Source organism: Vigna angularis, chromosome 11 (assembly GCF_016808095.1).
Source record: "Vigna angularis cultivar LongXiaoDou No.4 chromosome 11, ASM1680809v1, whole genome shotgun sequence".
Lineage (NCBI taxonomy): Eukaryota > Viridiplantae > Streptophyta > Magnoliopsida > Fabales > Fabaceae > Vigna > Vigna angularis.
The window spans coordinates 20,049,225-20,192,148 of record NC_068980.1 but is presented as its reverse complement, the minus strand read 5'-3'; the positions used below and the strand labels follow the sequence as shown (position 1 = coordinate 20,192,148).

The window sequence follows — 142,924 nt, the reverse complement described above, 5'->3', positions numbered from 1 at the left end:
TGAATTCTTGTGTAATGGATTATTGATTCGTATTTATATATATGCCTTTTCTATCAATTGCTAGTATTCTTGTTTCCAATCTTAAAGCTTGCATGTAATAGGAATGTTCATGACTTGATTTTGGGGTTTCATGGATTATGGGGATGTAAGATGGAACCTAGAACTGAAACAAGAGTCCTTATGGTCATTGATTCTAGGGATGGAAGATGATTCACATGTTGTCTTAAGATCCTAGTTCTTTAATGCGGGTTTGCTTGTTAGATTTTCTAAGGGATTGGAGTTTAATAAGGAAAACCTAGGCTCTTTCTCCTAAGGGATTAGGGCTAGAGTGTTTTTGTGGATTGACTTTAGTAAATTGATGGAGAGGAGATGAAATTAGGTAAGTACAAGAGTGAAATAAGTGAAAACTAACCTTAGCAATGTCATTTCATACCATTTCTAGTTTTGTCCATATCTAAGTGCCTTTAATTACCAAAGTTCAACCATTTTATATTTGTGAATTTATCTTGTTGCACATATTTGTAAATGAATGATGTTCTATTAAGTCTAAATGAGTTGTTAATTGCACAATTATCTAGTATTACGAGTCTCTTGGGAAAACGATACCTAGTCTTACCACGATTTATTACTTGAAACGATTCGGTGCACTTGCCGAAATCACCCAACAGGGGGAAGAGTGTTGTACCATTCCAATGCCTCTTCCTTAAGTGATAATGAGAAGGCTCTGCATATGATCGGGTCGCTGTTCGTGTAGAATGTCATTGCGTTAATAAACGTCCAGAGGTGGTCATCTAGATTAGTTGATCCATCATATTTATCGAATGCAGGAGGAGTTTTTCTAGCATTGGAGTTGGCATGATGGTTGCCGTAAATGAGAGTAAACTGGTAGGCCGAACGGTTTGCAAGGGCATTAGTTCCCTTCTTTCTCGACCGTTCAGGTTGGTGTGGTGAGACGACTGTTGATTGCGGCCGTTCGAGTTGGTGTGATGCGACGACTGTTGATTACGGCTTGTCTTGTTGCCATTTTCATGGTTGGACACCGAATGTTGGGCGGACTGCTCGAGATGAGTTCGTTCCGTCCTTAATGCCACAATCTTCTCTTCGTGCTTCCGCTGCATCTCCAACTGTGCGCGCGCATGAGCCTGCATATGTGCTTGCATATCTCTGATCAGTTCTCTGGTGCTTTGTTGCTCCTCCATGTTTCTCGTGGTCACCATTGGGTTTCTTCTGCTTCTCTCGGTCCACGATGGCAAAATGTTTCTACATATAATTTGTAGGGCTGAGAGACGTACCTTTCTGACATGACTTTTCTACTTTCCAATGCTTGAGTCGCCTGCTTCGCTCGCTTGTATTCTTGACTAGGGGAGGAGGTACCTACAAAAGGCACTTCGACACTCAAGTTAGGAGCGGTTTAGTGAATTGTTTAACACAATTTTGTATTTTGGATCTAGTCGAACGTACCTGGCTTTTAGCGTTGACCTTATATTTATAAGTCATCTCATGTATCATAAACTAGCACAAATCTAATAAAATAAAAACAAACTTACTTTTAGATTCGGTTAGTTACTCATAGACGGCTTATCAATATCTTTAATCAGATATCTTTGATTATTTTATTGTCTGCTGGACTGTTGGCCCAATAATAACTTAAACGTTGGTCCAATTATGGCCCAACATTATTGTTGTAGTGGATGGACCGAACGATCCTGAGTGTTAACCGTTCAGTCTATACTATATATAGTGTTGTCAAAATGAGTTGTAACCCGCGAGCCAACCCGGCCTACCACGGGTTTGAGCCAAGTTGGGTTTGAAAAAAATGTAATTTTGTTATGCGAGTTAGTTTTCAACTCGACTCACTTAGAACCCGGCTCACCGGGTTGAACCCGTGTGTCAGAATCGTCTGCAGCGGAATGGTTAGCGTGGAATAACAAACCAAGAGGGTTTTTAATACTAACGTGTGCCTTTTAATTTCTACTCAATTAAACTTACTTAGCAATTAATATTGACAAATAAAGAGAGTAAGGTTGAGAGAAATTTGCACAGATGATTTTATCCTGGTTCGGATCTTACCAATCCTACGTCCAGTCGCTTATCTCAAAACAAGATAAACAATTCACTAATCACAAAACAATTACAAACTACAATCACAAAGATACAATTTGTAAGAGTTTAGAAAACACCTCTCTTGATACCACAAGAGATGAAACTACACCTCCTTTGAGTCTTCACAAAGGATGAACACCTCCTCCGAATACTTAACGAAGGATGAACACCTCCTCCGAATACTTCACGAAGGATGAACACCTCCTCCGAATACTTCACGAAGGATGATTCTCTTCCGAACACCTCCTTAGACACACCAAGGATGAACCGGCTATTTCCTCTGTCACCGTAGCAGCACTTCACCAGCTCCACAGACAAGAGTTTCACAAGCCGAACAAGAACACACAAGTCTCAAGAATTTCTGAGTATTTTGAGCACAAGGGAAGAGTTTCTGTGTCTCTGGTTGAGAGGAAATGAGAGTCTATTTATAGACTCATCCAAAGACTCTTCCATTTTTCGTTTTCAGCCTTTCACACTGTGTTAATCGATTAGCTACAGTGGTTAATCGATTAACAACCCAACGAATAGTTCAACGGCTCTAAAAATGGCTAGTTTTTCAAACGGTCCCTGTGTTAATCGATTAACAGCCCTTGTTAATCGATTAACGTTAATCGATTAACACCCTCTGTTAATCGATTAACACTGCAATGCTGGGCTTCTCCATGGCGCACTGGAACAATCGATTAACACCCTCTGTTAATCGATTAGCACTGCACAGTTTTGGCTTTTTGGTTAATTTTTACATCACTTTTGAATGCATACATAAAACTACTAATTTTCCTATGTTCAAACAATTATTACAAAAGGTTACAAGTCTTCAAAGATCATTCTTCATGAGTCTTGTTTGTTCTTGACTTGATTTAGACATCATCAAAACTTCATCTTCATCATTTTGCTAACAATCTCCCCCTTTTTGATGATGATCAAAACCTTCTTTTTTGATTTAAAGCTTTTGGTAATAATCTGTATATAAAACACAACTTAAGGAAGAAACAGTTGTTAGTGTACTTAGAAATAAGTTTAAGGCTTTAAATCTTTCTCCCTCTTTTTGATCATTATTAAAAAGTGATGTATAATTGCTCCCCCTAAATTTATTAGAAATTATACTCCCCCTTAATAAAAGCATGTATGCATAGAAATATTAAGGAAAAACAACATACATTTGATTGAATTTAAAGAGGCAAGCATACAAAGAAGTTAAATATATAGCACACATACTACAAAAAGCATAGAAGCATAAAATACCCCTTTAGATATGCCTCCTATTTTGTAATGATAATCCTCTAGGTTGTTTCCATATTTTGTTTAGATCTTCATCTTGAGGATTGTCATCATTCTTCACTTCATTTGTTGTCTTTTACAAATCTTCATCATTGCCTGCATGTAATTAAAATGACTCAAGAGGTTTTGCCTCAAGGTCTACAATTTTATCAAGGACAACATGCACACATTTTTCTATTTTTCCGTTTGAAAACTTATATATGCTTAAAAAAAATTCCATCTACCTTGGAATAAAAATTTCTTAATTCTTCTTTTCAAATATTTAGAACAAAAACAATTTTTAAAAATTTTCTTAAATATTGTTTTAAAGAAATTCTTAAATTTTAAACAATAGGTACCCATCTACTTTGTATGGGTCCTTTGGGTTAGTTTGAAAATTTGAAATCATTTTACAACCCAAACATATCTACCACTTGGAACACCATAATGCTTAATTTTACATTTGTTTGATGTATGACCCTTTTTCATACAATAAAAGCATGATACAACATTTGTGTTCCTATAAGTTGTTCCTTTTTCTACCCAAGTTCTACGGGTTCTATGATTATGTTTATTTTTAATTCTAGGAACATACTTATTGTTAACAACCTTATTTTCATTATTTTTACTACATTCTCCTGAGGTTGTTTCATCTAGTAGTTTCTTATAATTAACACAAGATGCACATTCATCACTACTAGTATATTTACCTTTTTCAAGAAATAAAACTCTATTTTTCAAAGCTTTATTTTCATCAATAATAGTTTCAAAATTTGTTTTTAAATTTTGATTTTCTTCAAGAGTATTTTCAAAATTCAATTTTAACTCTTTGAAATCCTTTTTCAATTTCTGATGGGCTTTATATAATTTTTCATATTCTACTATTAAAGCAGCATAAATTTCATGCAATTCATTTTCACTAATTTGACTAGAATTATCAAAATCGCTAGATGTACTTACTTGGCTTCCAGCGTCGTCATTTACCACTGAACAGATGTTTGCTTCTTCATCTGAGTAGCTTGAATCTGAAATGGTCTCATTGTCGTCTTCCCATGCGATGTACGCTCTCTTTTTCTTGAAGAATTTTTTTTCTTCACCTTTCTTTTGATTTGGGCAGTCTGCTTTTAGATGCCCCTTTTCTCCGCAACCATAGCATCGGTAATTTGAGGAAGATACTGGATTATCTTTCTTTTCGTATCTAAATTTTCCTTTACCTTTAGACTTCATGAACTTGTTGAGCCTTTTTACCATGAGTCTCAAAATTTCTTCTTCTTCGTCTGAGTCTTCATCTTCCGATTTACCTTTGCTTCTTTCAACCTCAAATTTCAAGGCTAGACTCTTTTTCTTAGTTTTTGCTTTTGCTTCTTCTTCATCTAGTCTTCCGAGGTCAAGTTCATGTTCCCTCAACTTTCCAAAAAGTGCCGCCATAGTCATGGTGTTGAGATTTTGTGACTCAGAAATTGCAGTCACTTTTGGTTGCCAAGACCTGTCTAAAGATTTCAGAATTTTTATATTAAGTTCATCAGTATCGAAAGATTTACCTAGTCCAATGAGATGATTGACAATGTTGGTGAAGCGTTTTTGAACATCTACTATTGTTTCCCCTTGCTTCATCCTGAACATCTCGTATTCCTGGATTAAGGTATTCTTTCTAGCTCTCTTAACATCATTTGTACCTTCATGGGTTACTCTTAGTACTTCCCACATTTCTTGTGCAGTTTTACAAACAGAAACCCTGTAAAACTCATCAACAGTTAAAGCAGATGAAATAATATTACGAGCTTTTACATCATTACCAAATTTTTTCTTATCTTGAGCAGTCCATTGGTCACGGGGCTTTGGTTCCTGCATATTGTTAATTGGAACAAAAGGACCAGATACAACAACATCCCAAATATCTATATCAATAGATTCTATAAAAATTTGCATTCTAACCTTCCAGAATGCGTAATTTTCACCTGTGAATAGTGGGGGTCTATTGATAGAAGCACCCTCTGCGAAGGTTTGATGTGATCCTGCCATTTGAATGACTATCAAAGCAAGCTCTGATACCAATTGTCAGAATCGTCTGCAGCGGAATGGTTAGCGTGGAATAACAAACCAAGAGGGTTTTTAATACTAACGTGTGCCTTTTAATTTCTACTCAATTAAACTTACTTAGCAATTAATATAGACAAATAAAGAGAGTAAGGTTGAGAGAAATTTGCACAGATGATTTTATCCTGGTTCGGATCTTACCAATCCTACGTCCAGTCGCTTATCTCAAAACAAGATAAACAATTCACTAATCACAAAACAATTACAAACTACAATCACAAAGATACAATTTGTAAGAGTTTAGAAAACACCTCTCTTGATACCACAAGAGATGAAACTACACCTCCTTTGAGTCTTCACAAAGGATGAACACCTCCTCCGAATACTTAACGAAGGATGAACACCTCCTCCGAATACTTCACGAAGGATGAACACCTCCTCCGAATACTTCACGAAGGATGATTCTCTTCCGAACACCTCCTTAGACACACCAAGGATGAACCGGCTATTTCCTCTGTCACCGTAGCAGCACTTCACCAGCTCCACAGACAAGAGTTTCACAAGCCGAACAAGAACACACAAGTCTCAAGAATTTCTAAGTATTTTGAGCACAAGGGAAGAGTTTCTGTGTCTCTGGTTGAGAGGAAATGAGAGTCTATTTATAGACTCATCCAAAGACTCTTCCATTTTTCGTTTTCAGCCTTTCACACTGTGTTAATCGATTAGCTACAGTGGTTAATCGATTAACAACCCAACGGATAGTTCAACGGCTCTAAAAACGGCTAGTTTTTCAAACGGTCCCTGTGTTAATCGATTAACAGCCCTTGTTAATCGATTAACGTTAATCGATTAACACCCTCTGCTAATCGATTAACACTGCAATGCTGGGCTTCTCCATGGCGCACTGGAACAATCGATTAACACCCTCTGTTAATCGATTAGCACTGCACAGTTTTGGCTTTTTGGTTAATTTTTACATCACTTTTGAATGCATACATAAAACTACTAATTTTCCTATGTTCAAACAATTATTACAAAAGGTTACAAGTCTTCAAAGATCATTCTTCATGAGTCTTGTTTGTTCTTGACTTGATTTGGACATCATCAAAACTTCATCTTCATCATTTTGCTAACACCGTGGTGGGCCGGGTTGGCTCACCAACCCACCTAGTTTAATTCAATTATTTCTTATTTTATATTTTAATATTATTAGTTAGCATTTTTTTATTATATTGTAGATAGTGATAAATAAGAAGATGTTTCAAGAGAGAAAAATATTATAGATTTATCTATTCAAGACTCTAATATTATAAATGAACAAGTGATACAAAAATTATCAATATTAAAAACTTATGTGTTTGTCTTTTGTACATGTTTTTGGATTACGCTTGGATTGTATGATACTTTTATTTTTTTATTTTGAATTTTCTTTGGAGTTTAACATCATTTTAGTGTGACTTTATTTAGATTTGAATAAAAAAATTATAATTTTTTTATTTTAAAAAAACTTATAATTAAATGAGTCAGTGAGCCAACCTGTTTAACCCAATCGGATCGAGTTTGAATTTTTTCAACTCACTAATAAGTGAGCTGGATTGGGTTGGCTCACTAAGTGACCAACCCGTGGTGAACCAGGCCAGGTCGAGCCGGGTTACCTATTTTGACAGCTCTAACTATATATATAATTATTAATAAAGATGATTGCTTTTGTGATCTCCTTGTAATTGTTTTTATGTCTACATTTCACTACTATTTTATTCTTATTAATATAAATTATTATATTATTTATTCTTTAAATTTTATTATTATTTTTTAAAATTTATTTAATTATTTATAATAAAATTATACTTATTCTTATTAATCGAAATCATTTTATTATTTTACTCTCTAAATTGTATAGTTATTTTATAAAGTTTAATAAACTACCTAAAAGAAAAATATAAAAATTATTTATTTATATATTATTTCTTTTAATAATTATAATAAAAAATATTTTTTTGTATCAAAATAAAAAATTAAATATACAGAGTAAAACATATATTTTCACTAGTCTAATAATAATTTTATTTTTTAACATTAATTTTTTTATTTCACATTGCAATACCATTTCATTTTTATTAAAAACGTTAAAATATTTCCAATATATTAAAATTAATTATTAAACATTGCTTTTAATATCCTATGTTAATAAGTCACTAAAATTATTTTTACTTGGAACACATTACAATTTTCCTTTTCTATTATAATCCATATAATTAACGGGCAATAGACCTACATTTCTTAATTTTAAAATCAAATGTTCGAATAAAATTTTATAAAAAATAAAATTATACATCCAAATATATTTCAAAGTTAAGTTAACTTAAATATGTCTTCTCTATAAATTCTAATAATAATATATCATAAAAATAACCATTACGTTTATAGTTTAATCCTTTTAAAAATATAGATTATATTATATGTATTTTATGACAATTAGATGTAAAAGATATTTTTCTTTAAAGACATTACGTAATTACTTGGGAAATCAATGTATTACTAGACTACTCTATGTACAAAGTCGACTTTAATTGATCACTTAATACATTAGATACTTTATAGTTTGGCGTAGTCTCATGACATTCTACACGACCACTCGACACTTCGACATAGTCTGAGAACATTCTACACAAGCACTTTGTGAAAACAAAGGAAGTCACGCCACTTGGAGGATGTTCCAAGATAAGTGGGCAAGATTCACCACTTTAAATGATGAAATTCAAAGAAAAGGATCGAAGTTTTGAAGAAGAACATAGAGACTTGAGAGAAAACCTTTGTTTTTCATTAAATCAAATATGTTTACAAGAGTGTCTCAAAATAACTTATATACTATGGAACTCTACACCATAAGCCTAACACGACCAAGGCCAAATAAATCCCCAAACACAAAATATAGGAGTTCTTATTCTATAATTCGAATCTACTTCGTGATCCTTGTGAAGGTCCTGACCTCACTTCCATCAACTACTATGTGATCCATGTGAAGGTCTTAACCATGCTTCCATCATAAGTTCTTCATTTTGGATCGACCAATTTCTTCGTTTGTGTAAGCTAGTTCTTTTACCCTTTTTCTCTTGCTCCAATCTATTTTGTCTTCGCATGTGGTCCTTCTTTTGGTTGCATGTCATTTAAGTCATCAATATGAGTCTTTGCTGATTACTGATCATGATAGTATGTTCTAATCGTTCTTGTGATGCTTCTATGTGTAGATAAAACATCTTGTGAAGTTAGAGGAGTTTTTGTATTCTTAAAGTTGTTTAGGTTGTCCTTTATAAGTGAGGGAAGCTAAATTCTTAAACCTTTTTCTATTGTTGAATGTTTTAATTATTATTAGTTGTAATTTGAGTGATTTAAGCTTGAGTTATGAATTATTGTTGATTGTGGTTTGTATTATCTAACTTGTTGAATTTGTATACATTGGTGATGAATTATGAGAAACATGTTGTATATGATCTAGTTGGGTGAAAGTACCCATGTGGGATCCTTTAATTAAGTAATATGGCTACTTAAAGACGATAAATTTTATGAAAATAGAACATTTATGAAGTGAGAATTAACTCCAGAAATGTCAAATTATCCAATTGAAGCTCTACGGGGGGAATATAATCTCTAATAAGGCGCCCAACATCATTGTTGGACGCCACTAATCCAGTGGCTCTCTGGTTGGACTTTTGTTGGGTGCAACTTCCTATCGTTATGCGTCATTTTTAGGATTTAAATCCTAGGAGCACTAGTGGTGGTTTCATTGGGCGAGAACGTTGTGTTGGGCATTATTTTGTTGGCGTTGGATGGGAATCTTCCAAAGATGCCTTTGTATGAGTGGCATTAGGTGGTGATCTATGACACTAAACAATATCAGAAACTCTTCTTTTCATGTTTGGGATTTCATTAAAACTTGTTTGTTAGGTATGATTTATTTACGATAAAATTATCGATTAGTATAAACATGTATGATGATTAGGGACTTTGTATAAGATAATGGTTAACCGAAATGAAGTAAAGTGTGATTTGTTTTGGAAGAAAGAATTCTATGGGGAAGTTTCATTTGTTGTGTAATGTATGCATTGATGTGAGAGTTCAAGGTTGAATGTTATCCTAATACTCTATTAACCATTCAACTCATATATAGAAAAATGGTTGAGGGGTTGAGAGTGGTAGGATGTCCTAGTTTAAAGAACAATGTCCTTCTTATGACAATATAAGATTAACCTTGTGGGTGGAAAGTATCCATCACAAATCTTAAAACCTCTCAAGATTCAATATTAATGTTTATATCCAGATAATTTAGTCTTTTATAGTATTCTGTTTTGAATCGTATGTATTTGATGAATGATTGGTAAATTTTTATATTTTGAATTATATATTCTATATATGATATTATTTTTGTACTCATTTTTTTGTTTGTTGTTGTTATGTTTTTCTTTTTGTAATAAACATATGAAAATGTAGGTATAAAGACACTTCTTAAGGTTGAGAAGCTAGTTATCGAAATGATTAAGCGATATTATATTATATTAGGTATAATCTTATAATAAAATCATATCATGGTAGTTGTATAAGAATGATATTATTATAGTTCTATCTTATATAATTATACTAATGTATTGAATTATCTATTCTTTTAATATTTACGATGAAATGTTTGAATTTAATAGTATTATGTTGTTAAAATGGAATGTTGCAATTTTTTTAATTGTATCATTAACTTTATCTATGATAATATTGTTAACTCAATATCAATTAAAATAATAAATTTAATAACATAAATGACTTAATTAGGAACTTATTTAATTAACTTATAAATTAATTAATTGATATAAAAATGTTTAGCTAGCTTATTTTAAAAAAAATTAATTTATATTTTATAAATTATTCGTAATTTTGTTTTTATTATTTATTGTATTTTAATATGCTATTATTATTTTAATTTCATTTCATTATTATTATTATTATTATTATTATTGATTTGCGTCTTATAAATAATTAATACTGTACTGTTTTTAATATTTATTCAGTTATTTTATTAAAAAAAGTAACTTTAGAAATTAAAATAACAAATATTTAATATCGAAGTGTTGTGTTATGTGAAAATTATTCAATAAAAAATAAAAAAATCAATCAAACGATAATTTAAATTAAGAAATAAAAAATATAAATTTTAAAAAATAAATAAAAATTAAATTTGATTAATACTTATTACAACACCTACATAAATAAAAAAACTTATTCAAATAAGAAAAATAAACCTTTAAAAAATTTAATCAAAATAAAATTATAATTACATAGTAACATATTTTTATTATGTAAGAATACTTATGTAGTTTTCATTTCAGGTTGACTAATTTATAAGTAATTTTACCAAGCAATTTTAATCCAATGAGATGACTTACCAATTTAAAACTTGTGACTTAGAAACTTATCAACTACTATTAAATTATTATTATTATTATTATTATTATTATTATTATTATTATTATTATAATATATATAGATATAGATATAGTCACTCAAACAAAAATATATTAGTTATATGGATTTGAAAAATTTATAAATTTTGTTTTACTTAATAAAATGTATGATATATTGAAGGAGCTATATATAGCTTTCCACACTAGTGGTCTTGTTTCTTTTTGAAAAGAAGAAGGACAATAACACGTTTAAAGAGTTCCAAAGTTTAGAAAAACATATTTCTTACACATTTTAAATCTTCTATTTTCAATACTTACTATTTAGACTCATACACAATTGAACAGTTCATTTTAGGCCATCACTATGTTTTTCCTAACTAGACCTATTTTATAAGTTTTTTTTTATGATTGGTCTATTTTACTACTTTTATTTCCAACCACTAAATTTTGGCATTATAGTAATGAGTGTATGATGAAATATTTGAGTAGAAGATAAACGTGGGGCTATAGCAATGAATTATATCTATAATGAAAATATCTATAATGAACAACCAAAGAGTGGACCATATCCTTACACGATTTGCATATTCAATTTTAATTTCACGTGAGTTTTAGAGGGAAATTATTGAATGGGAATGACAAACAAGAGTCACTCTTATCATTTTTGTCCAATCCTATTCTAGTGTAATTGGATATACAACATTTGGAGAGTGACATCTATGTAATACTAAATATATTTTAATTGTTTCAAAATATTATATGGTTTTATAGCTTTGAAATAATAAATATCTCAAAGATTTTCAAAAAGTAATATCAGTAACTATTGACTTTCTTCTTTTGTTAACATTATTGTAATTGACAAAGTTTTCTAAGATAAATTTTGGGTCCGAAATACTTTTCAAAAAACATTTAATTTAGTTTGAAAGAGATTGATTTCTCTTCTTAACTACCAATGGTTTTTATTGTTTGGTAAAATGTTTTGAAGTATGTGTATAAAACAACTTTTATACTTGTTTATTATAGTTTGTTTTGTAAAGATTGAGATTAGATGCTTCTTTATAAATATATATATATATATATATATATATATATATATATATATATATATATATTAATTATTGTGTCATGTTTATATTGAAGATTGCATGAGATTTAATTTAACTTAATTTTATAAATTTTGTTTGTAAGAATAAATTTTGTTTGTAAGATGACATTTGTATTTATTATTTATTTTAATTTGATTTAACAATGTATTTTAATATAACTATTCACCTAAAAAAATGGATATTTTAAGCATAAGATTGAGGAAAAATCTAATAGTGGTGACATGAGGTCCAATACTTTTTGTTTAGGATAGACTTTAAATGTCCCTTATACCATTTTAAAAGAAAAGTGAAATTTAAATATAATTTATCATTATAAAATTGACTTGTAATGTCAGGTAACTATCTACTTGTGTATTATAATTTAGTCTTATTTTTAGTTGACGTGTGTTCTTCAACATATTTGATCACAAGGAGTGATTGTATCAACATAAGTGTGAGAGATATAATCACACATAATATTGCACTAAATGCACTCACATAGGTGTGAGATGTACATTCATGTAGAGAATTGCATTAGAAATTTAACCACAAGGTTGTGTATTCGTCCACGTGGACGTGGGAGATGCATTCATGTTGAAAATTAACTAAATGTTCAACCAAAGGACTATGATACCATTCACATTACTGTGAGAGACACATTTATATACAAAATTGCCTCATAGGTTTGAACACAAGAATATGGTTAGGTCCAAATAATTGTGAGGGAATGACTCAAAAAGTTATTCCACAAGTTTGACTGCATGGGAAGTATTAGTTTCAATTTGACTCATGGTTCATGGGCTAACCCCAGCCCACTCCAAAAGAAAAGCACCCTTTTATTGGCCAACTAAATGAGTGGGTTGAAAAAGCTCTAGTTCTCAAAACCTCCTCTTAAAGTGGGTCAGAGTTATAAGCAAAGTGGGATTGACCATACTACAAGACTTTTCTTAACTCTAAATATTTTTTATAATAGCACAAGCCTTTAAATATATTTTTAATTTCAAATTAATCCCATATATTTTACATTAAGTATAACACGGTTCTTACTTAATTTTATTATTTGCAACTTAACAAGAAAGTTAGGGCCAACTCAACTTGGTTCGACCAAACCCAACATTTTTCAACGTGGGTTCAAACTTGGTTAGTCCTTTTTCAGCCTAAATTAGCATGACATGATCTAAACTTGGCTACATGTTTGCCCCACATGGGTCTAACTCAACTCGGCCCAACTTCGACTTGACTCAATAGAGTTTGATAAAGGTCTAACTCGACTCAACCAAAGTTTAGCTTGACTCAACTCAACCAAATGTGGGTTTGGATCAATTTGACTCAAAATAGGACGAATCAACTCAACCTTATATGGCCCAACTAGACTCTACCCAATAACGGGTTGAGCAACTCAATCTAACGTGGTTTGGTTGTACTTGGTCTTACATGGACACAACTCTACTCGATTCAATGTGGTTCTAACTTGACTAGGCTCGAGGTGGGCCCGAATCGACTTAGTATGAGGCGGACCATACATGACTCGATTAGAGGTGGGTCCTACCCATTAGGTGGACTTGAATCCACCCAACTTGACTTGAGGTGGGCATGGCCTGACTCGACTAGAGGTTGGCTTGACATGAGTCAATTAGAGGTGGACCTAACATACTTGGCTAGAAGTGAGCCTGACTTGACTTAGCATGTGGTGGACTTGACTTGACTCCATATAAGGTGTACTCAACTCAACTCAGCCATAGGTGGACTGAACTTGACTCTAACAGAGGTAGACCCGATATAACTCGACTTGAGGTGGGTTTGACTCTACCCAACCAATGGAGTCAACCTAACTTAGCCAAAGGTGGGTTTGGCCTGGTCATCCCAAGGTTGGCCTGACCCTATTCGACATAAGGTGGGCTTCAACTAACTTGGCCCAAAGTGGGTCTAACCTAACTTAGCTCAAGATGGGGTCGACTTAACTCTGTTAGAGGTTAGCTTGGGTCAACTTGGATAAAGGTGGATTTGAATCTACACAACACGATGTGGGTCTATCAGGACTTGACCAAACATGGATCTTACTATATTTAACTTGACTCGACCTGAAGCATACCTGATTTTCCTTAACTCGAGGTGGGTTTGACTAGACTTGGCTTGAGGTGTGCTCCACTCAATTGAGCCAAGGGTGGACTTGACTTAATTGAGTCAAGGGTGGACTTGCCATAATCAACTTAGCTAGAGATGGGCCTCACTCAACAAAGTCTAAAGTGGGCTCAACTTGACGTGGTCTGACATGAGTTCGACTTAATTATCTCCAATATGAACTCAATTCAACTCAACACGATGTAGAATCTATCAACCTTGGCTTGACTTTAATGCAGCTTGACTTGAATCCAACAACCTATTTGACTTGATTCAAACCTAATCTTGTTTATCTAGACTGACCTATAAGTTGATCCTAATCCATGGAGTTTTGGTTATTGTTTTAGCCTTATTGTAAGCGTTTTTGGTCTCGATCAACGTGGATCATGGCCAAGCCCTCTGGATTTTGGCTAAATTAACAAGTCTACATGAGAGTGGAAGCATATGGATAACGTGATCAGATGAAAATTGTGTCAAAGTTCAATCGCATACTATAACTACATCCCATGTGTGTTAAAGATATGCTTACACAAAAATTACTCCTACAGCGTCGTGGTTGAGTCGACATGACTATATGAGACGCATTCAGACAAAAGTTTCTCTTCTAAATAATAAAAATTGAAATTTTACCTTCATAAAAGAGTGAATGCTCTTTTATCCTTGTATTGGGTGCTAGATATTCTTACCCTTGTGTTGAGTTGTGAATTCTTGAAATACAACCTCTAAATAATGACATTTTAGCATTGAATAGAGGATGAGTATAGAGGACTTCTTGTGTCTGGTGTTGGTAAAAAGTAAGTAGCAGTAAAAGATATTGTAAAATATGGTTGTATAAATAATAATAATTGGTGTTAGTTTGATATGCTCTAATTGGGTAAAAAATCCTGAGACTATCCTTCACCACACTTTGAGAGAGCGACAAATCATTGTACAGGAAAAATTAAGTGCATTACACTTAGGATAAAGATAAACAAAATAATATTCAACTAATGACATTATATCATACTAACTAAGCTGGATAATGAATATGAGTAAGGTGGCTATGCCTATATATATATATGCTCTAGTGTGAGTGGTAGATGAGTGTGGCTGGATAAACAATGGCTTCTATAGAATGGCCACAAGAACAACTTACCATAGCTTTTCTTTCTTCTACTTGTTATCCATATTTTCTCTTCTTTCTTCTTGCTGTTGCTGTGTTGAAGCTAGCAAGAAGATCAAAAAACAAAGCCAGTTTCAATCTGCCTCCATCACCAAGAAAGTTACCAATCATTGGCAATCTTCATCAGATAGGCACATTGCCATACCGTTCTTTCAGTTCCCTCTCCCAAAAGTATGGTTCTCTTATGTGGTTGCAGTTGGGGCAGACTCAGACTTTGGTGATTTCATCAGCAGATTTGGTGAGGGAAATCATGCAAAATCATGACTTAACCTTCTCAAACCGACCCAAAATCACAGCAGCCAGGTACATACTGTACGGAGGTAATGACATTGGTTTTTCATCCTATGGAGAAAGCTGGAAACTGAAAAGAAAAATATGTTCCCTTAAACTTCTCAGTGCCAAAAGGGTGCAGTCATTTCGCCTCATCAGGGAACAAGAGGTTGCAGAATTGGTCAAAAAGATAGGCAAAGCAACCTTGACAGAAGAATTTTCTGTGAATCTAAGTGAGTTGCTTCTTGAAGTATCAGACAACATCATCTGTAAATGTGCTCTTGGACAGAAGTACAATAGCAGCAGGGTCAAAGAGCTTGCAAGGAGGTTGATGATTCAACTTGCAGCTGACACTGTGGGGGATTACTTTCCCTTGCTCAGTTGGGTTGATTTTCTGACTGGAAAAATTCAAGAATTCAAAGCCATTTTTGAAGCATTTGATATCTTTTTAGATGAGCTGATTGAGGAGCATAAGAAGGTTCAGAGGGAAGCTGATCACCGCTCCACTGAGAACGACTTTGTGGATATCCTCATCCAATATCAGAAGAATGCCATGCCTGATTCTGAGCTCACCAATGATGACATCAAATCAATTCTAATGGTTTTCCTCCTATTCTGTTCTATTGCCTTCTTTTTATTGTTTTTCTCAATCCAAATTAGTTTTTCAAGGCATGAAATGAAGTTACTTGCCAGTTGATAATTTCACTGGATAAATTTAGCAGCAAGTTGACACTTTCAAGGACTAAACTATAGATAAGCATCTTGAGAGATAAAAACATTACATGCTCTTACTTTAGACCAAATGGAATTGTTGTATCTCAAAGAAAAAGGTGAAGTTCAGAATTATTACTGATACTATTTTTACTATTTCAGGATATGTTTTCAGCAGGAAGTGACACAACTGCCTCAACACTAGAGTGGACTATGGCAGAGCTGATGAGAAATCCAACGAAGCTGAAGAAAGCTCAGGAAGAGGTGAGAAAAATTGTAGGGAATAAATCAAAAGTAGAAGAAAATGACATAAACCAAATGGACTACATGAAATGTGTAGTGAAAGAAACTCTAAGGTTACATCCAGCTGCTCCACTCTTGGCTCCAAGAGAGACATCATCTACATTGAAACTCAGAGGATATGATATTCCTCCCAAAACACTGGTATATGTGAATGCATGGGGGATTCAGAGGGACCCTGAAATCTGGGAAAGGCCTGAAGAGTTCATTCCAGAGAGACATGCTAATAACCATGTTCCTTTGAAAGGCCAATTCATTCCATTTGGTTTTGGGAGAAGGGCATGCCCTGGAATGACCTTTGGACTTGTTAATGTTGAGTATACACTGGCCAACCTTCTTTATTGGTTCAATTGGAAGCTACCTACATCTCATTCTTCTGCACAAGACATAGACATGACTGAGACATATGGGCTTATTACCTCCATAAAAGTGCCACTTCATGTCAAACCACTTCCCTTTCAACCAAGTTTCTAATTTACTATCAAGTCATTTATGCTGTCATTGATCTTTGCTGGTGTGTAATGAGTGTGCTAAGTGGTGTTGTTGTTGTTAAGTATGTACTCATGATTAAAGAAGATTTGTTAGGAATCCAAGTGTGAGTCTAAATCCACGTTAGATAGAAATGAGAAAGTAGAACACTGTATAAAGATGAAAGACCCATTAGTTTATTGTCTTAAGACTTTTGATAAACACTAGTGTCAATCTCTTATATGGTTGAATTCAGATGTCATTGTTGTTTGTGTCAGTTCGATGAATCTGTTATTTGATAGACCCAATAAAATTATATTATATATGTCTTATTTTATAAATGTTATTTCCTATATTCTCATCTACAACTTGATGAAGGAAAAATATTGCTTCTTAGCTTTCTTTTGCACGATAAATTTTCTAGTTTTGTTATTTGGAGCCTTTGATTATTTCACTTTTCCTTGCCTGGTTGACATTATGCAGACATATTGTGATATGTCAGAAGCTTGAGTTGCTATTAAAATGAAAGGTGTTCTAAAGGGACAAAGCATGATTAATTATAGAGCGCATGATTGAAAAAAGTGCTATTCTTGTTAAGAATAAATGAAGATAAATTTTTAAAATTCCTGCATGATTAGAAACACTATTATAGATTAAAATGGATAAAGATTTTGATCCAATAAATGTTGAAGGGATTTCCTACAACCATGCAAACAAGAGAAATGGACGGTGACTTTGACATATAACTTGACACAAAATAGAAGAAAGTGATTTTACTTTTGGTGAGGAATTCGATACAAAATGGAACTTGTTGTGACTGGCTTGTTTTCTGTTCATGTGTGAGGTCCACCATCTTTTCTCATGCATTGCAAATAACTGATTGGGAAAGGTACATTTTTCTATTTATTTATTTATATATATATATAATATAATAACAAGAGAAAGTTATCACGATTGATAGATAATAGATTCTAGTATTTTTTTTATATGGAAATTAAACATTAAAATTATATTTAGTTGGATTATATATATTTCTTACTTCAAAATTGTTATAGTTAATATTCACCACTATTAAAATTTTATTTTACAACAATGTTATTTGTAATTTACACGGTTAATTATATGTAAGTCGTTAATAACTTTTTGGATGAGTTTAGTCGTTGCACATATGACTTAAATAAATTGGCCATGTTATCGATAGATGGATGAAATAAAAAAAAAAAAAGATATAAATCAATTATATGCACGACTATTTTGCATCTCTAATTATAATATTTGGAAAGATGGGATATTTTGTCTTAAATGAGAAAGAATAACATTTGAAAATGTTTTTTTCATTGTTCAATATAACTATTGCACAGAGGAAAGAGATAGTTGAGATTAAAGTATTTATAAGAAGGTATAATTTTATAGTTTCAAATTCAAAAGGTAAAAAGTAAGTGTTTGTTTCATTTTGACTTGATATAAGGACTGCTTTTCTAACAATAGGTTTTACTTGTTTAACTTTAATAAATAATATTTTAAAAATTAAAATATCAATTCATATAAAATTAAATTAAAATTACTAAATTAATTAAATATTAATTAAATTCTAAATCAAATTAAAAAAAAATAACCGGATTTCAAAAACGGGTTGAAATAACTTTTTAAATTTTTTGTTTTTATTTTTTATTATGTTTTATTTGTTTTAATTTAATAAATTATAATTTATAAATTATAATATTAATTTATACAAAACTATATGAAAAATATATAATTAAGTAAAATTTTAAATTAAAAAAATAAATTTTAAAAAATATGTTAACCAATTTCCAAGATCGGGTAACATAATTTTTTAAATTTTGTTATTTTTATTTTTTTAATATATTTTATTTGTTTTAATTTAATAAATAATATTTTATAAATTAAAATACTAATTGATATAAAATTATATAAAAATACTAAATTACTTAAATAATTATTAAATTTTAAATTGAAAAAAAAATATTTAAAAATTTGTTAATCGTAGCTCCCCGTTAACATAATTTTTTAAATTTTTTGTTTTTAATATGTTTTATTTTTTTTAATTTAATAAATAATGTTTTATAAATTAAAATATTAATTCATGTAAAATTATATGAAAAATATTAAATTAACCAAATATTTATTAAATTTTATATAAAAAACAAAATTTTGAAAAATATTTCATTAAAATTTTAATTGATTCCTCGCAAAAGTATTAACCAGATTTCGAAAACCGGTTAAGTAAATCTTTTAACCCAATTTTAAAAGTCAGCTTTAAAAAATGGTTGAACTTTTAACCGGTTTTTGAAACCAAGTTAAAGAATTTTTATTTGAATTTTTTTTCTTGGTTTTTCTTGGTTTTTATAATTTTTTCTTATATTAAAAAATTGTAATAATAATACAAATATTTTTATACTTTCTTATATTTGTTACGAAATTTTTTATATTTTTCTGGTAATAAAATTGTAACATATTAAAAAAATTAAATATAAATAAAAATATTTAACTAAAATTCAAAAATAAAAATTTCTTAACCGCCTTCCCTCAGAATAAAAGGGGTGGAGTGGCTTGGACAATCCTTTTATGTGCAAAAGAAAGAGAAGACAAAAGTAAAAAAGAAAAGAAAAAACTAGTTAAAAGTTTTTATTATTGAAAATTATATTTATAATTTTGTAATGTTGAAATGATTAACAGATATACGAATTCAGATTAATCAATTATATATTTATATAAGAGTTTAAAGTGAAGTAGTGCCACCAACAAGTTCTTGTTTTGGTTTGCAATAATTTGTTTGGTTCACTTTTTATGTTCATGTTGTGGTTGGTTTGAGTTCATTTTTTATGTTCGTGTTCTGGTTAGTTTGAGTTTGACACCGTCAATTTCTCTACACACATGTGATTTAAGAATTAAGGTTGGAAATTAAGAAGGTTGAGAATTTAAGTGACTAGAAATATAGAATAAAAGGAATGAAACACAGAATAAACTATAAAGGTTTTCTTTCAAAAGAAACAACTTTGTATGACTGGTGACATAAAACTAGCAAGTTAACCCATGGGCCGCTAGTGTGCCTAGTTGATGGAATGAGTTCAATTATTTTTTTAGTTTGAAAATTAAAATATATCAAAGATTTAAACAGTGAAGAATTTCAATTTTACTTCCAAGTTTAAAAAAAATTATTTAATAATTCTTTTAATAATTGTAACAAAAATTAATTATTTTTTATTAAAATTTTAAAAAGTGAATACACATAAGAACATGTATTTTGCACATTATTTCATATTTAAAATTAAACTTTTTTACTTCACGTTATTATTTTATTTCATTATTATTAAAGACAAAATATTTTGAATCATGACATATATTAAAATTTATTATTAAACTTTGTTGTTAATATCTTAAGTTAACAAGTCACTAATATCGTTATTTGAAACACATTATAATATTAGAATTGTTCATACTAGACCGAATAAACATATTAAAAATTGTGACCCAATAAAATATTTTAAGCACTTTCATTATGAAGCATTCTAGCATACGTGAATTTGGATTACATTTATAATTAAATCTTAGTAGTTTGGTATTTGAGTTGTCATTTATCATTTTGTTACTATTTATTATATTGTTATCATTATCCCTAAGTATTATTCTAATATCATAGGCCAACGTTCATGTTGATCCTATAAATACAACCGGTATTTCCCAGGGAATACTTACTTATTTATCACTTTCATTTTATTCTAATAGATCATAACTCTCATACTGACTTGAACGCAAAATAGTCTTTTGTAGGTGGATCTTCCACTGAACAACAACAAGGAGGTCTTTTTCATACAAAAGGAGCGATTGAACCACCGTTAGGATCTCGCCACCTGTCCAAAAGTTCATGACCAAGATCTCAGTGAGAACATTGGTGTAAGACTCTTGAAAAATAATTATATTTAGAAAAATAGATAAATTTTTATGGTACAATAAAAATATGTATATGCTATAATAAAATACGTCTAATGCTATAATATTGTTATAGTAAACACATATAATGCTACAGTAAAATACATATTGTGTTAGGTGTGGTGTTAAGTAAGGTGTTGGGTGTGGTGTTTAGTAAGGTGTTAGATATGGTATGGTGTTAAGTAAGGTAAACAGAGTTAAGTTTGGTTTCCTATAAATAAGGTAAGAATGAAGAAGTAAAAAATATACTACCACGGATAAGAGAACCACCTTTGGTTGCAAGAGGAGTCTAAGTCTCTGGAGTGTAGAGAAATTCTCTCAAAGTGCAGAGGTAATCTTGGTTTGTGGAGCTACTCAAATTCATGAAGAGAATGATTAAAGTTATTTAAGACAAGAGGTAGGGAGAGTTAACTCTCTTCTTTTTGTATGATAATGATATGTTTTAGGATGAAGAATTTGAATTTATGAGATGAGCCTGTTGGGTTTTAGTAAGTAGTTATTTTTTCCACTTGTTTGGGTTTTGGTTTTCTTGTCTATGCTTTCCTTGTTTCTTTGTAAAACCTCAATTTTCTACATCGTTGACCGTTAGATTGACCTGAAATTTTGATATATAGTTCCTAAGATATATTGATTCAATGTAACTGCTTGGATTATTAATTGGATGTCTGTGTTTAGAGAAATTAGTTTCATATTTCTTAGAGAACTTCACACCACCTTAGTTATGTTTCTGAGTCCTCTTAATAAAAACATTCATTCCCACCTAGTTAATCGTTAGATTAATCTCAAATTTTGATATATAGTTCCTAAGATAATATGATTAAATGTGACCACTCGTATTATTAATTGGATATCTATTTTTAAAGAAATTAGTTTCTTATTTCTTAGGGAACTCAACACCACCTTAATCCTGTTTTTGAGTCATCTCGGTAAAATCAAGATTTCCTCTTCATTAACCATTTTACCATAGGTTCTAGATATATATTTATTTACTTTCAGTGGTCATATCTTCAATTTGAGACCTATAGTTAGAGAAAGTTTCCATGTAATATTCCAGTAGTTTAGGTTGTTGATAATCTTGACCCTTGTTATTTGTTTGGTGCATAATGTTTTCCACAGATATCCAATTGAGTTGATTCTTTTTGCACTGCATTACTCATTCAATTACATTTAATTTAAATGTAAGAAAAGATATTTTTTGAGTTTTGTGGACGCTGAAATTATTTTTCTGAAGTCCCGAACAGTTTATACATATGTTGTTGAGTTGTTGTACAATATACTTAAGAAAGTGGTATGAAAATCTACGATGAAATGGTTGATATGAACATGATGTATCTGCGATTGTGCTTGGTTGAAAATATTCAGTTGAGAATATGAGAAGAGCTGATGAATAAGGTTAGTAAGATGAATGACCTTAATGTTTGTATGGATCATGTATGTTGGATTTTGAGTGTATTGAACTATTTGACTTGAGTAGAAGAAAATATTGGATGTGAAAATTGTTATTTAGTTGATGTGTATGAATTCTATTCATTGAAGGAAATCCTTACCTATGTATGATTGTTGATTTTTGAATAAGCTTGGGGCATGTTGAGTTAATTATGGTGGAATGAGTGGATTGGTATATTTACGCGATGAATATGTGTCTTGGCCAAGTTACGAATGATGTTTGGGTGTACTAGTCTAATGAATCTCTTTGAAATAGTGGTGGAAAGTGACACCTTTATACTCGCTCAATGAAGCTTCCGGAAGAGTGATAGAGAGTAGAACTTGTATTTGCCCAGTGATGCTCTCTGTAAAAGAGTGATTGAGAGTATATACTTGCCCAATGAAACTCTAAGAGAATGGTAGGAATTGCTCAGTGAAGCCTCCCAAAAAGTAGTGGGAAGTGGTGTACTTGCCAAGTGAAACTCCCTATAAGAGTGGTATGGAGTGATATTGTGTTTTGGCATCATAATGTGTACCAGTGTGAAGCTCCTTAAGATTGGTAGGAGGTGACATTTAACCTTGTAATTCTACGTGAGTATTTCGTTGTTCATTCAATATATAAATTGAGATTATATGTTGATCCTTTTGAATGATGTGTCAATAATTTAAGTATAATGACTTATGGATTAGAATGAACAATTTAAGTCAAGATCACTTTAACATTATCTAATTTATTTACTACTAACTTGACAATATTAAAATTGTCTTTTTAATTAGTAATTTTATAACGTCAACTATAACTTATCAAATTTGATATTCGTTGCTAAAGAATAAAATTAGTATTTTTAATATTTTGATTCTTATTTATTTTCATTTTTTTTATCTTAACACAAATATATTTAATTTAGTTTGAGTTTTGATAATCTTTAATTATTTTTAAATTGTTAGCAAAATCTTTGTTTTTGTTTTGATTAAGAGTTTTTTTTACAAAATACTTGAGATTACTTGAAAAATATTCTGACTAGGAAAAATTTGATACTTAAATTATCTGATGTATTACCCAAACCTGTATAAATAAGTAATGAATTATATGTTGTCCACATGTATGTATTACCTGTTCATACTAACTATATGCAACAAATCCATGAATACATGTGAATACATAATTTTGTCATTTTTGCCATCCCTAATCACTGCGTTACTATAATAAAATCTCCCGTATGAGAACATTTAATTGTTTTATTTGAAAAAATCTCCTCTTCCAGAGTTGAGTCAGTGTTGTTTATGATTAAGACATGTATATTTGTTTGAGTAAAGTAAAAATAATGCAATGAGAGAAGTTCGTTTATACCACATTGCGATAATAGATTTTAATATATTTAAATGGAGATTATAAATATTAAAATTATAACTAATTTGAATATATTATTTGAACTTTTATAATCATTAGTTAATGATTATTTTTTAAAATAATATTGTTTGTAGTTAACACGGTTTTTATATGTAAGTAGTTGCATTAATGTATGGTTTAGATTTTTCCAGTACGGAATTATATTCATAAAGAGGTTATAATTTTTAAAGTATTCAAAGTAGCGTTTAGAAATTTTAAAAACAGGCATTAAAATAAGAAATATACTTGAGTTTCTTGTTAAATGTATGTTACAGAAAGGATTAGCTCTAAAATTGTTGAAAATTTGTTTAGTGTTGTAACGAATAACCTTCTTCAAGACATTGAAGCTTGATATCTTGCATTATGCGTTTAAGAGAAGTTGGGTTGCTCGTAATAATAGCATCAACATGTTCCACCAACATCCTTCGCATGGATTCTACATCATCAACTGTCCAAGCATACACCTTTTTGTTCCTCCTGTTCGTCACAAAGCAAAATATGGTAAAAACATGTGTTCCAGCTGCAAGTTGCATTCTTTAATAAAAAAACATACCTGTGCAGAACTCTCACGATCTTTTCATCAATCAATCCATGATAGACACCAACAACCTCCGCACCTTTCATTCTCAACAAAGTTGACCTAACTCCACTTGAATATTCTCTCATTACAATGTAGCCAACCTGCATCATCCCAGACAGACACACCACTCAATGGAAGTTCAAGCAAACATAACACATCTATAATACAGTTCCAGCTTGCAGCAGCTTCGTAATGATGACAATAATTTCATGTCATCAATAGATACACCTATAGAAAAAGTTAATCAGGCACAGCTAAAATATTCAACTAAACCCCCAAAGACTTGCAGTCTGTTACCGTGAATCTTTTTTCCACTTCCTTATCTCCAAACAAGAATGAATGACCTCCATTTTTTTAACGAAGGTTAAGTCTTTATTTGTACTGAAATATTCAATAAGAATACCGCCAATATGCACAATCATTATAGCACTGCCTCAGCCTGTTATTTGTAGAATAATAAACTAGTACTTTTGGTTAACGAAGACACAGTTCTGAGCACTTTCTCATGTCATGCTATTTTATACAGGTTTTGAGATGACTAGGTGTGGGCAAAAGTATTTGGATTGAATTAAACTTCTAATATCTGTAATAAAGTAAACTTAAACTTTAAACTGTTTTTAATAAAAATTGAACTTGATCACTTTGTTAGTTTAGTTTTAAATACTAACCAGTTAAAAGGCAGTTAGATAGTAGTTCAGTGCACTGTTGAACTAAATTGTTTTATGACAGTTCACAAATTGGAAAAATCGTAACATGAAAGCTTCAGTGTGTTCAGTTGTACAATATTAAATAATAAAACAAGATAAACAACACAAAAAGTATGAAACAAGATACACAATTTTTTTCATTTAAAAAGTTGAAGTCATTGACTAATAGAATTGTAGTTCAACTTCATGACAATTGTCTTAGTTATGAGTTCATGCTTAAATATGCTAAAAAGAGTTTTACAGAGAAAAAAATGTCAGAATTGGAAATTTTTTCTGCAGAATTTGGATTTAGTAACAAATTAATAGCTTTCGAATATTAGTACTTTTATCTAAAATGTTATCAGGTGTAATGAATTGGTATGGACATAATTCAATTCAATTAGAATGAGGTTTAAGAATAATAAAAATGTAATATTTTAAAATGCACTCCAGTTTAGAGAAAAGAAAAGTCCAGCTGGTTTTAAAAACAGTTTAGTTCAAACATTTCGAATAAAGTTTATAAAATTCATAAATAGTTCAGATCAATTTATTCAATTTGTTTTTCAATTCAGTTTAGTTCTTTAAACTACTTTTTTCAGTTTATTTCAACTTCCACACAAATTAGTGCAGTTTGATCTTTTTTACCAGCCCACATGACTAAAGCAGGCAGCTTTTGCAAGGTATGTATAAAAAGTTCACGGAAGTCATGCATGAGTTTTTCGTTTAGCCACGAGTAAAGACTGTCTGGCTTTGAAGACAAGGCTCAGTTTTTCTTTTCTGTCAATTCTTTGGTTCATTATAGGAGAATCTATATCTTATCTTCCCCCTTCTCTAATAATATTTATTTATTCCTATCTAAAATCCAATTTTCCATTCTCTGAAAGAATCACAAGTCGTATTCTTTAGAGCTGCAATGTATCTATCACTTATTAGAATGCTTCGAGGGCCCTGATGACTTCGTTTTCCCAATAATGACTTAAAATGCAATGAATCAGCATAGATATCTGACAGCCCAGGGTATTTCCATGCTTTGAAGAAAGAATTCTGTTATTTGCGCACCACTTTTACACCAACTCTCAGATGCGTTATCTTTTATTAAGCATTAATTATCATTCACATTTTATATTAAATCACTTGCAACGGCCATAATTTCACAAGCCAACATAACCAAAACTATGATCTTTTGTTCTTATGTTCACTTACCATTTTAGACTGAAATCTTAAAAAAAAAAATTAATGAAAAACTATCATAAAAACAGCAGAAGATTTTCATACAAAATGGTAACATCAAAAACATGAGAAGACATGCAAACAGAGCTAAATAAACTGCTTCTTACAGTAATATTTGATGAGAGTTTAATTACATCCCTTGCTACATTGTCACTTTTGGCCCATATGAGGCAGTTGCTGCACTGTGTCTTCCCCACCTGAAACAGATATATTTCTATTTTACAGATGAAAACTACAGGCCCACAAAAGCAGAAAATATTTGGAACATACATGTTAAACTACATGGAAAAAGAAAAAGAAACATTAAGTTCAAACCATGTGTTTATTTGAGAGCATGGGGAATTTAATAATATTGAGAAAACAAAATCAATATAGCAAATAGAGGAGTTTTGGTTCCTCTAATAATAAAGATGTTAGTAGAATAAAAATAAATTTTACTAAAAAAAATATGATCTTTATATATGTAATCATGAAAATATGATATATATTTCTGTATTTATGAATATATGATTCTAATTTTTGTAATTATAATACTTCCTCTAAAGCTGAAACATATAAGACATATTTGTTCAACTTGCAGCAAATGTGATTTGTGATTGATCTTTAGTGCCCCTCAGAGATTTGGTGATAATATCACCCAGTTGTTCACTAGTACAAATATCTCTATACTCCAATTTCTCTCTTAAGTAATGGAGATTTACCTCAATATATTTGGTTCTTTCAAGAAAGACAAGATTAGAGACATTATGTAATGCAGCACGGTTGTCACATATAAGGCATAGTTGAGAATTTTCTTCAAATTTAAGCTCTTTTAAAAGTTGCTTTAGCAATATGAGCTAACAAGTAACTAAAGTCATTGTCTTGTTTATTGATTTTTCTAAAAGATCAAATTACACACAACAAAAACGTAATAACCCAAAGTGGAACATCTATTATTCGGTCAGCCAATCCTGTCAGAGAACACAACAATTTGAGTATTCTTCTTACCTTAACAAATAAGGTCTTGGCTAGGAGCATTCTTAACATATCTACAAAGGGATCTTTAAACATATCTACTTAGGGATATATATAACTAAATCCAAATGGTTTTGACAAGGAGAGCTAAAAAGTTGATTTACTACACTTTGCATGAGCTGCCTTTATTGACACTATCAGAAAAACACTAACAAATGTGTTTACCACCTAGGTTAGTTTTGTTTAGCTTCTTGAGCACACTTCTATTCATCTATAAACAAAAGTGCCTCTTCCATGTACAAACTACACGAGAAATATAAAATTAGATGTTTTTGTTAGATTTTGTGTCTTGAGAGTTGGATACTCTTAGCTTAAGTTCTTATCTTAGAGAGTTTCTTCATCAAGTGCTAAATCAACATAGTACTTGTCTTTGTTGCTTCAAAAAAGGTGGGGTGTTCTAATAATCTATTCCCTTTCCATCTTTTCAATCTTGCTCTTAGTTATTGTGCTTTTTCTATTTTTGTTGAAAACATCCCTTCATCATCTCCATAAGATTGTTAGTGTTCTTGGATTGAACACTTTCAAAGGTTGTTAGATTATCCCTTTCCTAAAGAGGACTCCATCAAGTATGGGGATAGCAAATGTTCACTTACCCTACAAGCAGAGAGGCTATTTCTAGGATTTAACCTCCTGATATGCCTAGATCACAAGGAATAAACCTTAAGGGGGTTGATGTAGTCCCCCCTCCCCCCTAAGAACAGGCAAAAAAGCTGTATTCAACCCCCTCAAGGATATTTTAATATTTAAATAAGTCTACCACAAATACAAATTTATGTTAGATTATGAATCCAATATAGATTAATTATCAATGAGAAATAAACCCTTTAATTAATTGAACAATCCCCAATACCCCAAAGAGCAGTATGCGGAAGCATACCTGGATTGACCATTGGGAACCATGTAGATGAAATCTGATCTTCTGTGGAGCCTTAAATTCATTTTTATTTTCTCTCCTAATGGGGATGAAGAGAAAGAAATAGGATTATAATGTATGTGCTTACTGATGAGGACAGACTAAAACCTCTATATGTAACCTTTGTCGATTACTTTTTCAAAAAAATCAATATTTCTAATTTAACCCCTCATCAAATTAGAATATTTTATATGGTATCTACACAATTAATAATTAATATTTCATGACATATATGTTCTTAGCCATAAATTTAATTAATTAGATCACTTTAATATTTTGGCTAAATAATATAATGGTCCTAACACATTTAGTTATTTATTATATATATACATATATATATATATATATATATGTATATGTATACATATATATATATATATATGTATATGTATACATATATACATATCTATACATATATATATATATATACATATACATATATATATATGTATATATATGTGTGTGTGACCCAAATTAGAATTGAATTGGAAATAAAAGCATTGATTTGGATAGATAGATAAAATGTTTTTCTAAGTGAAAGTTAAAACTTCTTTGAATGTGATGACGGAGAAATGTCAAAGGTACTTTTATAGATTGATTACGGCATAATGGTATATTGAAAAGATTGTAGAAAACAAGCTATATTAATAATTGGTTAAGAAAAATGCTAAGGGTAAGAATACACAAATTTTACTCAAATCTTCTTTACTTATATAATAAATAATTAAATGTGTTAGAGTCATTGTACTATTTAGCCAAAGTATTAAAGTGATCTAATTAATTAAATTTATGACTAAGAGCATATATCTCATGAAATATTAATTGTGTAGATATCATATATAATATTGTAATTTGATGAGGGACCAAATTATAAATATTGATTTTTAGAAAAAATAACCGACATAGGTTACATAAAGGAGTTATGGTCCCCATATATAAACACGTAAGTAATATTTCTGTTAATTTCTCTTCATCCCCATTAGAAGAGAAAATCAAGAGGAAACATTTTGGTGCTCTATAGATGGAAGTTCAGATACCATTTTTCTACATTGTTTCCAATGACCAATCTAGGTACACTTTCGCATACTGCTCTTTGGGTATTGGGAATTGCTTTTTTTATTAAAGAGTTTAATTGCTTATTTGTCATTAATTTGTTTGAGTTCATAATCTAACAAATTAACATTGGAAAAAGGTAAATAAATACGAGCCCAACAAGTCAACATTAAAGATTATATGCACAATAGCCGAGAAATTTTTCGTCATGCTGCTTATACATCTTCCAGAAGGTTATCAACTCAAGGGGGCAATCTAAAGCCTTTACCCGTACAAAAAAATTCCTTTTGAATGAAATGGGAGAAAAATTATCTCTCTTTTTTTGCGATAGTTTTTAATATTATAAGTTAATTTTAAAAAGATAATATATAAAAGATTACATATATTAAAAAACTACATTTTTCTAACTATTATAAAATATCAATTTTCTCCATTCATCCTTTTTTACTCTAACTCCTGCTTTTATCATTCCTATTTCATTCCTTCATCCTCTTTCAACCTCTATCTTAGTCCTCATTCAAACAAATCATAAAGGAAAAAGGAACCGAAAATCACAAGTAGATGAACATGTAAGGCACAGAAGTATTATACTTACAGCAGAGAGAACATCTTTGGCAAGCTCTTTCTCATAAAATGGGGGTCCAACCTTGACATCTAGAACTATCTGTCGCACTGAATTCGCAGTCAACTAGAAAAAAGTATAAAGGAACCACAGTCAAAATATATAACAGTGGAAAGAACATTTAAAGAGATAATTGTCATCAATAGAATAAAAAAAATACAATATAAAAGATGAAGCAAGTATAACAAACATGGTGAAAGGGTAGATCTAAAATTATTCAATAAACCAAGAGGGAAGAAAAGAAAGAGCATCTGAATCTTGTGAACATACCATCAGAGCATCTTGTATTGTAAGTATAGTTTCATCAGTAAACTTGGACTTAGACTGTTGAGAAAGACTAAGCTCTCTTATCTACAGAAATAAACTGAACACAATCTTAGTCAATGTTACTCCTTTCTGTAGTCTCAAAGAATTCTCAATAAGGGAGAAATAGAATAAAGGAAATGTTCTTAAAATGTATGAACGTGTACCAGCAGCAAAAATGCAGTCAACTTTGGTGCTTATAAATTAGCAGGACCACCTAGGAAAACAAAACTAGAAACCCAAAAACAATACACTAGCAGCTAGACGAAAAGGATGCACAAAATGAAAGCTGCAGTCTCACCTGTTTTGAGTTCATGTGACCAACTTTTATACTATCATTTCCAGTTAACTGCTGCAAATCCCTGCCTGCATCGTGTGAGAATGAATCTCAAAGTGGTTATAACCCTATCTCTTCACACAAAAAGATTTAACTCAATCTAAAAACAATAATAATTAATACAAAAAAATGAACTTGATTTTTTTGGCTAAAATAGAATCTGGGTTTAGCTATATTTTAACTCAGTTTGGTCCTTTAAGTTCAAAAGTTTCCCCTTGGTCCCTTAAAATTGTTCTGTTAAACCAAATCTGAATTTCCATTAATTTATCACACAAATCCAGTCAAAATAGTGACATGTGGCAAACTGTGAAAGAAGATGTCCCGTTAGCCAAGATTGATACCCATATGGGCAAAAATGAACACACTAATTTAGTCTAACAAGGTGAAACTTTTTCAACTTAAGAGACTAAACTAATACCTAATTGTAAAGGAACAAAGTCTATTTTTTCCTGATTCTTTCAAATAAGATACTACTTCATTTAATTGACTTAACAAGTTGTTTTCAAGAAGTTTCACTTTGGTCTCGGAAGGGACGAAACTGAAACCTAACCAAAATGCAGATAAAGGAACACAATTCTATGTTAGCCTAATTTTTTCAAGTAAGGTAGAACTTCATCTAATTGAGTTAAGAAATGTGTTTTTACCAAGGTGAGCCTACGTATACTAACCAGTGATCACAAGAAAACCTTAAATACATGACAAGCATTTTCATGAAATTTGTTGACTTCATATAGGCAACAGAAGTGAAATAGAAAATGGTAGTACAGATTGGAGTTTAACGACGTTGAGAAGAAGGCAAAAGTACCTGTCGTGAAGGGCAAACAGAACTCCATCCGAAGAACGAGAAACGTCGATCTCAATGCAATCCGCGTGAGCCTGAATAGCGTGGAAATACGAAGCCATCTGCCAGCAAAAAAGAATCCGAAATCAGCAACCTCAACATAACATGAAATGAAAAATGCAAAACGAAGAAAATAAAAATCAGAAAAATCCGAAATTAGAATTTATAACGAGAAATGAAAGAGAGAAAAAATGTTAAAGGAAGAATCCGAAATCAGCAACAATAACATGAAATAGAAAGAAAAAAGAAGATTAAACAAAGAATAGGAAATGAACAACCATAACATGAAATAATAAATGAAGAATCCGAAATGAACAAATGTAACGTCAAAAAATGAACGAAGAAACCGAAATTAACAATTATAACATGAATTGCAAAAAGGTTAAACGAAGAATCCAAAATTATAAACTATAACATGAAAAGAAAAGAAAAAGGTTAAACGAAGAAAATAGAGTGAAGAATCCAAAATTTCAGCTATAACATAAAATGAAAAAACGTAAAATGAAGAGAGAGAGAGAGAGAGAGAGAGAGAGAGAGAGAGAGAGAGAAGGCTACGGTGTTGGGAGAAGCCTTGGAGGAATCGCCACCGTGCGCACAGATGAGAGGAGGATTGTTGAGCCAACGGCACTTCATGAGTTGAATCTGCGGCGCAGCTATAGTTATAATGATGAATTACATAAGAAAACGAAAACAACGTAGTTTATGAAAAATTCAGATTAGCGTAGAGCGAGTGAGAGGGGAATGGAACCTGGTGGAAGCGTCGGAGGCGAAAATGGAAGAAAATTGGAGGAAGAATGGCGAAGATGGCGAGAGAGACAACGATGAGGCTCCGCGAAGGAAGCTTCAACGGTCTTCTTCCCGTTCTAGATCTTGAGCTTCGCATCATCATTCTCGCTTTTATCAAATCGCCGATCCTTTCGTCTCGTTTCTTTCTGGAGTTACTTTGAAGGAGACGACCGAAACCATAGCACAATTGATGACCTAATTTTCATGCCAAATGTCAACAAAATTTCATTATTATCCAAAAACAGTGTCATTTGGAAACATTTAATTAGCATTTTTTTTTATAATTTATAAAAAGTTAACCTAAATATATCTTTCACCAATTTGGCTATTTTGTTCTTCTAAAATTTTCTTGAACTTTTGTCTCCTTAAAATAATTAACATTACTTTTATTAATTGTATAAATAATTTTAAAGGTTAATTTTACTTTTTAATTTCTAAACTTGAAAATAAAACTGAGTGTCATGTATATTATAAATTTTGTATCAATTTTATTTGGTAATTTATAAATAAATGTAAGATGTCATTGAAAGTCAATGACATCATTTATTATATCATAAAATATTTTGTTATAATGAAAATGTTATAAATTGATTTAGAAAATATAGAATGAAAGTGTTAGAAAGTTTGTAATAGGAACTAAATTCAAATTTAAAGTTTTCAGATTAAAAATATAATCAATCTAATTTTAATTATATATCAATAATTACTTGCACATTTATTTTTTCAGTAAAGCATCAGTGAGTCAGAAAAGTATATGATAAAGTGAAAAACCAAATTGAAGATGTATTTGTTGTGTGTTATTGAAGCTGAGGTATACATTGTACTATGTATACTGCAGTTATTTCTACTATGTTTATGGTGACATTTAGAAACAGTGACCAAAACAGAAATCATGATACTTTGAGATGCTCCAGAACTGCTGAAATATCAAAGTCCTCATAGCTCTTCTCTGCATAAACAATGTTGGGGCTATCTTGGAAGAACACATCTTCTCTTTTGTAACTGTCTTCACTCCGAAGAAGCCTTTCACTTCCACATTCAACAGCCCCTCTCAGAACAACTGTCTTCTGTATGCCAGCCATGAGTTCTTCATAATCTGTATCTCCTTTTTCTCCCACAAATACAACCACTTTCGCTAGATCAATCCCCCACTTAACTGACAGGTACCTAAATGCATACACAATAACAACAACATCATAAGTTTCACATGTAGTTTTATCAGCATTTGAAGTTCCTATATATGTTGTGTTGGGAAGAATCAGCAATGTTCCTCCTCACCTTAGTGCTTGCTTTCTTGAAGCAAACAGTGGTACCACATTCAATCTCCCTCCTGCATGCGTGTAGACAATGTTACAACGTAAGCCTCTCATTCGAAGCCTTTGCCGCAGCTCATCTATCTTTCGGGTCTGCAAATTGTCATCACAACTTTAAAAAGTTACAACATTTAAGAAAAGTTTAACCATTCACTTGGATCTTGTTAGATTTAAAGTTCATTTCTTAACATCGTATTAGAGTCAAGTAAGAGTCTATCTTAACGAGGTTTGTGTGAACATATTGTTCCACTCGTTATCGAATCACCCATTAATATCTAGTTTTAGGTTTGATATGTTTATACCTCGGCATGAGGGATATATTGGAAGTCTCACATCGACAGGTTAATTTATAGTATATAAGTAGGTACAAACTTACCTTATAAGCTAGTTTTGTGAGATTAAATTAGGTTTAAAATTCACTTATTAACCGTTGTCTCTATTTTAAGTTACAATATTTAAGAAAAGAAACCTGTTATCTTACCTTGGCTTCTGTTTTCAAACTATAGGATAAGCACCTTGAACTGCAAGCACTTGCACACTCTACAATGTCGTTCTCCTCTTCATCATCAATTCTAGCAAGCCTTGGTATTGTTGAGCTAATATTCTCACCTGGCCAAGCATACTCAACATGGGCCTCATAATCAGCATCGGCCATTAAATCTTTCCATGGATAATACATTTCACTTCCACTGTTGCAAACCACAGCATCAAATTCCTCTATGTTCACTTGGCAGCTGTTCAATGCTTCAATTGTCTCTTGTAAACTTAAACCAGTAAGCAGCACCACACCAATTCTGCCTGGTCGCACGACTTTCATTACATTCAATATGATGGTCTGAAAAGCCTTAGCCAAGTTTCCATCATTATCATAACAATCAGCAGCTACTACCACAAGACTTTCCCTCCTACCAGGGAAGTAACTGTTATTAGAATTGCCAGTGGAAGAGACCCTGCTCATGATTGCTTCAATAATCTGTTTCTGCCTTGCTGCAGGGTCCGTCTCTCCATTCAGCTTGGAGTCCCCTTCCGTGGAGAATCTAAAAGAAATGTCTTCTACATCTTTCAATGAGTCACTTGTTGGTTCTTCAGCAATTGGTGTAATTTCCAAGAGGGATGTGGAGCGGCGGTTCTTGCCATGTTCAACATGGGAGAGGTAGTTGCGGCAGTGTTCAGGCCATGAAAAACGATGGATGTTTTTTAGGCCGTTTTTGCGGCATTCTAGCCAAAGATTTTTGTCTGCAACAAGCTTTAGGAGTGCCTCTTCTATAGCTTTCTGGTCATGTGGATCAATCAAGAGTCCATTGTTGAGTGCCTGCAATGATGTGTAACACATGATGAACTAACATAAATAAAATATATATATACTTTAAAGAGAAGACAAATAAAAGGTGTAGTAAGTGAGAAGTAAAAATGGGAGAAAATGGATTTATAATTTATAGTATACCTTTAGAATATCCACTGGCCCTCCATTTTTTGTTGCAACAACAGGTAAACCATAAGCTGCTGCCTGAAATGGGGGAAGACCAAGGAAACAATGTAATTTTCCATATAGTGAATTGAGTAAATCATATTTCATAAGCTGAATGTCACTGACCCCATTAGCCATCTGAAAATTAACATCTTAAGATCTAGTTCAGCGATTTACCTCTATTAGTGTGAGACCAAATGGTTCCACTAAGGCAGGGTTGATAAAAACTCCCTTCAAGAGACAAAACCACTATGTGTTACTGTTAGCAAATGTAATGTTCCAAAAAGACAAGGCAGATAAAGTCAGATTAGCTGTCAAGACAACAATCAAGACATTTTTGGTTTCATTATTGGACATATGACTTTAATAGGACTGAGAACTAAGCTCCAAGTATTTTGAATTTGAGTTTTTATACTTTCATCAATGTAGCCTGCTTTCTCTGCTTTGCCTATCAAGTTGAAATATTGCTATTTTCCTGTAAGTAGTTTATTTATACCAACAAAGACTTGATTTCTCATCCTATCAAAGTCAATACATAATTAGGTGTTTTCAAGTTTACTTCAAAGAATGCACCTTTGTCTTTGCAGCGAGACGATATATCTCTGGAACTTCAGATTGCTTGTGATGTTTGGGGTAAGCAACCTGACCATACAAATCATACTTGTCAATGAGCTTGAGCACCATGGTAAGAACAGTAGAGCTGCTGTTAGACATTTCTTCTATGTCATCTCTGTTGCCAAGTATGAGGGTCTGCCACAAGAGTAGAAAGATGTCACTCGCTCACAAGCTAATAATCATATGACAAATCTACATTTTGTTTTTCAAACAGAAATGGAAAACTCACTAAGTTAGCTAGTTTCCTTAGGGCTTGGCATTCCCCAAAGGCCTTGAGCAAAGTCATGACATTTTTCTTAGGGTCAGGGCGTGACAAGGCTAATATTGTTGGTTTGTGAGGATTTGTGAAAAATCTCATTATCTGCATGGCAAAACACAACTCAGTTTTTCATTTGTTGTGCTTATAAGCAATGTGCTAATGCTATGCAAGAATTGCTGTAGTGAAAAAATGGTGACTGGAGGGAAGATTGTAAGACCTCAGACCAAATTGGAGGCAAGTTCACTTTGCTTTGAGCTCTGTTAGATCCAATGAGTGACTTGAGATCCCCCTCACCTTCCACTGTGTCTTGTATTGTGACATAGCTGAAGTCCATGCCTGGTGGAATGACCTGATGAAAGATTCAGCAGAAGGACACACATCAGCATCTGTGAACATTGTTTGACAAGATAAAACCATGAAACAAATAGTGACATTGTGCATACATACCACCATCCTTGGCATGTGTCTTCCAATGCAACTTACTCCACGTCTTCTCCTGACTCTAAGCTTCCTCTCTAACTTGAGATCATACCCATCATACAGTCCCCATTGCTCTTCAATCTCTTGCCTTGTGCTAGTGACAACCATTTCAGCAGCATCCACACTGAACTCCTCAGCCTCAATCCTCCTCATGATCTTGTAGGTTGCATTTATGGCCTCCCTAGAGAGCCTCCCTTGCTTCAGCAACTGCTCAAACTTGTTCCGGCCTAACGAGTGACCGGTGAGCACCATAGGCACATTCAATGCACCAGATAAGTGTGCCGCTACCTCCCCAGCATCAGCATAGTGACCATGGATAACATAAGGCCATGTTGGCTTTCCACCATTCACTTGCTCCCCCAAAACTCTTGCCATGTTCACAATGTGACTCAGAGCACCATCCACAAATTCAGGTAAGTGTGGCCAAAGGGATTCTTTTGGTATGTACCTGCATGAATCAATGCATTCTACTGATCAAGTTCCATTTTATGACCTTAACCCAAATGGAAACTCATGTGTGGGAATTACTTATCACGAGGTCCACAAGGAAGACGAATGATATATGCTCCTCCACAGTCACTGCCATCAGAGGGGCAAGACAACATCTCAATAGGCTCTCCATAGCTGGAGTCCACTTCTCCTGGTGAAGCTATTTGTCTAGTCAATAGATCAACACGGTAAATTCCTTTTGTGTTGGCTAGAGCACGAGCAAGTTCCACTACATATTTCACCTGAAATTGAAGCAAAAACAAATAAGAGTGACAAAGTAATAGATAGGCACAGGAAAAAAAAAAAATATAATAGCCATAGGACAAAAGTTCGGTTGTTAAAGTAAACAGATACCTGACCACCAGTATCAGAATCTCTCCCAAGTTCCATATTATCGCCTCGTACCAAACCATGAATACTACAAGACAACATTAAAACTGTTGTCATGAATACCAAAAAGTTATGCAATGAGAATGTAAAACAGTTTTATACTATTGTGTGATCAGAATCCATTATTATGGGAAATTTGATGGCTTTTGCAGTAACATACCAACAATGATTTCTGATTGAATGAATAATGTACGTAATACCTGATTAGGACAATATAAAGGTTCCTAGAGTTATCATCTTCCGACCAAAGTTGCATTTCAGAACTGATTCTGGAAATATCATCCTTGACATGAGGTTCCAAACCATTATTATTGGCATCACCTTTTTCTTTCTCACCTTCTGAGAGCTCAGAAAGGTCATTTGCAGCATCATTACGCCCTTCTTCACGATCAAGACGCCTTCTTGCAAGCTTTTGAGCATCATCCCATGCAATCTGCATCAATTAAAGTTAAGCCTAAACCTCTGTTCTGGGAATAATCAAGTTTAAGTTTGATATTACATATAAGAGGATTTAACTATCTTCAAGTGATGAAAGCTAAGATAGGCTAAATTAAATGTGACAGTCTATTCCATATTCAAAGTGACATATAATGTACTAATGATAGATATGAAGCACAGACAAGTGTCTTCAATAATAATTCCTGTGGCATAATAATTCAATGATCTTGAGGAAGTAGGTTTATGTATAATTCAACTACAAAAAAACTAGCTTATTAGGTGAGGATCGCATGGCATGTATATATTATTTGACCTTAATTTTAGTCGACGTAGGATTTTCTAGACAATGAGAAAGCATATGATGATTACCTGTTTCTTTCTGCGAGTGAGGTGCCATATGCGCCAGCACATATTCTCCAATCTGTTACTACGCTCACGGCTATTCCTTGTAGCTGTTACCTGCATAATGCATCAATCTCCATTACTCATGCTTCCACTTAGGATTACACAAAAGAGCATCTTCATCCTTTTCTATCCAAGCATTTTCCCCTTTACTACCAATTTTTTTTCATGCTGCTTCCTTCATCCAAAATTATGGCTTCATCCATCTTTGCCAAGAGATTATATTCTATAGACTTTTATGATTAACTGCATTTTCTATTCTGTGGATGCCAAAAGACTTTTCTCACTTACCATGCTGAATAAATATTGCATCAGGTAATTAAATTCATGTTGGTGTTAGGAAATCCTGTTATTTTTCCTTAGAAAATCATGTCATATACCTTTGCATTTATCTTGAAGCTTAAAATATACTGGCAAGTTGAAAACTCTTTTTCCTTTTTGTCAGTTCATGCATATGGTTAAATTTACTCATGAAACCATGCAACTAATTCAGTAATCCTGTTTTTATTCAAAAACTAAAGGAACCATGAAAGAAAGAGATAAGTTCACATTACAGATCAATAAAAAGACTATAAATAATTACTGTAAAAATTAATAGATTTATTATTAGATTATAGTTGTAAGAAAGTTAGTTAAATGATTTAATGATAGCAACAATTGGTTAACACCATCATCTTGTTGCTATCTGCCACCCCACAAGAAAGTATTCAGAAGCTACAATTTCTCCCTTTCTATAAAAGTGGTCCCAATAAAATGTAAATATTCTTCTTTTACTTTATTACAAAACATCCAAAATTTGTGCCAGACAAAATTCAGATATAATTTGTCATTAACCTTCCCTTTTTTATATTTATAAAACATTAGAGCATATTAATGAAAACTGGTTTTGTGGCATATTGATCAAAATTTCAGTGACAGAATCAGAGAGAGAAAGAAGCTTAGACAAACCTTAACCCAGGTCCTGTAGAGGTCATGTTCATCAAAGCTATTGACAACTTCTTCAACAAAGTACTTGGTGGTGGGATTAAACAACTTTTCTACCCTCTCATCTTTATTATCTTCTTCAAACTTTTCAATCTTCACTTTATCATCATTCTTCTTCTTCTTCCTCACACTGCTTCCCACGTCCAATATGGCCTCCAAATAACCATTTAGCCATTCATTCACAGCAGCCATGTTTGAACAAAAATCAAGCAAACCTCTTCACTTTGTAACCCACTTGAAATTCAGTGACATCATTGTATGCTTTGTAACTCAACCATTGCTGATTGCTGAATGCATACAAACAAATTGAAATTTTGTTATGAAAGATAAACAGATAGGTAGAAGAAGGAGTTGTGAGAAACGGTTGTAGTTTGAAGCTGAGTTGCACAAGGATAGCATAATAAGCTCTTTATAAAGGCTTTTCTTTTTCTTCATAACCTCATTTTTTTTTATAAAATATTCCACTAATAAGAGGGAATATTATGTACATTTTTTGAAAGCTTGTGAGAATATAAGAAATGGGTGGCTTTGATTTGATTCCCTATCTCATATTCCTTGCATGAAAACTATTAGAGAGGTATTATGTGAACCAAATATGAAATATCCTTATTCTTTTGCTATATTCTCCATTTGCCTTCATAATTTATTCAGTTGCCTACTTGAAGGATCTAGGTATTTGCAGTGTATATGAAGTTCATGCACTTTTCAGTGGGATAAAAAAAAATCTAACATTTCCTTTAGCAAAAGAAGATAAAGTTTATATAAGTAGGCATACCTAATTAAAGTTGTTTTTGTAACATATATTTTGAAAGACATCTGTTAAAGAACAACTGATATATATTTATACCTTACTGGTTTTATTTTACTCAAAGGACGATAACATATAGTATAATATCTTGCATGCAATTGATTAAGTTCTTTCTATTGTCATACCTAAATATAACTATTTTTGTATTTAAAAGAATTAGATGGAAAAGCAAAATGTAGTTAAAGGGGAGAAAAGTTATCCTACTTTTGCAAACTAAAATTTAGTTATGTGAAGGTTGGTTTCTTGCTCTCTTTTTTTATGTTTCCTACATGAATGGTGAATGACTTTAGGTTCAATTGTCTCACAAAGTCAAATCCATATCAACTCCAAATTTTGGAAATAAAAACATTACTAAATGAAATGGTACAAAAATTATTTATTATGTCTTAACCAAGATTATCAGATCACTCCTATAAAGTTAGCTAATATTAATTGGTGAATCATAGATTATACCATAATGACTAATAAATATAATTTTTTAAATCAATTTAAACAACCAAGATAGAACCCTTTTCATATTTACACAATTATCATATGTTATCATATTATGATGGAATTTTCATCTTTCAAGGCATTGACATGGCCTGTCTTATGATGGTCCAAACTTTTGATTTGGCATTACACGACCAATTGACCATGTAAAACAAAGCATCATATATTTTGGTACTTTGTTTTTTATAACTTAAACTATTGAAGATGGCATCAAAGAAGATCCAAAACAAGGGTGAGTTGATAAGAATCTAAGGAAAAGAATGGAATTAAAATAGAAGAGATAAAGTGAAAAAAGGAAAGAAGTGTAGGTACATACACTAGAGGAATGGGAAACACGAAAAAAAAAACAAACAAAAAAACAAAGGTTGTCGAAAAGAGATGCATGTGAATGGACATGAAATGAATGAAGGTTACATCAAAAAGTAAAGATGGAAGATAGGTATTATTTAGTATGCAGGCATGAATTAAAGAAATATGGAGCTCAACACTAGGAATTGGGAAAAGGGAAAAACAAACCCAAAAGAATATTTCAAGAAATATTCAAATCTATCATCTCATACTTCTAATCATTCAACTCTTTCTTAATTTAAAAAATTGGTTAGGACCTATTAGCAACATATTAGGACTAAATTCTTAATTTAGAAATTTCTAAGGACCTATTAGGAATATGTAAAGACTAAAGTTCTTGGCTTAGAAAGTTGGTAAGGATCTTTTAGCAATATATTATGATTAAATTCTTAATTTAGAAATTGTTAAGGACCTACTAGCAATATATAAAGACTAAAGTCTTAATTTAGAAAACTGGTAAGGACCTATTAGTAATATATAAAGACAAAAGTTCTTAATTTAGAAAAGTGGGAAGGACGTATTAACATCATATATAATGACTAAATTTTTGTGAATGAAAATGTCTTTAACTTTCTATTATAGACTCAGTAAAATAGAAAATTTATCAAGGAGAATGGTTTAACAATTTTAAACTATTGTAACTTCTTTCTAATATTAAGGAGTTTGATTTGTAAGTCTTACAAGCTTTCTAGGACATTTTTTGTAAATTTTGAAAATCTGTAATTAAACTAATTAGACTTAAGATTTCAAGACTAGCTTTATAATTAATTAAGGCTAATATTTAGTCGACAACTTGCTTGTTATTGTATTACATGTCATTTATCCATTTTTACTTTTAAATATTAAGTTTTTATTATTTATGGATTAATCTCATTGCACTAAAATTATCCTTAATGGTTTCACTATTTTTTTTTTATTCGTACTATAAATTTTATATTATTTATTAATATTAAATAAAGAATAACTCCAACGATATGAAAAACAATTAACAATATCAATCACAATTTAATTTCTATTGATAACTATAAAATATTGTCTAACACATTATTTAAAAATTAATTTCATTAGTATCGACAAAAAAATGTTGAATGATTGGTGGCAAAATAGCTCTATCTTTGTTAAGAAAATTCTTACTTATATCAATTGAAAAATAACTTCAATCTATGTTGGTAAAAAAAAATAACTATAATAAGCATTGATCAAGAAACAACTTAGACAAAATATACCAGAACAACTAATTTCACCATAAAGTCTATGAAATTTTCTGTATATCTAAACTATTCTCTTAAAACATCTAATCCAGCATAACCAAATGGTTAAGCTTATTATGAAAGCAATTATGTGTTATTTATTACGTGTAGACAATTTCCTTTCAACACTTCTACAGATCGAAGGTTGTCTAATTAAAAAGTTTGGCAAGATAAGAAATTGGAAGACTTAAACATCATTGTCATCATCAATGTGATGAAGACTAATATTCAATCTTTTATGGATATGCACCAGATGCCGTGGCTTGTTTATCTTTCATTGGAGTTTTGTGAAGTAACAGAACTTCCTCACGCAATTTTAAAGAACTTTTCCAATTCCAATAACTTCCCAGAATGAAAGTGTCCATACAAAATCAAAGAATGAAACAACAGAATCACCAAGAATCATGGAGAAGATGGCTTGGAAATGGATTATCATAAAGTTAATGTGAAAATAATGATGCTACAACTGAGTAATAGGAGAAACCAGGAAGAGAACCCTTGGCAAAATTTCCTGGAGGTTGTTATTGTTCTTTCAAAACTGAAGAACACTCTATAGATGCTCATAATCATATCTAATGATAGCCGTAATATAGCAAGAAATGAAAAAATAACACACACAGAAAATACAACCACACTCTTGTTCTCCATTGACACTTGATTTTCCCTGACTTTTTCAACCTCAGACCTGCATCACCAAAAAAACAAATGGATGATTGTGCTTTTGGATGACTTCTTTAAAATTTCTCTTGAAGGGTGAGCATGAATATCAAATCCTACATATTAAGGTTTTGGATTAATATGGTATAAAGTTTACTTATATTGGTTTGTGAGGCCATAAATAAACTTCTCCCCATCAAATTTACCAACAACTTCATTTTAATTTGAATCCACTATATAGGAAACATTACCCATGTTTTCATCCTCTGTTCATCACTTAATAAAGATAAGAACCAAAAAATATATAAGGACCAAAGTAGGAAAAAATTGAGTACCAAAATAAAAACAATATTTTATATAGAGACTACAAATTTATTTGAAAAAATAATTATAATAATCTTCACAAGGCCCTTTGTTTCATCTTTCTTTATGAAAAACCACTCGTATTTTGAATTAAAAAAAGCACATTAAAAAATCTTCTTGTGTTAGTTAACACATTTGAAGAAATAAAAAAAAAAACAGAAGCATAAAAAAAAAAATTGGTTATTTTGAGAAGTTAATTTGGAGTAGATTTTGAAACTAACCTTCAAAATAAATTAAAAAAAAAAGAAGTACTATTTGTTCTCACCTTAAAACAGCATTGTCCCTGAGTACATGATCCAGTTGCACAGAAATATGGGACTTCCACGAATCAAGATCACTAAGTTCTTTCATCTGCATAGACAACAAATTTGTTTTAGGTGAACAGAAAGTTAAACCATAGTGATGTTTTATAACTATAGAAAGATATTGCCAAAAATATTCAGCAAGAAACATAACATCATACCATAACATCTTGTTGTTCAAGGAAACGCCTAATTTCTTCTTTGATCTTCTGTAGAAGTAGATCTTTTTCTCCCATGTCTTTGCCGTACTCTTTGAAAATACTGACATATCTGGAATTCAAGTCCTCCATATACTGCTCCAAAACAGACAAATTTAAGTCTAGGTAGCGAACTTTCTGCATCAGAATCTTAAGAACAGTATCCCCAGGCATCCGGCCAACTTGTTGACGGATTTCTTCAACTGGATCAGGAATATTACTGTTCACAATTACAGATTCTTTGTTTTCAGAAGAGATTTCTGAACTGGAATCAGGATTGATCCCTCTGAAAGTATTTTGTTGAACATCACCAGAATCTTCAGCGTTAGCAAGGATGGATGATGCTACCCTCTTCTCACCATTATTTTCCCCAGACACAAATGGTTTATCTTGAGCATATATCAAATCCTCCAGCATTCTCTCAATGGCATCCACCCCATAAACTTCAACAATGCTAAGTGTGCAATAGAATTCTGAACCATAGTGGCTTTGAAGGTTCAATTTTAGATATCTCACCCATTTTTGCTCCTGAAGAACAAACCTTTGAGCCTGCTTCACATTTGAGGCCGTGAAGTTCCCGAGAAATATCCAACTGTCTGTTGGGTAGACCAAACTGCCATGTAATTCAAAATCTTTGAAATTGGATGAATGGTGCTCAAAATTAGCTATTTCTATTGTTTTTACCAAGGTTTCTTCTGAAAGTTCTATAACAACAAATTTCTCTTCTGAAGAACACGGATTTCGGAGATATTTGTCTTTGTTTCTGCTTAGGATATCAGAGGCACCTCTGGCTTCTTTGTTCGAAGATAGCACCTTTGCTCCCTTTGCTGCGGAAGCATAATTGTATTCTACACCACCAGGCTCTAATCTATGTATTACATTTTCATGCGGACTAGTGCCAGACTTAATTTTAGAACCGATTGCTCTACTTTTGAATTCGTCAAGACCAAGAGGCATTGCCTGAGACAAGTGATTGTTCTTGTGCGCATCATTTTGAAGTTTCACGGAAGATTCAGATCTCTCAACTTCATGATCCTCTATCTTAGGAGGAATGTAATTTTCTTTGTCACGCGGTACAACATTGTTTATACTTTCTCGACTGGAAAGTGAATTGACAATAAAACCATTGGATTTGGCAACATCAGAGGAGAAAGTCCCAGAAGGAGTATAGGTGTCATCTGTCTCTTTAGTCGAATATTCATCAGCAGAGTTAGAGTTTTTACATTGTTTGTGTTCATCTTCATGCCAATTTGATACACCAACTGGAACTTCTCTACACCCATCTAAATATAGACGATAAATTGAATAGATAAGAATAGGCTACATACATATGCAAGGAAAAAGGATTCTTTTGTTTTTTTCATGTATGTTTGTTTGTTTTGTCCTCAAGGTGCAAATTTTCTTCCAAGGTAATGAAGGGCATGCAGCAATATAAAATAAAAGCTTTTTTATATAGAAATGCAATAAGAAATAAATGTGTGCAGTAGATAATCGAGCAAGAAAAACAGCGAAGCACGGACTTTCTTGCATTCAAAACTTCAAAGTAATAAAACACTAGTAACAATAACATTTCTTCACTGATAGCAGTATGAAGTTGCCTCAGACAGAATAAATTTAATTGTGGGCTGAGCAATCAGTAGTCAGATTTTGGACTTTCCTTTGATTAGATTAAAGCTTAATGTGAATTTTGGTTTGTTGAAATCATTCTTTTTAATTATTTTTTTCACTTTAAAGTGTTCAGCATTTCTGTATATTGTATGGCAACTAGACTGCTGAATCCAATTATTAAGCAACAAAATAAAAAGGTTTTCCAGGTGTTATTCAGAAAAAATGGCAGTAACATACAAAGCTGACCTCTGTTTATATTATGAAGCATGGAAAGTGTTTGTAAATTTAGAGTGATGAAATTGTCAGATTTATTCACCTACTTAGCACTTACAAGTCAATACGAAGGCTTCTTCTCCCTATCAATAAAGTCAAAATTCCATGGTATTGAAAAACGAGAGTAAAGATTGTAAAAGTTTAAGAACATTTTTTTAGATTTGTAACTCTTTTAATAATACGCAATTCCTGTTTAAGATTATATGCCACCTTTCACGTTGTGTTGTACTTATGCTTATCTAATTTCTGTAAAATTACATTTTATAAATGCTGAGAGGGAATTGAGTGTCATTCACACACAGCATGCCTCAATAGCTAAAAACACAGCTAGCAGAGAACGAAATTAATACCTCCATAACCATAGCCACAGCTTATCCATAAGCTGAAGAGAAAGACCAAGCCCCACAAAACAAAGACCAACGAAAGAGATATTTTATAGAGATAGTTCCTCCCATTTGTAGCCTTCTTCTCTACAGCCCTTCTTTCCAGAAGAGCTTTTCGTGATCTCTGCATCGCACATCAACCCAATTCACTGCAACGCCCCTGCAACAATGTGCAACACATCTAGTTTCCTCATTCAGGGCTCAAACAGATGCAAAAGCAAGAAAAGGGTATGAAATGTATCAATTAACTTTTGAGTTCCGCAAAGTTGTGATGGATCACATCAATTGAAGAGCACACAAACATGGAGTGAGATACAAGTAGAAGTTTCTTACAAATCTGAAAGGTGAATGCAGTAAAATACAAATATCCCACTCCGACCAACAAAAAAGGAAAAGTTCAATTGTAAGCAAAGCCCCAATTACACGGAATGAAAATTTTCAATCAGTATATCAAATTCATCCATCTTCATAGTAAAGCAAAAGAAAGGAAAAGCAATAACGTGCCACCAAAAACGAACATGACAAGACTTCACTCAAAACCAAATCAGCAAAACCAAGACTCATCATAGAAAATTGACCCCAATTCAAACCTTTTTCTTTGTATTAGAAAAAGTGGTAGAACGAAGAGACACACCTAATACTAATAAACTGATACGTTCAATGACATGCTGAGATTGTCACCAAGAGAATTACCACCTAAGCCTAATTCATAGGCAGTTTCTCCCAATCACAATCACTGAGATAACCCTATTAGATACAGTAGCTAGGAGATCTCCTAGAGATAGATTTTCAGATTGGTGAAACACAACAGGCACTACTTCAAGCGAAAACAAAAACAAGAAACACTCACTGATCATTAGTATAGCTAAAACTGTACTGAGAAGGTTCATAACAAGAAGAGAACAGGCATGAAATCTAAAAGGGTAATGAAATCAAGCTAGAATTCGATGTGAAACACAAGAAATCAGATGTGGGATCCAAAACACAAATTATGCATAGAATAAGTACAATTGAATGATGAAGTTTGACCTTTGGGATTGAGAAGCAGTGAACTTGGGTGTGGAGAAAGTGTTGTTCTAGCAATTGGGAATCATTGAGAATGTTGAGTGAATGAAGGAAATGGGGTTTGTAGGAGAAGGAACACAACGCGTGGAAACTGCATCCAGGTTGTCTTGTCTTGTCCACTCCTTTTGAATTCAAAACCATTCTTTCTCTCTCTCTTTTGCTTTCAATGGTAACAACAAAAATGTTACTTACATAACTAAAACTACATGGAAAAAATTTACTTCATGTTTTTTCTTTCCAATTACATGATAAATGGTTTAATCATTAAATTTTATAATAATTAATTAGTAGATTAAGCTAAAAAAATATAACTTTCACTTTTATACTTCCATAAACATAGAAACCTTTTTTATTGTTCAATACTATTTATAGATAATAATTAAATCAATTTTGAACATTGATATTATTCCTAATTAGTTAATATACAACTTTTTATATGATTAACTTTTTCTTTTTTTTTCTTTTTTTTCTGACTTTAAGCTATACATTAGTCTAGAACATGACAGATAATAAAAAAATGGGTGTTATACGATTGTTTATACTGAATTATTTGATTTATAAAAATTATATTAATTGACTATTGAAGATTAAATTTACAGTTTAAATATTTTGGATTATTAATTAATGACCGTTAAATTAAAAATTTAGATATTTTGCTTAATAACATTAATGACCAAAGACGAAGGTAATGTTTTACCCCTAATACTTCATCATTATACTTTATTTAATTGTTATTATTATAACGCTAAAAGACACCTCTTATGTAATTATTACTTCTAAAATTTAATGAGATTATTTTCGATAATGTAAGATATTTTTTCTTTGAAATTTGAGAAAAATAATGTAGTGTAGCTAGATTTATTATTATCTCACGTAATCCAATAATTATTTCTAAATATAAAATTCCTTTTAGAGTAAAATCATAAACTAGGATAGGCAAACAAGAACATTCCCCTTGTTTATTGATATCTACCAAATATAACTGAAAACAAATTAATACTAATTGAAAAATAAAATTATAAATAAAGAAAGAAAAGAAAAGTTGCTATTTAATAAGTATGGTGTTAGATTTTGAATTTACTTTAGTTATTTTGATTATCATTCCTTATTAGCATGAAAACTATAATAAGTTTTTATCAAAAAGAGAACGTGGAATATCATTAGACGAATTATTAAGATAAATTAAATATATTTTTCAAGCTATATGCATAAACTATCATTAGCCTCATTGTAAAGTGAGACTTTTGAGATCATCAAAGCAAATTAATTCACAGATTTCGAAACTATCGAATCTTTTTAATTTTTAACATAATTCCTAGCTATCATGTATTTCAATTTTTATCTTTGCATTTCATAAACTTGTTAGATTTTTTTCAATTTCTTTTCATTTTATTCGTAAATTTATTTTTAGCATTACATTCATTTGTTTTATCACATGTGTTAATTGTTGCTGTGTTATAGAAATATATTGAGTTGGATAATTTGATCAACAATAGATGGGTTGGATTTGGTGAAATAGATTTCATCTTCCCTTCTAATTTATCATCTTCTGAAATTTTCACCAATCAATTTAAATTAATCTCCATTATTTCAACTTCCACAACCTTCTCTCAGTTCAGATTTTTTTTTTCATGGGAATGTGTGATATTTCAAAAACATTTACCACATGAATACATTCTTTTCTTATTTTATAATTTATCTCGATAAGTTTTCAAAAAATACTTAAATAGATAGGAAAGAAATTAATATAACCAATTTATATAATTAATGATTTCAAAAATAAATATTAATTATAAATTAAAACTTAAAATTATTTTAGTGCAACAAAAATATTCTATTGAAACTTTAAATCATGTTTTACTTGTTTGAAAGTGAATGTACTACGAACAATAAATATATATAATCATAAATGACTGACTTAAAGTAGAATATAATCCAAAATATATGTTAGATGAATGATGAGATGGAAATAGAGAAAACAAATTCAAATATTATAATAAAACCAATAGCACTGACACAATCCATTACTTCTGTGAATTTGGAAGTTAACAATCATAACTGGAAACTAGCCTGTAATTTATCATAACAAAAAGTAAGCTTGGCAGCACAAACATTGGGAAGACATTGAAAAGTAATATGATAGGATATAATGATATACAAGAAGCTGCTGAAAAGCTTCATAAAATCCAAGTTCCACACACGTAATAGATACAACATACGTACGTACATGATTCATACAAGAGTTAGTATTAAACAATTATTATTGCATTTCACACTACTTTCAACCATGTAATCTGTAAATCCCTTCATCTCATGCTCATCACAGGCCTCAGAGTCACACTTGAAGCTGGCAGAGATGGTGGTCGCACTATTGGAACACGTCTCACCACTGAAAATGCTTCATTAAGACGTGCTACACGACCCATGAGCTGAGACACCTTCTGAAAAAGTTGTTTTGAGAGACCCACAAAATTTAATATATTACCACATAGACAAGTACCAACAAAACCATCATATGCATGTAAGTTTGTATGGATGTATGGATGCATGACCACTGCTCAACAACTTCAAATCATAATATTTGAAGTCACGATTTTTTTAATTTATGATCTCCACAAACATTTTTTAACTGATGAACTGCAGTGAAACAAGTACCGATTGCTCCACACACTAAACATGGTCTGCATTCTTTAAAAGGCAGCATATTGACCCACGATGTGCAGGGCACAAATAGAATAAGAACTTATCCAAGACAGATATCAAGCAGATATAGGCTACGCAAGCATATTTGCATTTGTCTTACTCTCTCTCAGTTCTCCTGAATTTAAGGTTCAAATACCATATTTTGGTTAACTGAATGAATACATAAGGTACCCTTTATTATTACATATAGCCACCTCCAACAAATGACGCATTTATTTGATAAGAATTAGCATTGGAGACAAAATGCATAAAGTGGAACTTGGGGAAAGAACAGACAACCTCAAAATTGAAAAAAAAAATCTAGGTACAATGGAAATGAAAGTTATTTCCACAAGGTTGGTTAGGCTAAATATACACGGACGACTCCACTTTATTCAAACAAGAACAAAGTTGGCGCTAAAAACTTATAGACGAGGGTTTCTTAAGTCTTCCACTACCTCAATTGATTGGCTACCATTCGCCCGATGAACTCTACTGAATCAAGAGCCCGCATTGGCTTCTGCTCACATCGTCACAAAAATTCTAGATACTAAAGGGGAGAACAAAAACTCCAGAGTGAAGAAAAGTTAAAACGCCATAGAGAACCCATGGACAATACTGTACTCCATAATATGTTGAAGGGTAAACCTTAAAGATGAGATCAGTCTACTCCTCCAACTAAATGTGCCCAAAAGACAACACACAATCACACAGACAATAAACTTCAGCCCTCTTTTGGTTTCAGTATTTACCAAAAAGTTGATGAACTGTCCAAAACTGCTCAAGAGTTAGTAGTGATAGTGGCACAACAGCAGATTAAACACACCTTTTTTATTAATTGAGAATCTCGATCTAATCATGTTCCGATTCATAAAATTTAGTTGCTACCACAAGAAATTCCAGCATAATGCATAAGTCATTCTCTCTCGTTTTTTGATCAGCATTAAAGTCAATAGCATAAAACATAGACCTGGATGTAGAATTTACAATTAATTTTCTTACGGATACCAGCAGCCAATTTGAGATGAGACATATATTGTCATTATATTGTCATTATGTAACAAAAATCAGCAAACACTATTGAGTAAACATACAATTTATTCCCAAAAAATATGTTCTTGGATTGTATTTATCCTTAAAAGTCCCTGCATATATGCAAAGCAATCTCCGAAACTGCCAAATCATGTACAAGACAAAACATTGGAGTAATCAAAGTAACCACGCCGAGTAACATCTTCAGGAATCGAATTATATATGTACCCATTCAACAATTTAACTTTAAGCATGCTTAGTCACCACAGTCAATCCCAACCAATTTATAGCAGCTAATCAATGCATGTTCAGGAAAAATTAACACTCAAATTTCAGGAATAAATCCCTAAAGACAAGCAAGCAATTATCTCTTGAAAATAATCCAAACCAAACACACTTGCTAATTTTCCAAAAGTCACAGCTTATTATTCTTTGATAAAGAGAAACATCTTTTTTTTTTCTGTCTAAAAGGCATCATACTTATTTTAAAAGAAAAATAATTTAAGACAGTCAAATACTCGATACGAGTTAGAACAACGCCTATAGGTATCAAAACGGGTTACGCTAATTTGGTTGACCCAAGCACACCTAAAAAAATATAGGGCTTCGGCTTTTAATTTTGATCCTGAACTAAACGTAGGCTTTTGTAGTATGATTTGATTATTCGGACATAAACAACAAAGTCTATTTGTTCGACTAGCCCATTTTGCCACCTAACCTCTTCCGCCAAGCCCAAGTTCCATTCATTAGACAAACAACTACACAAGCAAAATAAACTTGACCAATCACACATGCTATGGAAAATGCTTAATTTTCAAAAATCTCTGTCACAGTTCAAAAAAAAATAAACAATTACGTCTTCAAAACAATGTATGTATGGGTGTATATATGTATGTGTATGAAGGAAGCAAGGACCTTATCATCGAGAGCAAGGTTGAGCTTCAAGGTCTGAGTCTTGCGCTTCATTCTGTTCAACCTCCTACCAAGGAAGAGGAGTCCGAGAAAAGCAGCAGCAGCAGCCACAGAGAGAGACCAGACAGGGAGAGGCAGAGGCAGAGGCAGAGGGTTCACCCAACACCTCAACACTTCAAACGGAACCTTCCACCACACCAATCTTTTCTCCTCCCCCTCCTCTTTCACTTCCTCTACTTCTCGATTCTCTCCTTGCTCTTCTTCCGCGTTCAAACTCTCCACCACCGCAGGCCCCGCCTCGGGCACCGTCACCGCGGTGGCCGTGTCGGAATCGGAATCTGCAGTCCATGGAGCGGTGGTATTGGAGAAAATCTGATTGGCGACATAGGAATCATCGAAGTTGCGATCGACATCGGAATTGGAAGTGGAATTGGAATTGGAATCGGAATTGGAATTGGAATCGGAATTGGAATTGGAATTGGAATTGGGTTGATGATCTTCAGGGAGGAGGGCGAAGTGGTCGTGGCGGATGGCGTTGAGCGTGGGCCCGGCGAAGACGATGGGAACGTCGTCGTTTGGATGGAGAAACTCCCAGTCTTCAACTTCGAGTTGAGCGTCCATGGTTTCCATTTCAAACCAAACCCAAAGGGAAAGAAAATACTTAAGGAATGAAGTTAACCCTAGCTTTCGATTTGGGCAACCACTACATACATATATATAATAACCTACAGTTACACTTACAGTTACAGTTACGGTTACACACTACGCGCCAACACCGTTTCACTCTTTCCTTTTACTAAACTGGTTTATGTCCTGAACACCGTTTTTCATGACAGAACACCGTTTGTTATAAGAAACATGTATTTATAAATATGTAACCGCATTATTTTAATAAACAAATTATAAATTTTCAACTTTCAAATGAATTGGGAAAAAGAATAAACAAATATTTTCAATTTTCCTACCAGTTTCAGTCTTACTTTTCGAAGATACTTTAATATTTTCAACCTTCGATTCTCCACAAATGAAAGTTCTTTTACAAGATAACGATACTTTTACAACATTTTAATATCGTACATGTGTTAGTATGTGATTGATTCATATTAATATTTATGATTATTATTATTAATTGTGGAGTAATTTTTAACCAATCATAAAATGACATGTAAATAATATTAAAATGTTATAAAAAGAATATTATGAAAGTATCATTATCCTTTTATATAACCCTAATTTTCTAATGTTTAATGTTAATTTTCAATTTTCTAACAGTTTCGACTTTTGAATTTTCTTAATCAAAATCTTAAACGTTCAACTGTCAGTTTTGATAGTTTACTTTAAAGATTCTGGAGCCTTTTATGTCATATTGTCGTATATAGTAAACACATATTTATCTTTTGATAAATAAAAATTTATTTATTTAATTACATCAATATATAAAAAGGTTATATTATTTAGTAATTTTATTTAATACTACTTGTTAATTGAATATTTTCATATTTTTAATGAATAAAAGTAACTTTTTTATGTATTTAATAAAATAATTGAATACTTGTTTTATATTTCAAAATATCTGAATAACTTATCTCACGTATGCATAATTTTTTTAATTTGACAAAAAATTATATATATATATAAATATATATATATATATATTATTTCTTTTATTTTAATTAATTAATCTTAAAAATGATAAAATTGTATATATTTTAATGTTAGGTTGAAAGTTTTTCACTTAATGTTAAAGGAAACAAACATAATAATTTACACAAAATATCTGCAAAATATTTGATAAAAATATTTACTACAAAATATCAATAAAATAATAATGGCAACATAAAAAAATAATTTACAAATATAAGAAAATATTTTCTATGCCTTAGTTGAGAGAATTCTAACTAATATAAAACAATAAATAAATAAATAATAGTATACAAGGGTGTCGGTCTTGCTCAAACAAATAACGTTTTCAATAAAAAATATTATTTTAAGCAATTTAATTATTTTAATGATATTTTTAAATTTTAAATTTTAAATTTTTTATAATTGCTTACCAGAACAACATATTTTATTATAAAATATTTCAAGTTAAAACAAATTAATTATCTCTTTAAAATTTTCGATCCCAATACATTATTAGACAATTTCATAATCATAATGAAAATTTTTATTATTATATAATTAGAATGATAGTGTGGTAATAAAAGAGCGATACTCGATATATGAGATAAAGTTTTAAAAGCATTTTTAAATGTAAGTCTCCTAAAGTATTTGAGAAAAATTATATATTTAATAAACTTCATTTATTTATTATAATACTTTAAAACGGAACATATAAAAAAATAAAAATTATACTAAAAAGCAAAAAATATTTATTTTATTTTAAAAACTTTTAATTAGCATGAGTAATTGATCTTACAAAATACAAATATTAGTCGAGAACAATGACGAAGTGTTTAACGTGACAAATGAGATTGTCAACCAGGGCAAAGAGATGGAAACTATCGGTAAAGAGTTTACTAGTGTTAAACTGTGTGACGACGATCTCGATATCGTTGTTGATATCTTGAAAAACCTTCTAATACTCGAACGAGCAAGATTTCTCAAGATGGAAAAGATAGCTTGGTTGATTCCCATTGCGGAGATGGTTTTGGATAATTTTCTCTGCTTTCTTTATTAGCTTAAAGGGTTTTTATAGATGAAATTAGAATTATGCTTGTAGCTTGAAGAGGAGGTAGTCATTTTATATATATATATATATATGAAAAATGTTCATACTCAAACATACATTTGACATGACATCTAGAAGACTAGTGTATTGAGTAAACTATAAGACCATGTCCATATCATACTCACCCTTGTCTCTCAAAAGTTATAGCTATATTGTGATAAGTTTATGTCTCTTACCAAGAAGTATGACAAGATAAATTTCTTATATTTGCGATATACACTTCTTTTTCACACTGCATGCCAAATACAAAAACATCTTTCACAACTAAGTATCTTCTTCTACTTGAGTTCAATATTTAGTACTCCATTATGCTTGGATGTCAACACACTTCTCACATCACCCCATATAGTAATATTCCCAACCTAAGAATCATTTTCTTATCCTTCCACATCATTCATATAAATCATAAAGTAAAACATTAAAAAAATAAAACACATTCAATCATTCAAGTATGTACATTTTTGCTTGACCAATACATGTCTCGCTTAGTGAGTGTTCACTAAAAGTAGACTTACCCAACGATTACATTACTCACCTTACGAGAATACAACTTTGATGCTCTATGACTTAGTACTCACTCGGTGATCTACATACTTGCCCAATAAGAGAGTAAAAGGACCTCACCATAAAAAATAACACTTTCTCTATACTTCTTCTCACCATGGGAATCATGTTGAAGTTTTATGTGTTTTAACTTATGGAACCAACTATCCAGTTCCGTCATACCTCCATGTTTTGCAATATTTGTCTGACGATGTTGGATAAGGCTCCTAACTTTTTTTTAAACTTCTTTATCAATTTTTTACCAATGAACAAAAAGAATTTCTAATGAAGAGATTACCGATGAGGATAAAAATTTATTTATGTTGGATTGTAAATTATAAAGGTATAAAATTATATAATTATAAAAATAGTATAAAATTATTGAAGTATAAAATTATATAACTATAGAAGTATAAAAGTATAGAACTACAAAAAGTATAAAACTATAAACTAAATAAGTATAGAAGTATGAACCATAAAAGTATAGAAGTATAAAACTAGAAGTATAAAAGTGTATAACAAGAGAAGTACATAACTATTCAAACTATAAAAGTACAAAATTATAGAATTATAAATTATAAAATTATAAATTTAGATGTCGCGATAAATATGGGTGACCAAATAAGATATCAATCATATCATTTAGTTAACAACCATATTACCCAAGTCTCATCACAAAAAGTTATCAAAAAAATTAAACCATAAGGATTTAATTGAAAAATATAATTTTGTTAGATGCTTAATGAACTATAAAAATTTATTAAGAATTCAATTGAAAGTTCTTAAATTTATCATTTACTCAAAACTTAATTAAATCTAAAAATATATTATTTATTTAATTACAAATTTTAAGAGAACTTGATTGTGATGTAGAGAAAAACCTATTTACACATATAAAACCTAAAATTTTAAAATTTTACATTTGTAATGCTTAAAAAATAAAAACTACTCTTGACAAGTATTACATTAACATGTATTAATGATAACTGTAACGCCCCAGCAACTTACAAGGAATATTGACTGCCCCACACATCACCACGAGGCTTTCCAATGTGCTTTGTCCTCACTCGCACACATGAATTTCTTATGGATTAGGCTACCGAAAAGCAAATGCATTTTGGTGATATGAGTAGCCAAATCAATCCTTTTAAGCTATCATTCAACTGTATAGTCCCATACCTATACCTATACAGTCTCTAGATCCCTCTCATTCCGGTGTATGTTCGATTCGTCCATGTGTCCCTTCCACTGGAAGCCTGCCAGGAGCCGTTCCTTGTCAGTGCCCCTTGCACTTCGTGCCTCTTGCACCGACGATCACTCCCCGCCCTCGTCAGTGTCCGGGTGTCACAATAACAATAAACGAGAATCACAACGATTCAAATTTCCAATCAATTTCAATCTTTAACAATGATAAATATATTTATTTAAAATGCGTATGTTTCATATTTTTAATAATTATTGAGTAAACTATTCTAACATTTTAATAACTATGATAGGAAGCTTTATGAAAATTACAAATATTTTGTTCTTTTATCTTTGCATTTACGTTTGCCCAATTGTTTACGGGTATTACCCTAACATTGATTACATTAGTTTCTTATTATTATATAAGAAAATTAGCTTATAACAATACGTTTTTAAATGCTCAAATTTTATATTTCGTGTGAAGACTTATAAAATAGTATTTTAGAATGGATAATTGTTTAAAAATAATGAGACTCGATTATATTTATATTAAAAATATTTAGTATAAATAGTTTTGGTATAAACGATTTTCATTATTTTAAAAGACATCATTTCTCTAGAAATCACTATTTTAAAGTTCTTTGACTTTTTTTTCTCGCTTTTGTTCATCTTATTGAATATCTGAGACGATAGAAATGAACCTTGTGGCGAATTCTTCAATTTGAATAAATCAGTTTATCTATTTGCATAAGTTAGTTTTCTAATCCTTTTCTCTTTGTCTAACATGTTTTTCTTCTTGCATGTGAGCATTTGGGCATGAACACTGTTTATTGAAACAAGAAATTAGAGCTGTCAAAACGGGTCACTCGGCCCGACCCATCATGGGTTGGTCACTTAGTGAACCAACCCAACCCGACTCATTTATTAGCAAGCCAGAAAAATTCGAACCCGGTCCGACTCACCACGGGTTGGTGGGTAGACGGGTTGGCTCACTGGCTCACTTAATTACAATTTTTTTTAAATAAAAAAAATTACAAACTTTCTATAATTTAAATCTAAACAAATTTCACTCCCAAAAACAAAAAATAAATATTTTTTTATAAAATTAAAATTAAATTTTAATAAAATAAAATTAGGTAGGTAGGTTGGTGGGCCAACCCGGCCCACCACAGGTTCAACCCGCATGAGCCGGGTTGAAATCTGACCTGCATAAAAAAATACAATTTTTTCAAACCCAACCGACTCAAACCGTTGTGATCCATTTTGACAGCTCTACAAGAAATGTTAAGTTATACACAAGTTAAGTGTAACATAGTTGGTTATAACTCTTTGTCATAATTAGTAGTCATGTGTTTGATTCTTGTTGTGTGCCTTTGAAAGTATATTAATTATTTATATTAATTATATTAATTGACCATGTGGTATGTGTCTATATTTGTATTGTTTGAGGTGCATGTTTATAGTAAGCTAATTATGATGGTTTGTTAGGTTTGGCGTGGTTGTATGCAACTTGGGGCAGTGTGTTCAAGCCTTGGCTAGAGCAAAAGTATGGTTTTTTTAGGTTTTCTGTGAATTTATAGAATATGAAGAGTTATTAAGATGAATTAAGTGGTAGTTACTGAAAGATAATGCACAACATTTTTTTTGCGTTGGGAAGAGCTTTATTTTGTTCAAATGAAAGCTAGCTATTTAGCAATGTAAAGAAAGAGGAAAAGCAAGAGTTGTTTAGGAGGGAAACATTTTGCGAAGAAAAGGTAAGGGGTGTTAATCTTAGTACAGGTTTTGGTATGAATTTTTGAGTATAATGAATGTAAGGGAAGTTGTTTTTATCTTTTATTCTATGTGGTGGTTATACATTGATCATGTGCTATTGGGAAGTATATATTGGTTGTTGTTAATGATGTTTTGTGAGCATTTGTTTATCCTGATGGTGTAGAATAAAATTTTACATTTCATGGTTCATAGTTTCATTGTAGGAGAAGAAAGTTCAAGTATGTGATTGATCCTTTAGTGTATGCAATTATGATTTATTGTGTTGTGATCTGGTTGTGGATAATGCTATGTTTGAGGGTTAATATGATTGTGGCAAGTGGTTTAGTGATTTGTATGCATACTATTTTTGCAAAATTTTAGGTTTATCACTGGCATATTTTTGGGTGTGCAATGCATGGTTTCTGGTTGTATTGTAATTTTGTGAAAGTTGATAATTTTAGATGTTGATACATGGTAACAAGCATAGTGCAATGATGTTTATTGGTCAATGAAATAATTATTTTGTTAGAGGACTGAATTGTGCAGTGTATGAATGTGTTGGTTTAAGTTATAGTGGATTATTTTCTAATTTTTACATAAGTCGAGTTGTTAGGCTTTGATTCATGATGTTGGAAGTGTAATCCATGGTGTCTAAGCTTGAATATGTGCTCTATATGTCTAGATAAGTGCTAGTTAGGTTTTCCATCAATCTGGTTCACTAGTAAAAAAAGGACTTTTTAACGGGCCTATTACGCTTTGGTTCTCACGAAGTCGAAGCATAAAAAGACGTGGTAACATTTTTGCAATTTTCGCAAACATATAGACCTCGGTTCTAAAAAACCCGAAGCTGTAGCGTAGTTTTGGTACCGGTTCTCTACAGAATCACTGTCATAGGGTCTGCGAAACTGACAATTTAAGACTTTTCAACTGAAAAGTTTTTTGTATAGGATTGTTGACCTCGGTTCTCTGTAGAACCGCTGTCATATGGTTCTACGAAACTGACAATTTAAGACTTTGCAATTGAAAAAAAAAATTGTACAGGACTTTTGGCCTCAGTTCTCTACAGAACCGATGTCGTAGGGTCTTGCGAAACTGGCAATTTAAGACTTTTCAACTGAATTTTTTTTGTATAGGACTTTTGGCCTTGGTTATTTGCAGAACTGCTCTTATAGGGTCTTACGAAACTGAAAATTTAAGACTTTTCATTTGACAGGACTTTTGGCCTCGGTTCTTTGCAGAACCGTTGGCATAGGGTCCTGACGTTGCAGGTTGACTTTTCAATTGGCAATCCTATGTCCTTGGTTATTTTGAAAACTATTGTCATAGAGGACTTTATGCTTTGGTTATACCGCGAACCGAGGCATACAGTTTGGAAAAAAATTCAAAATTTTCACCTGAAAATATTTTTTTTTTTCAGAAGGCTTTAAGCAATGGTTCTTAGTAGAATCGATGCCATAGAGGAGTCCTATGGTTATATTTCGCGAAATAACAATGTCTCCTTTTACATTTTTCTTCATTTTCTCTTTGCTTCTTCTTCTTCTTCTCCTTCTTCTCTGCTACGACGAAGCTTTAAGCGACCATCATAGGTAATTTTTCTTTCATTTTACACAAATTCTTGTTGATTAACTGCTTTAGGGTTGATTTTCTTTCGTTTTGACTGATTAGTTTCATGTACATGTACTCTTTCATTTTCACTGATAATCTTTTGTCCCTCACCAGTGCAGAGATTTATTTCGACACTGAACTCATCTTTATGGTTAGTTTCATTTTATGTTTTAATGAAATTTCGTTTTTGTTTTCAGTTTTTAAGCTCGTTTGTTGTTCATACACCATAGGGTAAAGTTGAAAATATATTCAAATGACCTAGAAATATTTTCAAACCACCAAAATACCATAAAAAGCTCCCACACAAAAATTTGGATCAAAATTTAAAGTGTAAGTATGTGAAATATTTTTGCGAAGTTTGAAAACAAAATTGACGAAAAATAGAAAATGATTTTTTTTTAATCTAGAAGGACTAGCCGGCTACACGGGCTGCTACGGCGTTGAACATTTTTTTTCTACCCTAAATCGATATATAATATGGCCAAATTGGCCAACCGAATCAAATATTATAACCAAATCGACAAATTGACGATTTTTATGTTTTTTTATTTTAAGGGTATATGACGACAGTTCTCTTAGGAGCCGTTGTCAAAAATCCAACTTTTTTTATTTTCTTTTATTATTTTTGGGTTTACTACTTTGGTTCTTTTGAACTAAGGTAAAATGATGATAATTTTGCTTCGGTTCTTTTGAACCGAGACCAAAAACTCCCTATTTTTTACCTCATCAGAATATACCTTGGTTCGAAAATCGCTATCAAATGTCCAAAATAACCGTTGTCGTAACTCTTCGTTGCACTAGTGGTTTATGGTTGTACCAGGTTGTTTGGAGTTTGAACAATAGTTTTGCTTAAGATTGAATGTGGGATGTTTAGATGTTGAATAAAGTACATTGATGGTTAAAACTGAGTTCTATGTAATTATGGTTGCGCTGCTAAGCTTTCATACATGTTGATAAAGTGTTGAACCATGTTGTTTGTGGGTTGTTCCATATTGTTTATATGTTAACTCCGTAATTGTTTACCTTAAGTTGAATTAGTGATGTTCTAGGTATACATTGTGTTGTTTTAGGTTGAATATGAGGTGTTTAACATGAAATCGTGATGTTTAAATTTGTAAGTTGTGTTGTTCTTAGTGGTTTGGTTGTTGTCGTTCTATTTTGCTCTTTTGTTGGGTTTTGTTGTTTGATAGGATTGCTGAGTGGTTAATTGGGTTGTTGAGTGATTGGTTGGGTTGGGTTGTTTGGTCGAATTGGGTTGTTTGTCTAAGCTATTTTAAGGCCTTAGTTTAGAGGTTTTGGAACTCGATTTTGGATGTTTTTGAGGTTGGTCTCAAGTATTTTGACCTTGGTCAATTTTTTTTTTTTATGTTTGCTGGGTTGTTTGAGGTATTGGTTAAGTTGTATTGTTTTCTTTTCGAGTTGTTGTATTGATTTATGGTTGAGCTGTGTATGATGATTTCTAAGTTATGTATGTAATTTTTTTGGTTATGGTTATGTTTTTAAGCTGGGTATGTTGATGGTCGAGTTGTGTGTGAGCATAGTCGAGTTGTTATTAGTGATGTTGGTTAAGCTGTTTGGATGAGTGTCAAATCATTGGTTCAGTTAATACTGAAAGACAAAGTTGAGTGTTGTGTCTTTTGTTGCATAACTGTAAAGTCGAGTTTTGTTTCTTTCACTTATGTGAGGAAGGGAAAAGGATCCTTCTCACTTATGTGAAGTAGTGGGGAAGGGAGGTTTGTTTCACCCGTAAGGATTTGGACTTAAGCTAAGTATAGTACTAGTGGTGTGTAAAGCATTAAGGTTTTTACTCGTAAGGCTTATGGAAGTTGGGGAAATGGATTATGACCATAAGGCTTTAGGCTTAAGCATAGTATACTTGTAAGACTTATGGAAGTAGGCAAAGTGTGTTTGACCATAAGGCTTTGGGCTTAAGCATAGTGTTACTCGTAAGGCTTATGGAAGTACATAAGATGACTTTGAGGCTTTGATGAGCAATCAAAGGGACAATATGTTTCGGGGAAGCAAAGACATAATGTTTGACATTTCCTGGTGATGATTTGTCTTGATGTTTTGCATGAATATGGTTTGATTCATGGATGGAGTTGTTGGTTTGAGTAGTGTGGGTGAGTTGTTATGTATTCGCTCTTGCTTATTTGTGTTTGTACAATCGTATAACTCATGTTGTTATATAGGAGTATATGTTGTTTCAGATGATGTTGGAGCTACCTAGAGTGAGGAGAAGCGTTGGGAATTGTTTGGGTTTGTTTTTGCAATTAGAACAATTTGGTTTTAAATTGTAATATTTTCGAACAATGTTTTGAATTTGAATTGAAATAAAGTTTTTATAAATTACAAGTGATATCCTAAAATGGGTGTTCCAAGCTTACTTCGTTTGAATGTGTTCTTTAAATCATTTATATGAGTCTTTGTTGATTAGTTATCATAATGATATTTTGATTGTTTTTGTAATGTTTTTATGCGTAGAAAGAACATCCTATGGAGTTAGAGGAGTTTTGGTATTCTAAGAGTTGTTTGGATGGTCTAACAAGTGAAGGAAGCTAAATTGTAGTTTTATGCATTGTTGCATGTTTCAAATTGTTAGCAGCAATTTGTGTGTGATATAAGCTAAAATTGAATTATTGAGTGTTGTGATGTACATGTTTGGTTAGCTAAAATTGTTATCTAATTGTGATTTTTGAGAAGTATGTTGTATGTAATATGGTTGGCTAAAAATATCCCTGTGAGATTCTTTAATTGAGTAATATGACTTTACTTGAGTTCAGGACATGAAACTCTATGAAAATGAAATGTTTATGTAGTGAGAATTGATTCAAAAAGTGTTAAATTATCCAATTGAAGCTCAAAGGGAAAAATTTGGTTTCTAATATGGCGTCGGGTGGCACTGATACCATTGAGCACCATTTTTTGCCGTTGGGCGCCATTTCCAGGATTTAAATCCTAAGAGCTCCAATGGTGGTTTCATTGGGCAAGTTCTGTTTTTGCTGAGCAAGAAAGTGGCATTATGTGCTATTTTTGCTAGCGTTAGCCTTCCAGAGACAGCTTTAGACTAATGGCTTTGAGTAAGATTTTATGTTTTTCGACAATATCAAATGGTTTATCTTTTCTTGTGTGAAATTTTATCATATGTGAATTGGTGGTTATTGGAATGTATTGAATGTTTGTGGATAATATGAGCTTTTGGAATACAATGAGGTAGTAAATGGTGAATGATGTAGAGGATTCCATGGAGGAAATCCTTTTGATGTATGTTTCTTAAGGTATGCATTAAAGCAAGGATTCAAATTGAAAGTTAATCTAACACTCTAGTAACCATTCAAACTTATATAAAGGAGGATGAGTTAGGTGGTGAGAGTAGTAAGAGGTCATTGTCTAAAGAACAATTTGAAATTCTTATGACAAAAAAAGGATTAACTTTGTCGGGTGGAAGATTGTCCATCACAAATACAAAATTTTCAAGTAGTTCAACATCAATGCGTTTTATTCGAATGATTGAGTCTAAAAGAGTCAATAATTATATGATTTATATTTGTACGAATGATTAACATGCACTTAATTATAATGCCACATGATTCTTGATATATTTATATATGATGTTTTTTCTTTTACAATTTAGTTTACTCTCTTGTGTTATTAGTTTCTTTATGTATTTAGCTTTTTTTTTCTTACAATGATATTTTGTTAGTATAAACAAATGAAAATACTTTTTTAAAGTTTCTGCTAGGAATAATAAATTAACATTGTGAGGTGTTAGAATATGTTAGATTTCCTAAATATATAGTTTTGTTTTTAGAACTAAAGTATAATAATTTTTTAGATGTATAAAAGCTATATTGTTATAATTCTATTTTTATAACTATATTAATATATTTTATATATTTGAATTATTTTTTTGGATTATATTTTATGAAATATTTTATTTGGGTAATTTTATATTGTTAAAATAAGATATTACATATTGAGAACAATATGTAATTTTCTCCTGCGCTCTATATAAAAGTAACAATAGTTTTGTATAGAAAGCTTTTATTTAATTCTTATAGTAATAGTTAATGTTTTCTATAATAATATCATGTTTTCTATAATAAAGTTAAAATAAAAATATACCTCTTAAAATAGAAAAAATGATTTGATATAACAAATTGTGAAAACATTAAATTGCATTTTTTTTCTTTTATATCGTTAAACTAAAAGTATCACATAACCATTCAAATTGTTTAAATACTAAAAATATTGCAATATTTAAATTATTTATCTCAATATTCAATTGTCAATTATAATTATAATAACCTTTAATAATATACTTATAATTTATAATTCTCCATACTTAAGATCTAGTGTTTGAAATTTGCTATATTGATTTTCTAAGATTTTTTTTTTCAAACCAACGTTATTTTTATAATATGATATTTTGTGCCAAGCTAATTTACAACATAGAAAGTCACGATGTTATCACATCATCAATTAATGGTGATATTTGATGAAGGAAAAGACTAAAATTAATGACAAAAAATTTAAAGATTAAGAGAAAGTTAAGAGACTAAAATATATCAACCGTATATATATATATATATATATATATATATATATATATATATGTTTAACAAATTAATGCCTAAACAATAGTCATGTGATTACTTAATAATGATTATTTATGTATAAAAATCATAATGCAAATGGAAGAAAAGTTTAAATATTAAAATTTTAAAATGTTTTTATTCAGAAACAAAATAGTATTTTTAGGGCAGTCAAGTGCAGACAAACAAGCACCGCACTCCAACGACACCCCTGCGAGGACCACACTGGTTTATCATAATTTTTATTCTAAGTTGAGTTTGTTTTCTTCATATTTCTATGCTGAACTTGCCCATTTTATTAATTTCTTTTATCGCTTTGGGTTTTGTTTTTAATTTGTTTCGGTTTCCACTTTTCAAGAATCGGACTTGTGTTGATTAATTTTGTCATCCATGGATTGAACAATTGGGTAAAGATCACAACTTTATGATGTTGGTGAGCTCATTGTGTTTTTGCACTCTGCATTTCTAATTCTGGGTTTTATGAAAGTGTTCAGGATTTGTGTGATGTATATATTTCAAGAACATTGACTAGCTTGACTCAATTTGTGATTTAAAACGGTTTACTGTTGATGGCAAAGAAGGGTTTTTGAAAAGATGCCCCCATTCTCCTTGTTTTCTTTTTAACCTTCTTCTTACTTTCTCTTCCGTGTGTTATATTGTTTTTTATCTTTTATTCTTGAAAACCCTATATGTCAATTATGCTGTACTACTTAGCAATCTCAATTTTTGATTTGAAGACTTTAAAAAGACCAGGTGACGAATTCTTAAACATGGGATTGGGAGCTATCTCAGTAGTAGTGGTGATAGTAATGTATTTCTTCTGCTGAGGAAAGAAAATGTACCTCACTGATTTGAATTTGTGTGGGAATATCTTAATGAACTTTGTTTATTTGACTTCAGCTTTGAGTATGACCATTGACCATGATCACTTTCTGTTCGCTAGTTAAGAATTTATTGTTTTGTTGAAGACAAAAGCACAAGCTTTGTGTTTATATCAAAGTGTTGAATCTTGACAGGGTTTATAGTGTGTTGTTATGCAACATGGAATCTCAATTAGTTGACAGAAATGATGCTATGGAAGTTTCTGGGAATATGGATTTGATTACATATGAAGTTCAGGTAGATCAAGAAACATATGAAGGTATGCTATTATGATCACATGATTTTGATATGGATTTCTGAACGAAGAAAAGTGATGGAGGTCTTAAATATATATCCTTGCATCCTGATTATCACTTTATCATGGTTTCTGCATCATCTAACAATTGGTTTAGGAGGTTTCCAACTTTTAAGGTAGTAAACCTGAGTTGTTGCACCCTTCCTCTTGGTCTGGGCAGAAGTCACCGGTTTAATAAAAGAGTGCATCTGGTGTCCATTCCTTAATAACTCCAATAAGTATTTGATTGTGGTATTTTCGAACATATTTTCCACTTTTTAAATATTATTACTTAACATAAAAGAAGTCTAAAATGTATAAACTATGCGGTATGGAATTCAAGAGGGAGAAAGAAAAAGAAAGACAGAGAAAGAAGAGGGGGAGAGAGGGCAAAACGGAATGGGGAAGTTTCAGGGAAAGTGGAGAGAACAGAAAGATCAAGAAATATGTGCACGGCACTTCTGTCATTAACATTCAATCTAGATTCAGCTATCTAAAATACAATAACCTACCTTATTTATAGGCAGTTGCCAAGCAGCTATGAACTAATAACAGCTGACTAGTTAACTAAATAACATCCTTGTCTTAGTTATATTGGCATGCCACTATGATATGTGGAAAATAAATTAGTACACATGTATCAAAGAGTTTGTATCAGCAATTACCTACCCTTTAAACCCCACTTTACAATATAGTGTTGGAGTTACTCTTCTAATTTATAGTTTGTTTCATGTTACTTAGTTAATTAATCTCTGTTGATTGTTCGGGTGTGTAAAAATTATATATTTACAGTAGGTATGTATTTTATTTAGTTAATTATTCAATGTCATAGCTTAATCCTACAGCATGCAACCCCTCCCAAATGGCTTAAATTCTGTGCATTAGTTCAGTGATTCATTTATGATACATTTTCTATGCCTTTTTGCCATATCCTCATTCAAGGATCAAACCCTGAGAAATCAGTTGTATGTTACTCTGTCTGAAAGAAACATATCACTGAGATATACATTGCAAGGGATTCACATGTTTTGCGGTGATTGCTTGGATGGCATCCTTCCACTGGACTCCTTTATTTTTTTTGTTCACTCTTTATTGGGAGTTGATCAATGAAAAAAGTAAGATAAAATTTTTGCCTATGCATTCATATGACTGTTAAGGGTTCTATATAGGGAGAATTGAGTCAAATCTCAGATGAAGTATAGGCCTTCTGATTATGTTTAGAATTCTTGATTTCTTCTCTGCAATTTAATGACTTAAATTTGAACGTCTTTCTTGACATTCCGTTCTTAGCTACAACAGAAGTGTTATCTTCTGCACTATTTATTCTCATTACGAGAAAATATTTTGATGGGTTTCAGATATTTATTTTTGTGACAGTGGATCCAAACGAGGGGTGTAGAGTACTAGAGACTTCTTCTGGGGGAGAGTTGGGTATCTGTGATGATGATCATGCTATTCAGGAACCATATGAAGGCATGGAGTTTGAATCTGAAGATGCTGCTAAGATATTCTACGACGAATATGCACGACGTGTAGGATTTGTCATGCGTGTGATGTCATGCAGACGCTCAGAAAGGGATGGAAGGATTCTTGCCCGCAGGCTTGGGTGCAACAAAGAGGGTTATTGTGTCAGCATCCGAGGGAAATTTTCATCAGTTCGTAAACCTAGGGCCAGCACAAGGGAAGGGTGTAAGGCAATGATTCACATCAAATATGAGAAATCTGGAAAATGGGTGATAACAAAGTTTGTGAAGGATCATAATCATCCATTAGTAGTCTCTCCTCGTGAAGCACGCCAAACAATGGTAGGTTCATATTTCTTATCTATTCGTGTACTATGTTGTTGATATATTACTAACTTGCTATTGCTCTGCTCATTAGTCTTATCTTATGCAGCGTCCCTTTCTTATTTCTCTATATTTTAAATAGGAACACTGTTTTCTGAATTCAAAATGATGTTTTCTAACATTGCTTTATCATCTTTTGTTGCTTTCTGGATTTAGGATGAGAAGGATAAGAAAATTCAGGAATTAACAGCAGAGCTTCGGCATAAAAAACGGTTGTGTGCGACATATCAAGAACAACTTACTTCCTTTATGAAGGTTGTTGAAGAGCACAATGAAAAGCTATCTACGAAAATTCATCGTGTAGTTAATAATCTCAAAGAATTTGAATCCATAGACGAGATTTTGCACCAAACATAGCCGTGAATCAGGTGAGTGTTTAAGCTCTTGTTATTTAGCATTTACCTATTCAATCATAAATATATCTATACTCTTTGAGAAACATTTTTCTCTCTCACCTAAGTATCCGATGAAGTTCTTGTTAAGGTTTTTTCCTTGGTCTAAAACTGTGTTCATTTATCCAACCATTAGTTGATGATGTCTATAGTTTGAAGTAGATTTCTGTTTCAATATTTTCCTGTCTATTATCTAACTATTTGTATATGCATCTGTGCAAACTAGACCCTTTACTTTTTACTTAAAATATACAAATTTGGTTATGCATTTTGAAGATTTACATCTTAAAAAGATAAAAAAACTTCTGCACATTTAAATTGTAATCTGCATAATTCTGTTGCTTCCTTCTCCTTCTGCATCCAATGTTATGGTTAGACTTGTAATCAATTTAAGTTGACATAAGCATTTCATATGTGGTGCATAATGCAGGTAGCGGTTGATCACTAAAAAGTTTTGTCATGTTGAAAGAATGATACTTCAATCCATCATGAACTGCACACTCTGATTCAATGAATACTTTGGTAAGGCCAGTCTTGCCACAGAGAAGTCCACCATATGTGTAAACTGTGAAATTTTATACCTTGTCACAGTGCCTTGTAATCTTTGTATACTTTTTGTACTCCCCTCATATTACACAAGAAAATGTAAACAATAATACTGTGAAATACTAAGTTTGAAACTATTGTAACACAATAGTATTCTTGATAGGACAAATGTGTTGGAATGCTTTATGTCAATTAATCCGTTTTCGTAGGAACTTTTTGAATAATAGTAAAATAATAATAATAAATTTTAAGTATGTTCAGACCTCCTAATCTGAAAATATAGAGTTATGATTTTTTTAATACTATTTAAATTTTTCTAAGATCAATTACTAATATCCACTAGTAACTTTGTTTAGTAGTGTGTGGATTATTATATATTCATGATATAATTTATATCTATAACATACAAAGATTCTCTCTTTTAATTGTGTACAAACTCTTCCCATTTCACTCTTTAATTTTTGTAACCATTTTTTTAAATTCAATTAACAATTCACAATAAAAATAAATTATCCACAATAAGATTAAAAAATAAATTACTTTTGTCTCAATTTGGTCCAAATATTTGCAACTCCGACGCAAATCTGGGACTCAAACGGGTTGGGTTTTGTTTGGTTGTAGCGGCCGGTGATGGATTCGAATATTTTCTGGTGGTTTTCGGCTCAACAATGGAAGAAGTGCCTTTTATGTTGGGCTTGGAAGACAATTCCTTCTTGGGAGTCGTGTCTGTGCCCAAAAAATATCCCGCTTCTGGTCCTGTACGATCTCGAAGTGGCTGAACATAGACATCATGGTGATGTTAAGGTTTGCGAGGGAGATTGTGACAGAGGCGTTTTTGGATCTTCTGGCTTGCGAGACGAGTTGCGCGCCTTTGACGAAATGGCTTTTCGCTTGGATGACGCGTGGGTTTGGGGGACAATGGCGATTGAGATGACGAAGACTTGTAGCGCGATATCGTGAATCATTGTTTTTTTCTCATCGGGCTCCATTTTTGGATTCTCGTGGTAGTGTCTGATTTGTAGAGGGAGTAGGAGTACATAGATAGATTGATGGAAGAGAAGAGTATAAGAATTTGAGAAGTTTCTCTGGTCTTCAATCAGAGACTCTATGTGTAGACCACCATACGCAGAAGCGATCTAGTGTCCCATCATTTCGAGCAAATCATGTTTTCTCCTTCACGGTACTTAATCTGTAAACTTAGAAAATCAACACAGTTCATCCCAAAATCAGAAACAAAAATCCTAGAATCGCGCAGCCTCAATTCGCGCCTTCACCTTCCCTAAATCATGAACTCCAATGCCTTCCACCTGCATCATCAGAAAACAGAAACCACGAAGAACCCTAAACACAAAATCCCATTCGTAAAAATCTCAAATTGTAGAAAACCAGAACAATGCGGCTTCTCCTTACACCTCTTCGAACCATCTTCATACGTCGTCATCACAGACAGTAACTGTGAAGGAGGAGGAGCGAACCTTATTCTCATAATAAATTTTGTCACGTCAAAAACTCTTAATTTAAAAAGAAATTCCACATAATAAAACATTTTTACGTGACCATGTCATCGCATTTTAACGCCGTATGTGGAAACTTAATAATAGTCTATACAATGAATCATCTACAATAAAGTTAAGAAAATTATTTATTTTATAATTACTTTTTGTGAAATTTTATTCTAATTTAATCATATTTTTCACTTTTATTATAATAAAAAAGTATAAATAAGAAAAACAAATATTTTTAAAATTAACTTTTCTGAATGTTAATTAATAAAAAAATTGTATTTAACATATTTCAAAATGTACAAATTAATTTACGCTGTGTTTGCTTGCAAGTGAATTATTATTTAGGATATTTTCAAATTTTTATCCTGAGCTTTTGATTGACATGCATGACCAAACTTCTCAACCATGATGGTTAAAAAGATGACGAGGTTGAGAACGAAAGATAACAATAAAACACTATTTTCAAACCCATTTATTCATTCTACATCAAATCCATTGAATAAATTGTTGACCATCTGTTCCATATAATAATTTATAGAAATTTTTGTATTTAACATCTTTCAAAATGTATTTTAATTTATCTATATCCAAATTAATTTAAGTTCACGAGAATAACTTGGTCTTTGTTTGTCAAAGATGTATTAATCATTCTTTCACAATCCATCCGGCCTAACTCAGCATTCAATGTCTAGCCAAACCCACACGCAGTTCCTCGAAAAATGGCTAACTCTCTGCTCCTCCACAACCACCACGGCCACCGCCAATTCCGCCTCTAAAACCACCGCACGAGCCATCGTTCAAGCATGGACCACGCTCCGCGACTCTCTTCAATCCCCTTCAGCCGAAGAGCCCCAGCTATTACACCAAAGCCTTCAAACCCTAGTAAATTCCCAGTCCTCCCTCCACGTGGCAGAACCCCAAGCCAAGCTCCTCCTCACTCTTCTGCAATCCGCCACCTCACGTCGCTCCTTTCCCCTCCTCCTCACACTCCTTTACGTCTGGGTTCGAAAATCCCCCAACCCCAATCCCACAATCGTTGATTCCACACTCAGAATTCTCTCTTCATATGTCTCCGATGATGCCATATTCCCTGAAAGTCTTCTCCTTTTGGGCGCTTTCTCCTCCTCGCGTACCGTTTCTGAGAAAACCAAGACTCTTTGTTTGGACATGATGGTGAAACTGTTGGCGGGGGTGGACAAGGGTAAACTGTTTTCTGAAATGCCGCGTGTTCTTGCTGGAATTGGTTACGCTTTGTCGTCTTCAGTGACTGTTTACTGTGTGGAGATGTTGGGTTTTCTTTTTAAGATTTGGGGGAAGGGAGAGGGCTGTGTTGCTCATGGACTCATGGTTCTTTATATGTTTGATTGGGTTGTGGAGAATTTAGTTGGTTTTGGGTACTCGGATAAGATGGGTGTTTTGGTTCGAGAAGGTTTCGGTAGGTTTAAGGAGGAACATGCTTCGTTTGCGGTTTTCATGGCCGCGGTTGGAGTGTTGCGGGCTTTGGAGAGACGAGGAGTGGGAGCTGAGCTTGTTTCTGGAATGGGGGTGAAGGATTGTGTGGTTGGTGGGACTGAAGGTTTGGTTAGTGATTTGGTTTCGAGGAGGTTGAGGTTTGGTTATAGTGGTGATAATGAGGGCGATGTTGAGGAAGACAGGCTTTTGCTTCGGTGTGTGTCGTTAGGATTGACTCGGACTGTAGCATTTTCGGTACATTCGTCTTTGTTTGTTTGTCTTGCTTTAGCGTTGCTGATTGAGATATTTCCTTTGCCGCGTTTGTATCAATCGGTGATTGAGAAGTCGCGTGAGTCTGGTGGTGCGGAGCTTAAGGAGATCAAAGAACATTTGAATGGTGTACTGTTCAAGGAAGCAGGAGCTGTGACTGGGGTGTTATGCAGTCAGTATTCTTTAGCTGATGAAGAAAGTAAGAACGTGGTTGAGAATCTTATGTGGGAATACTGCCGGGATGTCTACTCGGGACACAGGCGATTGGCTGTGATGCTTAAGGGTGAGAAAGATGAGTTGCTTGAAGGTTTGGAAAAAATTGCAGAATCTGCTTTTCTTATGGTTGTGGTGTTTGCTATGGCTGTAACAAAACACAAGCTGAACTCCAGTTTTGCTCAAGAAATACAGATGGATGTCTCGTTGAAGATACTGGTTTCATTTTCTTGCATGGAGTATTTTCGCCACGTCCGTTTGCCAGAATATTTGGAGACCATTCGCAAGGTGGTTGCAGGTGTTAAGAATGAACATGCTTGTACTTCTTTCGTGAATTCCATGCCCTCTTATGCTGACTTGACAAACAGTCCAGGTTTGCTTTTTAATGTGAATTGCTGTTATATTTATTTATTTTATTGTCTTGTATTTATTTTGTAAGACTCTACATGTCTTCTAGACCAGAAAACCAATTACATATGGTCAAAGAATGAAGTGCAAACGGCTCGCGTTTTGTTTTGCCTACGAGTCATTCCAACTTTCGTTGAATGTTTGCCCAGTCTCGTGTTCAGAAACGTCGTGGCTCCAATTATGTTCCTGTATCCTATATGAAATAAGTATATATTTGGTTTTTTCAGAAAATGGATACAGCCAAATTTTCTATCTACAACATTTTTATGATCTATTTTGAACACTAGATTAGCTTATTCCAGCCATGCATTCAATAGTATTTTGGGGTCCCTTGTTGCATTATCATGCACAGAAAGTTGTCTTCCTTATTCAAGGATATTAGATATATGGAGCACTCAAATGATAAAGTAGCTCGAGCCTCTCATTCTGTGTTCATGACATTTATGACTACGGGGAGGGATTCTGAAAAGAATGATGAAGCTTCATTGAAGGAGCAGCTTGTTTTCCATTACATGCAGAGATCCTTATTGGTACTATATTCTGCTAAAAAGAATCTCAATCCTAAATCTGAGACTGATAATTTGTAATTCATTTTATAGTATTGTGTTATGTGAACAATAGGGATATCCTGGTGTTACTCCTTTTGAGGGTATGGCTTCTGGGGTTGTAGGAATGGTCCAACATCTTCCTGCTGGAAGCCCTGCCATCTTTTATTGCATTCATAGTCTCGCTGAAAAAGCCAACAAGCTCTGTTCTGAAGTCTTCACTTGCGAGACTGATGCGTGGAAGAAATGGCAAGGGGAGCCAGAACCAAGCAAGAAATTAATGGACTTGCTTTTACGCTTAGTTTTCCTTGTTGATATACAAGTAAGTGGTTAACTAATCATGTGACTTTGCCACATTATTTGGAGTTAAGCCATATATTCTTTTCTCTTTGATCAGCGAAGTTAAGCCATATAGATCTTGCAGAATAAAAAATGATACATGTTTTTAAGATGAGGGACCCATTATAAAGAGTTATCCGTTAAGTACTTAAAATTGTTGTTTTGGAAATTGTGTCATTTCACATGCATTAAATATTGCCTTTAGACTTGATCATGTAAACATTTTTTGCTACATTTTAGGTCTTGTCCGACTTGATGAAGCTATTGGCACAGCTGATCACCAAGTTACCACGTGATGCACAGAACATTGTTTTAAATGAGTTATATTCACAAGTGGCTGATTCTGATGATGTTGTCCGCAAGCCCACACTGGTTTCATGGCTTCAGTCGTTATCTTTCCTTTGCACAAAGGCCACAGATCAAAATGCAGCCAACCGAAAAAGTGAAAGTGGAGGTAGTCTAACTTTGGCCAGTATTGCAGATCCATCAAACAGCGGAAGAATAACTGCACGACTTTAAGTAACAGATTCAGGTCTCTGTCTCTTTTTTTTGTGGCACTACATGTTTTCTATGTTATTTTCTTTCCAATGGTTCCTAGTTATGTCAGATCTTACCAGTAGGTCTTGCTACTGCATGCCATAAATTTTGATTCAGTTTTTCACTTCACTTACTGCATTTACCATTTCTCATATGCAGTTCGCCATCTTTTGTTTGAGCCTATCAATTTGTTCTGTAGTTTTAAAATTAGCTTTGGCCATGTTCAGAAAAGGTAATTTGAGTGTGGAAGTAGTTTCTTAGAGCATTTAAAGTAATTCATCCCTAGATAACTTGTTTTTGATGATTGATTCAATAACTTTAAAAATTATGCAATACTTTAATAGGGTAGTAAGAAATTGAAATCCCACCTAAATAGTTGGAATTTTCGAAAGCCTCTGGTTTCTCTATTCACATTTCATTTTGGGCATTAGTTTGGGTGTATCTACCTCCGCAGCTTTTCATCCTCAACCTCCGTAGCTTTCCCAACTGAACCATTACTTGTCAACTTTTACAGAACCCGCTGATAGCAACTAATCTTGCTTACTAGAGTTCCTGATTCCAGTTCGTTTCAATTCTCCATTTTTCCCTTTCTCTACTCGTGTCCTGATTCATTGTTACAAACTTTTATTCTTTCCTATTTAATATTGCTTCAATGATGTTTGGATCTTCTAGTGCCCTAGTTTTCTGGTAATTCAATGTCGGGCCTTTGCTTATGTCCTTCAATGTGTTATGACTTTATGATTGTTTGAGCTTTAACAGATACTGCAAACACTGCGTGAAAATTATGCCCTTCAAAGTTTTTAGTGCTGGAACCAGATGCTTGTTTGATCGGCCTTCAGAAACCTGGGTCTAGGCGAGGAAAGGGACTGTTTTAATCAATATTGTTTTCTTGTCAGGGAAGAAAAATGGCAGATACAAATCAAGATGTGAGCTAAATTAAAAGTCTGGTTTGTTTCCTGTCTTTGTCTCAATTTTCCTTCTCTGCTTTTACTGGAAATAACAAAGTGCGTACTTGTGTAAAGCTTTTTTTAGAAAAGAATAATATAAATTTCAGGCATTTATTACTAATGAAACATCTAAAATAACAACTTTTCTTAATCATGATGAATTAGATGATACGAACAAAGAACTGGAAGGACATATCAGGAAGATTCAAAATGTTTGAGAGGAAGAAGTGGAAACCCATTTTATGGGTACCACAGACACACGCACACTGAATTTCCTGATAACAGAATTGCCTTCGTGGCAGGGGGGGGGGGGGGGCGGAATGTAGGGAATCTTTTACGTTTTGCAGAGAGAATAAGGAGTATAAGTGGAGTTTTACGTGATCAGGAGAGGAGGCTGGTTTTAGGTGGGAATAAGGAGTTTTTGGGCTGGTTTTCTGTGAGTCTTTAGGAATAACCAACCTGTTCTGATAGTATAACTTCCCATTGCTCAATTTATACCCTGTATGCTCGCCCTCCTTCACCCACAGATCTTAGAGGATCTTCTTCAATTTCACATCTTTCTCAATTTCTGCTTCTAACTCTTCCCATTCAAACTAATAGCTGAATATTGTAACTTCCTGGAAAGAGCATATACTGCTCTACTTTCTATCCCTGGTTTGTACTTAATTTCAAAATCAAACCCCATCAACTTAGAGATCCACTTGTTTTGTTCCTTACTCATCAATCTTTGATCACTTAGAAACTTCAAACTCTTTTGATCGGTATGAACAATGAACTGTCTTCCTAACAAATAATGCCTCCATTTTTGTATTGCCATGACACCAACCATTAATTCTCTCATAAACAGATTTATTCTAGGCTCTGCCAGAGAGAGAGTTTGACTCATGTAGGCTACGGGTTGCCCTCTCTGCATCAAAACAACTCCTAGCCCTTTTCTTGAAGCATCAGTTTCCACCATATAAATCTTTTCAAAGTCAGGGACAGCAAGTACAGGCACTTGAGTCATAGATTTTTCCTAATTCTCAAATGCAGCTTGAGCAGAAACATCCCACTGGAACTTATCTTTCTTCAATTGTTGAGTTAGAGGTCATGTTATTTTTCCATACCTTTCAACAAATTTTCTGTAATAACCAGTGAGGCCTAGGAGCCCTCTAAATCCCTTCACATCTCTAGGTACTGGCCATTCGACCATGGCTTTACCTTGGCTGGATCAGCAGCTACCCCTTGGCCAGAAATGACATGTCCTAGATATTCAAGGCTTCCCTTCCCAAAATAAAATTTCTTCTTGTTCACCAATAAGCCATGTTTTCTTAGAGCATTTAACACAGTCCTCACATGCTCATAATGACAATTCACAGTCTTGCTAAAAGTAAGGATATCATTAAAGAACACTAAAGCAAACTTTCTCAAATATGGCTTAAGCACTTGATTCATGAGAACTTGAAATATGGATGGGGCATTAGTAAGCCCAAAAGGCATGACCACTCGTAGTGGACTTCTTGAGTCCTGAAGGCTATCTTAGGGACATCTTCTCTCAAGTGAATATGGTGATACCCCGACTCAAGGTCTAGCTTAGAAAAAACATGGGCTCCTCCCAACTTATCTATAAGTTCATCTATTATTGCTATTGGAAAGTTATCAAGTACTATAAGTTTAAGACACGATAATCAACACGAAATCTCTATCCCCCATCTTTCTTCTTTACTTTGGTCAAAAGAACTTTTAAAGGTCAAAAGATTTTTTATATGGCAGGTCACAACACAAACAAACAACACGAACATAGGGACCATCGAGGGAAAATAGGGATCACCAAGAAAAAGTGAAGGCCAACGAGAAAAGATAATGAAGAACAAAGAATACGAGATGGAACGAGAGGAGTGCAGGTAAATATAGCATTTACGTGCATTAAATTTAGTTGGTCAAAATTTAATACGTTCGTTAACATTTAATTACCTTTTACCTGTTTTTTTTTTTTTTTCATTTTATTATAAGGGTAAAGGTGTTTTGTGGAGGTGCCGGAAGAAGAGAGGGAGGTGCAGGAAGAAGCTCGCAAAATAATTTTAGGTCAAGAATTTTTAAGGGTGAAAAGATTTTACTTTTTGTCAGAAGGATAAATTTGGAAATTTAGGAAAAATTGGAGATGCATGAAGAAGGTTGAGGTGACATGGGTCTTTGATATATAAAAGGAGAATTAAACAGAGAAAGAAAGGAAAAAAAGAAATAGAAAAAGAAAAAAGAAAAGAAAAAAAGCTGTTTATCATCATGCATATCTCAATTTCCCTAAACATGAACCACAATGTAAAATTTGCAGAAGATGATGTAGAACAGTGGTGAAAGCAAAGCAGCCTAAAAGCCTTTCTTCATGCACAATCCTCCTTTCCCATATCAGATGCATTGTACCATTTTCACAATATTCATGCATCAATTATCCTGCATGTCTTTTCAATCAACTAAATATACGTTTCCAAACTTAGCATATCTTTCATAATACGTCACTTGCCGGCGTTATACAAAAATAAAATACCTATAAATTATACATTATGATTTCTTCTCTTTAGATAACAAGACTTTCTATAGGGATTGTCTGCATATCTTTCATAATACGTCACTTGCCTGCGTTATTCATCTCATTCAATCATTAATATTAAGTATTCATTCTGATACTACTGATTATCTTTTGAGAAAATTTATTAACCAAACAATACTAATAAAACATGAATCCAACCTATATAATTATTATATAAAAGATTAACATTATCTTTAATTCAAAATGAGATTTATTAGATTATCAACATACTTATATTTAATTTTGGAAAATATATATATAAAAAATAAAAGTAGACTTATATCATCTTAATATTATTATATTCTTTTCCTTTAAAAAAGTGTGCAAAAAAATATTCTCCAATTTAAAGTTTTTCATAATTTGAAAACACTTTTAATTCACAACAACTATATTTGAAAACTGCGTTGTTGCGTATTTGTCAACCACTTTTTGCTTAAATAATTGCTTATATTTAATTGAAGTGTGTACATTGCTTTACATAACTTGACTAGAAGGTTTACTTAACAATTTTTTGCAGAGATTTGAAGGGTTGTTTTCTTTTATGTAAATTGAAACCATTATATGAAAAATAAGTTTTGACCAAATTGCCCAAAAACTTAGACAGTTTTTGCCGCATTTACTCTTCCCATTATTTTCTAATACCACCTCAAATATTGGTTGAAATTAATTAAAAATCATAAAATAGTTGATAAAATTGCAAGAAATTTGTTATTAAACACAAAAACATTGGTTCATCACATTTTTATAGATTTGCCTTTATTTTCATTTCATTTCGACAATTTCAAATTTTTTTATTGAAGTAAATAACTTTAAAGGGTGAAAAGTGGATATTGGAAATCTTGGTCCAAAAGCATAGGAAGAAAAAAATAGGGTTTGGAAGATACCAAGTAAAGTACAATTGCATATTGAAGCAAAACCGCAACGAAGCAAGAAATCAGATAAAAGATGTAACTTTTTTATTATAATTATGCTAATAACAATAATTAACCCAAACCCTATTTGAATCCACAATTCGGCGCCGTTTGCTTAGCGCAATTGGAGGCCCATTTTGGTGTAACCCTAAAAATGGCGCCATTCACGCCTCTTCTTTTCATGTAAATTTTGAGAAAAAAGAGAATGTCAAATTAAGAATTAAGCATTGAGAGGAATGTTAGGGACTTTGTTGTTTTAATTTTGTGTGATTGAATCAACTTTTTCAAACTGTTTCCCCAAAATATGTTTTAAGGGCTCCAATTTGAGGATTGATGTAGCACGAGCTAATCACGTGAGGAACCTAATGAGAGGATTAGGTCATGTGTGCTTTGAAACTTTCAACCCAATGGCCCTACAAACTCATCTTCAACATGTCATATCTATTTTTCTTCATTTTTTACTTAGCTTTTTTTTTTTATTTCCTTCAAAATAAACAATGTCTTTATCACTTTCTTATTTATTTAATAAAAAATACCACGGATATTTAATTAGATAGAGAGATTTATCAGAAAAGAATGCTACATAAATTTAAGTTTGACATGTTGTGAAGCACACTAAATTCATCTCCAAAACTCAAATGAAAGATAACGAAAATAGCTTTGAAATTGATACACGAAGTAATCTGTAATCAGGATAAAGATTACATTTTTAAGCACTCCCATTTCACTGTTTTGTGAAAGCAAAACATCATAATACCTCATTTTCTTTGTTTGATCAATCCCAAAGGAAGAAAACAAGAGCAAGAGGGAAACAACAAAAGGGTATATAATAAGTTCACAACATGGTGACAATTGTCTTATCATGACAACTTCAAAAAACATATACTCTTTGACGACAAAAAATGGTGACAAAACAGGGTTAGTCACAACACTAAAAACCGTTCTAAACGGTCTCTATAGTAAATGCTTCAATAATAATGATGCATGCATGTGTTAAATTCTGCATGCAAAACATTTTTCAAATTCCCACTTGAAACGGTTGAGGAAGTCTATGAAACAGTGTAGTATATTATAGTTCTGTCTCTTTTTAGTTGGGTCACTGAAAAGCCTTGATTTACGCCAAGAGATTGATTCTCCTAAGCATAATATAAAAAGGGAAGCACATAACTCATTTTGCTTCAACCAACAAGTCATACACAAAGGCCATAGCAGAACACTTTTGGTGGTTCAACCAAGAAGATAGCAAAAAGTGATAATGGGAAATTCCTTAGTGTCATTGTTCCTTTTCACCTTCTTGTTGGTGGGCAGTGTCCAATGTAACCCTAACTACGCAGATGCATTGGCCAAATCCTTGTTGTTCTTCCAAGGACAGAGGTCAGGAAGGGTTCCTGCTGATCAACAACTCAAATGGAGATCCAATTCTGGCCTCTTTGATGGTCGTCTTGCCAATGTAACAATCTCTTTTTTTCTGTCATTTTGTTTGTTTTATTTTGTGTTTGCTTGTTCAGCTCAAAGCATCATCACACCATGGATTCTTATACTTTCTTTCTTCATTGTTGTCATCGTAACTAATCTTGTTTATTTATGGGCAATATTCTGATATATTAGAAGCTTTCATTGCTCACTCTAACTAATGGTTATGCATGGATACACACAATTTGTCTTGCTGTTTTTAATTCATATTTGAGTGCTGGGAAGATTAGTGTTCGATGGTAAAATTTTAATGAAGGTTTCAAAATAATGGTATCTCCTTGTTGATTCAGAACTCTGTTACTATGTTTTCGTGCTGCTTTCTTTACTCTTTTCTTTGTACAGGTTCTAAGTTGTTTTTCGCGTGACTTTTCTGCTGTTGTGGCATAATAATACACAGTAAAAGGACTTCTACAAAATAAATATTTACATTAAAATTTTTTCTATTTTGCACCACTTTTCACAGTAAGTTTCTTTAGACAACTTTCTTTAAAAAAGTTGGACCAATCACGTTATAAGTCAACCGCTTTGATGATGCCGAAAATTGAGTATTCTTTCTTTTTCTCTTTTTTAATTGGAAACAATATGCCATGCAATCATTCTCTTTACTCAAGTCTTGGAATGCGTGACTCTTTCAGTTTTACAAGTTTCAAAGTCCTTATCTAACCCTTTGTGTAATAGTGTAATGCAAGTTATAAAAAACAACATGTGCTTAAATTAAATCAGTTTTGGTTAATTGGGTCGGAGATGTACTTTTAAACAGAAAGAAGAATGCTATCAGTTACTGATCTTTTCTAATAATAAAAAAAACTGTATGAGGAATATTGCAATACTTTGTAGTGGTGGTAGCATAGTTATCATAACATATTAATAATTGAACTGATAAATATGATCTTCATATCTGTTCATGATGTTACAGCATATAATTAGATTATAAACATTCAACAAATCCATCTAAAAGTCTTCAGGAAAGTAATCATCAGTTTCATATGATTCAGTTGAACAAGGAAGTGTCTGACCGTATCCAAACTTTGTATGGCAGGTGGATTTAAGTGGAGGTTACTATGATGCAGGAGACAATGTGAAGTTCAACTTTCCAATGGCTTACACGACCACCATGCTGTCATGGGGAACAATTGAATATGGGAAGAGAATGGGAGGACAGATAAAAGAGGCAAGAGCTGCAATTCGTTGGGCCACAGACTACCTTCTCAAGTGTGCCACATCCACACCTGGGAAGCTCTATGTTGGGGTTGGAGACCCAAATGTGGACCACAAATGTTGGGAAAGGCCAGAGGACATGGACACTGTCAGAACTGTGTATTGGGTCTCTCCCAATAAGCCTGGCTCAGATGTGGCTGCAGAAACTGCTGCTGCACTTGCTGCTGCATCCATTGTCTTCAGAAGGGTTGACCCAACATACTCTAAGCAGTTGTTAAGGACAGCCCAGCAGGTCTACCACTTTGCTTTGCAGTACCAAGGTTCATATAGTGATTCACTTGGATCAGCAGTTTGCCCATTTTACTGCTCATATTCTGGTTTCAAGGTAAAACCCTTTTTTTTATAGTTACTTGCTTCTGTGTTCCTTCCTGCTATTTTCCTTTCACTCAAAATTGAGTGGTAGGCGTGCATTATTAAGAGAAAATAAGAGTTTAAGTTCTACATACTGTCAGTCTAAATAAAGCATTTTACCCAGTCAGTCAATCACTAAAAAATCATAGTAGGTGTGATTTTCAAAACAGTTATTCTAAAAGTTATCAAACTTATCATACAAATTTGTGATTGGATGACAATGTAAAAGACATTTATACTAACAGTGCATAAGACTAATTACTTGGCAAATAGTGCGATCTTACTAACCTTTGATTATTTTCAGGATGAACTGTTGTGGGGGGCTGCATGGCTTTTCAGAGCGACAAATGCTGTTTACTACTACAATTTGGTGAAGTCCTTGGGAGCTGATGATCAACCAGATATCTTCAGTTGGGACAACAAATATGCCGGTGCTCATGTTCTTCTCTCCAGGGTACATCATACTCTCCATGTGATGCAATTGAAAAATATCTAGAATCAACTTGTTTGTATGATGTTATCTGATTTATTGTGTATTATTACTGCAGAGAGCATTGCTGAATGGCGATAAGAATTTTGATCAATACAAACAAGAAGCTGAGAATTTTATGTGCAAGATCCTGCCCAACTCTCCTTCCTCTAGTACACAATATACACAAGGTAAAAAGGCAACAACATCACTGAGTTTCACAGAAGTAATGTTACACAATTAGATCAATCTAAGTCATTCATTAGCAACAATAAGAAAATTCACAAAATGAAATTCTCAAGTACTTTTTGTGGGCAGGGGGACTCATGTACAAGCTTCCTGAAAGCAACCTCCAGTATGTGACTTCAATAACATTTTTGCTTACAACCTATTCAAAGTACATGGCAGCTACAAAACACACATTTAACTGTGGAGGTGTTTTGGTCACTCCAAATACCCTAAGAAGCATTGCAAAAAGACAGGTAATGCTCTTCACAAAAATTTGTAAGTTCAATATCCACTTCTCTTTTGCCTATTCCATGGTTGACAAAATTTATTGTAAAACTTCAGGTAGATTACATATTAGGTGAAAACCCATTAAGAATGTCCTACATGGTAGGCTATGGTCCATACTTTCCCAAGAGAATTCACCACAGAGGGTCTTCCTTGCCTTCAATAGCAGCTCATCCACAAACCATAGGCTGTGATGGAGGGTTTGAACCATTTTTCCACTCAATGAACCCTAATCCTAACATATTGATTGGAGCTGTAGTAGGAGGTCCAAACCAAAATGATGGATTCCCAGATGACCGCAGTGATTACAGCCATTCTGAGCCTGCAACTTACATCAATGGTGCTTTTGTTGGACCTTTGGCATACTTTGCTGGTATCCGTTAATGTTTGATTGACCTAAATTGGAAGGTCAAGTAGGACTTTATGTTATCAAGTGTAGATGTTATCCTATCTGCACCCAACAAAGGGAGGTCTACCAACCAAAAAGGTTGGAATGGACTTTGAAGTTAGTGGTGTTCATTTATAGCCCTTTGACACAAAAAATGTAACTTTATCCCATATATTTACAATGCTCTGTTATGCTACATGGTACATCACAGAACCAAAAAAATTGTCATCACATGCAACATGTTGACAGGCTCATCCACCCACCCTATCGCTGAGTCTATCTCTTTCATGGTAACATCTAAACTGCTAAAATCAGCTCCTTTTATGAACAACATGCAAAGTTGGTAACAGGCCAATAGAAAAAGAAATAATAAATTTAAACATCAAGATAGAAATTAACATTTAACAACCGTTAAGGGCAAAAGAAATTTAAATTTTCTGATACAGGTTAGCAAATAATGTATTTAAGAGAACTCAACTCCCTGCTAAATTTGAAGGCAAGCAACACACTTTCTACAAGACTTATACACTATCGTTGATGAAAATTTATGGAAAACTACGAAGTCACGAGTGGGGATTTGGGTCCTCTAAATTCACTGGTGCACTTGACTTTAGATAAAAGTGCAACTTACAATATGTTATCAGAAAATCAATGGTTTAAAATTGTGATAAAATGAGAAAAAAAAAATCTAGATCTAATTAAAGTCAATACTTGGTTTCTAATTAATACATATTATTTCACTTAATCCTGTTAAGTATATTTTCGTCACTTCTACAGTGCATTCCCTCACTTTAGAGTGGTCAAATCCAGCTGAGTGGAGCTCATAATTAGAGACCCCACGACATTGTGATTTTAAATAAATTTTAGTTAATAGATGATAATGTGTTTAAAAGCGTGCATTGCAAGCATTTCTCTACTGATTTCCTAATCAACAAAATTCCCAAAAAAAATGCATCAAGCACGATGTAGATCCACTCTTTCAAAACTAATTAACCGTTATATTAAAACAACTTTACATTATTATCACAATATTTAAGCTAAACTCAGAACAATTTTCCTAAGAAAACTTGCAAACACTCAGTTCATTGGAAATTTGGAATAACCTGATGTTTCTCTTAGTAAAAACACTCGCTTCAGAAATTATTTGGTTCATTCCAATCTCAATCAAACAAATTTTGAAAGCTTGTATGGGTTAGTTTATTAAAAAGAAAGAAAAAATGTTAAAATGTCTACCACAAATGGCTTTAGTGCTTCATCTATTGCTTTTGCCCATCTAAATACACTTTTTTACGGATAAGATGTTCTTTCTTTTGCCCATGTAATACATATTAACTAAAACTAAAGATGATATGTTCCTTGCTCTATAAAATCATTATTAAATAAATTATAATGCGTTAATCTACAAAGTAAGGGCTATATTCTGGATAGTAACAGAGCTAGCTCCTCATCAGACACGTTAACTTCAGCATATGATCCCAAAGATGCAGCAAGTCTTGCAGCTAACTGATGTTTACACTGGAACACACACAATGCACATTTATATTTGAGTATTAGAATAATATTAATCTTTATAGTCAACTGAAGATTATGAAACATGCATATGGCCGTACACAAAGTTGTTCTCCTCTGTTGACGACATCATAGAAGAAAGAATGACAAGCACAAAAATTCTCTGCAAAACAGAGATATTGGTCTTTTCTTCGGGATTCTCCTGTAACCTAAACAAGGGAATAAAGAATGCATGATCCATATCAAATAAATGAATGGTTCTTTAGATTCACAAAAGTCAAAACATTTTTTACTTGAAATGAAATAATTGACAGTATCCATTCTCTATCTTTTACTTTTATCTTTTTTCATATACATGTATCTCAAAAATATCCTCAAAGAATCAAAGAGGACAACAATGTTGTGCCACTTTAGTTGTACAACAACCGCTTTCCTATTAAGTCTCAATATTGTCAAGCAAACACTAAAAGTTTTTACATATATTTAAAATAGGGACATATATATATATATATATATATATATATATATATATATATATATATATATATATATTGTTTTGTCAACTTATAGCTTATACAATCCTTTCAACTCTATTTTTTCACATCTCAAATGCTACAACCACCTTACATCTTTTTACATTTCCATCTTCCCTTATACATTACTCATTAGATTTATCCCTTTTTTTCTTCCCATCTCTTTCTTTCCTACTGGCATGTGGGGTGAGAAAATACTCATTTTTTAAATCATGTATCTGAATTTTAAGTAAAATTTGACCCATTCAAGGCAATAGAAGAGAGGTGGGAAGGTTAAACCTGAAAGATAAACCTTCCACTGGGATGAGCAGATATCTTGTTGACACCTCTTTGGTCAACAATTCTAGTGGCTCCCTCGAAGTTCTTGCCAAACAAGAAATGCAAACTGGTTTCATGTTGCATAAAGACCAAAACACAACTTAAATAGAAACACAATGCGGGGCAATAATGATTTGAAAAGAACATAAAGGAATGGGAAGCAATTGACTAACGTCCAAAGTTGATCATCATTCACTGCAACATGAAAATAAGATGGTCTTGGGTCACAAATCAATACTTCAAAGTAAGGTTTTAAAAAACCATCCAACCCCATAATTTCAGATATACAGCCACAATTGATAAGCACCCAAGTATCTGGGTATCCGCGTTTAAAAACTAGTAATTACGAGAAGAGAACTAAGTACTTAAAAATTCCACAAGCATCTCATACTTGTGAATATAAGACTTAGACATCTCATAATACCCAATTCCCCATCAGAGTGTCACCCTTGAGAGTTGAGGTTCCGATAAGTTTCATTATAAAACATTTTACCAAGTGACACTTCCTTCAATTTCCTTGTTGGTAGAAACCCTCTCTTTATGGATAGCCCTTTCCAAAACAGTGACAACCAAACCTATGATAAACAGTGACAGGATTGTGACTGTAATTGTGGCTGCATTAACAGCATTTCTCCTCAATTTTCTATCACATCAAGGATTGCTACGAAACCACTACCCCAACCACAACCACAATTGCAACCACAAGGGCAAGGTTTATTGAGTTTCACTGCATATTGAGATATCATTATACACAATTTTCGGTAATATCAAGGATTGGTAAACTGCAGCCACAATTAAAAACCTTGAATGAAAGTATATAAAGTAATAAAGTTACTCACCTTTGTGTGTAGACTCAATTTCCTTCCATATTGTCTCTGCTACCAAGCAGCTTGCACTCATTCTGTTACTAACAATTGGTTACGGAGAATATACCAATTTGTGATTTTGAGTAATCAATCAACATACAACAATAAAACAAAATGGTATTAATTTGATTCTTACAAGAATTACTAATGAACAGAAGAAAAAAAGAAACTTTACCTTAGTAATGAAACAAAAACCCAACCAAACTAAACCAAACCCTTTCTCTTCCTTACTCCATCCCCATTCAATCAAATAATGCTACACTTCCATTGCAATCCACACACATATGTACATATAGAGAGAGTAATAAAGAGAAAGAGAGGAAGGAGCGGAGGGCGACGGCGAAAAGGCCGTGTACCTGCTGGCGCCGGAGGAGGACGTCATGTTTCGGTGAGTGAATTGGCCGCGCGCCTCACATAACCACCACGCCGACGACGGAGAGTAGTTGATGAGGTGAGAGAGAAGAAAAGGGTCTGCAGAGTTTAAAAAAGTCAAATATATATAATATGCATATATGTAAGACTTGAACTCAAATATTAAAATAATAATTATGATATTAATAATTTATTCTAAATATGTTAATGATTTTCATTTAAAGTTTTAATTATTATATTTATTAGAATATATTAAGAACCTTGGAAATTTATATACAATTTTTTTATTGTATGTATTATTTTAGAAGAGGAAGAACTCGAGGAGAAAGAGATGCTTTGAGAGTGAGAGAAGAGATGAAGGTTTTACATAAAATATCATTATATTTAGTTTTATCATATGCAAAAAATGTTATTTTAAATCATTTATATTTTTTTATCATTCTTTTTTTAATATTTATAATTAAAATATACTTGGTTTAAATAGTTCCATCATTTTGGCATTCACTTTGTCGCACAAGCGATGTTCACTTTATTCTACATTCACAAATTGAAACTTGAATGGTTAAATAGTCAAGAGTGTGAGGCTTCAATGACAAAAATGTACAATTAAGCCAAAATTATCTTATTTATAAAATAGTAACTACATTTCTTAATTAATGTACTTACAAATAATTTAATCATCTTAATTTTGAAATTGACATATGATAGGTGGGTTAGAATTATCAAGTTAAATTAAATGTCCTGGGACTATAGTTATATTTTACACGTCATCTTTCATTTAAAAAGTTCAAATTCTTAATTACCTCAATTAAAACGTTCGTTATAATTACTAATAAAAACTAAACATAAAGAATACCAAGGAAATGTCGGGAATTTGAAAACAAAAAATAAAAAATTGTGAAGACAAATAAGACAAGATAATACTTTTTAGTAATTCATAACATATTTAAACCATTTAAAAGTTTTGGTAAGACATGTTTAAAGTCTAATATTTTTGTAGAAGCGAATTTTATTCTTATATTAAAAAAATGAGAATGTAATTCAGTTTTTAATATTTTTTATTTAAAAAAATAAAAGACTAAATCTATAATATTTAAAAAGTTTAACGATAAATTTTATTAATATAAAAGTACAAAGAGCTTGTCTACAACTTATCTCATACTAAAAATGATATCACATATATTTGAATCCTGGACTATTCAACACAAGTCCTTGCCACTTAACCAATATTAGGAAGACTTTGATCACATTTGACTGAAAGCATAGATATTAAACTATATTTTAAAAATTATATATTTTCAAATACTTTAGGATAATCAGAAATATGTTGTTTGATCTAAGTTTTATAAGCACATTTCTCAGCATGTGCATGTCAATTGATTGTCCTTTGTCCTAGTGAATGCTCCTGTAACACTTCTTGCACTGTCATTTCCATGCATGGGAATATTACAGAATTGATATGACAAAACTCAACGAAATGAATCTATGGACAGAAATAAGAGAAATGTTATATGATATTCTCTGACAAATTGAACACATACTCAATGGAAGGTTGTTGGTGAAATTGATATGAAGTAATGGTTTAATTTGGATGGAAATCTGCAGCTAAATTACTTCAACACCTTGCGTCCATGCTCTTCTTTCTTGTAAACTATTGATTAATTGAAAGCAAGAATGGCAGTGACACCAAAAACACAGAATCAACTTCAGTGTCACACTAAGTCTGTAATGAAAAAATCTGTTACGTCCCAAAACAAGTGATTTAACATCTGCATGACAACAAAACACAGATAAAGGTACAATGGAGGTAACAGCTCAAAATAAGATATGCATAGCTGCCACACTGATATTCGGCAAAATATTCTGAGACGTTCCATCATTCAATGTGACTAAAAAGAGAGAGAATAAAACTGTGTATGTATGTGTATGTGTGTGCATAAGTCTGCCCCTTTCAATTTGAAATGTGATTAGTTTAACAACAATTCCGAGGTATATAACCCAAACATAAAAGGGTCAAAAAAAGTTGCCCACTTTTACTAGTCCATTCTATAAAAAGTACCACACCATGCGTACCTGGGATTGATTTTAACTTTAATGGAAGTGGTTCAACATTGATATTATTTGCCCCAGTAGAATTAGATCTTCTGGATGTTTAAGTGATCAAGATTCCTTCTGTATATGTTCATTCACTGGTTCTAATTATTGTTCAACAATGATCCTCTGGTATCTGCAAGTTCATACAACCCAAGCACCACCGGAGTACATAAAAAGATAGGTACCAAAGATTCAAAACATTACAAGAAAAGGCAGGAAGCAAAAAAACATATCAGATGATGCTCCACTTGATTCAGGAAGTAATAAAACACCTTTTTCAGCCTTTTGGATAAGATCAAGTGGTATTCAGGGAGAGAGTCAAGTTAGAAGAGTTTAAAACTATGAAAACAATCTGGTCTTACATACGTGCATAGATATATGTAATGCAATCGCAGAAAAAATACTTTTATAAGTCACAAAACAAAGGAAAAGTAAAATCAACGGGGAACTGTGTATAAATTGCTTAAATGACAATGATTTTGTTTTATATGTAATTTCAGCCTCAGGAAATTACATTGTACAAGTCAATACATGACAATCTTAACAAAATAATTTGATATACCAAATATACCTTCGGCAGCCATGACTTGCACAGAGCATTCCAACTCTAGTTCATGCACATCATGGCTTTGGCCAATAGCTATACGGAAATGTTTTGCTTTTATCTGCAAGTTGAACCAACCAATAGTTATAATTTACCTTTTGCAAACCTGTGCTATCCATCATCGTGACCAGTAACTGTTATGGACTTTGGCATGGTCATGTGTGTTACGTGATGGGCACATCAGTTATCCTGTATCATCAGTGTTCACATCAAACTAGGGGCATGTTCAGTTGAGTTTCTTCATTCACACTTCTAGAAGAAGAGAATAAGAAATAAAATGTAAAGTAAATTTCTCCGTAAGTTAAAAACACTCTATACACAAGTTAAATATTTAATTTGGGATAAGTTAAATGAAGTTGTTTCTACAAATTGGCTTACCCTTAAGCTAGTTTTAGCTAATGGAGAAGTTTTTTGTCTTATTTTTTTTTCTGCTAGAGATATTTATGGAGAAATTTATCCAATCAGATCCTAGATAGAAAATTATGGTCCAAAGCTGGTCAACTTCATATACTGACCCTTTTCCAAAGCTGGCAGTCACTGGAAATTTGCATGTATTGAATGCCAACATCTCCAATCTGTGCTTTAAATCAAGAAAACACCCACCACTGCATACAACAAGAATAAGACAACCAATTCATAAAGGTATAATACTACATATCACATAAAACTAACTCAAAATCACCAACATAAGAAAACCAGCCCTGCCACTGTTATGCATACCTACATTTCTGCATTGGCCGATAAATGAAACTTATCTCACGGAATTGCTAAATTGCAAAAGCCAGTAACAAACTTGAATGGCTTCCATTTATAAATTACTATTGCGTATGTACTGTAACTAATTAACTGTAAAAGTGTGCAACTAATCAGAGAGTATTGAAAAAAACCTAGAGATAAAGGAGTTTGGGAATGTTTCAACCATGAAGGAAAATGCAAAAAGGGAATGAAATATCCATTGATAATATCATATAGAGGCAGACAAACCAAAGAAATCCTTTTTTTTCCTTTACCGATTTGAAACTTCTAGTACAGTATAAACATATACTAATCTATCTATTTGTTACATGGTTTGGATTACATTTCTGCTATAAGCTATACTAAATGTTATATGGATGAGATTGGGTTTTGAAACCAAGTCAAGTTCAATTCAACTTCCTACCCCTCATAAAGAGAAACGAAAAAGGAAACTGGGGTTGGAAGGGACCGAGTAACTAAAACAGCTCAAACTCTTCACAATCTTCTATATCCTCTAAATCATTTGCATTCTCCTTATTTGCAGCCATAGACGGAGCACTTGTTCCAAAATCCCGAAACTTGGGGAGCTCTGGTGGTGCCGCACACCGTATTAGAGCCCAATTGAGACCTTCAAAAAACGGGTGCTGCTTTATTTCAGCAGCACCTTTTACAGAACCTAATCGATTTTCAGGATCCTTTATCAACAACCCTTTGATCAAATCTCTGGCATGAAAACTGACTATTGGAGCACCAGGGAACTTTAGGCATTGTGACACAACATTGGCTAATGTGTCCTCATTTGATTGGCCCTTGAATGGAGTCTTACCATATAAAAGCTCAAACAAAAGTATACCAAAAGTCCACCAGTCTACTGCACTCCCATGACCCTCACCCTTGATGATCTCCGGAGCAAGATATTCATAGGTTCCAACAAAGGAGTTAGACCGTGCACTGGTAGGCTCCACTACAAGCTGTGGCAGTGGACCAACATGAGAAGCTATGTCAGACTTCATCTTTCGGGATTTTGCTCCAGCAGATAATAGAATGGGAGTAAAGCACGAAACTTGCCAATCTGGCTGGAGACAGAAAGGGTCTATGCAGCTAGCTTCAGAACAGGTCTTCTTCGTGGCATCTGTGTCAGGTGAAGATGACTTGACTAACATTGGATTGACAGAACATCTGAGTGACAAATCAAAATCTGTCAGCATAATATGACCATCTTCTCGCACTAGGATATTTTCCGGCTTTAGGTCTCGATACACAACTCCCAGCATATGCAAATACTCCAGGGCAAGAAGAACCTCAGCAACATAAAACCTGCAAATGTGATGCCATGACTATATTGAAGAACGGATGAAAAATTTGTCAACTTGCCATGCATTGAAACACAGGAATCTGTTTCTGGTAAAGTGAAAAAGAGACAATACACATTTACACTTAATCTGCGTCTTATTGAGTTGCAGCCTAAACAAAACATTTTTTGGTACATCAATCAAGTTAATTTTAAACACTTCTCTTTGATTCAGTTCTCTTGGGGAATTCTATAGTTGTCAACTAAACCACCCAACCAATTTGTGCGCACATGCATCTGTTCTCTTTAAATTTCATTCATCAAGGATACCTCACTTCCATTCTCCAAAAATTTAAACTAGATTTTCTAGTTCAGTGCATAGCATCAAACATAAAATGCTAGCCGGACTAAGAAATAAATGCTGCAATGAACAAATTACCATAAAGGTCTACTGGACTCGAACATAAAAATTACCTTGGGTTGACAAAATATGAACTTGCTCTACCCAGACACCGATTGAATTTAAAAACAATAATATACAAATCCAGGCACGATTGAATTTCAAAATATATTTTCTAGTCATTAAGGAATGGAAAAGTTTACAACTCCTACCTAGTTGCTTGTTCCGAGAAACTCTTGTATGACTGCCTCTGTCGCAGCACATGCAGATCTCCTCCTGGACAATACTCCATAACCAAGCAAGAGAGCTTATCTGTTGCAATATGGGAGTACAGTGTGGGAAGAAATGGATGATCTAGCATCTGAAGGATCTCTCTCTCAGTTTGGGCCCTGAACATCTTCTTCCGACTAGACAAAAATTCATTGTCCATCACTTTGAGTGCAAAAAGGCAGCTTGTACCAATTAATTCCGCAAGGTAAACAGTTCCAATGTCCCCACTACCAAGCCTCTTTAGCAGCTTAAAGTGCTTCAAATTTAAATTACCATGTTGCTGCTGAACAACTCGGATAGCTTCCCATCTCATGTGTTTTGACATGTGAGGTCTGTGGCCACCACGGCTGGAACCACTTAGACTGCTTTCCTCACTTATGCTTGTGCTACTACTATACTCTCCAATGCTACTTTTTGAACTTTGAGAGAACTCGCCCTTTTCCTTTGATCTTGATTTCTCATCAACTTTGGTCACCAGAAACTTAGTTCTCTTGTTGCAGTTCAAGCTGAAACCAGATTTGCTTGAATCCGTACCAACACTAATTGAGTTAACTTCAATGCTATGATTTGAACAGCTTGGAGACAATTTCTCATTTTCTTTCACTCCGTGCTTCAAATCAGAATTTTCAACCTCCTTGTCCAAATTACTTGTACATGGAGTGGAGCAGCTTGAGGAAGAACTAAAATCCTGCTTTACCTTTTTCTTAAGGAAATTCAAGTTATTGAATATTGGCTTTGACAAACATGTACTACTGCTTGTAGATTTATCCCCTCCATTGCCAGCGCTAGAGCTAGGTGGACAAGATGCAGGAAGTAAATTTGCTTCCTGCCCCTTACCTGGCATTGAAGAAATAAGAGAAGCTCTGCTTAAGGAAGCAGGATCCCTTAGAACCTCTGGCACCACTTCACTAGCAGAGGCAACTGGTGACAAATTTGCAAGTATTGGTGTTCCAATGTCCATGACTGGTTTGTAACCCTCAACCTCTAAAGGCAGAGGAACAATCTGATCTTGGGATGAAAATCCAATCATCATTTCTTTTGGTTTTCTAGCATCAACCATAGGACTAGTACAATGATCAATTGAACTTGATGTAGTTACACTGGGCAATTTATTACAAGGTGCAGTAGATATCTCTGGCACTAGAGAAATTTCTACCAAGTTCCCTTTCCCCTCATCCACCACCGCTGTGTACAACCTTTTGATGGTGCCAGCCTCTGATGCTCTAGATGAACTGCATGGCTTAGACAATCTTTTCAAAGCAGCCATTTCTGAGGCCTGAGAGATGCACAACCCTCTAAGTGCCTGCTTCAAACTTACAGGCTCTGAGATGCCAATTCCTGATGCCTGAGATGAAGTGACTTTTATTGGCCTTTTAAGAGCATTCTTTTGTAAACGTGATGAACTGTGACTTCTTGATGAACTTTTAATATCAATAGCCTGGAAAAGCTGATTAATATCATTCTCAATCGAATACCTTTTTCCTGATTTGTGACCATAACTACTCTCAGGTTTGTCAACCATTTTAATCTCAGATATTATTTCTTCCCTTGATTCCACTATCTCACATGTACTACCAGAGGTATCCATATTTGATAGATGACAAGTTGACAGATAAAAATAGGAGAACTCAGCTTTAGCCCAATTTCAAAGATAAGTCACAGATGATAGCACAGAAGTACAAAACCGCAAAGGGCACCTCCAAATTTCTCTTCAGTCATAACTCTCGGCATCCAAACCTGAAATTTTAACATTGATATTGCAGATAGGTCAAGACAATAATAACGGAACAAATGAAGAGATTTACACTAATGCCATTATTTATCTATGAATTCCATCACAAGTTTGGGAAACAATGTATTTAGCTACAAAGGCAGGGAAAGATAATAGACACATGCATAATTCATTTGAATACCAAATTGTCAGAAAAACAGAAGTGGATTTTCACCCCACATTTCACTCTCCTAAGCCATCCTTGCAATTTGAAAGTCCAATACATTTTTATTACTGAACTTTAAAAGGAGACAATTAATTTCTTCCTCCACTCCCATCTTGGGCCACCACAAGCATTTACATCCATAATGGAGGAGAGCAAGCATGGAGCACCTTTTTGTTCAGATTTTGTGTTTGAATATGTGAATGTGGAAGTGCTATACTTTTCTTGATTTTATAAGAACGGTAAACACATGTTAGAATTGATATCAAGGGAAAAAGGAAAGATCAAGACTCGCAACCCAGTACATGGAATTAGTACCACAATTAGAGCTAGAAAAATCCTTGGATTCAAAGCCAGGTGGACAAGAAGGAAGCTCAATCAAAGAGAGAATTCAAAAACAAAAATAAAAGTAAAATCCATGAAACAAATAAATACATTTACCAATTATACTCCCCGTGGATCAAAATTAAAAGAGGAGCTAAAACACTAAAACAGAAGTTAAAGCATTACAAAAAAAAAATCACAATCAAATTGAAAAACCATCATTCATGGGAAAAAAGAGTCTACTGCAAAATCAAGCAAACATAGTTCAACCAACCAGAAAACCAAAACAAAATCTGGAACAAAAAAAACCATGCCAACATGAATTAACGAAACAAACAACAAAAAAGTGAAAAACATCACCTGAAACAGCTCCAAAATCCCAAAAAAAGCGGTATGAAGGGAATTGTAAGACCCAAAAGCGTAATACATGAAAAGCAACCGAAAGAGAAAGAGCATGCCAATGGTATGGCTAGGGTTTGAAGTTTGAAGTTGAAAGAGAGAGAGAAGGAAGGAAAAGGCAAAAGGGTGAATATGGTGAAAGAGGAAAGAGAAAACAGAAAAGGTTGAAAGGGTAATCACGAGAAGGGTGAGAGGCAGAAAGAGCAGTGTGACAGTGGCAACAATTGCTGTTCCTATTGCTATTAACTACACCTCCTACCACCTACTGCTACTACTCCCTCCCTTTTCTCTGCAATCTAATGCTGCAAAAACAAAAAAACAAAAAAACAAAAAAAAAAACATTTACTATGATTTATGTTATGTTGTGTGTGTGGTGTACACAACAATAACACATGGTGTTGTGTTGCAGAGACACATACATTATACACACGACGGTGAATGAGAGCATACCAAACGCGTAATGTTTATTCTCTGTTTATGTGTATCTGCTATTTTCATTCTCCCAGATTATTGTAAGAAAAAAAACATACGTGTTTTCGTGTTAATTACATTTTTTAGATTAACATAATTATATTTTTTGCCATAATAAATTAGTTCTTAACATCATAGTTAAATAATTCATAAAACTTAACAACAATAAATTATTGATGTATTATTGATACATTTAATGACTAATATGTGTACGATTTTAGAAACAAGTTAAATTTAAGGATAATTAGTTCATTAAATAAGTGTTATTATATTTTATTTTTAGTATAATAAAAAAGTTTTAGTTTTATTACAATTTTATTGAGTGGTCTTATTTGAATTATATAATTCTATAAATAATACAATTAAGTGTGTATTTAGTTTTTAGCAATAGTCAATTTATTAAAAAATAATATTAATTTTTTATTTTATAAAACAAAAAGTAAAAGATAATAAATATCTTTTGATGATTAATTATATATTAATGTTATTTTTTTATAATAATTATTACATGCTCAGAAACGTGTTTGGTTGGTTACTTTAATTAAGAAATTATAATAAGTAAGATTATGATTTTTTATCATCCTAAAAATAAATTATAATATGACGATATTTGTTATAGTGAATATACTATTATAGAAGCTACATGAATTGTAAAATAATTGACTAAGTATTATTTTATAAAATAATTATCAGTTATTTTATACTGTATTCATAATTTTGTAAAAAAGTATTACAGAAGCTATATGATTGCTATCACAATAATCAATCATGCATCATTATCAATTGATAGTGTAGTTTAATGACATAAGTACAACAATATTATACTTCTAAGATTTTTGTATTATTATTTTTTTTTCTATATTTTTTACATGCGCGATTGGTGTAAACAAAAAAAATTATACTTCTAAGATTTTTGTATTAATTTTTTGCTATATTTCTTAGATGCGATAGTGTTAAACTACACTTTTTAGACTAACAATTTTTATTTTTATTTTTACAATTGTGTTATTGGTGTAAAACTAGGCTTAGTAATGATTAATTTCTCTTAAAAATATTGACTAACTTATTTTAACAATATTTCTTTCTAATTACGAGGATAAATCTCAATCCATAAAAAGAAACTCATTAATACTTAATTTAGGATAAGTGACTAATTTGGTTAGTCAAATGTGTTCTTAGTGATAATTTAGTATTAAAAAGATTAACAAATATAATTTAATTCTTCTATAGATAATTGTGTAGAATTTTAAAAAACATATATTTTGAAGAAACTTTGACAGTATATTAGTTAAATTTATTGTAATAATTTGAGTGAAAAATGAATTCTACGGATATTTATGGACATAGTGTAGAAGTTGTAGGGCATAAAGGTTGGGATTGTTGTTTGAATGGGACCCATGAATTAATGTTAGGGCACCACTGTTTAATATTTTTTCCTAAATTTGTGAACTGTAATCATAGCATAAATGCTTCATCTTTTTCCACTAACAAACAAACAAATCATAAAATAATTAGGTCAAATCTTGTCTCTGTTTTTTGGATTGGATTTGGGCTAGTAAGTTAGATGTTTTGCTTATTTAACTAAGAATAAACTATTAAATGTGTTTAGTAGGAAGTGTAACATTTTAATTAATAGTATAAATTATTAAGTGAAATACGTAATTAATAAAGTAAGGATAGATAATTTAGAAACTCGAGAATATTGTTACAATTATTTCAAACATTTTTTTTAAAAAAACTAAGAAAATTTTAAATAAAACATAAAGTGAGTTTTTTAAAAGAGTTCTTTATATCCTACATTACATAACTGCACTATCAGTTCTTTATAGAGGTAGTTCGACTCCGATTTTCTCATCTGTTCATATCATAAAGATGATCATTGAAAAAAAAAATACAAGCAAAAGAAATGATAAACTAATGTACAAATAATTTATCATAGAATCATTAAACAAATAAGATTGATAAACCAAGCTAATAATACAGTCTTAGAACACCAGTTATGTAAAAAAAGACTCCTTTAACTTAATTATCTAAATAAAATTCATTAATGTTAGACCACAAGGAAGTTTTAGCACTTGTGATGGATACTCTCCACCCACAAGATTAATCTCCTGCAGTCATTAGGACTTCAAAAAGTTCTCTTGATCATGACTTCCTACTGCTCTCAACCCCAGCTCATTCTCCTTTGTGTGAGTTTGAATGACTAGTAGAGTATCAAGATAACTTCATATATGAATGAGTTCCTACTTTAATGCACAACTTAAATAATATGATTCATAGGATTTTTCCCTTGAAAAGTTCATTCATCTTCACAAACCATGGCTCAATAGATTTCAGACATTCATAACATCAATAAAAAAATATCTACACAAAGATATACCTCAAATAACCCATTAAGAAGTTTAGAAAATAAATTGAAAGTCACTCAGATACTGTCCAACGCCACTTACTATGCTCAACACTACTCAAACAAAGAGGTCCCTCGAATAGCGTTCAAATTCAACTAAGTGGTGCCCAGCAAGAGGACCCTTAGAACTCCCAGATTTTAATTAATTTTCTAACGTCTAATGATCCTTATTGACGACCAGCTTCACCAAGTTAGTGAGCTCTCTGACTTTGGTGTCACCCAGTGAGAAGAACCCTTACCAACAACAGTCAACTTAGAGGAGCCATTGTCTTAGTGGCGCATAAAGCTATTAGTGGTGCCCATCACCATCTGAGTTCACATAAACACCCATTTTTAAGCTTTGGAATGTGTAATTTAGCACTTTTAAGTAAATTTTCACTTACTAACATCATAATACTTTCAAATTTCAAATCTCTAACTTAGGTAGTCTCATTTTACCCAATTCAAAGACTTCACACAAACATTTTAAATCAAGTCAGAACATAGTTTTCACAATTAGCTACACATATCACAGCATACTGCATTACATTCAATAAAGACAACAAACTAAATGCATAACCGGCCAAGTCATGCCAAGTACTCAAATTTCACATATCAAATCACCAATTTCCAATTCACAAATTGAACAAATTATTGGCAATATACAAGCAATAGAATTAGTTTCCCTCACCTTAGCAAAATAGTGCAAAACCATAAGAAAATCACAACACATTTAACTCTATATGATGTTTTATCTACATATAGAAACATCACAAAAACGATTCAGACATATCATTATGATCACTGATCGAACAGAGACTCATATAGATGATTAAAAAACACATGCAAGCATAATACACTCACATGCGCAAACAAGATAAGTTGGACCTAAAGAATGATAAAAAATCAACTTACTCAATTTAAGAAATTGATGGATTGATCTTGAAAAACTCGTCGTTAAGAGTAAACTTATGGTCTCGGTAAGTGAGAAATCTCTAAAAAAATTATTTCTAAAAAGATAACATTTTTAAAATAACGAAATTTGTTTATGAAATTTATATTTATATCTAAACATTTTATTATTAAAATAATCGAGTTTCATTATTTTAAACATACTACTAATTTTAAAACACAATTTTATAATTTTTTACATAATGCTTTTATAAAAAAGTTATTCATTTAAAAGCTCTATCTAGCTAAATATTTGGTATCATTGTTTTTGTGATTTATAACTTTTAATGTATTTAAATAAATTGTACTTTAGAATATGAAACAATAATTTTTTATTAAATAACAATAATAATAATAATAATAATAATAATTATTATTATTATTATTGGTGTATTAGTATAAATATTAAATAAATATAAAACACATATTTGTATTTGCATGTTTTAGTTTAAATAATATAATTTAAAAACTAAAATTAAATGTATTTATTAGTTTTGTCAATTAGAAAATTACATAATTATGTGATTTAAGTGTTGGGATAGTTTTGTAAATTTTTTGATTAAAGATTAATTTGATCAAGTAGGAAAGTCCTACTCGAACAGAGTGATCGAAGACATTACCACTATAAAAAAAAAAGAGATACAAATAAAAATAAAATAGATAGATATATATTGAATAGTGTAATTCGATTATGTAACAACATGTACATTTATTAGATGAGAGTAAATTTTGTAAGGAAAACAATACTTTGACAATTTATGGTGACAATTTTTTTGAGAATGTCACGTGTCTAATAGTTATTGGTCCACTTGTATTGTTTTTATAATTTAAAAATGCTGACGTGGAGGGGTATTTTGTGAGATGTATGTGTGTGTGATTTATTAATTGGCCAAAGGGATAGGTGAGTTTAGGTTGACGCAGTAGGGTTTTGGTGGACCAAGTGTCTCCTAGGATCTCCTCACAATACTTTTCTGATAACTTTGGACAATTCAGAGGAACAAATTTGCATGGTTTGTTTGAATATAGGGAGCAATTGCATCACTTTCTTTTTCTCCTTTCTTTTTCTTACCTCTTACAAACTTTACTTTCTCAACAAATATTCTTTCTTATATATATAAATCCAAATTTAGAAAAGAAAAAAAAAACATATCCATTTCTCAACCTTACTCTATAATGATTATACTAAAAAAATGAGTTTGTGTAGAATGAAGTTTTAACGCGCATTTCATTTATAGAAAATTGAAACATATCAAAACACGATAATATTTTTATAATTTTAGTGAACTTATATATCTTAATTTAAAATTTTTATTTTGTTTGTATATATTTGGAGATGTTATAATTCACACTTCTTTTTGGTATAGTTTATTGATATCTTATGGTATTGATTTGACTCGTATTTAATGTTGTTTTTTTTATATCAAATGCATTAAATTATGAGAGATTTCACGTGGAATTGAGACTCCAATAGCTGCAAGTTCATGTGTCTCTCTCTAGGGAAGATTAATTAGTTAGCCCAAGAAATAAAGTTCATTAATGGAAAAAGGAGTAATGCATGTGATGTAAAGGTAACAACACACGAATTTAGTAAAACCTTGGTCCTTGTTTGCCACCTGTTGCATTTTTGTGAAGAAAGATTAATGAACTTGAAACCATATAGAGCCAAAGCAAGAAAAAAAAGAACCCCTTTTATATGCTTTTACTTGAATATGTAATAATGATACATTGCTAGTAAATAAGACCAACCAAGCAGAAAGAAAGTTATAGCTAACTGGAATAAAGAAAATTAACCATACCAATAATACAAAAGAACTTCTTTTTTCTTTCTTTATGAAGAAGAAGAAAAGATAAAGATGGAAGAAAGGAAGACTTAACAAAGAAAGTTATGAACATGCTTGTAGTGCTCATCATCTCATATGGAAATGGATGAGGTGGTCTTAATTATACTTTCATGATCTACAATTGATCTTCATTTCAGGCAATGATTAGCTTTTTTAAGATAATATACTTTTTTGATTAATTATTATACAAGGAACAATTTTATTGTATTTTTATTATAGTATCAAATGATAAAACTCATTTATGTTTCTGTGTATGTATGGACAGAGAAAATATTTTATATGCAATACATTTTAAAATATTCATAACATGAAGGACTTTATGAGAAAATTTTAAGTTCAATTCAAACCTAGATTAGTCACACAATCAAGCCAAAAGATCCAAACTTTTAAGATATATCTTGGCTCAAAATTTCATCATATAGCCAAAACCTAACTTCATGATTTTGTCTTAACTCCATAAAATGTGAGGATGAGGGCTAGAACCCTAGTTTGGTTAACCAATAGGAGATACATTCTCATCATAAGTGGTGGCAATTTATAACTTAGTTTACACAAGTTGATACACAATTGAGGTATGAAATTTAACATTACAGAATAATATGTGATGTGCATTATATGCATAAATGGTGGCTACATGATTGAGTGAGGTAAAGCATCTTGTAAACAAGACATGGAAACTATAAGATTTATCTGTGTGTGAATTATGATGGAAATTACTAAGAGCTACCTTCCATGTGACAGATATATGGAATTTGGAAGTCTCAGTTTTCATTACTCATTTGGAGGGGACCAAGTTCATGTCTCACTCTTGTCTTCTCTTTCATTTCAGCACTCCTCACTCCAACAACTACTCCAACAAGACCAGACAAAGTGCCAACCTATTAGCACCTCATTCAAGCACAAAATAAAACCTAATTGAAATTTCTTTTTCAACTGTTTACAACATGCATCATGATGGTGTTTACTTTGCATGGTCAACAATTTAGTCTGCTAATTATAACAAGCAACTGTGTCACAAGGTTTTTTAGCACTTGTTCAAGTGAAGAATGTGAATATATATATATATATATATATATATATATATATATATATATATATATATATATACTGGTGCAGTTTCTATAGATTAACTTGAGCCAAAAAAAACATTACCTACTGTGTATCCAAAAACCCTGTGCACAGTAATAATAAAATTTGACAGAAAAAACTGAAAATTTGTTTTTGTTCCTATTTTTATTTAAAGTTGATGTTGACCAAGGTGTTGTTTTTCTACACAAAGCTCTTCTTCATGCAGGTAAATGAACAGTGCAGTTTTTGTTCAAATTCTTCAAAATCTATCATCACTGATGTGAGACTGATATGATGGTCTCCTTGAAATGAAAAGTTCTTTTTCTTATTATGATGAAATTTGTCGGAAAGACATAATATACTTGTGAATTTACATACACAGAACATGTAAAAAAAAAAATATTGTGGCATGAAAATGGATTCAAACTCCATCATTCACACTCCAAATCTCAGTCCTTAATTTTTTTTCAGTCAGCACAGTTATTTTTAATGAAAACAGTTTTGTTTAAGTTTTTTTACAAAAATATTTAATATAGTTACTATACGAATTCAGAGTTTCTTTCCCTTTTGTACCATAAAAAAATAAACTTGTTACAGAGGTTTACATTACATATAAGATATTATATTAATTAATGTGCCTTTTGGTGTAAAATAAATGTACCTTCTGGTACAAGTGTGTAATGTTCATATCAGCAATATAGCTTTTGTTAAAAAAAATGTTATCTATAAAGAAATTTTAAATTTTGACATTTTCCCATCAACAAATAGCATATTTTTCAATGAAACATTCTATATTGATTTTTAAAGTTAATCCATTTGAAAAACAAAAAAAGATTAGAAATACTTAAGTAAAAGATAAGGGAAGATAGCTTTATGGATGCAACTTTTGACACCAACATCATAAGTAAGGGTAAGTTTGAAACTTTACATTAATACAAATCTGTCTTGAGCTGTTGACATTAATATTATTCAAGGTGCTACCAAAGAATTGAAGTACATACGAATCCTATATATTGTAATTGAAATATGTTCTAAAAGTAAATCCTTTCATTCCTCTGAAGCCTTCCATATGAAGTTAACAGAGCAAAGTTTCATTTTGAGATCAAAATCTTTATTATCTTAATTAATCAATATAATGTATAAATAATGTATCAACTAAACAAATGGTTTTATAATATTATTATAACAAGAACACCTAATGTGTGTTCTCTGAGAAAAAAAAAAGATTTAGTAGTTTGCTAAGTCAATGGTAAAAGAAGTTTAACCTATTCTTAACCCAACATAAGTTCAAAAATGACTCCATAAATCACTTTGAGTTTGTGAAGATAAAAAGAACTGTTGGAAAAGATGAAAGAAAGATAGTTACTCTCAAGAAGGAATGAAGCAAATTGTTTCCCCATGAAATGCTTCAATACAGTGAAGAAGATTCTTAAAAGTTGATATGCATAAATGTGAAACCAATGCATGTTTCACTATTTTGGCTGTAATGTTGATCAAGTTAGATAATAAATTTACCCAAATCCAATCCAAGGTATGAATCTATATGTGTGTGTGTGTGAATTTTTTGCTTTATATAAACTGATAACAAATATTTTTTAAAATAAACATAGATCTTGATCTTAATATCTTCATTTTAGCCAGATCAATAGTAGAGTTATTGTGCATAAATAATTTTACCAACATTGGATACCTAACTTATTGAATGTGACAAGGAAATAGTACAACCAATATAGTAAGCACAGCTCCAGCCATCAAACCAATTTCTGCAATTTGACTTCATCTTTATAGCGAACAAGTCAACAGAATAAATTTTCTAAAGACGTTTCATCCAATTCATTAAAAACATTAAAGAATATTTCAAAGATTATAAAACATATAAAATATAATCAAATATGGACATCATATCTAGTACTAGAATTTTTAACGAAAAAAAGCGTACAACATTGTACTCCTAACTCTGTTTCTACAGCATCCATACGATTTTTACTGGTAGTTTTCATTTGAAAAGAATGTGGGGAGTTCTGAGTAAATCTCCCTTTAAGAGAGATTCCAGATTTTGGATTTAAGTTTTATGATACAAAAAAGCAATAGAAAGAAGATAAACTAAAACTTTGACATGAAAAGTACATTTTAGCTGGCCAACTCAACGTAGGGTACATGACACCACAATTGAGTTTTTATGAACCAAGTCAATTTATTGATGTCATGATAATGAAAAGATAATACTGATTCTCTGACAGGTCACAGACTCGAAATTTCTGAATCTTTGAATCCTTATTATGTGACATAAGAAGCCACAAAAAGACACTAAAAAAAGTATTTTAACTTGTAGTCAAAGTTCACAAGTAATCGAGACTTCTTCAAAGGCATAACATAACCAACTCTGCTAAGAGAGTGGTTAAACAAAATGGTAAATGTAAAATGTTCAATCCATCTTATAAATTTTCCTTCTATCATTTGCATACATGACAACATTCCCGGTATATATATGGACAATACCAATCAAATCGGTTCAACTTCATGTGTTAAATTTTTATCTATCTATGAGGTCTTCCTAGAATTAATGACAACTTTATTGATTTATTTTTACATGGAAACGTTTTACAACAGAGAAGTAAAAGGTGAGAAAAACCATGTAAACATAAAAGAAAATAAAGAAACATTTCCAGAGCTACAAGTATGGCCTTAAGTTGGTAATGGTAATGGCACAAGCAACAGGTTTGACTTTATCAATAAGTTTTAGCTCTGGGGAAAATAAAACAAATTTCTCAACTACACAAGCAAGTTGATCCACTTCAACTACAACAAAGGGGCTACAAATATAGTGAGTAAAGAAAAAAGGGGAAAAAGTATCATTATTTTGCAAATGACCACTCAAGCAAGCATGAGTGTGCCAGACCAATTCGTCCATTTCTTTATTCCTTTGTTTCATGATGTAGAGATTTGCATCAACTGCAAAAATTCTAAGATTAAACTGAATTTCTAGGCAAACAATTGAATCTCTAGGAAGGCAATCGAAACCTCACTTAATGGGAAAAATACTCAAAATACACTTTCTCTTCCATTCCATCCCACTTTTACTGCCTTTTCTTCTCACGTATTCCTTCTTTTTCCATAAAATCACCCATCACTTTAACTATCGAACCTTGTTTTCTCTTCCTACCTCCCTTTTTTCCACCCGAAGCCATTACGGGGTGGACATTTATCATTGTTTGCTCTTATACACTGCTACAACTTTACATATCCATGCCTGGGTACTAGTGTGAGAATTTTAAATCATACTCCTTTTTCAAGACAAATGTCTTAAATTATTTGCAACTTAAAGTTAACTGCTAAGCACATCTCATACCCCTTTAACGGAGGAGCTCCTTGCGTAGTGGATAGATAAACCATTAACAGCTCTTTTTACTAATTTTTTTTTCAGAAGAGAAATGTTAGCAACACTTCCCAATCCACTGTCAAAGACTCTCTTCACTATTAGGCAAAACTTACATAGAACCCACTAACTGAAGTGGAGCAAGCTATTTTGAATAATTCCTTGTTCGCAACATCAGCTATACATTTCTGTGACATACTTAATGATCTATAATTCCATATACTTTCTTTAACTACTAATTTACGGCTTGCGGTTCCGAACTCCATTACTTATTTAGACATATATACCTTAAAAGAATATATTTTATGAGCGAGCAACAATATCTAAGCCATAAATGGTGGTCCGGACATATCTAAAACATTTTGGAGACAGAGTTATTCTGCATATAGAACTTGAGATTTCAGAATATTGGTCATCTCTATATTAAAAACCAGTCAAAAAAAATCTATAGAAACAGGCCAATCAAGACCCTTTAAAATCTTCGCAAAATTCATATACAAGTACATATGACTAGAAGTAATGAAACTATACAGTAGAGTCGACAAATTAAATTGCCTACATACAGGTGAAAAGAAGCATGAGCCTGCAAATAGCACTACTGATCTAATCAACATGACCAGTCTGTAACTTCCATCTTTGTGCTCCATCGACATAACCAATTTCTGTTGCCGATCAGATCATACCGGGAAAACATCAAGTTCCATATGATAGTGATTCAAATTCAGTCAAGCAAGAAGTTCAAATTCTATCGTATGCAGGATACACCATGACATATTACTAACCAGATGACAAATAATATTATACACACAGCTGCATCAATAGCTAAAACAATGCGTACTTGGCGCCACCATTTCTTCCGAATATTTTGAGGGGCTGATCTTATTCTCATTGAACCCATGTCCTTTTGCAAAGCAACTGATGAACCTGCACCACCTTGGCTTACACCTTCCAGATTGCCTGAATCAGCCCTTGCTCCTCTATCTGTAGATTTTCGATGCTCCTCCAACTCAACATCTCTCATGGCAATCACATGATCCTTTACTTTCTTCTTATCCGGCTTGTTAGATTTTCCCAATAATGGGGCTTTTGTTGAACTAGCACCTTCAATTTGTCCATTCAAACTACTTGGTGATGGAGACAGATCCACTTGAAAAGAATTGGAAGTGCCATCTCTCCAATTACTACTACCATGAGAAACACTCTCCAATGAAGTAATCAGACTGCGAATGACAGGAACCAACTTTTCCTGAAAGTGAGTTGAGTTCATGTTTGGCAAAATTCCTCTGGAACCTTTTCTAGCCAGCTTTTTGAATTCATCTCTAACATGCTCCAGAAACCGAAGAACCACCGAGTTACCAAGACCTTTATCAATAATTGCAAAGTAAACATACCCATCTTCCATAAAAAACCCGTAAGTCCTTTTACCTATTGTCTCAAAATACCACCTGTGGAAAGGAGGAGCACTCTCCAAGCACAAGGCTGCAACCTTCTCAACTTCCAGGTCTCCACCACTATACACATAGAGGACCGTGTTACCCTTAGAAACACAGCAGTAATAAACTTTATTTTGAATTGAATCCATCGTAGAACCAGTAAACAATATTCCTAGTCGTATTGCAACCAAACTCCTTCACAATACCAGGCCAACAAATCAGAAGGTTACACCAATTTTTCTTCTCTTTATTCTGAATCTCAACGCTAACTTGACTTTGCTAAACACCGATATACACTTATAGTAAAATCAAACCGAAGTCTTCATGTTTCATCCCGACTGAAGAACCTAGTAGGCAAACAAGATTCAGCAAAGGAAAAACCCAATAAACCCTCGAGGAAAGAGCAAAAGCCAGGAAAAGTGCAAGAAACTGTCCAGCTATACAGTAAAAAACCTGTAGGGAATACCAAAACAAGCCTTGAGAAACTGCTCAGTCACATGAAACAAACACAAATTCCATCATTAAAAGAATAACTGTCGGTAAAGCAATAACATTAAGCAACATGCAAATGAAAAAACAAAACATAACCCATCTTAAATTCTCAGATAACCAAACCCTCAGATCACAAAATCTACTACACCAACAATCCAAAAAAAAAAAAACAGAGAGAGAGAGAAACTTTAAATCTATTTTTACAGAGACAGATTTAATACCTTAAAGGGTAGCCGCATTCACTCAGAACAACAGCTGAAAAGAGTTAAGGAAAATATATTCAAAAACTTAAACTGAAGCCAAAGATCCACAGCACAAGAAAATGAAAACTTTAAACAATAAAAACAATAACACGACTACCCTTTTCCTTTCCCCGAAAATGGGGTCACAAATCAAGCTGAACTAGAACTAATTCCAATCAGTATAACATTTTTTTCTTTGTCTTGCATAAGTCCGATTCAGTACTTCAGAATTTGAAACTTGTAAAAAAATAGAAACACGGAATGAACATACCTAATGGTGATGCATGTGTGGATGTTGGAGATGAGAGATTGATTCATAAGAGAACTGAGAGAAAGTGAAGAGAGAAGGAAGACGAACAGTGATAGAAAGGGAGAAAGACGAAAATGCCACGGGCACAAACCGTGTGATGTGTGAATCTAACATGCAATGTTTTGTGCTCTTTGGTTTTACTTTGAAGCTGCCAATCACTCATATTTATTATTCATTTCATTCAAAACTTTAATAATAATTTAACTTTAACTATTTTATCATTTGTTGTATTCGAATGAATCTGGTCATCATTTTTAATTACTTTCAATTAATGATTTTTTTAATACCCTCTCACAAAACTTGTTCTACATTCAAAAAAGACTCAAATTTAGTATCTTTTTTCTAAAATGTTAATTTTTATAAAAATCAATTATTTCATTTACTAAAGCTAAAAAAATTATTAATTTAGCTAATAATACTAAAGTTGTCCTTTAGAAAAAAAAAAACCTTTGTTGTCATTAATAATATTTTCTCTCTTCCAAATATTTGAAAATAAGACTGATTAAAAAAAATATTATTATTTCGGTATAGAGTCGAGTCACCTAAGCCCTGCACAATTTCCTTTATACGCCGTCCAGTCTATGCTCTCTCTGTTTTCTCCATCCAGTTAAGCCTTGTTCAATCTCCTGTGTGTAGACCGGAGGTGTACCTGCTAAAGGTGCTCTGATGCCAAAGTCAGTGATTATCCGATCGGTAAGTTAAGCACTGTAATAAATGCATAATTAGTGAATCCTTTTACTTCTTACCTTTGACCTGTATTTTATAGTTTTGGTTATGGATCTTGGACTAACGAAGTTTTAATCACGGCCCAACCAGGACCCAACGATCTTTAATCAATGTTTTACCTTAATCATGTTCGGAAACATCTTTCCCAACCGGTCGACCTTGCCACTTTTTACGAATGGCCCAACACTGTGCACTTAAACAATGTGCGGCCCAGTCCAATGTGCCTTGGCATTTTCCAAGCATTGCAGCGTCCAGGGTGGCACAAACACAGACCGAGAATTCTGAGTGAGAGGAGAGAGGGCAGAGCCTCGAGAAGCTTCCCTCGAGTGGTGCCAAGGGAGCGACGTCCAGGAGCAGTCCGGCGACGGTGGAGGGAGCTACTCACAGTGATGATGAAGACAAAAATGGAGAGGACAGCGAGAGAGGTAAGAAAAACTATTTCTTGTATTATATTGATGTATGTGTAACATGCTACAATCTGTGTTTCTTTTCACATACATAAAACTGAAACAGAGAAGCTTTATTTATAGAGCTTCTGTAAAACTAAACCATAACAAACAAAATAACCGTAGAGTACAAGAATACTGTCCTTTATTGACAGTAGGGGATACTTATTCCCAATAGCCTCCCCTCAAGCTGGACGATGTATTGTCATCAGTCCAAGCTTGGGAACAATAGTACTGAATCTGACGCGATGAGGGAATTTGGTGAAGATATCGGCCAATTGCTCGTCAGATCGCACGGGAAGAAGATTTAGAAGACCTTCCTGGATTTTCTCACGGACAACGTGGCAGTCAAGCTCAATATGTTTGGTCCGTTTGTGAAAGCTCTGGTTATGAGCTATGTGCCTTGCAGACTTGTTGTTGCAGTATAAGGCTGGAATTCTTGTCTCTTCTACCTGAAGGTCCTTCAGGAGATAACTCAGCCACTGTATTTCACATACAGTGGTTGCAAGAGCTCTATACTCAGCTTCAGTAGAGGATCTGGAAACAGTTCTCTGCTTCTTAGACTTCCAGGAGATAAGGGAAGATCCAAGGAAAACACAAAACCCTGTTGTGGATCTTCTGATGTCAGGGCACGTCGCCCAGTCCGAATCACTAAAGGCCTTTAGCTGTATAGGAGAGTCAGCCGCGAAAAACAATCCCTCAGATGGTTTGAATTTTATGTACCTGAGGATGTGCTATATAGCACGATAGTGGTGATCAGTAGGTGAGTGTACGAATTGGCTAAGCAAATTAACCGAGAAACATAAATCGGGTCTGGTATTTGTAAGGTATAACAACTTCCCTACTAGCCTTCTATAAGGTCCTGGATCATCCAGGTAGTTGTCAGGCTTGTATAGTGAACTTGTATCACTTAGGAAGGGAGTAGATGAAGGTTTGCACCCCAACATTCCTGTTTCCTCCAGTATGTCTAAAGCATATTTTCTTTGACATAGGTGAATACCCTTTTTAGATCTGGCCACTTCCAGTCCTAGGAAGTATTTGAGCTCTCCAAGATTCTTTATTCGAAACCTATTGTGTAGGAGCTGCTTTATGCAATTGATTTCCTCCATGGAGTTTCCTGCTAGCACAATATCATCAACATATACAAGTAGAGCAGTGAAACTTGTAGGTGTTCTTCTAATGAATAATGAATGATCAGACTTAGATTGAGTGTAATTGGCATTTATAAGGAAAGAAGAAAGTTTCTCAAACCATTGTCTGCTGGCCTGTTTCAAACCATATAATGACTTAGTTAGTTTGCAAACCTGTCTCCTATCAAAGACATTCAAACCTGGGGGTGTCTCCATGTAGACTTCCTCATTGAGGTCTCCATGTAGAAAAGCATTGTCAACGTCTAGTTGGTGTAAGAACCAGTGGTTTGAGGCAGCTAGAGCAATGAGTAACCGAACTGTGGTGAGTTTAGCCACAGGGGAAAAAGTGTCAAGGTAATCTATGCCCTCTTGCTGTGTGTAACCTTTTGCCACCAAACGGGCTTTGTACCTTTCAATGCTTCCATCAGCCTTATATTTTGTTTTGTACACCCATTTACATCCTATAGCGGTTTTTCCTGGAGGTAGTGAGGTCAAAACCCAGGTGTCATTGTCTTGCAGGGCTTTGATTTCTCTCTGCATTGCCTCTACCCATTCATTCATGTCTTTGGCCTCACTGTAGGAATTGGGTTCCTTATTTCCAGTGACAATCATAGTGTATCTTAAATGTTTGTCTGAAAAATTGTCACAACACAAGAGATCAGTGATCGGGTATGGAGTTTTAAAGGATTTTTTTACAGTCAAGGATTGGTTAACCTGATGAACATAATCCTTCAAATATCCAGGAGTTTTTCTGGGTCTATCGGATCTTCTGCATCTGTGATTTTCTTGGCTGCTCTCTGTATTGTCGCTGCTGCTTTCATCATTAGAGGATAGTTGAACCTCTTCTGGGTCAGTAACATCTGACCCTGCTTGTCTGTCAACGTCAATGGTATAGGGATCCTTTAGGAGGTCACTGAGAATGTCAGCTCTGTCCTTTTCGGCGTGGCTGTCTTCTCTGCTCCCCTGCAGATTTTTGTAGGGGAAAATGTCTTCATGGAAGATGACATTTCTGCTTATGATGAGTTCCTTGGTATTTATGTCAAGTACAATATAGCCTTTCACACCATTTTTGTACCCTAGGAAGACTCCCTTTCTAGCTCTAGGGTCAAGCTTACTTCTGTTGTTAGTAAGAGTAGAGGCAAAACACAAACATCCAAAGGTTTTGAGGTTTAAATATGTGGGGGGCAGATTGTAGAGAAGGTCATAGGGAGTTTTGTTGCTAAGAGTGATGGAAGGCAGTCTATTGATGAGGTAAACAGCATGACCAATAGCATAAGACCAGTAGGCATTAGGAATATTAGCTTGAAAAAGAAGACCACGGGTGACATTTAGTATATGTTGATGTTTTCTTTCAACAACAGAATTTTGTTCAGGTGTTTCTACACAACTCTTCTGATGATTGATTCCATGCAAGTTATAGAAATCCACACAATTGAATTCAGGACCATTATCTGATCTGATAGTTTTAACCGTTTTGTTAAATTGGTTTTTAATCCTAACAACAAAATTTTGTAATAAATCTCTAGTTTGCCCTTTATTGTTCATCAGAAAAACCCATGTGTGCCTACTATAGTCATCTACTATGGTGAGAAAATACCTATGACCATGAACCGAAATGGTACTAAGAGGGCCCCATATATCACAGTGCACAATTTCAAAGCATTCAACAGTAAGAGAAACACTCTTAGAAAAGGGCAATTTTCGCTGTTTGGCAAAGTGGCATGTATCACAAACAATGTCAGTGTCAATTTTAACATAAGGAAAAGTATCACAAATCTGTTTGGTAACCCTGTCTGTAGGATGGCCTAGCCTACAATGCCACAAATTTACATCAACGTTCTTAAAAGAGAAAGCAGTATTAGCAATGTATCTTTGGTCAGGTCTAGGAAAAGCTTGTAGGTAATAGAGTCCCTTCCAAGAGTTAGCACATCCAATCATCTTCAAAGTATGGTTCTCCTTTATCTGACAAGTCTTAGAAGTAAAGGTTAGGCTGCAGTCCAAATCTTTAATGAGACTTTGGACAGAAATTAAATTGAAACAAAATTCAGGAATATAAAGGACATTAAAAATGATAAAGTTCTTGGAGAACTGTACTGTTCCTGCGTGTTCAGCAGTGAGAACAGTGTTGTTTGGTAATTTAACAGAGATAGGTTTAATTTTGAAAAAAGTGACAAAGTTTTTCCTATCATGGGTCACATGATCTGTGGCCCCAGTGTCTATTATCCAGGAAAGATTACCTTCTCTATTTTCAGTGTCATTCCTTTGAACTTGATTGACTTTGTGGGTAGGCTCATCAACTTTATCCATCATTCGGAGAAGCTTTTGCATCTGTTCTGCTGTAAAAGAATTGAAAATATTACCATTAACAGTACCATTAACAGTTTGTTGTGTGCTTGGAGTTCCTTCTGATTCAGTCTTGTTCTGGCATGCATTGACAGAATTCCAGTCAGCCTTTTTATCTTGATTGTTGTCACCCTTTTTGTACCAAGGAGGGTATCCGTGCTTAAAGTAGCACTCATCTATAGTGTGGTTCATTTTGTTACAGTATGAGCACTGTTTACCATAGTTAGGATTTCTACCTCTTCCTCTTCCTTGACCGCGAAATCCATAACCCCTTCCTTGGCCTTTCCACTGACTGTTTTTGTCAGTCACATTTGCTAGGATTTTTGTATCGGCAGAGTTGTGCTTTTCCTGTCTCTCTTGTTGCATAATGAGGGAGAAAACCCGGTTAATATTAGGAAGTGGGTCCATCAGGAGGATCTGCGTTTTAACAGTATTGTAAGAATCATTTAACCCTTTTAAAAAGCACATCACATGTTCCATTTCTCTATACTTCAAGGAGACTCTTGACAGATCACAACTGCATGGGATTTTGCACGTACAAGTGGGTATGGGTCTTAAAGACTCCAACTCCTCCCATAGAATCTTTAGATCAGTAAAGAACTGGCTAACTCCTCTCTCTCCTTGCCTAATGGAATGTATTTCTTGAAGTAAATCAGAAATCTTGAAGTAGTCACCCTTGGAAAATCTTTCTTTCAATTCATCCCACAATTCTTTGGCTTCCTCAATGTATATGACGCTTTCTGCAATCTGTGGTGACAGAGTCTTTGTTATCCAAGACAGAATCATCACATTGCATCTCTCTCATGCATCAAACAATGGGTCAGTTTTCTGGGGTTTCTTTATAGACCCATCAATGAATTTTATCTTATTCTTGGAGAGCAAAGCTCTCCTCATACTTCTGCTCCAAGAAGAGTAGTTGCTGTCATTCAAAACCTGAGTAACCAGTGTCAGGCCAGGGTTCTCACCTGGATGTAGATAATAGGGGCTGAATGGATTGGAAAATTGGTCCATCTGATCCATGGTGGAAGAAACGCAAGAACCAGTCCAAGAAGATGCCAAGAAGATACCAAGATAAAGAAGGATACCAAGATCAGAGCCAACGGAAGCAGAGCAGGTACTAGACCTGCTCTGATACCATTTTACGAATGACCCAACACTGTGCACTTAAACAGTGTGCGGCCCAGTCCAATGTGCCTTGGCATTTTCCAAGCATTGCAGCGTCCAGGGTGGCACAAACACAGACCGAGAATTCTGAGTGAGAGGAGAGAGGGCAGAGCCTCGAGAAGCTTCCCTCGAGTGGTGCCAAGGGAGCGACGTCTAGGAGCAGTCCGGCGACGGTGGAGGGAGCTACTCACAGTGATGATGAAGACAAAAATGGAGAGGACAGCGAGAGAGGTAAGAAAAACTATTTCTTGTATTATATTGATGTATGTGTAACATGCTACAATCTGTGTTTCTTTTCACATACATAACACTGAAACAGAGAAGCTCTATTTATAGAGCTTCTGTAAAACTAAACCATAACAAACAAAATAACCGTAGAGTACAAGAATACTGTCCTTTATTGACAGTAGGGGATACTTATTCCCAATACCACTCGTGTCTCGATCATCTAAGGCGTCCGAGCATCCTCAATTTTAACTTTAGATTTTATAAACGATATATGAATTCATCGTATATTTGAAAGAAAATAGATTTTAATTTTAAATCACCTTTTTCTATTTCTATTTTATCTTTCAACTACTTTATTTATTATTTCATTAATTGTAGTAATAAGTTGTCCTTTTTCTTTATTGTTTCTTCGTTTCTATTTTTGTTTCGGTGTTTTTAATAAAGCGCGTATAGGATATGAAGTGCCATGGTAATGAAATTAGATGGATTCTTTAATAGCATTCCAAAAATAGCAATGCATTCTTTAATAAATTGGGTTAATTACCATTAATACTTTTAATTTAAACCATAAAAAATATAATTAATTTGCTTGACATATTTTTGTCTATTTAATGAATTGATAAAAAAAATACTTAGATTAATATATTTTAGAGTTTAAAAATTATTTTAATTTCACTTATTTTCATTTTTTATCATATTAAGTTTTTATGATCTTGTTTATTACATAATTTGTTTTTCTATGCTTTGGAGTTAATAAATATATAAAAATAACAATAATTCAAAATTGCCCAATATCCCTTACTAACGGCAATACTTTCTTCATACAGTATTATACATTCCTGAAATTTGGAGAAAATAATAAAATAAAGACATATTTGTAAAACTATTGCTTCCTACACCCCATCAAATTTCTCATTCACCCCATCAACTTTTTCTGTAATAGAAAGGGAAGAATTTTTTTCCAAAATAAAAATCCAAAATTGTTTATTATGTTCGGAAAAATAATTTCCAGAAGTAATAGGGTATTGGAAGAAATCTGATTGGGGTGCAGATTAACAATACTTGTACTTGGATGACCAAAAACGATCGGAAGGCTCAAATAGCTTTGGTGAAAGTGTGGCCCAAGGCCGAAAACTCAAAGTGTACGGGTTATTTCTTATTGCACTTTCCTTTTTTCTTGCACCCCCGTAAAATCTATAAACCCCAAATATTTTCGAAGTTTGAATTTCAAAATACATTAATGCATTATGGATTTGTAATCTGGAAAGTATTTTTAACATGAAAAATATATTTTGAAATACATTTATTAATAATTTTAGATGGTACAATCTAAAAAAGTATTTCCATATCTAAAATTACGTTTCCAAGTACATACTCTAAGATGTAACATTTTAAATGTATTTTAAATTGTAAAATTCAAAGAATATTTTTAAATTAAAAAATTTAACCCATAATACACATCATATATTTTTTTGAATGTGTTTTAGATTACACAATTCGAAATATTTCTAAATCTGAGAATATATTTTAGTATATATTTTGAAATACGAAATTTGAAATATATTTTTAGATCTTAAATTTTTTTAAATCTTGAACTTTTTTCAGATTTTTTGAAATTTATTAGAAAAAGGAAATAATGCAAAGGTAATTTGATATTTATCAACTTTATGAAGGAAACTTTTAATTTTTGAATTTTAATAAAAAATAATTTGATATTTACGAATTTTATGAGGGTAAGAAAAGGAAAAAATAATCAGATATACATGTAGTATGATTTAATTGAGGTAATTGCTTTTATCAGGTTTTTTTTTTTCACATCTTTATTTTTTTAAAATGTTATTCTATTGTTTGTTGTGTTATGTTTTTTTTATACAAATTAACATGATATAAAGTTTTATTCAAAAGTTTTGTATTAGATCAAAACAACATTAAGAGATATGAAGATATTTTGATTATGTTTCCTTAATGTCTTTTGTTTGTCTTATCGGTACAAACATCACATTTGCTTCTACAAGAAGCAACATACCATTTAATCTCATAGCAAAAGACTACATCTCTATGTTTTTTTAAGAAGTTTATATAAAGAAGACTGCGTAAAGAAAAGATAACATCAAGATTTATTATTGGTTACTCTTATGCCGTCGTTTTTCTCTCAAACTTTGGTCTAGACTTTCTCTTTGAAAAAGAAAAGCTTACCTATAAGTTTTCAGGTTTTCTTTATATTGAAAATATATAATCTCAAAGAGAGTAATCATTTTTGTTTGTATTTCAAAAATACTTTGTTGTTTTCTATATTCAAAAGTGAATTAAAAATACTTGTTAGTTCAACTTAGCATAGTTAAACGATTTAATCTGTTGGACTAGCGAAGGAATATATAGTTTTACAAAATATTATTTTCTTACTCTGAAAAAATCTTCCTGAAACAAAAATTTCACACCTCCTCATTTATTATGGATAAAATTTTCTCTAACTATATTTTCGAAAATCGATTTGTGAACACCCTTATTATTCACTATAGTCGTTCACACATCACCGAAAACACAATTCGTAATTGACTATTACTTTCAAATATTTTTTCAAAGACCAACGATGTTCCTTCTATAGTTCAACAATGTCAAAACGCACCAACCATGGTTTGAGAGACAATGTCCCAGAGGATCTCACTGACGGTAGTTGGAAAAACTTTCTTATCATATTCCAAACTGAGATTCTTGAAAAAGAAGGGAAGTTTGGTGATGTCTCGATAAGAGAGGACGTGTAACTTGATTATCGATCATATGCTTATCGTTGGCATATAATTTATCGGAATACACAATCCTTGTATGTTCATGCAAGGTTATTTGTCATTCCACGTCTGATCGAGCGACCACATGGAGTTGAAAGCCTGTTTTTTTGTCATCTTTGTTAAATATGATTAAATGGAAGGAATGACCGACCAAACTTACATTAAATGCGTAACGCACGTGTAGCCAGTGAACAATGAAATGAATTCCTATGTCTACACAAAAACTCGATTTAGAGATACGATTGAATACTACAACATTATGACATAGTCCCATCGTGTAAACCGTGGAGGTAAAGCAAGTTGTCACCACCTAACTATATATATGGTCAAGGAAACTTATAGCAAAAGTGAAAATTTTGTTGGAATAAGAAAAAACAAGTGAAGTAATGTAACCGTGGGAGGAAAAATAGGGTATTGGGGAAACTTTCCAGAAGTCACTTTTTTGCTTCTTTATGCACTTTTTCATAAGTCAACTTAAGTCACTTACAAAATTAACTTTTATAAGGGATCCACCACTACTAGTATTTCCTTTTATGAAGACTCCTTGATCATTTACGAATATAGTTTCATGAAATATTATTTTCTTACTCCGAAAAAATCTTCTTGTATTAAACATTTCACACCACCTCATTTGATATGGATAAGATTTTCCATAACTATCTTTTCGGACACCAATTTTTGATCACATGTTATTACCTTAGTAGTTCACCCTCTCTGAAAAGCACATCCCATGCCTAACTATTACCTTCAATGATTTTTTAAAGACCAACAGTTCTCCTTCACTAGTTCAATAATGTTAAAATGAACCAACCATGGTCTGAGAGACAATGTCACACTCGATTTTCGAGATGTCATGGTGTAAAAAATTTTCACAAAATATTTTCATAAAACAATCCTTTAGACAATCAAACATTATTTGATTAAAATGCAGAAGCAAAACATAATTATAAATGTTGTTTGTTTCAAACAAAAATCTCAACTAATCTCTTTTACAATAAAAGTACCAAGTTTGAAAACTTTTAAATAGAATAAATAAACACATTCCCAAAATATAACCATACAGCATATTTCATCATAGCATTAACATCACAACCAATTCATTCATGACCCAATGTTGTTTCCTTCTACTATGTCGTCATAACCTGTTTCGCAAAACAAGGCAATTCTTCGAGTCGTCTTTCATTGCAACTTCCGACCTATCTCTCCGACTTCTCAAGGATTAACGAGTAAAAACTTCGGTTAGACGCACCCACTGAGCACTATACTCAACACAAACCGAAGTCATTTGAGCGAGACATCCACATGCCCCCCAGAGGGAAGTGACACTCGAATCACTATCTCTAACTGATAGTCCAACACATTATTACTACAGCGCAGTACGAAAAGTTCATCCATGACTAGTCACACTACAAGGAAATAACATAGTTTCATATTTACACCACAATTCCATACATATTCTCGATAACATGCATTACTCACCAATGAGAAGGCTGATATCACAATCTCAATACATTTCATATTTAATCTCAATAATATGCATCTTTCAACCAATCACAAGATTTATAACACAAATCTCATTACTTTTCGATACCTCATCTCAATAATATTGGTTCATACACATGTTCTATCATACCTTAACCGTCATTTCATTAAACAATACCTTAACAATCATTTCATTAAACAATACCATAAGATATATTATTCATAAATAGCAAGATTTAAACAATCCCGTCACTTACTAGTTAATAATTCATCTATTTAATCAATACTTAAATTCATATTTCTTTCAAATAGGACCTACTCAGGTCCCTTTACTCACTACCTTAAAACACAACAACTCCCTCTCTCCACTCTTCTACGTAACCTCACCACGAGCCATGCAAAAAACCATTCCTTCACTTTTTCTCTTTCTTTAATCATCAATTCAAAGACTTCCTCATAACCTTATTTTTCTTAGACCCTCCGATCACCCTCTCCAACTCTCTATCACTCATTACTCACTAATCACCTGCAAAAGTTTAAGACACGTAAACCCATTCAAAACGGGTTTTAAAACCCTCCCCTTTATACCTAGGTCTAACCTGAGCTCAACATCCTATCTTCTCAAAATAAATCTCCCAATATTCTCCGTTCAAATTTTAACCACTATATCTTATTTATCTTTCCAAAACTCTCCCCACAAACCCTCCAAACTTCCCTAAAATATATTAAACGTATAAGGGTCAAAATAGTGTGTTTAAAGAGACAACATCTATGATACTAAAGCCCATTTACAGCGTCCCCACATTCCTCAAGTTGATCCAAAAGAATGAAACACATGCAGTCCACTATCCACAGTCCAACCCAAGGCTTATACCCGAAATTCCTTGCCCCCCTGGAAGCCCACGCAGAGGGCAAATGCAAATACAACAGAAAACCAAATTCCTCTCTCCTCCTATTGGTTAAAGCAATCCTACCTCCTTTAAATACCAAAAGAAACATAATATATAAAAAAACTCCTCTGGAATTAGCGCACCAAAGAAAAAACAATATATTTTCCTTCTCTCCTGCCATAAAAGATGTCCACGGTCAAAGGGAAAATTAACTCAACAAAGTGAATAAAATTCCATTCTCTACCCGCGTTGGAATTCTTGGTCATGCATTCAAACGAAATAAGCATACAATTAATTTTCCTCTTCTATTGGCCAAACCAAAAGCAGTGGGCCCACCTTCTAAACTTTTGCTTAGTTGAAAAAGGAAACAAACAACCTATTCTCTCTATTTCACGCCAGTTAAAAAATAACCGTGAAAGCCTGGAAAATAGAGTTAAAAGAGTAAAAATGTGTATTAAGTCAATGGAACCAGACTTTAAATAGATTTTTCAAACATCTTCGTCCATTAGCTTAAACATTCTATATCTCTCTAGAATTCAGTTCCTCATATTCTCTTTGCCTTCTCTATACCATTTCTTCTCTCTGAGCCATTTGATCCCCGATCAGGTGGTGCCCAAGTATCCGCAGCGTAGAGGACTCTGTCTTTGACCGATCAATTTCTCCATTCCGACCGGTAAGCTGTTTTTCCCTTTCCTCCGCTGTTTTGGACCTAAATCATGCAATCTCTGCTGGTTACATGCGTTTTATGTTTCCTCCTTTGCATTTCCTTTCCGATTCTAGCTCTAACAGATGTTTCTATCACCAATTTAGTGGTTTGTAGGATTTGGTTGAGTTCATTGCTGTGTGAGGTACTGTTGGGGCTTTTCCGGTGAATTGTGCTGTGAGACCTCTAAGGTAAGGGAAGCTAGAATACTTCTTTATAATTAGTTATATGTTAGGTGTATGTACTGAATTATGCATTATTTCTGCTGTTTGGGTTACATTTTAAGTTTTGAGTGTATGGAACGGTATGTACTATAATGTTCACCTGTAAGTCTGTGAATTATGGTTTGTGAACTGTGGTAGATGTGATGTATAAGTGTAATTGAATATGTTAGACGAGTATAACCTGAGATAGCAATTGTTATGTTGAAAGTAAAGAGGTTTGACAGTGTTTTAGGTCATTATAGAGGAAGTGAGGTAGTGCTTTTGAGAGTTAGAGGTCATGGATTATTGTGGTCTGTAGGGGCAGTCTTAGTAAGTGTTTTGTGATTTATTTGAGTCACCAAAGTGGTCCAAATAGGTGCATAATGTTAGAATTGGGTTTGGGGTCCTCAAGTTGTGGAAATTGATGTTTAGGAGTAAAAGTTGAGTTGTAATTACTTTGAGTCATTCGTTGTGCGAGCTGGTTCGCTGTGCGAATGACTAGAGGGTGTTGCTCTTTGTCTGGTGATTCGCATAGCGAAACTGGTCGCTGTGCAACTGGTGGTGGCCTGGAGCCTCTGCCAGTTTAATTCGAAAGGCGAATTAGGCGCATAACGAGGGGTTTTAGGGGGTTGGTCTCTGTCTAGGCTCTCACACATCGACCTGAGTGCGCTATGCGAGAGGTTTGAAGTCTGGTGCATTTTGAGAGTTAATTCGCATAGCGAGAGGTGTCGTTGTGCAAGCAACTCCTGTCTCGCCTTGCGAATCAGGTGCGTTGAGCGAATCATCTGAGTGGCATGTGCTTTTTAATTCCTTATCTTGGTTTGGTTTTAATACAATGTTGTTTGAGATGTAAAGTGTGATTAATGTATATGGTTAAAGTGAAAGTGTATGAATATAACAGTGATGTATATGGTTTAAAGTGAAAGTGTGGTTAATGGACGTAATTCCATGATTCTCAAGGAGATGATCCATGGTGGTGCCCTTTGTATGTTTAGAATGATGTGCATGGAAGCTCAGTCTTGAGGGTTATCTTGAAGCTCCAATAGTCTTTTTTCTCACTTAGAGAGGATCGATCTCTGTCGTCAGGAGTATCAAGAAGTCTTAGTCTTGGAGGCTTCCAGTATGCTCCAAGGCGTGGTACAAACTAACCTCGTGAGTGTGGTAGGGTGAAACCCATTGGCAATGGCTTTGCAAAGTAGTAGAAGCCACCACGAGCGCATGACCCGCCATAGCTCGACAATCATTCTAAGTTCGGACGAGTCAAGTTTTAAAGTGTAACAAGTTATGTTATGTGGTATAGTAACTTTGAATTAAATTTGCATGTTGTGTATGATTGTTATAACATGATTTTTGTATATTTAGCTCAACCTTCTGTTTGTTTTGTGTCTTCATTATGTGATGTGTCCTTTTTGCAATGATCATCCATTTGGATGTGAGCAGAGGTAGGTGATGTGCCTCTAGAGCAGGCCTTGGAGGAAGATGACGCCGCTGCTTAGCCTAGTTAGAATTCATAGGCGTTTTTTTGTATTTTGAAATACTCTTATGTGTGTTTAAAGTTTTAAATTATAGTCATTTTGGGATGATTGTAACATTAAGACTTTATCTGCAAGATTTCGTGTAACTGTTCTATTATATTAAAATGTGGACTACTATATTATATATTTTTATATAATCTAGGACATTACAATAACATTTAAATAAATATCAAATATAAAAAAATAAAAGTTAAAAATATTAACTGCAAAATATTAAATATTTAAATAAACTAATAAAAAAACAAATCAAATTAAAAAACATTATAGTAAATCAAAACGCACTAAAAAATTCCTTCACTGCAATTCGAGTCGCGGCCTAAATGAGCCGCACTTCCAAGTGCGGCTATCGCAGTTCCAACTGTGGCGCGGTATGAATTGTGCTTCCAATTGCGACGCGCACTTCTAACTGCGGTTACGGTGGACGCTCAACTGCACTTCCTAGTGCAGCAACCTCTGCAACCGCTCTTCCGCTGGCGTGCTCTCAACCACTACGCTTCGACTCGACATTGTCCCATCTAACCAAGAAATGTATCCAATCCAGACCTTCGTCCCATCCAACCCAACACGACGTCCTCTCCACCACTGCGGTTAAGGCCTCAACCTCCGTTCCTTCCAACCCAAAAATGCATCCCAGCACATACAAAAACCAGTCAAAAGATTCTCTATGGTTATGTGGTTCTTATAGGGGCACAATTGGAATAATAGAAAAATAGGGAGGTGTAGGGAGAATCACTCTTAATGCAATTTATAAAGGCAAAGAAAGCAATCACCACTTCATGGGTCCTATAGACTCCACCAATTAATAACAAAAGTCTTTTTAAGGCTGTAAGGATTTGAACCAGCGTCTTAGAAGTGTCTCCCACTTTTACACAACGCATAAACAACCTAACCAAACTCATTTTGTTGATATTATAACACACGCATCAATATTTAATCCTTAGTCCAACCAAAATTCCGAAAATTAAAATTTAAATAATTATTAATTAATCTTTTACACATCTCCTAAACACTTTTATTACTCAATACCTTAGCATAAATAAATATTTAGTATTAGAAAACATAAATAAAAATAAAATATATTTTTATTCTTTTAGGGTTTTACAAACAACGTCCTTAAGAACCTCGTTAACGATAGTCAGAAAAACTTTTCCATCGTATTTCAAACATAGATTCTTGAAAATGAAACGGAGCTTGTAGATGTTTGGATGGGAAATGACGTTTAACTTGATGTCGATCATATGTCATTCGTTGACATAAAATTTGTCGCAATACATAAACTCTATCTGTTGTTAGGTTGTTAGTCATTCCATGCTTGGTCGAAGGACCACGTGGAGTTGAGGACCTATTTTTTGTCATCTTTGGTAAAGATGGTCAAATAGAATGAATGATTGGTCTGCCTTACATCAAAGACGTAAGACATGTGCAATTAGGAAACGAGGAAATTAATTTTTGTGTCTATAGAGGTACGATTGAATACTACGATATTATGATCTGATTCTATCGCGTAAACCATTGGGGTAAAGTGGATTGTCACCAGCCTAACTATTTGTATGGTTAAAGAAACTTTTTAAAAAAGTGATTTTTTTGTTGGAATGAAGTTAGAAATTTTAGTGTAGCCATTAGAGCGAAATAGGGATATAAGGGAAGCTTTCTAGAAGTTACATTTTCTCTTCTATATGCACTTTTTCATAAATCAATTCAAGTCAATTACATAATTAACTTTTAGGAGAGATCCACTACTATGAGATTCTCATTTTCGAAATACCCATTATTATTTTGTTACTCCACAAAAATCTTAGTAGAACAAAAATTTCACACCTCCTCATTCATTATTGGTAAAAATTTTGGTAACTATATTATCTGAAATCGATTTCCGATTACCCATTATTCAACATAATTCTTTAAATTTTTCTGAAAAACAAGCTCCATACCTAAATATTACCTTCCAGGATTTTTCCAAAGGCTACTAATGCTACTTCAATAATTCAACAATATTAAGACGCACAAACCATGACCTAGGAGATAACATTCTTGAGGACCTCACTAACGGTAGTCAAAAATACTTTTTATTGTATTTCAAGCTGAAATTCTTAAAAATGAAGGGAAGCTTAGTGATGTTTGTGTGAAAGATGACATATAACTTGATGTCGACCACATACTATCGCTAGCATATAATTTATTGTAATACACAAAACTTGTATGTTCATGCAAGGTTGTTATTCGTGAAAGAAACTTAAGTAGTGTAGTCAAGAGAGGGGAATAAAGATAAAAGGGAAACCTTCTAGAACTCACTTTTTACTTTTGTTTGCAGTTTTTCGGCAATCAACTTAAGTTAATTACTGAATTACCTTTTAATAGGAATCCACCACTATCAAAATCTCATTTTTGGAAGACTTATTAATCATTTACGAATATAGTTTTATGAAACTTTATTTTCTTACACCGAAAGAACCTTTCTCGAACAAAAATTTCACACCTTTTAATTTGTTATGGTTAAAATTTTTTATTACTATATTTTTGAAAATTGATTTTCAATCATGTATTATTCACCATAACAGTTCACCCCACTCTGAAAAGCAAACCCCATACCTGACTATTTCCTTTAATTATTTCTTCGATGACCAATAATTATCTTTCACTAGTTCAATAATGTTAAAATGCACCAATTATGGTCTAGGAGACAACGTCCTTAAGGACCTCATTGACGATAGTTGGAAAATTTTTCTCCTCGTATTTCATACCTAGATTCTTGAAAATGAAATTAAGCTTGGTGATGCTCGAGTGAGAAAGGATGTGTAACTTGATGTCGACAATATTCATATCGTTTGGGTATAATTTATCACAATGCACTAAATCTATCTATTAATGTACGTTGTTAGTCGTTCCATGTCTGGTCGAGCGACCATGTGGAGCTAAAGACCTATTTGTTTGACATATTCGGTAAAACTGGTCAAATAGAATTAATGGTCGGTATACCTTACGTCAAAGACGCAAGACATATGTAGCAAGCTAAGCCATTTAGGTAAAATCGGTGCTCACTAGCTTGACTATTTGTATGGTCAAATAAACTTTTGAAGAAAGTGAATTTTTTGTTGGAATGAAAGAAACAAACTTGAGTAATATAGCCAAGGAAGGGAAACAAGGGTATAGTTAAACTTTTCAGAGTTACTTTTTCTCTTTTGTATTCAGTTTTTCATAAATCAACTCAAGTTAATTATGAAATTAACTTTTAGGAGGGATCCACCACTATGAGAATCTCATTTTCGGAATACTCTTTAATCATTTATAAATATAATTTTACATAATATTATTTTTGTTACTCTAGAAAAATCTTCTTAAAATAAAAATTTCACACCACCTCATTTATTATTGATAAAATTTTTGGCAATTATATTTTCGGAAACTTATTTATGGTCATCCATTATTCACCATAACAATTTACCGTTTTCCGACTAACACACCTCATACTTGAATATTACCTTCAATGATGTTTTTAGAGATCAACAATGTTCCTTCAGTAGTTTTACAATGTCAAAACGCACAAACCATGGTCTGAAAGATAGTCCAAAATACTTTTTTTATTGTATTCTATGTCAAGATTTTTGAAATTGGATGGGAGCTTGCTAATGTCTGGTTTAAAAATGACGTGTAACTTGATATTGACCATATGTTTGTCGTTAGCATATAATTTATCGCAATACACAAATCTTATATGTCCATACAGGTTGTTAGTCGTTTCACCTCTGGTCCATGTCCACTTGAAGTTAAATGTCAATTATTTTGTCATATTTGGTAAATATGATCAAATGGAAGGTATAGTTAGTCTGCCTCATGTTAAATACGTAAGACATGTGTAGCCAAGGAATGAGGAAAAGAATTCTTATGTCTACATAAAAACTCGATTTAGAGATATGATTAAGTACTACAACATTATGACCAGGTTCCACTATGTAAATTGTGGAGCTAAAACTAATTGTCACCAGCCTTGGTCAAAGAAACTTTTGAAGAAACTAAAATATTTAGTGGAATGGAAGACAAAAACTTGAATAGTGTAGCAATGGGATGCAAACGAGGGTATAAGAGAAACTTTCCAGAAGTTACTTCTTCTCTTTCGTATGTATTTTCCCATCAACAAACTCAAGCCAATTATGAAATTAACTTTTAGGATGGATCCACCCCTATGAGAATGATATTTATAACCCAACAAATCGAGATGCTGGGTTGACCCACCTTTTGTTTTTTTCTTATCATCGAAAATTTAATATTTTTATTTTTGATTTTTTCTTACCGTGTTGTTGGATTGATGCATTCAATTGAATAATCAAGAATAACACAACTACTAGTGAATTTGGAGACACACTCGAGGAAGACAAAGAATATTTATCTTAAACGAAGTGAAGTGTTATGTTGCAGACACATTCCAATTTTTTTAATGATGTTAGGTTGTGTATGGAGAGGATTGGCATCAACCTATTCGTCTTGGTGGTGCTTGTTGACATCACGTCTAGAAGAGATGAGAGGGGAATGATGGACACGAAGATGAGAGGAGAATTAGAGGATTGATGGTGTGGACCTGTTTTTCGTGGTGGTTTACATGAGTTGAATCTACTCTGGAGATGATGAGAGAATGATGGAGGTGAAAATAAAAGGAGAATTAAGGGTTCGAAAGAGTTTTAGACGCACATGAGCATTCCAAAATAATGAGATAAGAGAATAATAAAATAATAGAGGAGAGAAATAAAGTGCGTGGATACCCTCCAAATTTTTAGATGAAATGAAGTGTTGTTATATCGCAAGTCACAAGCTAACCTACTAGACTAACGAAATGAACTGAATTAAAATGACTTAAAAATATTTTCTCAACCTATAATTCTTTATACTTAACTCTTTTGTTATCTATAAAAAATAAAAAATTGAGAACTAATATAAAAAATATTTCATTTTATATTTATAATAATAACTTTAGTTACTAACTTAATGATAATATGATAATAATGAATTATATTAATACTTAAAATTAAATATGAGAATGTTAATTATAAGTTCCCATATACAGGGAATGAAGATAGTAGTAATAAATAAACCATGAAAGAAAGCTAAATAAACTTAATTACATTGATCCTAACAATAAATAGTAACTATATTGATCCTAAAAAATAATTAATTACATTTATGATTTATGATAGAGGAAAAAGGAAAAAGGAAAAAGGAAAAAGAAAAATTCTGAATTTGGAGCAGTGCATTAAATTGTAATGGTGAGAGGGGTAGATGTAGAATGATGGATGTGCAGTGTTTAGGTTGGCACACAAATTAATAATGCAAAAAAGAAAAATATTATCGATAAAACGTCTATGTCCACTTTTACTTTATAATAATAATTTTTTTTAATTATTATTAAAATAATATTTTCATTAATTAGTGAAAAATATATTTTCAGAAGAGAATTTAAAATTAATTGATAAATATTTTATATCGATAAAGATAAAATAGAAGTGAAATATGTTAGAAAACGATTTCCAATCAGTAGTTATAGATTTTAAATAGTTTTATTTTACTGTATTCTGTTTTTCTTTTACCTATTTTGATTCAAATTTAAAAATAATATTTGTTACAATGCATGAACAGTGAAATATGTTCGAAGGCAGTAATAATTGCACCGACGAAGAGTGTGGGTGGCTGGTTTAGAGGGACAGCACGTTTCCCTGTGTGGGTCCCACTCCCTCACTCCCTTCCATAAAACGCACAGCACAAACCCTTTTCTTCTTCTCTCTCTCTTTCTCTCTCTCACCAACCACACTCGTCGCCAGCGTGGTTGTTGTGTGAGGAGCGCTGCCAATTCATTCGCCGAGACATGATGTCCTCCTCCGGCGCCGGCAGGTATATGGCCTTTCCGCCGTCGCCCTCCGCTCCTCCATCGCCACATCTCTCCGCTCTGCGCTCCTCCGCTTTAGCCGAGCAGGACAAGTATTCCTATATTTCTTTGTCTTTGTTACTCTCGCTCTATATATATGTGTGTGCGTGTGGATTGCTTGGATCTTCGGTTTAATTGTTACTTATTGTGTTTAATTTAAGCAATTCCGCTGACGAGATTCTTTCTCTATTTTTTCGTCTCGCTTGCGATGTTTTTTTAGCTGATTTCGGACTTCGGCTGAGGGTTTTTTTAGCGTGGGGGAGGGGATAGGGTTTTGGTTTTTGTTTTTCGGGAATGGTCAAAGGGGAGTCGCACTGTGTTCACTTCAATTGTTGATTGGTTCTTTTGTTTTTTGTTTTTTGCTGTTTGGTTCGATTTCGTGGTTAATGGTTTGGATGGTGGTTTTCGTGACCTGATCTGCCGCTTTTGCTGGAGTTGGTTGGGGGAATGGATCCTTCTTTGTGGAAATGGATCCTTCTTTGTGGAAATGGAAAATGGTTGTGGACAGTGGATTTGATTCCGTTTTTGTGAATTGATTTTTGTTGTGGTGGATTGTTGTTTTGGCTGCGTTCATCTGTTCACTGATTGCTTTGTGCAGGGTGATCTTTGTCGCAGACTAGTTGATCTTGTTGCTTTGCAATTAGTTCATCTTGCTGTCGGAAATAAGTTGGCTTTTTCTTTGATTGGGTTTATGTTGTTGTGTGATCCTTGTACTTGACCTGACCTAGTGGGAGAAGGCTTTGTTGTTGTTTATTACTGAAGATGACTTTGCATTGTTGGTGCTGCCTTTGTATGTGTGTCCTTTTTGTCATTGTACTTAGTTCATGATTTACTACCAAGCTAAACAACTGCCATTAGTCCTTCATCCTTGATAAGTTTATCATACTGTACTTTTTGTTGTGTGATTTGTAATCGCTACATTGCCCTACTCTCATTGTGTGGTTTTTTGCTTGCTTTCCAGATATCTATCTGAGTTGTTGGGAGAACGTAACAAGCTTAGTCCTTTCATGGCTGTGCTTCCGCAGTGCTTTCGATTATTAAACCAAGGTGAGATTCGTTACTCAAACAAATGGCGAAATAAGCATGAAGCGCCCCCCCCTCCCCCCCTTCTCACTGCACCCCCTTCTCACTGCCCCCCCTCTGCATCTCTCTCTATGCTTTAGCGATCTTTATCATGACATGAGTTTACTTCGCTCCTAGTCCCTTCTTGTCTAGGGATAGAAAATCAAAGCATCTATCAACTTGCGAAGCTTCTTAATCAGTTGTCAATTTACTTTGCCACAAGTCAGATCTCAAATTTAATTGATGTTTCTTATTTTATTCCATGATTAAAAATGTTCCATCCAAGGTAAATTATGGGGCTTTTGCAAACTGAAACAAGTTTGTACTGATATAAATTCAATACTTTTTCATTTTAAATGTTGTAGACCTGTACGTAAATATCATCGAACTGTTTAATTATTTTTAAACTAATAATGATTAAGGAAACGTGGACTGTGGGGATTAATGTAGTTGTGCGGACTTATGCTGCTTTCAGGTTGCATAAAAAATAGTTTAGTTTGCGTAGCACCCAATATAGGTAAGTACGTGTTAATTTGCATGGTTATATACAGAGATATGAAATGTGTTTTGGTAGATTCATAATTAAATGTTTAGATATTCTCTTTATAGGTGAAGTTAATCTATTACACCTATCGTTATAAGTTGGCGTAGCATTTACTCTAATTCTTGTAAATTAAGAAAGATTGATAGTTTCCATAGTTTTAGGCTTATATTTGGGAAGTGCTGATGCTAGTTGGCGTATGTAATGTACCCGCTTTGTATAGTTTCAAACTATCAAGTAATGTTAAGAAATTTCACTCCCATTGAGGTGTTAGAACTCCTGATTAATTTAGCTCTTGTCGTGGGCCAACCCTGGCCTTCAACACAACTTCCTTCGCCACGTCTATAACTTCACTTCTTGTCCTGTCCCTTCTGCCAAGTCTCCAGAACCTATCCTAATACTGCTGCAGGACCTTCAGAATCCAGCAGACCTACCTATCCCTGAAGCCCTATTACTGGAAACCTCCATATTTGCTCTCACATGCCAGTGCCCCTGCTTGCACGTGAGCTCCATGTACCATCTTGCCTGAAGCCCTGTTTTTGGAGACTTCCACATGTCCCTCACGTGCCACTTTCCCTTGCTTGCGTGTGTGGTCCATTTACCATCTTCCGAGTCACCATACAAATTTTTGTTACATGCTTTTATATACTGACAGCCCTTTTTTGGTGGACTATAGCCTGAGCTACATCATTATGTTGGTTCCTTAATTAAAACCAAATTCTCTTACCTAAATTCTCTCTCATGAGCAAACCCCGAGCCTCTGGCAATGGAGAGGAAATTGGAGGAAAGAAAATCAAGAGCTCTGTAGGATGTGGTGAGATCAGAGTCGAGTACAATGGTGAGGAAGATTTGGAGGCGGCAAAGGCCAAGGAAGGTGAGCTGGTATATTCCACAAATGGTGACTGATTGTGGTGGATGGTTTGAGCATGGCAGTGATGAGAGAGATTGAAATGATGAACTGATGGGAAACTTCTGAAGCAGAAGAAACCAGAAAGAAACAGAGGAAGGATGACAGTGACTGAAACTGCTGCCTTAGTTTGGCTTTGTCATAACTATCTTGGATACCTTCCGTTTACTCCATTAATATCAATGTTTTGGTATTTGTTATACTATGAGTTGTTCTGTCCTTTCGTTTTGATGTTTGTGACTCAATAATTTGTTAAATGCACCAACACGTACTTCCTTTCCAGCTCTAATAAAAATGGTGCTCCTTTTGCTATTCTTCAGCTTGATGCGTTGGGCCCCACCACTATTTCTAGCATTTATAGTTATAAATGGTCAATTTCTTTCGTTGATGGCTGTACTTATCAATTGTTTCTACTTTTACCATAGTTTAGACACAGTTTGGGAAGCCAATCGAGTGTTTATGACAAGTGTAAATATTTTCTGTTGAATGATAAATTATTCTGGGAGCTGAAGATTATATGCCAACAAATTGTGTGAAAGCCCATGATATTCACTTGGATGGAGCATAGCAGTGGACTTGTACTAACCTGTGCTGATTTATGTACGAAAATCTGTAAATCTACTGTATTTCAAAGTACTATAAAGTTCAAAGGGTAATGATAGGGAAGCATAAATGTACATTTTTCCATGCTGGGCTAGAAAATTGCACTTCAACTGTGAAGAGAATTATATGGTTATATGTGCACCTGTGTTTATATTTTATTCTTTTATTATTAATTGCTGCATTTGTCGAAAAACCTTTTTATGTTTGTTGGGATTGGAGAAGTTTGGGAGGACATCATAAGCTTAAGAATGTAGCATGAATGAATAGGAAGCAATGGTATGAAAGAGTTCATGTGAAGGGTTTAATGAAAAGGATTGACAGGTTTAAAACTTTTGGTCCACTGTTATTTGAGTTTTAACTAATATCACCAATTTTTTTAATGTGGGGTTTACCTATATCTTTCGGTTTGGGAGATGGGTTTGGATGGTGTTAGATCCCTGAACCTTGCACATTGAAATTGAAGAGAGGATCTGGAAGGTGTATTAGAGAAGGAACAGAAGAAAAACATATGATTATTAGTCAGATGACCAGTCAGTCAGAGCTGGCAATGAGTTTGACAGGTGAGAGTGGGGACAGTTAATAGATAGGGGGATTTGTTGTGCAAGGGATTTGTGTTATTGTGCAAAAGGGTACTCTGGTGAAGGGGTTCTCTCCTTGTTTCTCCTTCTTCCAAACAGAGATATATTTCCTGAGTTTCTTTTCTATCCCTTTCACCTGATGTATTATTACTGTTTTTCTTCTATTGTGAGATGTACTCTGGTGAAGGGGTTCTCTCCTTGTTTCTCCTTCTTCCAAACAGAGATATATTTCCTGAGTATCTTTTCTATCCCTTTCACCTGATGTATTGTTACTGTTTTTCTTCTATTGTGAGATGTTCTTCCTAGAATGGCCATAGATGGATTTTCGGTTAACTTGTGGTTTCCTTCACATGACAGTGGAAACATTGATAGCAGCTTGACGTAATTAGTTAGAAATGACATTTTCAATGGAATAACATTCAAATTGGAAACTCTTGGTTGAGAACCCTTTGAAAGGCTTTCCATCTAGTTTCCTGATTTAATTGATGGAAAGACTGCTTATTTGCTCCTAGTGGCCTTTTAGAAGGCCTGTAACACACCTTGTATGCTTACCTTTCATCTCACTAGTATAGTTTTCTGTAAGTCAGAAGATATTTTAATTGACTTCAGCCAAAACTAGTTGCAGGAAATCTGTGACGTATTCTTGATTTCAATTGAAAGTCTAGGTTGTTGTAATACCTGCACAGTTTTAGTTAGTCCCTTACTTGTTCATGAGACGAGTCTGCAAAATTCAAAGCAAAATGTCGGGAAAATTCTTCGTGAGTGATTCAGTACATGCAGATGCTGAGGGCTCTTAAACATCATGACTAGCTTTCTCATTCTCCTGATAACAAATCATCCCTTTTCTATTATTTATGTTTAAATAAATGAGATATGAGGGAAAAGGAGGATTTGTGAAAATATTCTCTGTTGGGAGTTAAGTTTTTACTATGTGAAGAGGAAACTGAGAGATTATCAAGTAAACTCACAAAATCCTCACTTATAAATTTCTACAAACATTTTAGATTTCCTTTAATTTGGACCCTTTTAAAGGTCTGCCAAGGGAAAGAAATTATTACTTAACCCTTAATTTTTTTTTCCTTTTTTAACCTTCATTTTCCTTCAATTCCTAAATGAACCCAAATTGGATCAGATGTTAAGTGTTAACTATTTTTAAATATTAAATGAGTGTGAAAGGTGTTTCTTGAGTTGGTGGCTTAGTTGTTAAGTAACTGATAAAATTAGATGTCATTAATCTTGTACTTATCTGAATGGGGTACTAGGGATTCAATTAGCTTGGTTTTAGCAGAATTTAGTGTGTGTATAACTTGTGGGATCTGATGTGTTATTACTAATTGTTTTACATCTGAGAAAGCAGAAAAAGACAAATTTCCAGCTGGAATATGTTATTGCTGCTTTATGTTAATCTAATAGTATGTGCTTACAAGATATTGTTTAAACTCTTGAAATGTTTCTGTCAAAACAATGCAGTTTTTAAAAGATGTTTTGAAATTATATTCTTATGTTGGAAATACCAGTTTGAATGGTTTACTAAATGACTTCAAAAGTTTTCTGGTTTTAATTAAGTGCGTAATATTATTTTCTTTAAATATTATATGACAATTAAGTGCATTCCCCCCTCACCATTTAGAGTACTACCATCAAAAGCTGGTATATATCTCATAAGGATAGCATTAGTTTTTACTGACTCAGCAAACATCCGTGTTGCATCGATTATGTAGTGACTGCTAACATGTTAACAAATGCTGATTGGTAAATCTTCTTCTTGAAAATTGACATTTTTGGAGCAGAAATTTTGCGTGTAACATCGCTGATGGGGAATGCATCAGTTTTAGGTCAAAGTGGGCTTGAACAAGCTAGCCCCCTGGCTACTGGAGGAATATTTTCAAACGGAGGTGCCAATGTGAACGGATGGGCATCACGATTTCAATCAGAAGTATGGATACTAACCATTAACATAACTTCATTAATTCATTTTCATCTAATTCTGTGTTTTAGAAGTATTTCTGACTCAATTTTACATCCCATGCTAACTCATGACATTTGTTCTAGTTATTGTAGTTCTAATTGTTTGTGACAGGCAGTGCACAGCTAACATTAGGATCTGACAATTATTCTATAGCTTAGCTTCTGTTTCTAAAATCCTGCTAGTAGATATCATCTTTTTATGTCAAGATAAATTTGATGTCAATACTTGGCCGCCTTTACAATTTTCTGCCAAATCACAGATGTGGTGAATATTTGCATCTGGATAAATATGAGTATATTAGCATGAATTATGGAAGAATGCTAACATTAGCCATATTAAGAGAAGTGAAACTGTAGGTTTTATGAGGTTTAATGAATTATTAGCTAAGTTCCCAAAATGGCTTGTAATTTATCTTAACATCTTAATAGTCTGACTTCAGCTATAATTTAAAATATCATTTGACATTATTTTCTGACACCCTGGTTCTTCTTGACAATCATAGTCAGGACATGTGTACATTTTTGTCTTTATGTATGTCATCTCATGACCGTAGATACTCTTGCGTGCTTATATTTTTCGTTGTGTTTTCAACTTATTTTTAATTCTGAGCAGCTAGTATTGTCCCTTTTTGGTGATCTATTGGTGGCCTCTGATACAACAGTAATTTTCACCTGCTTGCCAGTAAATAGACTACCATATATGTCTTTTTTTTTTAATTGACATTAGAATTAAAACATGCAGAGGCCCAGCTTGTTGCAGTCCTCACCAACACCAAACTGGCTGAGTCCACAAGGCAGCTCATCTGGTTTACTTATTAAAAAGACACTCAGAGTCGATATACCTGTGGACACATATCCTAATGTATGGAGGATCTTATCTCTGTCTCAATTTATGTTAAATTTTACAATGTAGAAAGATCTACTATTGACTTTAGTCTATTGCAGTATAACTTTGTTGGTCGCCTCCTAGGCCCTAGAGGAAACTCTCTAAAGCGTGTAGAAGCGAGTACTGATTGTCGTGTCTTGATCAGGGGCCGTGGTAGCATTAAGGATCCTACTAGGGTAAGAATGAACATTTCATTACGTGTTCCAAGTCTAACATGATTAATGTAACCTGATAAAATTACTGAAACATGGAAATCTTTTGAGAAGATGTTTTATGATGCCATATCACATCTGGTTAATATAGTAGTATTTATTTTATCAAGAGATCTAATTTTCTTCTGGTTGCAATCTTCTCGCATTGATCCTGGCAAAAGGATTTTAATAATTGGTGTAGCACCCTGTACTGTCTTAATGTACGTGTTGTCAATGATTGTAGTTTATATTTCTATCCGCTCCGGTGTCCAACTACTGTAGTGAATCTAATGTTAATGTCTACATTGCTTAATTTTCTGTTGATTTCAGTTGGACTTCTAGGTATTTCTGGTGATTGAATTTTATTAATATTTTTATAGGAGGAAATGATGAGAGGGAAACCTGGGTATGAACATCTGAACGAACCTCTCCATATTCTAGTTGAGGCAGAATTACCGGTTGAAATAGTTGATGCACGCTTGATGCAGGCACGTGACATACTTGAAGATTTGCTCAAACCGGTGGTATGTTCTTGTGAATTCAATTGATATTGGTAGGGCACACAACTTTATCGGGATTTGGTTTGCTCTAATTGTTTGGAGTTTTATCTTTCAGGATGAATCTCAGGATTTCTACAAGAAGCAGCAGCTTCGGGAGCTAGCAATGCTGAACGGCACTCTTCGCGAGGAGGGTTCCCCCATGTCCGGTTCTGTTTCACCATTCCAAAACAGCCTTGGTATGAAGAGGGCCAAGACCAGGGGGTAAATGTTCCTGAAGGGTGAGAGAGCTTTTGGAGCTTGTGTTAATTTTCTAAATCAGCACTTACCATGCCACTGGAGCTGCTGTCAATGAATGCCCTGAATTGCCATCGGGGCACTGGCACCATAGTGCCAGTTCTAACTTGTTCTATGTGCAGTGTGTTTACATTGAGTTTGGGGGAGGTTTAAAGATGGTAGCACGTAGTGAAGGTCCAATTGAGTTTGGTGATTTTTTTTAGTGTCGGTTAGGCGATTTGGTTAGATATTCACCAAATCTGTCTATATTATATATGGGGTTATATTTAAGCTTGCAATGACAGTTTTGATATGGTTTTGGAATTCTGTGAGGAAGGTTATGTTATGGTTTGTACCCAGATTGTGAGGCAGACAGATAATATCTACTTCAGTGCGTGTATGATGACATTTTGTAGTATCTAATGTAGATTATAAATTTGTGAAAATACCTTTTTTGGACTCATTTAGTTTCTTTAGATATTGTTAGTGATCTTTCACTTTTCCTTCTGTTCTTTTTCCTAAAACTAATCACTACCTTGTTAGTTTGTTTCATTGTGAGGATCTTGTTCCTCCTGATAGATTGAAGGTAAAAATGTATTTATCCTTAATCAGTACCTAAATTTTAATGGGAAAATTAGGGCTATAATCGAGCCACTCGCGTCTTGGGAAAATTAAGAGAGGACGAGTCTATCCCTTTTGTTTCTAATTTTGAAATGTAATGCTTTTATTAATTATTTTTCATGATTGGTAGCCCAGGGGTTTAGGCAAATGTTTTCATCTCATTTAGTTAGGTTATCAGTGTGTGGTGGGCCCATAACCCATAGGTTCCCGGGTTGAATATGATAAAAAGAAGGGGCAAGGTACTTGCCTAAAATCCTGACCCTAAAGTTGGGTTTTCATACACGAAAAATAATAAATAAATAAAAACATTATATTTCAACATATTTTTTTAAACTAGAGCATGTGCCAAGTTTCAAACATATAAATTAAATTTTAGGTCCCGTTAGAGATTTAGAATGTCTGCAAGTAAAGTTGAAAAACTCAGTAATGAGATTATTGGAGAGCAACTTTTCTATGATAAAATGATAGATTATTGGAGAGCAACTTTTCTTTAACAAAATAATATGTTTTGTTTTCTAATGAAACATCGAATTGGAGACATCTGGTTGTTACAATATAACTTCATTTGTTCATTTTCATAAAAGTTCAAGGAGTTGTTTAATTCACATAAGCTCAAGCTCAAATGTAACAATAATTATAGATCAATATTCAACTTTTGTACTAGATTGAGTAGTAATATTTTGTTTCTTATTTTTGTAAAATACAAGTTTCCCACAAAGAAATATACAATATTTCGTGGTAGATCTTGTATTAATTAAATAATTAGTTTAATTTATATCATAATACTTTACTATTTAAGTATTTAAGTACTTTCTTTGTTTTCATACAACAATCCATATTATGGATTCTCTTTTACATATATAAGAATGTAAGTTACAACATTTCAATGATTAACGTGAGATTTAGTATAAATTGACTTACAATTCTCACTTGATAAAAATGATTAGGTCTTATTATAGTAAGATAAATAAATTTTCTAATCAACTTTCTATATCTTTCTTGGTTTGAGAAAATATATTTTGAAGAGACAAGTCTGACAAATTATAAGTATGTTAATAATCCGATAGACTTAAATTAAAAGTTAACGAAAGACCAATATAAACTTTTCTCTAGGAATATAGAAGGTTAGTTGAAAATCTCATTTATTTTATTATAATAAGATCCGATCTTTTTCTTATTCAGTGAGAGTTATAAAGTCAATTTATGTAAAATCTTCACATGGATTACTTGAATATTATGATTCACGTTCTCAAATATATGTAAAAGAGAACTCAAAATAATTATTATTGAATGAGAAAAAGGAAAAACTTAAGTTATAGAGTATTGTGTTGTAGATTGGATTAGTTGTCTAATTGATAAAAGATTTACCACATAATACTTAATGTATTATTTGGAAGAAACATTGTATCTTAAAAAAGTAAGAAACAATAATAAAGTATTGTTGTTGAAGTAGAAGTTGAATATTAATATATGATTTAGTTATATGTGAACTTGTGTAAATTATTTTTTTTTCAAGAATTGAACACTAGTAAAAACACATTTGGTACATGGTGTATTATATTTCATCAAGTTGGTCAATCTGAGATTTGACACTTACGAAATAGTATAATATGAAATTCTTTTAGTAAGATTTCTCCGCTGGATTGTACAATTTGAAATTTTATTAAACATAAAATTATACAATTTAGAAATAACTTAAAAGTCAGTAGCACCACTATAGTTGTTCAAATCTTTTGAAAAGAAAAATAAAAATAAAAAATACACAAACATAAAACTTTCACCTCCAATAATATTGGTTAAATTCAATGTCCAAAGTAAGAGCTGATTGATGGATGTTTTAGAGCTTGAATACATTATAAATTAGAAAGGACAAAATGAACATTTTCAGAAAATGGAGAGAATAAGAGGAATATGTGGGAGCCAAGGAAGAAAGCATCGTATACAAGTTAATTAAAATTACTTAATATAGTTTACACTATGCTTTAATTAGAAAAGTCTAAATATAGTGAACCTACAAGAGTTTGCACTAAATTGAATGTATTCTATCTGAAACATGATAATGTTATATCTTTATAGGTTTTATGGGCAAGTGTTATATGATTTACAATGCAAACATGTCAACAATGTTAGCTAGACATTTATTATATGTTATCACTATCATAATCACTAATGACTTGAGTATTAATGCGTGTTATTATTTTTACATCATGAGTGAAGTCAAATATTAATAAATAACTAGTCTGAAACTTATGTCTACACATGAGTTGATGTTTTTTTAGGTTAGTAAATATATATTTATATTAAAAAGAATTTAGAGGTTAAGAAAAAATAATAATAGATATTTTAAGTTTATAATTAAGTTTTAAATAGAATCAACATTAAAAAATGGTTTATAAATTTAGAAGATTAATATGCAGGTAAAAAGGTAAAAAATAGACTCTTTAAGATTAAAAATCATAGAATGTATAAAAAATATAAAATAGACTCTCAAAAATACAAAGAAGGACTGTACAAAAATATGTATAGTAGATGACTCATTAAAAATATTAAACATAAACCATGCAAAAGAAAAAGTAAAAAGTAGATTATGTAAAAATACAAAAAAATACACTATGCATAAAAATGTAAAGAGTTTTAAAAATACAAAACTTAGATGATAGAAAAAATTGTAAAGAGTTAGCATTCTAAAAATATAAAGGTTAGAGGATACATAAAAATGTAAAAAATAAATATAAAGATTGGGTGATCCAAAAATGTAAAATGTAAATGATATTATAAAAGTAAAAATATTAGACGATGCAGAAAAATGTAAGTATATTATTATTATTATTATGTCGGCCTTAATTTCATCCTATTTTCTTAAAATTTTTAATTATGTCCTTTTAGAAGTATGTCAATTTTATTTAACTATGTTAATTATTTTAAACTATGTGTGGATGTTTTTTTTATGATTTACTTAACTTGTTTTATTCTAATGTTATGCTTTGGTAATATAAGAACGAAATTTTAAATTTTGTAAAGTTAAAATAATGTTTTTATAAAAGCAAGATATAGTCATATATTTTGAAAAATATACTTCTACGAGCAAAATTCATGTTAAAATTTATTTTGAAAATGTGAAACAGATGTTTTACATCTCAAAATACAAATAAAAAAATTATTAAATAATAAAATTAGATTTGTTTATTTAGGTTTTACAAAATATATGTTATATCCAATTTTTTTATATTATTATAACCCATTTCATTTCAAATAAATGTCGATCATTAACATAAAGTCCAACAATCTTATCATAAATTTAATATTTTTTATTCTTTTCCAAAAGTTTTTATATATATAATAAATTATTATCTACTTTTATGTTCAATTATTATAATCCAGTTTAATCGAAGTTTTAAATTTATTAAGATTTTACGAAAAAAAAAACTAAGCCAAATTTTTCCAGTGCTAAATATTAAATATTAATACACAATTGTACTTCTTTTAACAATTAATCATCATTTCTAATATTTGCATCCAAAGAGAATATTTTAACAAGGGTTATACACAATTTCACATCTAATAATGATGTTCCTAATAAACTATTATTTAAAATAGAATAGGAGAACAAATTAACTATTTATCCCTCTATTTCACAAAACTGAATATTTGCACCTAAATCACAAATGGTTTGGGCATTGCATTCTACACTTTATTCATAACTAAAACATATATAAGGTCATAATAATGTAGTATTGATTTATTTTATATCTTTTGATGTATTATTATGTAACATTAGAGAATATATATATATTTTTTGTAACATCCCAGAAATACAGTATGAACCATATAATAGAGTAATTACATTTACCAATGATTCAGATCAGTTTTACACTAGAGTAGAGCGAACGCTCATGGCCGAACTACCTTACATAAAAGAGTTATAAAAGTAATTGAACAGGTTAAGAAAGTTTAACCGAAAGGTTTACAAAACTCATACCGAACGATCAAAATGAAATCAAAAGGGGAGGTGATCGAACGATCACCTTTCTATACTAAACTACTGACTGAACGTCCTATTGTTCGGTCTTCCCTTCTACCTCTACCAAATTTTCTTCTTCCAGCGCTTCTTCCAGCAGCTCGCCTCCTTCTGCTCACATCCACGCAGATGATCATTGCAATGACAAGGACGGACGTACAACACCAGACAACGCAAGAAAAACACAGGGTAAGCTTATATAATTTAATTCATGCATCAACATATAATTTAAACAATCCAACACATAAGATAAATTCAAACATACGTATCATCCAAAACCTATTACTAGACTAACTATCCGGACTGTATGAAATCTGTGTAGCTACAGGCGTTCGTGCACCCGGGTGATATAGTAACTGGAATGTCCTCATCAGCTGCCACCCGAGGTTAGTCCTATCTGTCCAAAGTACCCCTAAGGACTAGAACCTCCTGCCGTTCCCACACATGACCTACCCTCCTCTACGTGAGGACGAGTACTCACGGAACATCAGGATGAACAGCCAGCATTAGCATAACCACAGTCATACTTTACCAATTTCAATATTCATCCATGAGTCGTTCCTCCTCGGAACGCTTGTTCATAATCCAACATATTTCATCCATATCATATTCTCAATTTCATCTTTCATTATCAATCATCTCAAATTTGTCTTTCATTACCAATCATTTCAATTTCCTCTTTGTTCAAAGATTATTAAGTACATCAGATACCGAACGTTCAATCCTCACTAAGAACGAGGACGAACACTTAGAACGAGACAGAGAGGTCTCCAATTCCAGAATAGAATAAGACCGAGAGGTTTACTGTCGGTCTGAGAAAGAAACCGAGTGTAATAAATATAACAAGAAACGAATGGAGCGAACGTTAATTACAAAGTGAACCAATTGGATGAATTGACTCTTGATAGCTCCAACCGAATGCTGAAAAGACCACGTCACGTGCTACGACTCTAGGCCGGAATCAATCAGTACATACACTTCAAGACATTTCACTAATAATACTTAGAAGAATTCACATGAAGAAACCGAACGCTGATAAATACTTAGTTTATTTGAATTTACATCAAGATATCCGAATGCCAGTCAATGACCGAACACGGTAGAGGGAAAATTCTATTGAAGTTGGACGAACGTTATTTTCATCAAAATAGATTGTAAAAGAAATGAGAACGATCGCTTGATGTAAGACCAAGCACCATTCAGACGATCGCTTGGTGAAAGACCAAGCACTACTTAGAACGATCGCTTGGTGATAGATCAAGCACTACTTAGAACGATCGCTTGGTGTAAGACCAAGCACCATTCAGACGATCGCTTGGTGTGAGACCAAACTTCTTGCTTAGGACGAACACTTAATATAAGACCAGGTGCTACTAACTTATAGAAAAGAAGCTTAATAAATATACTAAGATACTGTTGGAATAGTATTTAAAAAGAACTAAAATATACAATTTCATATATATATATATATATATATATATATATATATATATACATACTTAAGTTTATAACAGGATATCAAGACAGAATTATGTTTGGCCGAACGCTCAAACACGGTATTTCGAAATGCAGACGCTCGTCCTCAACTAGGATCCTTTCCAAATGAAAGAATCCACTACTAACCAAATTCACTACAAAACCGAACGGTCAATGACCGTTCAGTAACGTACGTATACTTTCTTAGGAGAATTCCATACCAGGATCATTTATATTCCTACTCACTTCTTAACATATAGTTTCAGAACTTTATACATGCATATCGAAATCAATTTGCATACTTCATACACTTCATAACTCAGTAAATCATCATATTCACACTTTATATACATACAATCACTCAACAACATGCATTAATTATCAACGCACGTACAACGAACATACAATTAAATTAAATAAGCTTCCCTCACCTCTGAGCGTGAACGAACGTTCCCAGAGGCAGAATACAATTTCATCACTACCAGTTTCCCTACCGTCAACGCTCAACAATTCCAACTACACCAAGTGACAACCCAACATTATCAGAACCACTCATTTTGAGAATGGTGATCAACACAGGAACCCAGAACTGGGTTTGCATGTTTAGGAAACGAACGACTGGGTGAAAAGAAAGATTTACCATTTCAGCTTCACAAACCGAACGGTTTATCTGGAAGCTCTTGACGCCGGAAATGTTTCTACGGTGGCTGAATGGAGATCGGAGAAGGGAAAGGGAGTACGTTCTTAGAGAGAAGATGAAGGAGATTTAGAGAGAAGGAGGAGAAAACTAAGTTCTAGAGTTTGGAGGAGAGGTTGCATGCAGAGAATGGCGTGGATTTCTGAAAACTCAAAGTTTTCCTTCCAACGTAAAAAACGAGCGTCCGCTCATCTGCCGACACCTGCCTTCCACTATCTGATTTCCGGATCCACTTCGCTTGACACCTGGCGTCCGTCATCTGAGTGTCGAGCTCCCTTCTTGACACGTGAAACCCACTAAAGCGAATCCTGAGTGGATTTTTATGGTTCTGACATATATATATATATATATATATATATATATATATATATATTTCCTTTAATTGAAGTAAATATATAATATGCTAAATAATCTGATTGACGAAGCTCTTTTAATACTGAACCACTTTCATTTCTTGGTTGCATTCTGACGTTAAATGTCAATGTACAACTTGCTCAATAATGTAAATATGGAATTAAAGTAAAATAAAGTTGAATTTAAAACATTCTAAATAGAAATAAAATATTCACAGTAATTTAAAATAAAATGTATACTTGGAATATAATCTCCATGCACATCAAGTTGATATTAAAAATTTTAAACAAAAAACATATGTAGATATAGACAACTTAAAAGATAAACATATAGAAGGGTAAGAATAAAAGTAGATGAAATTAAAATTAAAACATTCTTAACAAAAGTAACATGTGTTGAAAATAGATCATGGATTGTTTTGCCTTGATCTATGAGTTGATTGAATAGGTTGGCAGACTGTGTATACTGGATTGTTTCAAGTTAGTGTGTTAAAATATTTGACCTGATCCATCTATTTTTTATTGTATTGGCATGCTGGCCAGCCTGACTCACTTTGTCACCCCTACCACAAACTAAATTGTGACCCATAGACTATAATGCTTTATCATCAGACATTATAGAAGTGCTTTTATTCTTGAAGAATTACTTGCAATCAATAATATTTTTGTATTTAAATGGTTTATCCAACTCTCAAGTTGTAATCTTTTATAAAAGTTTTATCTCCTTTGCATGAAAATTATCTAAATGTCATGCATAATATAAGAAATTGGTTCATGAAATGTAGTTGATTTTGAAAAGTTCACCTCTTTCGCTGCATAGGTCAAACAACCACTAGAGTCATATCTCATATGTTGTCTCATTGTCTTTGAGACTTTCAAGCAAATGTTTCTAGACTTCATGATTGTTTTTGTACTAGATGGTTGGGTGCCTAGCCTATCAAATGATTCCTTCAAAGAGAAATTCACTTCTTTTTGAACTTCCTTAGACTTTCAAATGTTTCTCATGGCGTCTCCTCAAATTATGGATGTATCATTAAGGCTTCATGAAACACATATCCATTAATAATTACATATTTATATATACATGATAGTAAACATAACACCCTTGCACCTTTAACATTAAGTAGTCAGAAAGTTTTGAACCATATCTTAGTTGTGATGGAAAAAATGCACTCTAAAAAGATAGTTGAATAAAGTCTGTAGACACTTTTCATGCAAGACTAGATTTGATGTCTAGTATAAAGAACAAACACACAAATGATTTATACTGATTTATATATACTCACATGCTACATCTAGTTCTCCTCTCTTAAGCACTGAGCTTAAGAGATTCTATTAATCAAACACAAGTTACAAAGAATACATAAACCTCTTTAGGTTATAATGAGTACATAAGCCTATAAAAGTTACCACTTTTTAATCTCGAAATGAGATTAAAAACTTACAATAAATTAGTGAAAATAGACACACTCACATAGAGTACAATTAAATCTCATTTAGAAAAGCTTCACAATGTGAAATATTACATAATTTTTCTCTCAACCTAAAAGAACATAACGCATAAAAAATAAGAGATGTGTTACCGGTCATGTCTTCAATTTTTAACTCGTTCTCCTTTTGAAGCTATAGAAAATTTAGTATATATGGTAGACTTTGATCATGCAATATATTCTCTAGATATCTCGATCTTTATCACTCATTTGATGTTTAAGAATACTTGTTTTAGAAAGATCTAGTGATATATTTTCTAACATTCATGAAAAATTTGTTAAAGAAAACTTTTCAAATATGCTTAATTAATGTTTTGGTCCATATATTTAGAGGTTTGATTGAATGTGATCCCTTAATTCTTTTTTGTCCTCAATTCAATTTTCATTTATTTAAAAAGATTTAATGTCTCTTATATTAAGTTGGTGTTAACAATATTTCCAAAATGACTACATATTAGTCCAAATCATTTTCTTTCTCCCCACCTTTTCCAACGATACAATCTCACCGTCCACTATCCATTGTATTACACCTAACATCCACTACCACTTTTGGTAATTCGATATTGTCCAAACTCTACTCTCACCAACTCGATGCATAGACCTTGAGAGCAGTTTTCGCATTACCTTTACCCACTGCGGTTTATATTTTAAATTTATTATTTAATTTTAAATTAAGTTTTAATATTTATAAAGATGGTGTGCAATAATATAAATAAATTATTCTAAATCTAAAATATAATTTACATATATAAATTATTTATTTATTATAAATTTGAATTATGTAATTAAATGTTTATTTTTGTGGACTATAAAAACTCACGTGATGAGTAATAATAAATAGGAAAGAGGATAGTAGTAAGAAAGTAAAAAAAAAAAGAATAGAATAAAATAAAATAAAAAGAAAAAAAAAAGTATTTGGACACGTAAGACCATCACACTTCTAAAGAAACCGAAAGTGGAAACAGCGCTTTCCCACAAATAATAAAATTAATATAATAATACAAAGTCCCATTAAAGATGACATGACACGAATTTTTTGTGACGATTTCTACAGCAACCGTTGCCAAACGCTGGCACCTTCACATTGCATTTCACTATTATCACTTCTATTTTTCTCTTAATTTCTTTTATTTCTTATTAACTTCTTTTCTTTCTCCATTTAATGCATTTTGGTTTCCACTTTTACATGTCACTTCACATCAATACTTCAACCAAATTATAACTTCAATGTC

At 32.9% G+C, this 142,924-nt stretch overlaps 12 protein-coding genes across 44 annotated transcripts; 5 read left to right on the top strand and 7 right to left on the bottom strand.

The window, feature by feature from the left end:
• Positions 1-15,134: 15,134 nt before the first annotated feature.
• Positions 15,135-17,305, top strand: LOC108333442 (phenylacetaldehyde oxime monooxygenase CYP71AN24-like). The gene is made up of 2 exons (XM_052871289.1): positions 15,135-16,086; positions 16,359-17,305. Exons 1-2 carry the CDS (start codon positions 15,154-15,156, stop codon positions 16,968-16,970), a joined length of 1,545 nt encoding a protein of 514 aa, XP_052727249.1. The 5' UTR covers positions 15,135-15,153; the 3' UTR covers positions 16,971-17,305.
• A 6,638-nt stretch (positions 17,306-23,943) lies between these two features.
• Positions 23,944-32,199, bottom strand: LOC108334081 (glycerophosphodiester phosphodiesterase GDPD4). 2 transcript variants are annotated; one of them, XM_052871288.1, is made up of 9 exons: positions 32,058-32,199; positions 31,865-31,962; positions 31,274-31,371; positions 30,433-30,493; positions 30,099-30,179; positions 29,802-29,894; positions 26,334-26,423; positions 24,284-24,411; positions 23,944-24,207 (listed from the first exon to the last, which is right to left on the bottom strand). In XM_052871288.1, the coding sequence occupies exons 2-9, from the start codon at positions 31,940-31,942 to the stop codon at positions 24,039-24,041; spliced, it is 798 nt and encodes a 265-aa protein (XP_052727248.1). In that variant the 5' UTR covers positions 31,943-31,962; positions 32,058-32,199; the 3' UTR covers positions 23,944-24,038. The 2 variants fall into 2 exon arrangements, with proteins under 2 accessions (XP_052727248.1, XP_017425199.1); XM_017569710.2 differs by having other exon boundaries at positions 31,865-31,951; positions 32,058-32,198.
• LOC108334080 (sucrose-phosphate synthase 4) lies at positions 32,155-39,341 on the bottom strand. 2 transcript variants are annotated; one of them, XM_017569708.2, is made up of 15 exons: positions 38,898-39,341; positions 37,917-38,006; positions 37,310-37,542; positions 37,074-37,137; positions 36,759-36,961; positions 36,198-36,678; positions 35,968-36,099; positions 35,721-35,852; positions 35,450-35,626; positions 35,054-35,107; positions 34,853-34,915; positions 33,890-34,720; positions 33,374-33,501; positions 32,995-33,262; positions 32,155-32,290 (listed from the first exon to the last, which is right to left on the bottom strand). In XM_017569708.2, the coding sequence occupies exons 1-15, from the start codon at positions 39,123-39,125 to the stop codon at positions 32,210-32,212; spliced, it is 3,165 nt and encodes a 1,054-aa protein (XP_017425197.1). In that variant the 5' UTR covers positions 39,126-39,341; the 3' UTR covers positions 32,155-32,209. The 2 variants fall into 2 exon arrangements, with proteins under 2 accessions (XP_017425197.1, XP_052727247.1); XM_052871287.1 differs by lacking the exon at positions 32,155-32,290 and having other exon boundaries at positions 32,847-33,262; positions 38,898-39,339.
• Positions 39,342-42,249: 2,908 nt separating this feature from the next.
• On the bottom strand, positions 42,250-46,842 carry LOC108333995 (SUN domain-containing protein 4). Its single transcript, XM_017569545.2, has 5 exons — positions 46,644-46,842; positions 45,582-45,774; positions 43,315-44,633; positions 43,117-43,202; positions 42,250-42,516 (listed from the first exon to the last, which is right to left on the bottom strand). The coding sequence occupies exons 2-5, from the start codon at positions 45,742-45,744 to the stop codon at positions 42,264-42,266; spliced, it is 1,821 nt and encodes a 606-aa protein (XP_017425034.1). The 5' UTR covers positions 45,745-45,774; positions 46,644-46,842; the 3' UTR covers positions 42,250-42,263.
• A 1,961-nt stretch (positions 46,843-48,803) lies between these two features.
• On the bottom strand, positions 48,804-52,012 carry LOC108333996 (uncharacterized). Its single transcript, XM_017569546.2, has 2 exons — positions 51,309-52,012; positions 48,804-49,120 (listed from the first exon to the last, which is right to left on the bottom strand). Exons 1-2 carry the CDS (start codon positions 51,933-51,935, stop codon positions 48,986-48,988), a joined length of 762 nt encoding a protein of 253 aa, XP_017425035.1. The 5' UTR covers positions 51,936-52,012; the 3' UTR covers positions 48,804-48,985.
• An 11,855-nt stretch (positions 52,013-63,867) lies between these two features.
• On the top strand, positions 63,868-67,819 carry LOC108332467 (protein FAR1-RELATED SEQUENCE 2). Of its 3 annotated transcripts, XM_052871286.1 has the most exons (6): positions 63,886-63,967; positions 64,075-64,149; positions 64,733-64,857; positions 66,250-66,677; positions 66,876-67,087; positions 67,542-67,819. In XM_052871286.1, exons 3-5 carry the CDS (start codon positions 64,758-64,760, stop codon positions 67,074-67,076), a joined length of 729 nt encoding a protein of 242 aa, XP_052727246.1. In that variant the 5' UTR covers positions 63,886-63,967; positions 64,075-64,149; positions 64,733-64,757; the 3' UTR covers positions 67,077-67,087; positions 67,542-67,819. The 3 variants fall into 3 exon arrangements, with proteins under 3 accessions (XP_017423233.1, XP_052727246.1, XP_017423232.1); XM_017567744.2 differs by lacking the exon at positions 64,075-64,149 and having other exon boundaries at positions 63,868-63,967; XM_017567743.2 differs by lacking the exon at positions 63,886-63,967 and having other exon boundaries at positions 63,987-64,123.
• Positions 67,820-69,790: 1,971 nt separating this feature from the next.
• Positions 69,791-76,243, top strand: LOC108334003 (uncharacterized). Of its 11 annotated transcripts, none has more exons than XM_017569563.2 (9): positions 69,792-71,470; positions 71,555-71,693; positions 71,888-72,035; positions 72,127-72,372; positions 72,630-72,921; positions 73,086-73,158; positions 73,823-73,873; positions 75,626-75,756; positions 75,866-76,243. In XM_017569563.2, the coding sequence occupies exons 1-5, from the start codon at positions 69,847-69,849 to the stop codon at positions 72,906-72,908; spliced, it is 2,436 nt and encodes an 811-aa protein (XP_017425052.1). In that variant the 5' UTR covers positions 69,792-69,846; the 3' UTR covers positions 72,909-72,921; positions 73,086-73,158; positions 73,823-73,873; positions 75,626-75,756; positions 75,866-76,243. The 11 variants fall into 11 exon arrangements, with proteins under 11 accessions (XP_052727244.1, XP_017425055.1, XP_017425052.1 ...); XM_017569559.2 differs by having other exon boundaries at positions 73,686-73,873; XM_052871283.1 differs by lacking the exon at positions 73,086-73,158 and having other exon boundaries at positions 73,823-73,852.
• A 2,117-nt stretch (positions 76,244-78,360) lies between these two features.
• Positions 78,361-81,758, top strand: LOC108334058 (endoglucanase 9). The gene is made up of 6 exons (XM_017569673.2): positions 78,361-78,800; positions 79,863-80,366; positions 80,697-80,846; positions 80,941-81,052; positions 81,180-81,343; positions 81,432-81,758. Exons 1-6 carry the CDS (start codon positions 78,606-78,608, stop codon positions 81,756-81,758), a joined length of 1,452 nt encoding a protein of 483 aa, XP_017425162.2. The 5' UTR covers positions 78,361-78,605.
• LOC108334059 (uncharacterized) lies at positions 79,606-85,470 on the bottom strand. Of its 5 annotated transcripts, none has more exons than XR_008246282.1 (7): positions 85,345-85,470; positions 84,962-85,029; positions 84,296-84,317; positions 84,084-84,189; positions 83,373-83,480; positions 80,681-83,277; positions 79,606-80,420 (listed from the first exon to the last, which is right to left on the bottom strand). XR_008246282.1 is itself a non-coding variant. In XM_052871285.1 (6 exons), exons 2-6 carry the CDS (start codon positions 85,020-85,022, stop codon positions 83,176-83,178), a joined length of 399 nt encoding a protein of 132 aa, XP_052727245.1. In that variant the 5' UTR covers positions 85,023-85,029; positions 85,164-85,470; the 3' UTR covers positions 79,606-83,175. The 5 variants fall into 5 exon arrangements, 3 of the variants coding, with proteins under 3 accessions (XP_052727245.1, XP_017425163.1, XP_017425164.1); XR_008246283.1 differs by having other exon boundaries at positions 79,606-80,409; XM_052871285.1 differs by having other exon boundaries at positions 79,606-83,277; positions 85,164-85,470.
• A 1,187-nt stretch (positions 85,471-86,657) lies between these two features.
• Positions 86,658-93,848, bottom strand: LOC108334135 (serine/threonine-protein kinase D6PKL1). Of its 8 annotated transcripts, none has more exons than XR_008246275.1 (6): positions 93,373-93,848; positions 90,697-92,491; positions 89,218-90,110; positions 88,574-88,663; positions 87,434-88,247; positions 86,661-87,129 (listed from the first exon to the last, which is right to left on the bottom strand). XR_008246275.1 is itself a non-coding variant. In XM_017569794.2 (3 exons), the coding sequence occupies exons 2-3, from the start codon at positions 92,340-92,342 to the stop codon at positions 89,270-89,272; spliced, it is 2,487 nt and encodes an 828-aa protein (XP_017425283.2). In that variant the 5' UTR covers positions 92,343-92,491; positions 93,373-93,848; the 3' UTR covers positions 89,028-89,269. The 8 variants fall into 8 exon arrangements, 1 of the variants encoding a protein (XP_017425283.2); XR_008246281.1 differs by having other exon boundaries at positions 86,661-87,083; XR_008246280.1 differs by having other exon boundaries at positions 86,663-87,587; positions 88,154-88,310.
• Positions 93,849-103,902: 10,054 nt separating this feature from the next.
• Positions 103,903-106,120, bottom strand: LOC108333026 (phytolongin Phyl1.1). 5 transcript variants are annotated; one of them, XM_017568341.2, is made up of 4 exons: positions 105,943-106,106; positions 105,651-105,684; positions 105,391-105,422; positions 103,903-105,284 (listed from the first exon to the last, which is right to left on the bottom strand). In XM_017568341.2, the coding sequence occupies exon 4, from the start codon at positions 105,084-105,086 to the stop codon at positions 104,250-104,252; it is 837 nt and encodes a 278-aa protein (XP_017423830.1). In that variant the 5' UTR covers positions 105,087-105,284; positions 105,391-105,422; positions 105,651-105,684; positions 105,943-106,106; the 3' UTR covers positions 103,903-104,249. The 5 variants fall into 5 exon arrangements, with proteins under 5 accessions (XP_017423830.1, XP_017423826.1, XP_017423829.1 ...); XM_017568337.2 differs by lacking the exon at positions 105,391-105,422 and having other exon boundaries at positions 103,903-105,390; positions 105,943-106,120; XM_017568340.2 differs by lacking the exon at positions 105,391-105,422.
• A 19,249-nt stretch (positions 106,121-125,369) lies between these two features.
• On the top strand, positions 125,370-133,483 carry LOC108333928 (KH domain-containing protein At5g56140). 4 transcript variants are annotated; one of them, XM_052871281.1, is made up of 8 exons: positions 125,370-125,581; positions 126,490-126,575; positions 127,066-127,107; positions 131,049-131,155; positions 131,930-132,049; positions 132,133-132,249; positions 132,645-132,788; positions 132,880-133,483. In XM_052871281.1, the coding sequence occupies exons 1-8, from the start codon at positions 125,469-125,471 to the stop codon at positions 133,027-133,029; spliced, it is 879 nt and encodes a 292-aa protein (XP_052727241.1). In that variant the 5' UTR covers positions 125,370-125,468; the 3' UTR covers positions 133,030-133,483. The 4 variants fall into 4 exon arrangements, with proteins under 4 accessions (XP_052727241.1, XP_052727240.1, XP_017424930.1 ...); XM_052871280.1 differs by having other exon boundaries at positions 131,010-131,155; XM_017569441.2 differs by lacking the exon at positions 127,066-127,107.
• Positions 133,484-142,924: the final 9,441 nt, after the last annotated feature.

What these genes read in the sequence shown, in the direction of transcription:
- LOC108334080 (XM_017569708.2), bottom strand. Translation starts at nt 39,125, where the DNA reads ATGGCTGCTGTGAATGAATGGCTAAATGGTTATTTGGAGGCCATATTG. An exon ending in TTGGTCTCACACTAATAGAG is followed by an intron (nt 34,916 to 35,053) that starts GTAAATCGCTGA and finishes CCCCCATTTCAG; the next exon opens with GCAGCAGCTTATGGTTTACC. An exon ending in GGCCAGTGGATATTCTAAAG is followed by an intron (nt 34,721 to 34,852) that starts GTATACTATAAA and finishes ACATCATTGCAG; the next exon opens with GCACTCAACAATGGACTCTT.
- LOC108333928 (XM_052871280.1), top strand. Translation starts at nt 125,469, where the DNA reads ATGATGTCCTCCTCCGGCGCCGGCAGGTATATGGCCTTTCCGCCGTCG. An exon ending in CTTTCGATTATTAAACCAAG is followed by an intron (nt 126,576 to 127,065) that starts GTGAGATTCGTT and finishes TGCTGCTTTCAG; the next exon opens with GTTGCATAAAAAATAGTTTA. An exon ending in GCATTAAGGATCCTACTAGG is followed by an intron (nt 132,250 to 132,644) that starts GTAAGAATGAAC and finishes ATATTTTTATAG; the next exon opens with GAGGAAATGATGAGAGGGAA.
- LOC108334081 (XM_017569710.2), bottom strand. Translation starts at nt 32,198, where the DNA reads ATGATGATGCGAAGCTCAAGATCTAGAACGGGAAGAAGACCGTTGAAG. An exon ending in GTCACATGAACTCAAAACAG is followed by an intron (nt 30,180 to 30,432) that starts GTGAGACTGCAG and finishes TTATTTCTGTAG; the next exon opens with ATAAGAGAGCTTAGTCTTTC. An exon ending in CCAAAGATGTTCTCTCTGCT is followed by an intron (nt 26,424 to 29,801) that starts GTAAGTATAATA and finishes TATCTGTTTCAG; the next exon opens with GTGGGGAAGACACAGTGCAG.
- LOC108333442 (XM_052871289.1), top strand. Translation starts at nt 15,154, where the DNA reads ATGGCTTCTATAGAATGGCCACAAGAACAACTTACCATAGCTTTTCTT. An exon ending in ACATCAAATCAATTCTAATG is followed by an intron (nt 16,087 to 16,358) that starts GTTTTCCTCCTA and finishes TTACTATTTCAG; the next exon opens with GATATGTTTTCAGCAGGAAG.
- LOC108333026 (XM_017568337.2), bottom strand. Translation starts at nt 105,086, where the DNA reads ATGGATTCAATTCAAAATAAAGTTTATTACTGCTGTGTTTCTAAGGGT.
- LOC108334058 (XM_017569673.2), top strand. Translation starts at nt 78,606, where the DNA reads ATGGGAAATTCCTTAGTGTCATTGTTCCTTTTCACCTTCTTGTTGGTG. An exon ending in CTCATGTTCTTCTCTCCAGG is followed by an intron (nt 80,847 to 80,940) that starts GTACATCATACT and finishes TTATTACTGCAG; the next exon opens with AGAGCATTGCTGAATGGCGA. An exon ending in TAGTACACAATATACACAAG is followed by an intron (nt 81,053 to 81,179) that starts GTAAAAAGGCAA and finishes TTTTGTGGGCAG; the next exon opens with GGGGACTCATGTACAAGCTT.
- LOC108333996 (XM_017569546.2), bottom strand. Translation starts at nt 51,935, where the DNA reads ATGGAAACCATGGACGCTCAACTCGAAGTTGAAGACTGGGAGTTTCTC. An exon ending in ACCTTGCTCTCGATGATAAG is followed by an intron (nt 49,121 to 51,308) that starts GTCCTTGCTTCC and finishes CAACTTTTTCAG; the next exon opens with AAGGTGTCTCAGCTCATGGG.
- LOC108334059 (XM_017569674.2), bottom strand. Translation starts at nt 85,370, where the DNA reads ATGACGTCCTCCTCCGGCGCCAGCAG. An exon ending in TCCTCCTCCGGCGCCAGCAG is followed by an intron (nt 85,030 to 85,344) that starts GTACACGGCCTT and finishes ACCAATTGTTAG; the next exon opens with TAACAGAATGAGTGCAAGCT. An exon ending in GTGGAAGGTTTATCTTTCAG is followed by an intron (nt 83,481 to 84,083) that starts GTTTAACCTTCC and finishes TCCCTTGTTTAG; the next exon opens with GTTACAGGAGAATCCCGAAG.
- LOC108333995 (XM_017569545.2), bottom strand. Translation starts at nt 45,744, where the DNA reads ATGCAGAGATCACGAAAAGCTCTTCTGGAAAGAAGGGCTGTAGAGAAG. An exon ending in TTGAACAACAAGATGTTATG is followed by an intron (nt 43,203 to 43,314) that starts GTATGATGTTAT and finishes TTGTCTATGCAG; the next exon opens with ATGAAAGAACTTAGTGATCT. An exon ending in AGGGACAATGCTGTTTTAAG is followed by an intron (nt 42,517 to 43,116) that starts GTGAGAACAAAT and finishes TTGGTGATGCAG; the next exon opens with GTCTGAGGTTGAAAAAGTCA.
- LOC108334003 (XM_017569564.2), top strand. Translation starts at nt 69,847, where the DNA reads ATGTCTAGCCAAACCCACACGCAGTTCCTCGAAAAATGGCTAACTCTC. An exon ending in ACATGCAGAGATCCTTATTG is followed by an intron (nt 72,036 to 72,126) that starts GTACTATATTCT and finishes TGTGAACAATAG; the next exon opens with GGATATCCTGGTGTTACTCC. An exon ending in TTTTCCTTGTTGATATACAA is followed by an intron (nt 72,373 to 72,629) that starts GTAAGTGGTTAA and finishes GCTACATTTTAG; the next exon opens with GTCTTGTCCGACTTGATGAA.
- LOC108334135 (XM_017569794.2), bottom strand. Translation starts at nt 92,342, where the DNA reads ATGGATACCTCTGGTAGTACATGTGAGATAGTGGAATCAAGGGAAGAA. An exon ending in TTCTCGGAACAAGCAACTAG is followed by an intron (nt 90,111 to 90,696) that starts GTAGGAGTTGTA and finishes TCACATTTGCAG; the next exon opens with GTTTTATGTTGCTGAGGTTC.
- LOC108332467 (XM_017567744.2), top strand. Translation starts at nt 64,758, where the DNA reads ATGGAATCTCAATTAGTTGACAGAAATGATGCTATGGAAGTTTCTGGG. An exon ending in AGATCAAGAAACATATGAAG is followed by an intron (nt 64,858 to 66,249) that starts GTATGCTATTAT and finishes TTTTTGTGACAG; the next exon opens with TGGATCCAAACGAGGGGTGT. An exon ending in GTGAAGCACGCCAAACAATG is followed by an intron (nt 66,678 to 66,875) that starts GTAGGTTCATAT and finishes TTCTGGATTTAG; the next exon opens with GATGAGAAGGATAAGAAAAT.